A 144,179-nucleotide genomic window follows, 5' to 3' on the forward strand; every position below is an offset into this window, starting at 1 on the left:
CCTTGAGATTCAGATGTGTGTTTTACATTTCCAGCTCATTTGTTGCTAGCTTAACTAATTTATTTTTATAACTCCCTCTTTCTGACATCCTAAATGCCTCCATGTGTCTCTATATTACTTCTACCTCTGCTAACATAGTTTCTGGTATCAAAGAGGATATTGCAGCACATGCTCTGCAATTAGTTGAGGTTTTACTCTATTAATACCAGCCCCATCCTTGGCCCTTCCAGGGTTTCATGCATCGAGGAGAGAGAAATAAAGCTGCAGGGCATTTCGCAAACAGCATCTTGTAAATTCAAAGCATTAACGCCACAGCACATCTGATCTTAACAGCCCCTGCTCCTTGCCACAGGGGAATGACTTCTTTAAAGCAAGAGTCGTCCTTTCCAGGCACACAGAAGCCCAGGGGTAGGCAAGTTCGTGCCAGGTCTGGTGACTGCGGAGATTTAGTCTTTGGTTTCATGATAAACTCTGCTTCATGTTCTCAGCTGCCTTACCCTAATATCCTTTATGCCACCGCCTTGAGAAGGAGGAAGACATGAGCCGAAATGAAAACATCAAGTAGAGAAAAGACTCCACAACAGCCCTCCCAGCTGTGAGGTGGGCTGGTGATGTGTGCTGTTGACCTGCATACTTAAATCTAGTAACACAAACGGATGCCTGGAGCTTGTACCAGAGCAAAGAGGAGAAAATTACGTGAAACGCTGGACATTGGAAATGGGAGGGAGAGGATGCCGACTGAGGCCTCATCTAGGCAGGTGGTCCTTGCAATCTGTGCAAAGGGTTCTCTTTGATCATGATCTTTGGATGACCGCATTTTAGGAGCCAAGGCCACCTGTGAAGTCGCTGACAGAGAACAAATAGCTGAAGAAGCAGGAGGAAAATATGTTTCAGTGAAAGTGCACTCACATCCAGCCACCCCATCAGGCCCCACTTCCCAAGAGACACAGTTCCTGCCTGGCCACATGGCCTTCACAGAGACATGGTTTGCCACGACAAAAACATGTCACTACCGAGGACTGAGGCAACTGCCTTCCAGGGACTCTATTGAGACTCAGAACTATGCTCTCCAAAACAGAGAGACTTCTTTACAGCTTTGAGAACTCCCTTCTATTAACTCAAACTGTCGACCTCTTGATGTCCTACCTGTTTTCCCCAAACTTAATTCAGCTCCTGTGGGGTCATATAGGCTGATATATTTTTTTAAGTGGCCTTTGGATTTGTAATCCTGTCTGACTCCCTTCCTCCAACATGAACCTGAGAGATGAGGCTCTGGTCTCAAGTTCTTACTGCAAGGAAAACTCAGGAGGCCAGATAAAGCACTGCAGCTCCAGACACACCTGTCCTGGAAAGAGGTAGTGATGAATAAGATGGGACAGGTATGGCCGGGCGCGGTGGCTCACGCCTGTAATCCCAGCACTTTGGGAGGCTGAGGCGGGTGGATCAAGACCATCCTGTCCAACATAGTGAAACCCTGTCTCTACTAAAATACAAAAATTAGCTGGGCGTGGTGGTGCATGCCTGTAGTCTCGACTACTTGGGAGGTTGAGGCAGAAGAATTGCTTGAACCCGGGAGGCAGAGGTTGCAGTGAGCCAAGATCGCACCACTGCATTCCAGCCTGGGCAACACAGTGAGACTCCATCTCAAAAAAAAAAAAAAAAAGATGGGGCAGGTACATGGGTGGACCGTGATCTCCATTCCTTACCATTTTCCCAGGCTGGGAGGGAATCTGAGCCATCATGTCTGAGTCTTGTTGGTTTTTTGTTGCAGTTGTAAAGAACTGGTCACAAAAACATAATCTGCCAGCATACTTCCTTTCCTTTTCTCTTCCAGCTGAAATTCCTTTGAAATCTTGTCTGAGTTCATGAGCCTTTATTACCAAAAAGGTAGAGAAAAGCTGCTGAAACTGTGTATCACCAGGAGGCATAGTTCTAATACTGGTTCTAGGGTCCAAACAGACATGGGGAAATCTCCTGTTTTTATTTCTAGTAGTGAGAAAGTGAGTCTTCAGCAACATTCTCTTACAGTTTACGCATGTGCAGGAATAGGGAGAGACCATTACACACAGAGACCATTTGATAGAGAAACATCTATAGAGATGGAACTAGAATAGCAACAGTGGTGTTTTAAAGTGCTGATCATTGTAATGCTTTTTAATTTCTAATGTTCTTCTGTGCATTATTTTTATAGCTGCTTTAGTTTTACAGCTGCCCCTATATTGAAGAAACAAAAACAAATAAACACAAATCTATTTCCCTTAGAAATTTAATTCTAAACCTGAACAACTGACTGGAATTTTCTGCCAATCCTCTTGGAAACTGGCCAGGGGACCTCCTTCCGAGGCAAGTGTAGTCCCCCAGAATATTGGCACTCTGGAAACAGTCCACATGACTGTCAAATTAGTTCAATTTTCCCGGTAGCCATAAAGGGGATCAGTGCCCCAGTACCAGAAACAATGGTGTTCAGAGCCAAACCATTCATTTCTCTGTTTCTGCCTCCCGCACTCCCTTACTCCATCTGAGACTTTGAATTATTAAGCTTGGGCTCCATGAGTAATGAGACTCGTCAGCTATTTGCAAGAAATTTGTGTAGCCAATTCAGCCAAAATTAATGATACTAGCGCTACTACTATTACTAACATTAATTGAGCTCTTACCTTGTGCCAGGCACTATTCAAACTACTTTCATACACTAACTCATGTAATCTTCATAATGGTTTATAAAGAAGGATACATCTTTCTCCTCTTGATATCTTTGCTCTATGACTTTTCAAGTTTGGATAGAAAGAGTCCATGGCAACTAATATTGAATACTTTCTGAGAGCATAGTTCCTTACGAAACACATCATATTTGATCAGCTTTCTTTCTCTATTTTTTCATTTGGGAATTGCAGAACACCCCTATTACGTTGGTGTTGGGACTCAGAAAACAGTAACACAAAGTGAAAGCCTCAGAAGCAGCTTCAGAAGCCAGAGTTTTTCCCTGACCTTTTCCTGCTCTCCTGTCTCAGTCCAATTCTCCCCCACCCCAGGCCAGCCAGAAAAAGCAGAACCCCCAGAACCCCTTTTCCCCAAGGGATATCATAGAAAGCAGAACTCCTCTTTCCCCAATGCCAGCTATGAAACCTAAAAATATTACTCTAATCCCCCCTTCCACCTTTCTGAGTAAAAACTAGCCATAAAGAAATTATCTGCTCTACCTTGCTTGACTGTAGGTCATAAGACCCCCATTCCGGAGAGGGTTCTGCCCCATACCCAGAAGAAAGGAATGAATACTCACTCAGACCAAGAAGAATCTACACAGACAGGCCTTGCTGGGTTTCCCACTTAGTCTGTTAGCATTAGATCGGACCCTTGTTGTCCAATCATATCTCCATATGACGATTCATACTTTGTTGAGCCTAAGCTTAAAAATAGATAACCTCTCCTGTGTCTTTGGGTCTTCATTCTGAAGGCTCCCATATGCACATTAAAAATAAATTGGTATGCTTTTTCTCCTATTAATCTGCCTCTTGTCAGTGATTTTCAACAAACCTTTAGAGGGAAAGGGGAAGTTTTCCTTGGGCCCCTACGTTGGAAACTGAAGAGTCTGATACGAGTTGATCTTTTACTATATGCCAGATACAGTGATAACAACTTCCATATACAACATCTCATTGAATTCTCACAACAATTTTGCAAAACAGATATTCTTATGCTCATTTTACAGATAAAGAAACAGAGGTCCAGAATTTCAAACCTCATGATTTCCCCCCCCATGATACTATTTTTGCTTCATACTTTTGAGCAGGGTCAAATCCTGCCAGATCACTTCTCCTTTGCCCAGACCTGCTTTGGCTCTTACCTGTCCTTTTCTCCCTCTTAGTCTCCACAGCTAAAGTGATCAATAGAAATGACAGGATTAAATTCACAAAGACATGAAACCATTTCAATGCCTTTTCTCTACTTCCAGCCTTAGAGAGGTGTGATAGCCTGGTATGACAGGAGACAGCTGGTCACATGTGCACTCAATCAGGTCAATGTCACGCAATAGCAGCACACCTTGCCAGGTGGAATGACTAGTCGTTATATTACCTACTGCAGACCCGTTTGAGCCAAGTGACATAGCTTGTGAAAGGCAGTTTTCCCAACTAGAGTATGCATTGCATAATGATGGAGATACGTTCTGAGAAATGGGTTGCTATGCAATTTTGTGGTTGTGCCAACATTATAGGCTGTACTTACACAAACCTAGGTAATATAACCTAGATGGTACACACCTAGGCTATACGGTGTAGCCTATTGCTCCTAGGCTACAAGCCTGCACAGCATGTTACTGTACTGAATACCATAGGCAGTTGCAATACAGTGGTAAATGTTGGTGTATCTAAACACAGAAAAGGTACAGTAAAAATACAGTATTATAATCTTAGGCTGGGCTCAGCGGCTCACACCTGTAATCCTGGCACTTTGTGAGGCCAAGGTGGGTGGATCACTTGAGGTCAGGAGTTCGAGACCAATCTGGCCAACATGGTGAAACCCCGACTGTACTAAAAATATGAAAATTAGCTGGGCATGGTAGCAGGTGCCTGTAATCCCAGCTACCTGGGAGGCTGAGGCAGGAGAATTGCTTGAACCTGGGAGGTGGAGGTTGCAGTGAACTGAGATTGCCCCTCTCTACTCCAGCCTGAGCAACCAAGTAAGACTCCATCTCAAAAAAAAAATTACAGTATTATAACCTTATGGGACCACTCTCATATATTTGGGAAACATCATTATGTGGCATGTGACTATACATAAGAAAATCACACTGGCTTTTCATGTGATATGGCTTGTAGTATAGGATCATGTAAGCCCTCAATCTGAGCTTCCTGTGACCTGGCAGTTCCTTTCCCTGAACACGCAGAATCCACCACCTTTGATGCATCTGCTGTGAGGAACTGAAAAGACTCTAGCAGCTGTGCTCACTGATCAGACCCTGTCTGACATCATAGTATCTTCCAACCCATACTATTGGTTTAACTATAGATGCATGCTTGGTTAGCTGGAAATGGATCCTTGAAGGCCTTGACAATGAACTATAATGTTTATACGACACAGCCTATGCTTTAGTGCTTTTCTCCCCCTGCAAAACCCCAAATCTCGTTTTTGTAAGACAACTTAAGACTGTTAATCATCCAGGGCTAAAGTAATCATTATTACCACCCCCACATCTGAATGTTACCTAACAGTTTTCAGAAAAATTCCATTCACTGTGATAACTTATAATATTGTATTTGTTCAAAATTCTTTCTTTCCTCCCGCCCATGCCCTTCTCTGTGGGCTGAAGATGCTTCACTTCCCTGTTGACACTGGTCTTGGCCAAGGGACTTGCACTGACCAGTCAAATGTTAGCCTCAAGCTCAGACTTTAACAATCATATCAAGTTTCCACTTGCTGTTTTCCACTGCAGTCAAAAGCCATGAGAAGAACATGAACGAAATAGCCATTCCATTTTAAGCCTGGGTCATGGGATGAGAGACACCTAAGCAGACTTGAACCTAAGCCCAACCAAACTCAGCTGAGCCACAGCTGATCAAGAAAGCCATGAAGGAAAAATATACGTTGTTGCACATCATTAAAATTTTGAGATTGTTATGAATTATTATAGCAAAATCTGATTATAGATTTATATATGTCTGTATAATTTCTTATTTTCTCAAAATAGCTCTGCAAATGGGTAGGAAAAGAACCTTTGTTCCCATTTTACAGTGGAAGCAACTGAAGCTTAGGAAGGATTTGAGAACTATCTAACATCATGAAACTAGTAATTTGGGGAGGCTATCATCAAACCCAGATGCCCTGATGCCAAGAGTAGTGTTCTTTTCTGCTTCATATACTGCCTCAATAATGTCCCTCTCCATCAATAACCATTTTCTTTTCCAGTCTTCCAGCTAACTAAGCACATAACTAATAGCCATGCATTTATGAGGTAGGAAGATTCTCTGATATAAAAATGAAGATTCAATTTGTGTAAAATTTTATAGGAAAACATGCTGTATGAATGTTATAAATTATTGAATATTTCCCATCTCAATTGATTCTCACAGTGCACTGCATTTTTCTTCATTTTCTATTGTAGTTGTTGTTGAAAATGGAAGGATTAACTTTTCAAATGCCACCTGGGAAACTCCATGCCTGGTCCTTTTCTTAAATCGGTTCACTGGACAACTGCATCTCCCTGCTGGGTGCTGGGCAACATAACAAGGGGTTTGTGGGCTATATGAAGCTACAGTCACTCCTTAGCAAAAACCAGGCTAGTGACCAAGTGGCCTGAGTCTAGATGTCCAACTGACCATGTTAAATAGCCACCCAGGCAGGGAGCATGTAAACACAATGCCATTTCCTCAAGATATATCTTATTATTATAGTTATTGACATGTATTAAGCACTTAGAATTCCCAAATGCTGGGATTACAGGTGAGAGACACCTGCCTGGCCTGATAGTTTTGTTTGTTTGTTTGTGTTTTTGTTTCTGTTCTTTTTGAGACGGAGTCTCATCCTACTGTCCAGGCTGGAGTGCAGTGGTGGGATCTCAGCTCACTGCAAACTCTGCCTCCCGGGTTCAAGCAATTCTTGTGCCTCAGCCTCCCAAGTAGCTGGGATTATAGGCACCCACCACCACACCCAGCTAATTTTTGTATTTTTATTAGAGTTGTGGTTTTACCACGTTGGCCAGGCTGGTCTCAAACTCCTGACCTCAGGTGATCCACCTGCCTTGGCCTCCCAAAGTGTTGGGATTACAGGCATGAGCCACTGCACCCGGCTGATGAACAACAGTTCTAAATACTTCAGAGATATCAAAGAGAATGAGAACTGAGAAAAGGTATTTAGAAGGCTGAGTTGGGCAATTAGTGATTCGAGAGATGCGGCAGATGGCAAAGCAAAACAGGTTATTTTCCATCAGTTTTACTGAGTAGGGCACTGAACAACAGAGAGATACCCCCACGTAAGTCATGCAGAAATCAGATCAAAATGCTCTGTCTTTCTAAAGGTCAAAGTTATATCATCGCAAATTAGAGTCCCAGTTGCTTGCTGCAGTCTCCACCTCCAGCACTGATGCCAGCCTGTGGAAGTCCTGGGCACCACACAGGCAAAATGACTCTCTTTGTAGAGGTGGCTCCTTTCAGGTTAGGGTGGCGCTGTTTAACGCATAGGTAGGTGGCCTGGCACTCTTTGTTATGCGTCTGTAAGGTACTTTGGGGTTTAGGAAGCTGGCACACTATAAATTGTTATATCATTAATAATAAACTGTGCTCTGCAAGAAACCTGCATTGCAGACATGAGCGCTACAGTGTTAAGACAGCTCTACTATAGGGTGAATTTCACAGACGGTAGTAAAAGGGGTCAATTCACCCGGGTGGGAAGGAAGAGCTCAATATCTAACATATGTTGGGACTGATGTTTCAAAATGTATATTTTTAAAATGTGGAGGGAAAAAATCTGCCTCTAGGCTGGCTCTTCTTATTCTACTGGGCTGCTTTGTAAACCCGAGGCATAAGTCCTGAGAAAGTCTGACGCCAACAAAATGTAGACTAACTGCAGGAACAGATGCGAGGCCACAGCGGCAGATCAAAGCCAGGCTGCTGAGGGAGCCGCTCAGCCCACTGTGATGGGGCATTACCATAATGAATTTTGTGAGTAAGCAGCTCACTTTAAAATCGTTCCTTTTGATCTGTTAAGAAGGTGTTTACTGTAATCAGGAAAAGGTTTACTTGGCAGGGGAAAAGAAAGAAAGAAAGAGGAAGCAAGATAGACAGTTTTCGATCTGGTTTTAAAGAATTTTCTTTGCTGTCTCTGGTGTCTAGACCCTCTTCCTAGGTCCTTTCCTTCTCTGATTTCCTTAACCTTCTTAGAAAAGAAAACTTAATTTTAACTTAAATAGCTGAGAGTTTAATGTGTGAGGGGGAGGAGCAGGTGAGAAATGGACAAACTCAAAGGTGTCTTGTCTTAAAAAGTAAATTATGAGGCTGGGCGCAGTGCCTCACACCTGTAATCCCAGCATTTTGGGAGGCTGAGGCAGGTGGATCATGAGGTCAGGAGTTCAAGACCAGCCTGGGCAAGGTGACGAAACCCCGTCTCTACTAAAAATATGAAAAAATTAGCCAGGTGTGGAGGTGGGCACCTGTACTCCCAGCTACTTGGGAGGCTGAGGCAGAGAATTGCTTGAATCCGGGAGACAGAGGCTGCAGTGAGCTGAGATGGTGCCACTGCACTCCAGCCTGGGCGACAGAGTGAGACTCCATTTCAAAAAAAAAAAAAAAAGTGAATTATGGTTTCAAACCAAAAGAAACTACACAAGTCAGAATTGCTAAAATAAGGTAAAAGGATAGATTGTTTTAAGAAAAAGGCAAATCTCTGCTCTGTTAATATAAGGCTTCCTTCCTCTTAGGCATTTCTGGGCATTGCTAGGAATATGTCAGTGAAAGAACGGTTTTTCAGACTGCTCTCCTCCACCGTGGATTGCTCTTCCCGTATCATCTCAGAGAGAGGCAAAGTCCTCGAAAAGCTGAATGTTCCTTCTCTTGGAAAGAGAGTGCACGTTTCTCCAGTCTACTAAATCTGAACGTGTATATAATCCTTTTGTAATGTGGAGGAATGTAATTAAGACCCACTCTGTCAGACAGCTGGATAAAGTTTTTCTCTTTCCTTCCTCTTCTCTCTCTCTCTTTTTCCTCCCTCATCCCTTTTTCCTTCCCTCTCACTATCTTCAGGGACCTTAAGAGAAGTGGCTTTAGCAATAGTCAATCTGTCACCAAACTGTACATCACCCAATGTGACATTAGCCATGGTAGGGGACAGAAATTAATATCTTTTCCCCAGTCATTGCAAGATACTTTGTTGAGACCTTTATAACAAAAGATCAATGAACAGGATAAAAATGTACACACTTACTTAATATGTTTTATGTGACACGGGCGCCTTCAGAAATAAAGACCCAAAGAGACATGAAAAACTATTTTTATGATTGGGTTTGATGAAAAGTGGACAGTCATGCAGAAGTATGATTGGACAAAAGGGTGTGTGGTCTAATGGTCATAAACTGAGGGGAACCTAGCAAGGCCTGTTTGTACAGAACCTTCTGTGATGTCTCCGGCTTCATTACTTTCCTCTGCAAAGGAAGGATCCCTGTGGAATGAGGGTCCTACGACCTACGTTAGAGGAAAGTCAGAGCATTCTTTTATGGCTTGCTTCTGGAAAGAATAGCATTCCATTGGGTACTATGCTCACTACTGGGTCAAGAGATCAATTTTACCCCAAACCTTAGCATCATGCAATATATTCATGTAATAAACTTGCACATGTATGCACTGAATCTAAAATAAAAGTGAAATTATATTAAAAAAATAAAATGAAACATGGTACCAGAAAAAAAATGAGTTCTTTATATGAGAGAAAGTCAGAGAGACCTTCCTGCTTCTGCTGTTTCCTGAAATGCCAAGCTGCCATATTTGGTGGTAGCATGTCCTGAACTTCATCACCATCTATCTCCCCATGACTACTTCCATTCACATTATTACTGTGCAAAGACTAGATGGAAAGCTGGAAGGGTGGGACTTGCAGATTGCATCCATCCCATTTGCAAAAGGCTCAGGTTTGGGGTCTGGGGGCTGTGGACAGGAAAGTCACATGAGCCCAGAACCAGCTGCTAACTGTTGTCATGTCAACAGAAGTCACAATCCTTACTCTTTCCAAAAATTCTCATAGGGGAAGCCTTAAGAATGTTAAAAAGTTGCTTTGACAAGAGAAAAATCCCTTTCTGTCCTCATCAGATTTTGGTAAAGAACACAGGAGTCCGTGCAGATCCAAGAACAAAAACACATCCAAACACCCTTTGGGTGAAGAGGTTGTGGTGGTAGCAGCCACAGAGGAAATTCAAGGAAGGCAACAGCTGGGGCAACTCACGTCTCACGAAAACCCACTCCATGTGTTCTTTTATTTCAGATGAAATTCCTTAGAAAACAGATACTTTGAAGCCCCTTAAAAGTGAGTGATTTAATCCCAACGCTTTAATGGCTTTCCCAAGAAAACTTGTTCAACTCCCAATTCCCAGTGACACCCACATCGTTGAAGGTTTTCCTAAGAGGCATTCAGCAAAGTATCTGGACATAGAGGGGGGCATTCAAATATTTGTTGATGGAATGCTAATGGTAAAAAGAAATATCATTTTGGAGAATGTCTCCCTCAAAAGAACTTGAAAATCAAAAATTTAAGCATTCACAGAAAAAGTGTCTCAAATTGAGGTCAATGTCCTGATTTTAATGTCTGCCCTAATATTGGATTTTTGCTGGCTTTTAAACATTTTTAAAACAATTTTAGAAAAAAATTCAAATGCAGAAATATAAATAGAATCAAATATTGACTATCTGTATACCCATCACCCAGTGTTAACAATTTCTTAGTTCATTTTGTGTTGCTGTAACAGAATACCACAGGCTGAGAAACTTACAATGAACAGAAATTTATTTGGCTCCCAGTTCTAGAGGCTAGGAAGCCTGGGAGCATGGCACTGGCATCTAGTGAGGACTTTTGTGCATCATCCCATATCAGAAGGATGAAAGGCAAGAGATAGAGTGCGAGTAAGAGGATGCTGAACTAGAGTTTATAACAAAGTCAATCTTCGGATAGCAACATGAAACCATTCATGAGGCCAGAGCCCTGAGGACCTCTCATTAGGCCCCACCTCACAACACTCTTGCATTGGGGATTAAGATTTCAACACATAAACTTTGGAAAACACATTGAAGCCACAGCATTCCAACATTCTGCTATTCTTCAGTCTTCTGTATTTTTACCTCCTCCCCACCCCCTCACTTGGTTATTATTATTTACCATTGTAGCCAAAATTTATATATACTGAGATGGGCAAATATTAGCTGTATAATTTTAATGAATGGATAGACTCATGCAACCCTCATCCCATTATATATTTAAATATTTTCTTCTCTCAAATATTTCCCTCTCCCATTATATATTTAAATATTTTCATCTCTCAAAAGTTCCTTCATGATACTTCTAAGTCATTTTAGACAATTTTTGCCTGTTTCAAGAACATCATATACATTGACTCATAGTTATGTATTTATGTATCTTTTTTCTTCACTTTGTATAATGTCTGTGAGATTTATCCATATTTTTTCATGATAGGTAGTTTATCACTTTTTTGCTGATCAGTATTTTGTTATAATTCTTTCGTTGATGGACACTTGGGCTGTCTTCAGTTGTCAACTATTATGAAAAAAGCAGCAGTAAACACTCTTGTACAAGTATTTGGTAGACATTTGTTTTCATTTCAGTTGGATAAATAATGAGAAATGAATTGCTGAGCCAATATGTGTATAACTTTATAAGAAACACTATATATAACTTTATAAGAAACTACACATCAGTTTTCCAAAGCAGTTACAAAATTTTACATTTCCACCAGCAATGTACGAAGGCTCGGATTGCCCCACATCCTTGTCCACATTTGGTATTTGCCCATATTTTAAATTTCAACCATTGTGATTCATGTGTAGTGGTATCTTATTGTGGTTTTAATTAGCTTTTTCTCTATGATTAATGATGATGAACACTTTTTCAAGTGCTTATTGGTCATTGGAATATCTTCTTTAAAAAATTGGGTTTTTTCTTGTAAGTGAGAGCTACATATTGGGTATCCATGGACATAAACATGGCAACAATAGACTCTGGGCACTGTTGGGGTCGGGGACAAGGGTTGAAAATCTATTGGGTACTATGCTCACTACTGGGTGAAGAGATCAATTGTACCCCAAACCTCAGCATCCATGCAATATATTCATGTAACAAACTTGCACATGCACCCACTGAAAATGAAAAAATAAAATGAAACATGTTACCAGAGAAAAAAATGAGTTCTTTTTATGTTCTGTATACGAATCCTTCGTCAGAGATATGTTTTGTAAATATTTTCTCCCTAGTCTGCAGATTGTCAATTCATTATCTTAACAGTGTCTTTTCATGAGCAGAAATTTTAAATTTTGATAGTGTATAATTTTTTTTGTTTATTGCTTCCTCGTGATTTTTAAGACATATTCAGTTACCTTAGTTTATGAAGCTATTCTCCTGTTTTAATTTTCTTAAAAGCTTTTCTTCTAAAAGCTGTAATTTTAGCTTTCACGCTTAGATTTATCATCATCTAAATTTTTGTTTGTATTGTATGAGGAAGGGATTGAGATTCTTTTTTAATTTTCCTTGTAGCTATTCATTTGTCCCAGCACCTTTATTAAGAACACTTTCCTTTCCCCCACTGAATTGCCTTGACATTATTGTCAAAAATCAATTAACCACGTAAGTACGGGTCAATTTCTGGACTCTGCATTATGTTCTATTGATCTATTTGTCTATTCTTATGCCAATATCTCATTGTGTTCATTATTGTAGCTTTGTAGGAAGTCTTGAAGGCAGATAGTATATGTAAATCTATGAACTTGGTTATTTTTTTTTTAAAATTGTTTAGCTGTTCTAAGTTATTTGCATTTCCATATAAATTTTGAAGTCAGCTTTTCATTTTCTATTAAAAAGAAGCCTGGTGACATAATTTGATTGCATTGATTCTATAAATTAATTTGAAGAAAATTGGTATTTTAACAACACTGAGTCTTCCGACCTATGAATTGGTGTGTCTATTTATTTAAGTCTTCTTTAGTTTCTGTCAGTGATGTTTAGTAGTTTTCAGTACAGAGGTTTGGCTCACCTTTTGTTCCAGTTATTCCTAAGTATTTTATGTTTTCTGATGCTATATAAATAGAATTAATTTTTAAGTGTCCACCTTCTATTTGCCAGCATATAGAAATACAATTGATTTTTATCTATTAATCTTGTATCATGAAACTTGACTTATTCTTGATACTTGTAATTTGTGTTTTCTCTTTTTCCCCCTTATTTGTTTTATTATGAGATTATTGATTTTATTAATATTTTCAAATAACTTTCTTGGGATTCTATTTTTTTCTATTTTCCTCTTTTCTATTTCATTGATATCTGCTTTTTATTATTTTATTGGTACTACTTAGGATTCTTCTTACCCATCTTTTATAGCATCTTAAGATCATTGAAATCAGGTCTTCTCTTCTAACATAAGCACTCAAAATCTCACATATCACTCTAATCACTGCTTTAGTTACATCACACAACTTTTGATATGTTGTATTTTTATTATCATTTAGATAACAAATATTCATATTTTTCTTGTGATTTCTTCTTTTGTCCATTGGCATTAATATTTATTGTTTAATTTCTAAATATTATGTTTTTTCTAGATAGTTTATTATTATTGAGTTCTAATTTAAGCTCTTTGTGGTCAGAGAACATACTCCATAAAATTTCAATCTTTTGAAGTATAATGAGACCCTTTATAAGCCTAGCCTATGGTCTATTCTAGTGAATGTCCCATGTTTCCTGGAAATAAATCTTCATTCTCTCATTGTTGCAGTAGTGTTCTACAAATGTAATGAAGTCAAGATTGTTAGCTGTGGTCTAATCTTCTATATCCTTGCTAAGTTTTTTGACTGTTTGTTCTATAAATTACTGAGAAAAGAGTGTTACAAATTTCCAACTATAATTTTGTTTTTGCTTCACATTTTTTGAAATAAAATTAAGTCCATACCCATTTAAAATGGTAATTTTTACTGATGAATTAACCCTTTAATTATTGTGAAATGTTATGTTTTGTCTTTAATAATACTCCTTGTCTTCAAGTTTATTTTGTCTGATAATAAAGTAGCCACTACAGCTGTCTTATGATTGGTATTTGCATGATATAACATTTTTCATCATTTTACATTTAACTTATTTGTATTTTTGTATTAAAGTACATCTTTTGTGAGTAGTGTGGACAGCATTCAGGTAGATCTTTTTCTTTTTTTAAAATCCATTTTGTCAATCTCTGGCTTTTATTGCAGTGCTTAGTTATTCAAATTTAATGTAATTATTAGAATGGCTGGAGTTAGGTCTGCCATTTACTATTTGTTTTTTATTTATTTTTATTCCCTGTTTTGGGGTGGGATATACAGTATTTTTGTATTCTAGTTTTATTTCGTCTATTGACTTTTTAGCTATACTTCTTTGCATTTTTTTGCTGGTTGTCCTAGGGATTATAATATGCATTGTTAACTTTCATAATCTACCTAGAGTTCATAGTCTATTGCTTAATACAAAATACAGTTACCTTGAAGCAGTATAGATCTATTTATCCCTTCATTCTTCATGTTATTTTATCTGTTATGTTAACTCCATGTGTTTTATAAATCTCACATACAGTTTCATAATTTTATACATAACAAGTCATACGTTTTTTTAATTAAGGGAAATATATATAAATGTACAGTCAATTTTATTACTTCTGGTTTTCATATTTGCAAATTCACCTACTCACTACATTTTTTTTACAATCCCAAAATCAATACTAATAGCTTTCTCATGGTCATTCTCAGACAGGTGTAGAGAGACAAAAAATTCACCTGATGCATATATTCCCAGCTGAGGTCAAACCAGGAAACGCTGTGCCTTTTTTTTTATTTTTTGAGATGGAGTCTTGCTCTGTCACCCAGGCTAGAGTGCAGTGGCATGATCTCGGCTCACTGCAACCTCCGCCTCCCAGGTTCAGGTGATTCTCCTGCCTCAGCCTCCCGAGTAGCTGGGATTACAGGCACCCACCACCACGCCCAGCTAATTTTTGTATATTTAGTAGAGATGGGGTTTCACCAGTTGGCCAGGCTGGTCTTGAACTCCTGACCTCAGGTGATCCACCCACCTTGGCCTCCCGAAGTACTGGGATTACGGGCGTGTGCCACCGCGCCCAGCCATGCCTTCTTAATTCAGCTCTCCCTTATATAGACATTATAAGTAAGTGTACTTTTCACAGTCTGTTTAGTGCCACTGCATTTGTGTGCTTTTTGTTAGTGATTTTGCCATTTAAAATGTCCCCCAAGTGTGAGGTGAAGTGCTGACTAATAGTCTTTGCACAAGAAGGCTGTGAGAAAATAGACAGATAAATTTCTTTCAAGCAGGAGTTATAGTGCTGTTGGCCATAAGTTCAATATTAATGAATCAACAATATATATGAAATAACTTGTCTTCAAACAGAAGCACACAAGATTAAGTATTGATCAGTTGATGAAAATGTTATGACCAGAAGATTTCAGGAGCCTAATCCTGTATTTCCCCTAGAAGCAATAAGTCAGTGTTCACTAATTTCATGTTCACAGCTACTTTATAGAACATAATTACTGTAAATAACAAGAATTGACTATATTACATATGTGTGTGTATGTATGTATGCACAGAAGTCTTTGAGATGTATCCACATATTTTCTATTTCTAGAAATCCTTATTTTTTCATGGAGACTCAAGCATACCATTTTCTTTAGCCAAAAGAACTCTTTTCAGCATATTTTGTAGTGCAAGCCTGCTGGCAACAAATGCACTGAGTTTTTGTTCATGTTAAAATGTTTTATTTTAGCTTTCAATTTTAGCAGGTATTTTCACTGGATGAAAACTTCTGGGTTAACAGTTTTTGCCTTTCAGCACTTTAAAGATACTGTACCATTGTCTTCTACCCCCCAACTGTTTCTTTAGACAAGTCAGAAGTTATTCTTATCATTGTTCTCCTGTATGGAGTATCTCATTTTTCATTGCCTGCTTTCAAGATCGTCTCTTTATCTTTGTTTGTTTATTTTTTCAGCAGTTTAACTATGATGTATCCTTGTTTATTTATTTATTTATTTTTAATTTATCCTGTAAAGCTGTGGCTTTCTGTCACTTGAGCGTCTTGTGGAATAGGCAATACTTTCAGACTAAATACCATAAACTTGCAAATTTTATCTTTCATGGTATGTCTTTCTTCTCTTTCTTTCTTTTTCTTTCTTTCTCTTTCTCTTTTTCTTTCTTTTTCTCTTTCTTTCTTTCTTCCTTCCTTCTCTTTCTTTTCTTTTTCTTTCTTTCCCTCCCTTCCTTTCTTTCTTTCTTTCTTTCTTTCTTTCTTTCTTTCTTTCTTTCTTTCTCTTTCTTTCTTTCCTTCCTTCCTTCCTTCTTTCTCTCTTTCTTTCTTTCTTTCTTTCTTTCTTTCTTTCTTTCTTTCTCTTTCTTTCTTTCTTTCTTTCTTTCTTCTTTCTTTCTTTCTTTCTTTCTTTCTTTCTTTCTTTCTTTCTTTCTTTCTTTCTCTTTCCCCTCCCTCCCTCCCTTCCTTCCTTCCTTCCTTCTTCTCTTTCTCTCTTTCTTTCTTTTTGATAGAGTTTTGCTCTTGTCACCCAGGCTTGACTGCAATGGCACAATCTTGGCTCACTGCAACCTCTGCCTCCCAGGTTCAGGTGATTCTCCTGCCTCAGCCTCCTGAGTAGCTGGGATTACAGGCACCCACCACCACGCCCAGCTAATTTTTGTATATTTAGTAGAGATGGGGTTTCACCAGTTGGCCAGGCTGGTCTTGAACTCCTGACCTCAGGTGATCCCTGCCTCGGCCTCCCAAAGTGCTGGGATTACAGGCATGAGCCACCACACCCAGCTCATGGTTTCCCTTTCAAAGTAAACCCTCCCTGCAGTTTCTGCTTACTTTTAATCACTCTTCTGAGCCCTTAAATAGTTGTGTGTTTGCATGTGTGTATGTGTGTGTAAGAATAGTTTTCCAGATCTTACAGCTTTTGTTTTTGTAAGAGAGTTAGTTTGATTGAGCTACTCTGTTATTACTCAATTCATTTGTTTATAATTGGAAAATAAGGCATGTTCTTGAAAGTAAAGAAACAGTACCATAAATACCTTATGAATGTTTACACTGCATCCCATAGTTTTCATTTTATATCTGAGATTGACTAGCTTGAATTCTGATAGTTTGACCAATCTAAACTTAACAACAATGAAAAGAAACTTGCAGCTTATAGTAGGGTTGTTTTCAGACTCAAATAGAAATAGGACACAATAATTTGTTAAGATTAAGAGAGAAGATTAATCTCAATCTTGTTAAGAAACTTTTATATTTGTGATTTTAAAACAACTTTTCTATACATCATCACACTTTAATCAGAAAACTCGATGTTTTAGTCCTTTCATGCTGTCATAGTAAGGTGGCATAGGCAGCTTATAAACAACAAACACTTATTTCTTACAGTTCTGGAGACTGTGGAGTCCAAGATCAATGTGTTAGCGGATTTAGCATCCCATGAGGGTCCTCTTCCTATTTCATAGACAGCACCTTCTCTCTGTATCCTCACACAGTGGAAGAAGTGAGGGATCCCCCTCAGGACTCTTTTATAAGGGCACTAATGCCTTTCATGAGGACTCTGCCCTCATGACCTAATTACCTCCCATTGGCACCACTTCCTAATACCATCAACTTGGAGGCTAGAATGTCAATGTATGCATTTTGAGGGACATAAACATTCAGACCATAGCACTTGATTTGAGTCAGAGTATTAGTGTGTGACATTGCCCATAGCTTTACTTGGAAATCACTATAGTTCCTCAAGTTTCGAATACTCAAAACCCTTCTGAGGCTTCTCAGTTCTGATAATGACCTACACCACCATGCATGATTTGGACCTTGTTTTCTGTCTAAATTACATTCTGTAATTCTCTCCTTTGGCCACTCTACTCCAGCCATACTGATCTCCTGATTTTTCTTTAAAAATACCAGGTAACCAGGCAGGCTCATACCTCAGACCTTTTTTCCTTACTGTTCCCTCTGCCTAGAATTCTCTTCCCCTAGATAGTTTCATACCCAGTCTTCCTTTTTCAGGTGTTTGTTCAAAAGTTAGATTCATAAAGCAGACTTTCATTTCCACCATATGTAAAATTACAACTCCACCCCTGACAACAGAAAACTTTCTGTTTTAATTCCCTTATTACAACTCTCTCTCTAACATAGTATATGCAGTTGGCCCTTGAACAACACAAATTTGTACTGCATGGTCCATTTACACACATATTTTTTTCAATAAATCTTTCTTGCCTCACCTTCTGCCTCCTCCACCTTCTCTGCCTCTGTCACCCTGAGATAGCAAGACCAGTCCTTCCTCTTTCTTCTCCTCCACCTCAGCCTATTTAACATAACGAGGACAAGGATGAAGACCTTTATGATTATCCACTTCCACTTAATGAATAGTAAATATATTTTCTCTTCCTTATGATTTTCTTGATAACATTTTCTTTTCTCTAGCTTATTTTAAGAATACAGTATATAATACATATAACCTACAAAAGACGTGTTAATCAACTGTTTATGTTATCTGTAAGGCTTCCTGCCAACCGTAGGCTATTAGTAGTTAAGTTTTTAGGGAGTAAAAAGTTGTATATGGATTTTTGACTGCACAGGGGGTCAACACCACTACCACTCGCATTGTTCAAAGGTCAACTGTAGTTTCTTTCTTTCTTTTTTTATTTTTGGGGCAGGATTCTGCTCTGTCGCCCTGGTTGGAGTTCAGTGGTGCAATCATGGTTCACTGCAGAGTCCACCTCCCAGGCCCAAGTAATTCCTCCACTTTAGCCTCTTGAGTAGCTGGGACTATAGATGCGTGCCACCATGCCTGGCTAATGAAAAAAATTTTTTCTGTAGGCATGAGGTCTCCCTATGTTGCCCAGGCTGGTCTCAAACTCCTGAGCTCAAGTGATCCTCCTGCCTTGGCCTCCCAAAGTGCTAGGATTACAGGTGTGAACAACCACACCAAGCACGCCCAGCCTAGTTTCTTATTTATCTTATTTTCTAGATTTGTTTACCAGTGTTTTACTAGAACATAACCTCCACAAAGTTAGCATTGTTTATGTGTGTTAATCATGGTATCCCCATACCCTTTAATGTTACCACGCACACATTAGTGCTAAATAATTTGTTGAATGAATAAATAAATGAAACTCCCTTGAAAGTTTCTGGAATATTGTTAAGCAATTACCATCTAGAACTTTCTCAGTGGACTTACATGAACATAAGCAGCTTTTGCTATTACAGAAGTATGAGATTAGTATTTTCAATTCACTTTCTACATCGGGAAATGTTGCTTTTTATTTCACCATAGGGATTTCTACATTGTTATTACAAGACAAATATTATTATTATGAATATCACTGAAACCCAAAATTTAGTCTAATAAACACATATTTATGCTTTGACCAATGGTCCATGGTAATAGTACCTTGTTGGTCTTGTTATAGCAAAATTTCCTCATATATATTACATGTATGCAAGACACACACACACACACAAACACACACACAATCTCAGTACAATCAATGTTCCATTACTGGTCCTAGTGGCTTGTTATAATGAAAACATCCAACATCTGACTGTGTAACATAATGCAAACTGGAAGAGAAATATAATACAGTGGCTCTAGCTAGTGTAGTACAAATAAAGAGTAAAATATAATTGTCCTTAAAAAATTACAAAAAATTTAATTGCCTTGGTTCTCTGGGGAATAAAACCAAAAGGGAACATGTCAGAGGGCAAAGAGAACTGACTTCTGCAAGCATGAATTTCTGCCTTGGTCTGCATGTTTGGGCAGCTTTAATGAACCACATCATCTTGGAGGGACGTTGGCTCCCGCTTTGTCCTATGTCTAGTCCTTGACCCTGGGAAAGTGGCCTATAAGTACTGGCAATGAGCTTTCTAACAATGTTGATTATAGTAAATTCCAATCAAGTGAACGATCTTTTACCTTCCTTAAAGTTCTTTGTGATGGGATTTGATCCATAATATTTTTATAGATAGCCATAAATGAGCAACAAGGAGATGTGTAACTTGCACAGCAGGACCAATTTCTCTGATTATCTAATCCTTGACAATTGAAATTGCTTATATTTTCTAACATCTTAAATGCCCCCAGGCAAGCCAACCTTCCCTTGACACATCCTCCCTGTAAGGGTTCCTTGGGCCCTCTATTAGTTTTCCAGCTCCTGAAATGTGAGGACATTTTTCTAACTTACGTCTTACCCAGTTCACATATAAATATCACTCTACTTCCACATCTGGGAATAGGAGCATATTATAGCAATTATAAGAGCTACAGTGTTCTTACTTGTCTCCTTTTTCATTACAACGCACTATTTGTGTTTTATTAAAGAGTTAGCCAAACCATAAATCCTAAACTCATTAATATAAATATTGACAAATTAATGGGTTGGCCAGATAGGTTTAAGTCCAAGATCTACAAAATACTAACTTCGATTCCCACCTTGAATGCTCAACATACCAAAATTTGGTCTCTCCAAGTGAGCCTTCACTGTCACTCAAATTCTACCCCATTCCTCAAAACATTCTTTTTAATCTTTACTCCCTTCCACCTAAAGACATCAATTTCTTTCACATTATTCCTCACCCTACTTCTTTATTCAATTACTTAAATACCCTCCTCTAACTTTAAGCAAACATATTATAATCAATTTCAAATGAAAATAAATACATATTTATTGTAGGAAATGTATAAACTATGTAACAGCCAAACAAAGAAAAAAGAAAAGAACATTATTCCTATCACTCAGAGATGGCCATAGATAATGTTTTAGAGTATTTTCTATGTTTATATAAAATGTTGTAATGTACATATAATATGTTTAAATATGTCTCATATATAATGTGTGTATATATGTTTAATGTCTCTCTATCTCTGTATGTATATCTTAGTCTTCCTGAGCTTCTATAACAAAATAGCATAAACTAGGTAGGTTATAACCAACAGAAATTTATTTCTCACAGTTCTGGAGGCTGGGAAGTCCAAGATCAAGGTACCAGCAGATTTGGTGTCTGGTGAGGGCCTGCTTCCTCATAGATTCATAGATGGTGTCTTCTTACTGTGTCTTCACATGGAGGAAAAATGATGGAGTTTTTCTTGGGTCTCCTTTATAAAGGTACTAGTTGCATGAAGGCCCCACACTCATGAGCTAATTACCTCCTTAAAGCCCTACCTCCTAATACCATCGCTTTGGGGGCTATGATTTCAATATATGAATTTTTGAGGGACTCAAACATTCAGACCATATCGGTAAATATATATATATATATAAACTATATATGAAATAATAATATATGTAAGCACTGATGATTAGAAATTATGTGTGTATATCTCTCTATATATACATAATCTATACATATCACTGTATATGTTTTTAACCTACTTTCAAAATAACACCTAATACTATCTTTGCATGCAATTTAAATACGTCACCATAATTCTAATATCTTCTTAGAGAGATACTATCTGTGGTTTACAGCAGGGGTCCCCAACCCCCAGGCCATGGACTGGCACTGGTCTGTAACTTGTTAGGAACCAGGCTGCACAGAAGGAGGTGAGCGGGAGGCCAAGTGAGAGAAGCTTCATCTGTATTTACAGCCACTCCCCATCACTGGTATTACCACCTGAGCTCCACCTCCTGTCAGATCAGGAACAGCATTAAATTCTCATAGGAGCACAAACCCTATTGTGAACTGCACATGGGAGGGATCTCGGTTGTGCACTCCTTATGAGAATCTAATGCCTGAAGATCTGTCACCATCGCCCATCACCCCTAGATGGGACCATCTAGTTGCAGGAAAGCAAGCTCAGGGCTCTCACTGATTCTACATTCTGGTGAGTTGTATAATTATTTCATTATGTATTACAGTGTAATAATAATAGAAATAAAGTGCACAATAAATGTAATGCAGTTGAATCATCCCCTACCCCAGTACACGGAAGAATTGTCTCCCATGAAACCATCCCCTGGTGCCAAAAATGTTGGAGACTACTGGTTTAGAGCATGGCCTCTGGAACCAGATTGCCTAGTTCAAATCCTAGGTCCACTACTTACTAGCTGCATGATCATGGGTAAAATCACTTAACCTCTATGTAATTCAATTTCCTCATTTATAAAATGAAAATAATACAAGTATCTTCCTCATAAAATTCCTGTGTAGCCTGTGTAGATTAAATACATTTATATTTGCATGGCACTCAGAACTTTGCTTGATGCATAATCATCTCCATATATCATTATTATTATTATTGCATTTGGGGGTATATTAGTCTGCTAGGGCTGTCATAACAGAATACCTTAGGGTAAGTATTTTAAACAACATAAATTTATTGTCTCACAGTTCTGGAGACTGGAAGTTTGAGATCGAGGTGCCAGCAGGGCTTCTGGTGAGGCCTCTCTCCTTGGCTTGCAGGTGGCCACCTTCTTGCTGTGTCTTCATTTCTCTGGTGTCTCTCCGTCTTCTTATAAGGACTCCAGTTCTGTTGGATTAGGGCCTCATCCTTATGATATCATTTAACCTTAACTCCAAGTACAGTCACATTGGGGTTAGGGCATCAACATATAAATTTTTGGGGAACATAATTCAGCCCATAATAGGATATGTATGCTAATTTGATTATTATTAGACGTTTAGGTTGGTTTCTGTTCTTGCCACAAAAATATTCATGCCTCAGTGAACACTGTCCATTATTATTTCCTTAGTATAAATTCATGTAAATCAAAATATCAAGGAATATGTGGAATATTAAAGCTTTTGAGACATATTGCCAAATTGCCATCCAGGAAGGTTATACCAATTTACATGTCCGCTAGCCATATAAGACTTTTTTTTTTTTTCAATTTATTGTGAGAAATACAGGCTTTTTAGACATCACTGAAGCCTGGTTATGCCCTACCATCTCTGGACCTTGACCTACTGCCTCCCGCAATACACATACACAGTTGTCCTCTTGAAAAGCAATATACCAGAAGGCAAATCAGAAAAAAATACATGTTGGCCTACCCAACTTCAGCAAGAAGATTTATATTAATAAGCATTCCATTTACTGGTATAAAGCTTTGCAACTAAAAAGTGTAGTTACAAAAAATACCAGGATTATATCAAGTCAAAGCAGAACAGGAATTTGAGATTTAAACAGCAAAAATTAAAATAAAGTGCAAACAAATGTTACAGGCAAAAAAGTCTTAAAAGGAACATAAAATTAAGCAAATAAGATTAAAAGAGAAAGTGAAAACTGAAAGCTCAATTTTACAAAAATCAAGTTACTTTTTAATGGAAAAGTAATTTAAAACGAATGACTTTACTATGTTCAGATATACACAGAAATAGAAATAGTAGTACCATAAAAACTTTTATAAACCCACACAACATAAATTAAACAATAGTTAACATTTTGTTTGTCTACAAACTATTGTTTATAACGAGAGGTAACATATTTGCTTTATCTATGTTTAAGTAATTTTTTAATCAATAATTTGAAGGTTGACACTCCATTCACTGTCATTGCCTTTAGCGCTTATATATGTAAAATCTTTTTGCAATTAGCAGGTAATCTAAGGCATAATATTTGGAAACATGAAAGCTCAATTCCTTGTCAACTTTTTACTTAATGGGGTTAGCATGTGGTGGCGATCTTTGATTGGATTAACTTATTTCATTGTGGGGGTCAAAATGGATTTTTAAAATTTTAAAGTTCCTTCTGTATTTATTAGCTGACAATTCTGTATAAATAAGAACTTCCTTCACTAATTCATTAACGAAAATATCTGAACATAAGCTGTATTCATTTTTTATCAACAACTTTCACATTAAGAAGTTGATACAAGAGTCATCTTCATGGTGATAAATGCCATTATTTTTCCCTGTTTTTTAAGGATCATCAGAGATATACACATTTTTTAATTTCAATGTTAGTTTCTTCTTCTTTTTATTCTCAAGTTGTTTTAAATATTGTCGGCGAGAGCTCTTTCAAGCCATCTTCGTGTTCTTTTGACATAACATCATTGGGTTTTGACTGTTTCCCTGCTTTCCCACAAAACAGGCTCTAAGTTCCCCTGTTTAACATCAGTTTGGTTTCTATTAAGTATTCCTCCAACACCTTTTTACATATATACGTATATATGTATACATATATGTGTATATATGTGTCTATATATACACACACACACACACACACACACATATATATCCCAAGAAATGTGAAATAAGAAAGCAAATAGGTACATCAGTTTGAAATAGAACATCAGTTTGGTTTCTATTAAGTATTCCTCCAACACATTTTTACATATATATATACACATATGCCTCTATATATGTATATATACACATATACCTATACATATATACGTGTATATATACATATATATCTCCAAAGAAATGTCAAATAAGGAAGCAAATAAGTAATTATAATCTTTAATTTAATTTAATTTTATTTTATTTTATTCTTTTTAGAGACAGGGTCTTGCTCTGTTGCCCAGGCTAGAGTGCAGTGGTGCAATCATAGCTCACTGCAGCCTTGAACTCCTGGGCTTAACTAATCCTCCTGCCTCAACCTCCAGAGTAGCTGGGATTACATGTCACTCCTGGCAGTAATTGTAATTTGTTATTCTTAGTTGGAGTTTTCCCAGAAGCAAATTCTGAGACAGGCTGGGCGTGGTGGCTCACGCTTGTAATCCCAGCACTTTGGGAGGCCGAGGTGGGTGGATCACGAGGTCAGGAGATCGAGACCATGGTGAAACCCCATCTCTACTAAAAATACAAAAAATTAGCTGGGCGTGGTGGCGGGTGCCTGTAGTCCCAGCTACTCGGAGAGGCTGAGGCAGGATAATGGCGTGAACCTGGGAGGCAGAGCTTGCAGTGAGCCGAGATCGCGCCACTGCACTCCAGCCTGGGTGAGAGAGCGAGACTCCATCTCAAAAAAAAAAAAAAAAAAAAAAAAATTCTGAGACAATGACTTGGGTACAGGTAGGTTATTTGGGAAATGATTCCAGGAAGCCAACATGAGGGAGGAGATAGAGAAATAGAGATGGGAAAGGGAGGAAAGTCTAAAAAGTAGGTTAATGACCTCATTACCACTGTGGGCCACTGGGGCTCCACCCCCTGGGGGCCCCTGAGGATATAGGAAGCTGAGATATTTATCAACTACATTTTCTCCTTTGTTGAGAATTTCCCTGGAACACTCACTCTTCTGGATGTAGATGATCAAGCATTTGAATGCCATATCAAGCTCTTAGGCTGAGAGGCAGAACTCTGTCAGTGTGCCAGGGTCATAGATGAGACAAAGAGATAGGGTCAAGGCATCAGGAGCATCTACTATCCTGAGAAATTAAAGTTGGTGGCTCCTTGACTATAAGGTTCTGTTTCTTTTCTTTGTTTCCTACTTGGCTCTTGGTCTCTATCACTCTGAACACCAATTACGTCTGGATCCAGAAGTGTCCAAGTGGGCAGTTTCCAGAAGTGTCCAAAAGGGCAGTTTCCCCCTGCATCTTCTACTTCCTAAAGACTGTCCATGGGGTTCTATCCCATAGGAAAGGCTCTATTTCGCTTAGATTGCTTTCCATGCTCCACATTCACATTTCCAAGTATCTATTGGGCATGTGCAGTTGGATGTCTCCTAGATTCCTCAAATCCATCACGTCATCATGAGGGAAGTTATCACCTTTCCGCAGTCCTGCTTCCTTACCACTGGTAGCATGAATGGCACTGCCTTCTACCCAGCTGCCCAAGCCAGAAACCAAGCATTGCCTCGATTCTTTCCTCTTGCCAGAGCCAAGCATTTATGTTCCACATGCTTTTGAGACTCATCTACATCTCTCCATAACCACAGTCTCTACTGTGTTTCATCTTCTTTTACCTTGAATACTGTGTCAGTCTCCAAATTGATTCTCTGATGTTGCCTGCCTCTAATCCTTTCTCCATACTGCAGCAAGTTGAATTCTCTAAATGCCACAAGAGCAACTGATCCTAACACTATTTTTCTTAGACTTCTGCTTGCTTTAAGTATAAAGTTAAGTCTTTAAAGTGGCTGGCATGCCCTTCCTGATCTAGCTATTGTCTTTATCTCTCTACCTCATAATCTGTCACTACCACCCACTCCAAGTCCCCCCACCAACCCCACCCCCCACCTTTAACAACATACTCTGACTACTGGGTTTCTCTCAGGGCTGCGATGTACTTCTCTCTCATCTTCCCCATAGCACTACTGCCCTTTTAACATAGAACACTCCTCCTGCACTCCTTGACCTGTGGTGACTACTTCCACCCCATCTTAAGGTCTCAGAAAACACATCTTTGAGGCACTTGCTATAACCTCTTCTAGTAAGTACCACATACTTCTTTTAACCTCCCTCTACCCCCATTTTCTCATCTATAAATGGAATATATAATAATATTCACTTGGTATGAAAGTTGTGAGGATTACATGAATTAATGTTATAGGATCTTTGGGGTGTCACTCTTCTGGCTGGAAACCTCTGTGGCTGGTGGCACCTTTGCCCGACTTTTGCTTGGGCCACTTGGCTCATTGAGCCCATTTGGCCTGGCAGGCCGTGTTCAGCTAACACTACCGGTCTGGATCCCACGTCTGCCAAGGAAGGGTGAGCCAGGCTTGGAGTGGCAAGGGGTGTGTGATTGAGCAAGTGTGGGGTCCGGCCACTGCACACAGTCAGGCATGTCAGCGACTGCAGTGGGGCGGGCAGCTCCAGGTGCCAGCACAGGCACCAGCTCTCTGCAAGGCTGCGCCTGGACCAAGCGCACTGCAAGAAGCTTCCCCAGCTGGCACCAAGGAATGTGGTGGCACTCAGAAGCTTGAAGATGCTAGGAAGCACAGGGCCTCAAAGAGAGAGTCACAGCCCTTGCTTAGGGAGCTCCCAGGTCTGGGATCCCCGAAGGGCCGCAGCTCTTCTTTCCCTCTCTTCACTGGCAACGTGGCAAGCAAGGGGCGTGTTTCAACCCTGTTTGTGTTCCAGCTCCTCTAGCCTTGCCATTTGGGTTGCAGGTCCCGAGTTCTTGTCTTGTGACCAGGAAGAATGAGGCATGCAGACAAGTGGAGGGTGAGCAAGACAAAGAGGAGCTTTATTGAGCAGTAGAACAGCTCAGAGACCCACTGTGGGCAGCTTCTTTCTGCAGCCAGGGTGTCCTGACGAGTGTTCAGCCCTCGGCAGAGGGGAGGAGGCTCTGGGGTGGGTGGCCCCTCTCTGCTATTGCTCACCCTGACTTCTCCACAGCTTAGCAGAGAGGAGGCCCTAGAGTGGGTTGTTCCTCTCTGCAGGCAGGTCATCCCTGGAGTGGGAAGCTCTGCTCTGCTGTTGGTCATGCAGTGTTCTCCAGCTATCAGCAGAGAGGGTAGTTCCTCTCTGCAGCTGGACGTGCCGTCCTCTGCTCTGTTCTAGCTGAGTCCAGGGGCTTTTATGGTCTTCAGAGGGGGGAAGTGCATGCTGATTGGTCCATGGGCAGCCAGGGGTGGGCCCAGGAAAAAGCACCATGAGTTCTCTCTCTGGTCCACAGGACTGGCAGCCCAGTCCCCAGGCTTCAGGCCTTCCCTGGCCCAAAGGTGGGGCCTCACTGGGGTCCCACCCTCTTCTGCCCAGGAGCTTGTCTGCCTCCTGCTGCAGTCCATGGCACCCAGGCTGCTCGTGCCAAGGGGTGCCTGCAGGCCAAAGCTGAGCTGCCCTCAGCCCCCGCTTGGCTTCCCTCCCATGCTCATTGGCGCCTGAAGTCCAGAGGGGTCCGAGTTGGCAGAGGGCTGGTGTGTCAGTGCTGCCTCAAGCATTTGCCCACTAGACCGGGCTGCGACAGCACCCGAGCTTGGTCCCAATCTTGCTGCATGATCGGAGCAGGCTCCAGGAGCAGGGAGAGGCCAGGCAGCAGCAGGAGGCACTTACAAGACTGTCGGGGTAAAGGGAGCCTTCCTGGGCCCCCAAGAGCACAGAGATGCCCGGGTCTACAGCCCGGCGTGGGCAGCTCCAGTGGCACCCAGGGAGGGCAGGGCTGTCTGCTCCATGAAGCGTGAGGCCCTGGCCAAGCCTACCTGCTGCAGTTGGCATCTTGGCAGTGGCAGACCGTCTGGAGCAGCCGCTGCCATCATTAATATATGCAGAGTAAGCATTCAATAAATACTAGCTATTACTATTATTAGAATATTTATCATATCAAAGTATAACTACCTGTTTAATTGTCTGTCTCTCCATCTGGACAGAAAGTTCCATGAGGGCAGCAATCTTCCGTCTTGTTCATAGCTGGTTCTGCAGCGCTGTGTCCGTTGTCACATGGCAGGGACTCAGCCTGAAGCAAGGCAATTTCTCAGAGCTGTAAGGAGGCGGTGGAGAAATGAATGTGTGTATAAATGACTCGTGTTAGGAGAGGTGAGACATTTAGGGTGTTAAGTGTTCAGGTTTTCAGGGACAATCTGCAGCAATGACTGAAGAAGAGGAACACTAAATGATCTTACTTAACTCACAATGGTCCTGTGAAAACAATAGCTTTACTGAAGAGGCATCTGAGCAGTGGAAGGATTAAATGGCTGCTCTAGAGTCCTAAAGTAAGTGACACAGAGAAGCTGTCTGCCCAGCCCCTTCGGTCATCTCTTCCCCAACTATGTTCTGTATAACATATTAACAAGTCAGTATGGTAAGAAATGTTAGTGAAAGAACTTTTTTTTTTTTTTTTTTTTTTTTTTTGAGACGGAGTCTCGCTCTGTCGCCCAGGCTGGAGTGCAGTGGCGCAATCTCGGCTCACTGCAAGCTCCGCCTCCCGGGTTCACGCCATTCTCCTGCCTCAGCCTCTCCGAGTAGCTGGGACTACAGGCGCCCGCCACCACGCCCGGCTAATTTTTTGTATTTTTAGTAGAGACGGGGTTTCACCGTGGTCTCGATCTCCTGACCTCGTGATCCACCCGCCTCGGCCTCCCAAAGTGCTGGGATTACAAGCGTGAGCCACCGCGCCCGGCCGTGAAAGAATTTAAGGGCACAAATAAATATGGAGACCACAGGGTTAAGTAGAAGTGAATGTTGTCATTTTGTTGCAGGGCTGCTCAGAGCTTTTACTACGCTAAAGAGAATTGTGACTTTCCAAGAAGAGAAAGTATGGAGCATGCCTAGCTCACTTAAACACAGAACCCTACATTCCTGGAGGCCTCCTGGGAAACAGCGTTGGCCCTTGCTCTTAGTCCTCTACCCATGTTGCCTATCTGCCTTCTGCCATCAAGATTTGGTAGTTTCTGATCCTTGATGTTTAAGGTTTAGTAACGATTCAATTCCACAATAAAAGCATAATCTCTGGTTAATGCTCATTTGATTCAAGAATTGTGCTACCACAGTATTACTGTGGTAATACTGCATAGGTGCCTGTTTTTCTGACAATATTGCTACTGAGAGAAAAACAATATTGTTTTCTGACAATATTGCTACTGAGAGAAAAACAACAGTGATAGCACAATCTTATAGTGCTTTGGTGTTTTTTCAAAATACACTCATACCTTGAATTTCATTTGCTATTTGATGGGATACATGCATTAGACATTATTAGCCCCACAGAACAGATGAGATTATCGTCTCAAGAAGTCAGGTGACTTGCTCAGTCACCTGACTATTCATTTGGGATTTTTTTTTTTGTTTTTTTTTTTTGTCTTTTTTCTTTTTAGGTTTTCCTCAACTTAAGGGCTGTTCACCCCTACCAATACCTACGGCATGATTCTGTGCAAATCTCAAATTTCTAGCATAGTAAATTTTATTTATATATACATCTAATACAATGAGAAATACATTACAATTCTTTATAGAATGGTGAAGCTGGAATAGAACCTGGGAACTTTTTAAAAGGTAATCTCCACATTTTATGGTGGAAGAAACTGAAGTTCAGGGACGCTCAATGACATGCGTAAGATCACCCAACAAGCTTGTGGCACAGCAAGACTGAAATGTTCTGGACTATCCAAATCATCTCCTATTTTTAATTCTATCGCTGCGTTTCGAAAAGTACCTTTGTTTTATTCCTGCCTAAGTGTTGAGCTTGAAACCACTCAGCAAGTAAGTTTGTTCCTATCGCTATTATCCTGGGTGGCTTTTGTTTACCCTTCTATTGTTTGAGAAGATTTGGCCAGAAGGAAAACTGTTAAATCTTCACATTGGCAGTGATATTTAAGAGCCATAAAAGATTAATCACTGAGGGAACCCATAACTTTGCATGATCAAAGTAAAAATTCAGTTTTTATGACTGCCTATGTTTTATCCTCTATAAATTTTATAATAATGATTAGGCTAAAAGTATGGGCATAATTTAGATACATCAAAATGCCTCACACTGTCCTTATAGCCAGTTAAACACCTGCAGCAAATACAAGGAAGCATATTAGAAAGCAGAAAGCTGCCAGGCTCTCTCAGGCATTAATCAGTGGAACCTCTTTGAGGGAGAGAAGGATTGAGAGGGAGAGAGGGAGAGAGGGAGATTGAGAAAGAATTGTGATGGTGGCTTCCTGTAACCAAATTATGCATGGTGTGTTCACATAGGAACAGTACACTTTGCATTTGTCAGAAATAGACTTTGTTCAGTCTTTTCTCCCTTCCCAAAATGATCAGCCTATTTCCCAGAAATGCTTTTTCTCTTACATTGACCAAGAAGTCTTTGGAAATGTCAGCACAGGAAAGACTTTAGAAAGTGTTGCTATTTAACATGACTGGTTGCTTCCACCTGTGCCCAGAATATGTTGGTCTATTGATAGATGTGGTGCGGGTCCCTGAGTCTCTGTACCTTCCCTCTCCTCTATCCTCCCACTTAGTTCTACCTTGGATTGATTCTGCCTCCTAGCAAAGAGTTAAAGGTTATCATGCAGGGATTTCAGTCCGGGCATGCTGGCAGACATGTACCAAGGCAACAGCAGCTGCAAATAGCATGTGGTACAAGCTTTCAGGGTAAACATCAATTTCTCCAATTTGCTATAGCCTGAGAACATTATAAGCCTAGCGAATGAATTGTGAGTGTGGGTTTTGTGCTGGATGGATGGAGCAGAGGTTGTTTCCATAAAGCGCTGTTAATGTACACTGATTCCTCAGTTTAAATATCGTGAGGGGTGAAAAGCCACAGCTAGTTTCACTCACTGCGCTTCTTACATGCACCGGTTTTAGTCTTGGACAGGGGCTGCCCTGCAGTATCTCACCTGGATTCAGCTTCACACTGATGGGGAGGTCACTAGAGCTCGTCCCCAAACACCAGGCAAAGGGTCCCCTCATCTCTCTGCTTATTGAAACCCTATCTCCATCTTCAAGTCCTCTACCTAGCTTTCAGCTTAAACTATTATTGGCTACATGTTTATCTATGAGTTGTGCCCTGTATTCGGAAATATTTTCTGGTTCCATGAGATCTTTACACTCCCATGATAGGTATTGAGCTCTTTTCACTCAGTGTGCACTGTGTTAAATGCTTTATGAGGACTGTCTTATTTTATATGTATATTTCTGTGAGATTGGTACAATTATTATCAGCATTTTATCGTGAGAAAAAAATGAAACCCCTGGTGAATTAACTTGCCCCAAATCACAGAGCAACCAAGTGCTAGAGCTGAGATCCCAACTCTTAGGCAGTCTAAATCCATTTAGAACTTTCATCCACTGCACTGTGTTTCTCTTCAAAGTCTTTTGTGACTTACTAACCTTCCATGTTTATATCTGGGCTTTTACATCAGAACTCCCTGAGAACTGAATGTTATTTACATGTCTTTGTTCCCCCTTCCCCCAGTGTACCTAGGACACACAAATACTTACTAATTTCAAAGGGCCAAAGCAATCCTAGAAAAAGCCAGGACAACCACCAAAACCTACAAAACCAGAAATATGATTCTCCCCAAAGGAGACACAACTTTTTCTTCCCAATGACATGAAAAGACTGGAATATGATAATTTAGTTGAAAGACAACTTTAAATATAAGTTTCATTAATCAGAATGGGTATTCCTACAATAATGAGCCCTTAGTTGAATTTTAGAACCCTCTTTATGCTTTGTTAGTAACAAAGCTGTTATAAAAATAATTTGATAAAACAGTCCATTGCAATGGTGTAACTTAACTATGTAAAAAGTTGCCTTAGCCTGGTGTCTGAGCACACCCAACTTATGTAATGCTAACATAATGGATTATGCATATTGTATCAGGTTAAAAATGAAACCCAGTGAAGTATTACAGCAATTTAAAAAATATATATCAGGGCTTGTTCAGCACAGATAGTTAAAATTTAAACCCGTTAAATATTCAACTGAGACTCAAATAAAATTCTGAGAAACGGAATTCAATAGAAAGGCTCCATTAAGAGTAAAAATGCTTCTCCAAATCCATTTGGTTCTAATAGAAACCCATTGAGTGAGGTTTTCATTGTCATAGCACCAGCCAAGGGAAAAATTATACATATCTTCGGGTAGGAGAAAATCAGCTGGACTTCTTGTGGTTCGAGCTTCCCTTAAAAAAGGAGAAGAAAAGGGAAGCTTTGGACCAACACTCAGATTGGGCCACAGTTTGTTTAAAATGGTCTGGAGCTTTTTCTTAAAGATTATCTTCCCCATTTGTTCTCTTGCTTCAGTGAAACCTTATTTCACTTTCCACATCAAATGTGATTCTAAAAAGAAAAAAAAATTGGCACCTTTTGCTGCAATATCAGGATACTGACCAATCTGCCTTGTGAGAGCCAAGCTTTCTTTCCCTGATAAACATCCTGCAGGATGTTTTTATTCAATCAATTGGAATGATTGCTTGCACAGAAATGTACCACTTTATCAAGGTCTGCTTGAATATCAGGCTTGGGCCCAGCCCCAGCGTTTTCGTTACTCAGTTCTCCAGACAGCAAATGCACGACGATTCTGAAACATAATTAAAACAATCAGTGAGAATTAGCCGGCTCAGTTACTGCACTCAAACAGCAAACCCAGAGAAGCAAATAGGGAGATGTATGGGTAAGTGAACAGGAGCCTTCCAGAGATGAGGGAGGGCCGGTAAGAGACATAAAATGGAGGGTATTAAGAGAAGAAATATAGGATAATATAAACAGAGTCTCTAATCCTGAGGACTGTAAATCCCCTTTCCTTAATTGGTTTAGAAACTGGGGTCTGTAATGTGAGACGGAGGGCTCTGGCTGCCTTTCTTCTTGGCTGCCCGGAATCACATTAAGTGGGAAACAATAGCAGGGCCGACAGCTCCCTTTCTGTGGGGGCACTTAGAGCTGATCTGCCATTGAGACTAATACAATTACACGGGATTAGAGCACTGCTGAGGATACCTAGATTGGGAAATTCTCAGTGGAAGTGGAGCTGGCTCTTTCAAAACAGGATTGGGGCTGAAGAGAGACAGCAGACCAAGACCACAGTGCTCCTATTTTACAATGAAAGGAAATAACCAGAATTTTGTCATTAACTCAGGATCTTGACGATACATCCTAATCTAAACAGAATTCAAATTTGAGATTTCTTCTTTGGCGCTTCACACTGTTTTGCTTACTTTTAATGATTTTTGTCGAGTTTAGATATTTCCCTGCAAGTGTACACCTTTCTACTTGTTCTCATGGTGTGAGCTTCACTTCAGTTTCTCAAGACAAAGAGAGAACCTATATTTAGGATTTTAGGAGTCATGACTGGCCAGAGGGTCATTCCTGGTCTCCACTTGTATTCCCTTTGCAAACTTGAACTGACAGATACTGGATTTTTTTTTTTTTTTTGGTTTGTTTTTAATTTCTAACAAAATGATTGTGGAAATCTATCAGTGCTGGTGACACGACCACAACTGACAAGTGAATTCAGGGTTTTCATGAGAATCCCTGGGAACCTGACATTAGTCTCATGCTTATTACACCAGGGAGAGGTGTGATATTTATCAAGGGAATACATGAGAAGGGTACAGTGCTTTGAAAAAAATATCAATTTTTTCAAAAAGCACTGCAAATTTCCTCTTTATCGACCTCAGAAATATTTCCAACAAAAGTACTACATAATATCAAGTACTGTTTCTCAATCGACTGGAAATATTTCCAACTAACTCTTATTTCTTATTTTTAAATATAAATAGCAAATATGGCATGCTTGTCCCATCCTTAGACTAGTAGAACAATACTTTTCTAATTTAATTCCAAACCTATGGTCCTAAATAAGTGCCTTTAGAGAATGCTATAGTGATTTTGCCTTCTATATGTTCTATTGAAATGATCACTGAATTCTGAACATTTTATTAATATATAATGATGAACACACACACATATATCAACATAAATCAATTCTGATACTAGAAAATCCTTCTGATGGCCCAGCAATGGCAAACAACCTCTGGCCGAAACGTTCATCTACTCGTTGGGTTATGGTATTTTCTGCAAAAGGTCCACATTTTAACGCAAATGTGACAACTTGGGATGCTAACTAAATATGACAATTTGTTTTTGAACGTGAAACCCAAAGGGAATGAGATGCTAGTAATTCTGATCTGTATATGGGAAGTAGGGAAGGAAAGGACAAAAGTGGAGAATATTAGATGAAGACAGACGTTAAGGATTTCACATAGTGATTAATAGGAAGTTTACCCAGTTCTGAGCAAAGCAGCTAAAGACCCTTTTTGGCTTGCTTTCTGTTCAGTGCTGTCACTTGTTCTTAGCTTGTACTTATTCATAGGAGCTGGAATGACCTCTTCGGCCCTGGGAATGAGAATGAGTTGTCCTCCAGTTCTGCAAGGAGAGGAGCTTTCCATACCTTTCCTCCAGAGGCCTCTGCTGGTTAACAGAGGGCAGCAAATGCTGATACCAGGCTCTCTGTACCCACGCCCACTATCCACAGGGCAACCCTAGGTGATGGGTAAGAGTGAAATCCTCATTTTATGGTGGAGGCAGCTGAGGCTCAGAAAGATGAAGTACCTTGGCCCAAGACTGTGACTTAATTCATGTGGTTCTGTCTTACTCCATTCTACACACTGTTCTGTGTGGTTTCCCAACATTATCATTACCATCTTTATCATCACTGCCACCATGACCGCTGCTTGCGGGGGCCCTACTCTCTGGCGGGCAGCGGGCTAAGCACTTAAATGCTTTGTTTCACGTCATCATCACAACCCTGCAACGCGGGTAGGTGTTTTTATTCCCACTGTACATGAGAGAAAACTTAGTTTCAGTGAGGTTAAGTAACTCACCTAAAGCCACAACTCCAGAACTGTTAAACTCAGGATTTCAACCCAAGACTTTGTGAAGCTGGAGCTTTTTTTTTTTTTCCATTACCCTATGGTACCTTTTCAGATAGTATGTGACTACAGTGAATGCGTGATGCCACATCAATGGTTTTGCCATACTCAGCATCAATTCCTCCAACTTCTCGCTGGGAAATGCTAATCTCAACTTTAGGAATGGGCACATAGCCAAGTATTATGAGGCAGAGCATATCATCCCCCAATCACAGTGAATGGCAGAGCCAGGGCCAGGGGTCAGTGACCAGTGTATTGGATTGGACCCCACACTCACAAGGGTCCCATGTTTGACTTAATGCTCAGCTGTCACCATGTTGAAATTCTTAATAATTTTTGAAAAAAGATGCCTTGCATTTTCATTTTGGACTGGGCTCTACAAATTTTCTGGTTCTGGTGATTGGTTTAGGGCTGGACAAATGAAACAACAATCTACATCAATGACACTCAATTCCAGGACTTTTCTGGACTTTTTGAGAAAGTGGAGTTCTTTCTATTGGAGTGGTAAGCCTGGAGGTTCTGGGGGCCACCGTGTGCTGAATCTGCCTGAGAATGAAACCCGAGAAAAGCAGAGCTGAGAGAATAAAAAAAAGATAGTGCCTTGGTTAAACCATCTGAGTCCTTGGGCGGAATACAGTTTTTATTATTTTATTTTTTGCCTAAGTCAATTTGGGCTGAGTGTTTGTGCAATTCAAGAAGCTTGAATGAATACAGTGGCAAGCTGGGTTCTCCAGAGCAGACAGAGCCAGGGTTTAGGGTGCTGGATGTTTATGAAGGACCCACATCCGTGGAGGGAAGGGGGAGGTAGCATGACTGCACAGCAGAGGGCAAACTTCTTCCTCTTGCTGATCTGGCAAAGCCTCAGCCAACCTGGTAGGTGCTCTGGCCTGATTTAGCTGACTGAAGTATCCTGTGTTAGGCCAGAGTGGCCCTGCTTTTATAGCCTGACTTGCTCAGTCTCCAGATGGGGCTGCCCCAGGAAGGGTATGTCCTTGAGTGAGGTAGCTCCCTGAAGGAGCTGACAGCTGGAGGCTGTCTGCTGACCTTGCTCCCTGCAGCTGGGCAGCAACTCCTTCTTTGAAACAGTCACTATGCAGCCCATCTTAACTTGAGCTCTTTAGAAAGCAGAAATCAAGACAAAATCTTATATTTACTCTTTTATTAGGGTGTAGGGAGGCAGAAAACCATGGGTGGTGAGACAGAAAGCAAGGATAACCAATAAAAAGATGTATTATAGAGTTGGCCTCTACTTGATGCCAAGCATAACTGATGCTCCATCTCAGATCCTGTCCGCGGACAGTCCGTCCTGAGAGAAGAAGGAAGAAGAGCATCTGCAGATGGCCTTCTCCTTTGGATAGGAGATAACAGGAGATAACGGGCACTTAGGCATGCATAAAAGCGGCCAATTCTGAATGCAAGGAATACCAAAATGTATAATTTAAAATCTCCTATCCTCACATTCACCATTTAGTTGGGAAGAGGGAACATGTACCAAAAATTATGACAATAGAGATTGAGTAGGCAATTTGTGCCAAAATAATGGTGTAGATAATACATACTCATGGTACTGCTGAGAAGCAACAGGTGATGGAAATGGGTAGTCAGGAAGGTGTTTGCCTAGACATGAGACTGGAGCTACATCTTAAGGTTAGGACTTCTGTAATTGGAGAGAAAAGAAGCAGAGTAGGGGAAGTAATGCAAATGCACATCTTAGAGCAGCAAATGCATGAAGAGGCAAGTTTTACTATAGAGTCAGAAAATAATGGAAGCATGGAAAAAAAGAGAATGGAGAAAAGGAGAAGAAAGGGCGGGGAGCTGGTGGGGACTGCTACTATTATATGTACAGAGCTAATATCATTTGAGGACTGTAAGGTTAAATTCATTTCAAAAAAGTGTCGTCTTACCCATCCTCAAGACCAGTGGTGTTGAATTGCCAAGTGCAGGTTCTATGTCTACACATTGTTTATGAAACTTTTTCAGTGTAGATTTTGGAAGTGATTAAATTCAGTGAAGTTAGCAATGACTACATATCTCTTTTCCTGGAAACATAAAACCCCTCTTTAAACAATTAAAACTCTATAATTTGCTGAGAATCTCTTATTTGGCATGTCAAGGTTTAAGGAAAGGAAGCAAGTACAATTAGACCCATACATTACTTGCCAACTGCTAGACAACACTGAAGAGATATTTCAATCTCCTCTTAATTTGTTTCTCCATGTGTGTTCATATTTCATGAGTGTTCAAATGCAGTAACTGTACTGAATAAAGCATAAAAATAGGATCCTTAAAAATGTCATTTATTCAGGAAATGGGGAGTTATAGATTCCAGGTCTGGCCTTCTAGTCTCTGCCAGAAACTGTACACCTGTGGAGTAGAAAATCCCATTTTTTTCTAGAAGTTGAAGTGCATGGAAAAGTTTTAGGAGGAAAGAAACATCATTTTAAAAATGATTTCCACTCCTTTGAAGTACCCACTTTGGATGCTCACATAACTCTATGACGATCTTGCTAGTTTGGCTAGTTCATACAGAAACCTTGGTGTATTGACAGTTTCAGGAAACTATGAATATATGGGTGATTTAAGGATTTCTCAAATAGACATAGTGGTTCGGTGAGCATTAGGCTAAATTTAGGGATCTTAAAGCCAACTTCTTAAAAATATTCAGAAGAAGACTTGTTTTCTTTACTGCAGAGGAAACAGATCATTAGGGCATCACTGCTCTGTAATATTCACAGCTGTAGAGGATGAAGCCCTGCATTCTTCATGTTGTCACTCTATTCACTGATATAACCAGCACCTGGTTATAATTTGTTTATTATTTGTTTAAGTGAACAAAAAAATAGCCTCATTCCTCCCAGGTGGTAGGGAAAGGCACTCCCTTCCTATTTTCATAAAGCCCCAAAAGCCTTCTCCCTATATGAAGCTACCCAGTCCCAAGTTTGAAGAGCACCCCCCCACCCCACCCCAGTACGTCATGAGAGGCTGTGTCCTTGTTTTGTAAGTCACCTTCCTGATGCAAGGTCAATATTCTTATTCCCATTTTGCACATTTTGCACAGTAGATAAAGTTTCAATTCCCGACAACTGAACTTCCCAAATTTTTATATGATGGAACGAACTTCAATCATATGGGCATAAGAATATGCATGCCCACCAGGGCATTGTTAGATTTCAGAAAGAAATTTTATTCACATTAAAATATGGTCTATAGCAGCCCAATTGTAAAAAAAAAAATAAAAACACATTGTGTGTGGGCCTCTTTTGCATATTTAGATATGGAAGAATGTGAGCAGTCATAATATAATTTTCATCCACCCAAATATCGAGCACAATTCAATGAAGAAAATGCAACTTTTGCCATGAGATTTATACATGCTTATATATCCTTCATTTAGAGTCTGTATGAAATGCAGACATTTATGGTTCTATAACCAGAAGAATAAAATTTGAATGTGTAGTAAGACGAGAAATGTATTTTAAATGGGCTTTAGAAACAGAACTGAGGAAGTCATCAGAAAGCCACAGTCACTAATGTAATTGGTTATTTTGCTAGATGGGCACTCAGATGGAGGCCCGGCAGGCACAGGATTGAATTCAGGCTGATGGGCATGGGAGATGAAGTGACGACTTCCTGGAAAAGATTGAGATACAGCAACACAGTAATCCAGACTGGCCATAAAGCATGCCATAAAGCCACTGTGAGAAATTCCTTCTGCCCATATGATGCGTCCTTATTTTTTTTTACTTTAAAAGAAGACTGATTTTATGATTTGGCATAGATCATTGATCACAGTTTTTTTCTATTGCAAATATCTCCCAGCTGTGTTCTGTGTTAAATTTACAAAAGATATAACCATTATTTCCACAAAATATTGGAAGATTGAGTGGCCATTTGCCCATCGGCACCCATCACTTCCAATATAACTCCTCCGGGCAGGCACTATAAAAACCACTTACCAGCCCCAAGTGATGCATGGTCAAGGGGATGCCTTAGAGTGATCCTGCTGCGATGGGCAGCTGGTGTTGTTGACTGGCCTGCAGCTCTTCCCCCTTGTCCTGAAAGAACTCGGCATTCCAGTGGAAAACCTGCATCATGTCAGTAGAGTGGAGATGAAGCTAGGCTCTCTCCAATCCCTACTACAAGATGTCATGTGACACAAGCTGAGCCAATCAGAGAATCCCATCCTGGTGAAAGTCATTGGTAGAAAGATACACTTGTGACCCAAGTTGGACCAATCAGTGTCCTCCCCCAGAATTCTCCATGAGCACTTGAAGGGAAGACTGGCTCATTCCAACAGTGTTACTAAGCAGGGGATATGGGCTGAGGGCTGTTAGCAGCCATTTTTACTAACCACATAGGGAGAAACATTCCAAAGACTGAAGCCAAGCCAAGGCAAGATAAGCTCAGAAATGGAAATAAACCAAACGTATTACCCAATTTGAGTTTCTGCATCCAGTCATACCTGCTTCCAGTAATAGACCCCCTTCTTGGTTTTGTGAACTAATAAACTTCCTTCTTTGCTTAATGTAGTTTGATTTGGGTTTCTTCTATCACTGGTCATCAAAAAACATCCTAAAACACTCGAAGTTCATGTAGAAGCAAACTATGTTCTCCCATATTTACCAGGCTTCCTTGTAGCCTAGGTGGGGGCCATGTGACTAGTTCTTGCCAATAGACTATAAGTAGAAGTAATCAAAAACTGAGGCATTTAAGAGATGGTGCACCTCCTTCAGCCCTTTCTTTCTCTTTTGCCGACATTGAGAGTTCATGTTTACCAGATAGTATGGCTAGATGATGGCAGAGCTGGCATCAGCCTGGGCTACTCAAACGGCGTAGAACAGAGCTCTCTGTTAACCTTTGCGCTTTTAAACTGTGAAGATTTCAGGACTAGTCTGTTACACAGGCATATCGGGGCTTGTGATAGAAATGAAGCTCAGCTATGGAAAAATTAAGATCTATCTCTATCTCTATCATCAGTTTGCTCTCCTGAGTTTGTGGCCTCAAAGGAAACCAACATTCAGAGTCCAACTGTGAGTCAAATACTTCACCTACATTATTTCATTCCATCCTCACCTACAGACAATTAGACGACATTGTCAATGAAACTAAATTCCAAAGAGATTAAGGCAAGTCACAGATTCCTGACTAGAAAGGGCCAGCTTTGAACCATATCTTTTCAGCTGCACAATCTAGCCCAAATTGGTTCCATTATTACTATTAATAGTAGTATAAATATTACTTAGAGATAATACTTTCCAGATGCATTCAAAATGCCAGTCTCCGCCACCTGCTCTCAATGATAGAGAGAGAGATAGAGAAAGCAAGATCCAGCCAGGTCTGGTCTGAGTTCTTTTTTTTTTTTTTATTTTTGAGACGGAGTCGCACTCTGTCACCCAGGCTGGAGTGCAGTGGTGTGATCTTGGCTCACTGCAACCTCCGCCTCCTGGGTTCAAGTGATTCTCCTGCCTCAGCCTCCTGAGTAGCTGGGATTACAGGTGCACACCACCATGCCTGGCTAATTTTTGTATTTCTAGTAGAGACGGGGTTTCACTATGTTGGTCAGGCTGGTCTCGAACTCCTGACCTTGTGATCTGCCCGCCTCAGCCTCCCAAAGTGCTGGGATTACAGGTGTGAGCCACCGTGCCTGGCCTGGTCTGAGTTCTTGAGTTCAATTACACACTAGGGCTTTAGGAGTGAAGTACATGCTGCCCAGTCTGCTGACACCACTATTCCCTTGTCCTTGGATTCTTACATGCCTTGCCTGGTCACTGTTGCAATGTACCAGTCTCTCTTCAACACCTAGTCTGGGAAATTTTCCTTCCTATCTTGATCAGTTTTACTGTTGGGCACACAGCCAATTCAGATCCCATCATCCCTTTCTCCCTGTTTCTCATATTATCTAGGCTATTTCTCCTTGCCTTGACAAATGTCTTGAACTGTTGTTGGTCCCCACTTCTAACTAATTTGTCAGCCAGTGTGCTCCCTGCAGACTAACATACAAATTCTCCAATCTGGACCCAATAATTTTTTTTTTTTTTTTTCTGTATTTTTTTTTTTTATTATACTTTAGGGTTTTAGGGTACATGTGCACAATGTGCAGGTTTGTTACATATGTATCCATGTGCCATGTTGATTTCCTGCACCCATTAACTCGTCATTTAGCATTAGGTGTATCTCCTAATGCTGTCCCTCCCCCCTCCCCCCACCCCACAACAGTCCCCGGAGCGTGATGTTCCCCTTCCTGTGTCCATGAGTTCTCATTGTTCAATTCCCACCTATGAGTGAGAACATGCGGTGTTTGGTTTTTTGTCCTTGCGATAGTTTACTGAGAATGATGTTTTCCAGTTTCATCCATGTCCCTACAAAGGACACGAACTCATCATTTTTTATGGCTGCATAGTATTCCATGGTGTATATGTGCCACATTTTCTTAATCCAGTCTATCGTTGTTGGACATGTGGGTTGGTTCCAACTCTTTGCTATTGTGAATAGTGCCGCAATAAACATACGTGTGCATGTGTCTTTATAGCAGCATGATTTATAGTCCTTTGGGTATATACCCAGTAATGGGATGGCTGGGTCAAATGGTATTTCTAGTTCTAGATCCCTGAGGAATCGCCACACTGACTTCCACAATGGTTGAACTAGTTTACAGTCCCACCAACAGTGTAAAAGTGTTCCTATTTCTCCACATCCTCTCCAGCACCTGTTGTTTCCTGATTTTTTAATGATGGCCATTCTAACTGGTGTGAGATGGTATCTCACTGTGGTTTTGATTTGCATTTCTCTGATGGCCAGTGATGAGGAGCATTTCTTCATGTGTTTTTTGGCTGCATAAATGTCTTCTTTTGAGAAGTGTCTGTTCATGTCCTCTGCCCACTTTTTGATGGGGTTGTTTGTTTTTTTCTTGTAAATTTGTTTGAGTTCATTGTAGATTCTGGATATTAGCCCTTTGTCAGATGAGTAAGTTGCAAAAATTTTCTCCCATTGTGTAGGTTGCCTGTTCACTCTGATGATAGTTTCTTTTGCTGTGCAGAAGCTCTTTAGTTTAATGAGATCCCATTTGTCGATTTTGGCTTTTGTTGCCATTGCTTTTGGTGTTTTAGACATGAAGTCCTTGCCCACGCCTATGTCCTGAATGGTATTGCCTAGGTTTTCTTGTAGGATTTTAATGGTTTTAGGTCTAACATATAAGTCTTTAATCCATCTTGAATTAATTTTTGTATAAGGTGTAAGGAAGGGATCCAGTTGCAGCTTTCTACATATGGCTAGCCAGTTTTCCCAGCACCATTTATTAAATAGGGAATCCTTTCCCCATTTCTTGTTTTTGTCAGGTTTGTCAAAGATCAGATAGTTGTAGCTATGCGGCATCATTTCTGAGGGCTCTGTTCTGTTCCATTGATCTATGTCTCTGTTGTGGTACCAGTACCATGCTGTTTTGGTTACTGTAGCCTTGTAGTATAGTTTAAAGTCAGGTAGCGTGATGCCTCCAGCTTTGTTCTTTTGGCTTAGGATTGACTTGGCGATGCGGGCTCTTTTTTGGTTCCATATGAACTTTAAAGTAGTTTTTTCCAATTCTGTGAAGAAAGTCATTGGTAGCTTGATGGGGATGGCATTGAATCTATAAATTACCTTGGGCAGTATGGCCATTTTCACGATATTGATTCTTCCAACCCATGAGCATGGAATGTTCTTCCATTTGTTTGTATCCTCTTTTATTTCATTGAGCAGTGGTTTGTAGTTCTCCTTGAAGAGGTCCTTCACATCCCTTGTAAGTTGGATTCCTAGGTATTTTATTCTCTTTGAAGCAATTGTGAATGGGAGTTCACTCATGATTTGGCTCTCTATTTGTCTGTTATTGGTGTACAAGAATGCTTGTGATTTTTGTACATTAATTTTGTATCCTGAGACTTTGCTGAAGTTGCTAATCAGCTTAAGGAGATTTTGGGCTGAGACAATGGGGTTTTCTAGATATACAATCACGTCATCTGCAAACAGGGACAATTTGACTTCCTCTTTTCCTAATTGAATACCCTTTATTTCCTTCTCCTGCCTGATTGCTCTGGCCAGAACTTCCAGCACTATGTTGAATAGGAGCGGTGAGAGAGGGCATCCCTGTCTTGTGCCAGTTTTCAGAGGGAATGCTTCCAGTTTTTGCCCATTCAGTATGATATTGGCTGTGGGTTTGTCATAGATAGCTCTTATTATTTTGAGATACATCCCATCAATACCTAATTTATTGAGAGTTTTTAGCATGAAGGGTTGTTGAATTTTGTCAAAGGCCTTTTCTGCATCTATTGAGATAATCATGTGGTTTTTGTCTTTGGTTCTGTTTATATGCTGGATTACATTTATTGATTTGCGTATGTTGAACCAGCCTTGCATCCCAGGGATGAAGCCCACTTGATCATGGTGGATAAGCTTTTTGATGTGCTGCTGGATTCGGTTTGCCAGTATTTTATTGAGGATTTTTGCATCAATGTTCATCAAGGATATTGGTCTGAAATTCTCTTTTTTGGTTATGTCTCTGCCAGGTTTTGGTATCAGGACGATGCTGGCTTCGTAAAATGTGTTAGGGAGGATTCCCTCTTTTTCTATCGATTGGAATAGTTTCAGAAGGAATGGTACCAGTTCCTCCTTGTACCTCTGGTAGAATTCGGCTGTGAATCCATCAGGTCCTGGACTCTTTTTGGTTGGTAAGCAATTGATTATTGCCACAATTTCAGAACCTGTTATTGGTCTAGTCAGAGATTCAACTTCTTCCTTGTTTAGTCTTGGGAGGGTGTATTTGTCAAGGAATTTATCCGTTTCTTCTAGATTTTCTAGTTTATTTGCATAGAGGTGTTTGTAGTATTCTCTGATGGTAGATTGTATTTCTGTGGGATCAGTGGTGATAGCCCCTTTATCATTTTTTATTGCATCTATTTGATTCTTCTCTCTTTTCTTCTTTATTAGTCTTGCTAGCGGTCTATCAATTTTGTTGATCTTTTCAGAAAACCAGCTCCTGGATTCATTAATTTTTTGAAGGGTTTTTTGTGTCTCCATTTCCTTCAGTTCTGCTCTGATTTTAGTTATTTCTAGCCTTCTGCTAGCTTTTGAATGTGTTTGCTCTTGCTTTTCTAGTTCTTTTAATTGTGATGTTAGGGTGTCAATTTTGGATCTTTCCTGCTTTCTCTTGTGGGCATTTAGTGCTATAAATTTCCCTCTACACACTGCTTTGAATGTGTCCCAGAGATTCTGGTATGTTGTGTCTTTGTTCTCGTTGGTTTCAAAGAACATCTTTATTTCTGCCTTCATTTCATTATGTACCCAATAGTCATTCAGGAGCAGGTTGTTCAGTTTCCATGTAGTTGAGCGGTTTTGACTGAGTTTCTTAATCCTGAGTTCTAGTTTGATTGCACTGTGGTCTGAGAGACAGTTTGTTATAATCTCTGTTCTTTTACATTTGCTGAGAAGAGCTTTACTTCCAACTATGTGGTCAATTTTGGAATAGGTGTGGTGTGGTGCTGAAAAAAATGTATATTCTGTTGATTTGGGGTGGAGAGTTCTGTAGATGTCTATTAGGTCCACTTTATGTAGAGCTGAGTTCAATTCCTGGATATCCTTGTTAACTTTCTGTCTCGTTGATCTGTCTAATGCTGACAGTGGGGTGTTAAAATCTCCCATTATTATTGTGTGGGAGTTTAAGTCCCTTTGTAGGTCACTGAGGACTTGCTTTATGAATCTGGGTGCTCCTGTGTTGGGTGCATATATATTTAGGATAGTTAGCTCTTCTTGTTGAATTGATCCCTTTACCATTATGTAATGGCCTTCTTTGTCTCTTTTGATCTTTGTTGGTTTAAAGTCTATTTTATCAGAGACTAGGATTGCAACCCCTGCCTTTTTTTGTTTTCCAGTTGCTTGATAGATCTTCCTCCATCCCTTTATTTTGAGTCTATGTGTGTCTCTGCACGTGAGATGGGTTTCCTGAATACAGCACACTGATGGGTCCTGACTCCTTATCCAGTTTGCCAGTCTGTGTCTTTTGATTGGAGCATTTAGCCCATTTACATTTAACGTGAATATTGTTATGTGTGAATCTGATCCTGTCATTATGATGTTAGTTGGTTATTTTGCTCGTTAGTTGCTATAGTTTCTTCCTAGACTCGATGGTCTTTACAATTTGGCATGTTTTTGCAGGGGCTGGTACCGGTTGTTGCTTTCCATGTTTAGTGCTTCCTTCAGGAGCTCTTTTAGGGCAGGCCTGGTGGTGACAAAATCACTCAGCGTTTGCTTGTCTGTAAAGTATTTTATTTCTCCTTCACTTATGAAGCTTAGTTTGGCGGGATAGGAAATTCTGGGTTGAAAATTCTTTTCTTTAAGAATGTTGAATATCGGCCCCCACTCTCTTCTGGCTTGTAGAGTTTCTGCTGAGAGATCAGCTGTTAGTCTGATGGGCTTCCCTTTGTGGGTAACCCGTCCTTTCTCTCTGGCTGCCCTTAACATTTTTTCCTTCATTTCAACTTTGGTGAATCTGACAATTATGTGTCTTGGAGTTGCCCTTCTCGAGGAGTATCTTTGTGGCATTCTCTGTATTTCCTGAATCTGAATGCTGGCCTGCCTTGCTAGATTGGGGAAGTTCTCCTGGATAATATCTTGCAGAGTGTTTTCCAACTTGGTTCCATTCTCCCCATCATTTTCAGGTACACCAATCAGACGTAGGTTTGGTCTTTTCACATAGTCCCAAATTTCTTGGAGGCTTTGTTCATTTCTTTTTATTCTTTTTTCTCTAAACTTCCCTTCTCTCTTCATTTCATTCATTTCATCTTCTATCAGCGATACCCTTTCTTCCAGTTGATCGCATCTGCTACTGAGGCTTCTGCATTCTTCGCGTAGTTCTCGAAACTTGGCTTTCAGCTCCATCATCTCCTTTAAGCCCTTCTCTCCATTGGTTATTCTAGTTATCCATTCTTCTAATTTTTTTTCAAAGTTTTTAACTTCTTTGCTATTGTTTTGAATTTCCTCTCGTAGCTCAGAGTAGTTTGATCGTCTGAAGCCTTCTTCTCTCAACTCATCAAAGTCATCCTCCATCCAGCTTTGTTCCGTTGCTGGTGAGGAACTGCGTTCCTTTGGAGGAGGAGAGGTGCTCTGTTTTTTAGAGTTTCCAGTTTTTTTGGTCTGTTTTTTCCCCATCTTTGTGGTTTTGTCTACTTTTTGTCTTCGATGATGGTGATGTACAGATGGGTTTTTGGTGTGGATGTCCTTTCTGTTTGTTAATTTTCCTTCTACCAGACAAGACCCTCAGCTGCAGGTCTGTTGGAGTTTACTAGAGGTCCACTCCAGACCCTGTTTGGCTGGGTGTCAGCACCGGTGGCTGCAGAACGGCGGATTTTCGTGAGACCACAAATTCAGCTGTCTGATAGTTCCTCTGAAAGTTTTGTCTCAGAGGAGTACCCGGTTGAATGAGGTGTCAGTCTGTCCCTACTGGGGGGTGCCTCCCAGTTAGGCTGCTCAGGGGTGAGGGACCCACTTTAGGAGGCAGTCTGTCCGTTCTCAGATCTCCAGCTGCGTGCTGGGAGAACCACTACTCTCTTCAAAGCTGTCAGTCAGACAGGGACATTTAACGCTGTGGAGGTTCTGGCTGAGTTTTTGTTTGTCTGTGCCCTGCCCCCAGAGGTGGAGCCTACAGAGGCAGGCAGGCCTCCTTGAGCTGTGGTGGGCTCCACCCAGTTCGAGCTTCCTGGCTGCTTTGTTTACCTAAGCAAGCCTGGGCAATGGCGGGCGCCCCTCCCCCAGCCTTGTTGCCGCCTTGCAGCGTGATCTCAGACTGCTGTGCTAGCAATCAGCAAGACTCTGTGGGCATAGGACCCTCCGAGCCAGATGTGGGACACAATCTCCTAGTGTGCCGTTTTCCAGGCCCGTTGGAAAAGCGCAGTATTAGGACGGGACTGACCCGATATTCCAGGTGCCGTCTGTTTCCCCTTTCTTTGACTAGGAAAGGGAACTCCCTGACCCCTTGCGCTTCCCGAGTGAGGCAATGCCTCGCCCTGCTTCGGCTCGCGCACAGTGCGCTTCACTGACTGTCCTGAACCCACTGTTAGGCACTCCCTAGTGAGATGAAAGCGGTACCTCAAGCAGAAATGCAGAAATCACCCGTCTTCTGTGTCGCTGGGGCTGGGAGCTGGAGACCGGAGCTGTTCCTATTCGGCCATCTTGGCTCCACCTTCCCCAATCACCCTGGACCCAATAATTTTTTTGGATTTGTGAAAGACTGCCCATCATTCTTATCTCTTTGCAACATTAGCATTCTCAACAAATACTTCCAAGTGATCACCTTCTGAGTTTCTAGTAAAACTAGATAGGATTAAATTTCAATCTAAAAATAGGATTGAAATTTCAAATGTACAGTCATTTGGTGAAGGACATTATTTCTCCTTAAGACTTCTAACTTATCTTTAAGTTAGTAAGAGTTTCTCGCTCCAAATCCCCATGCAATTTATACCAAATATAATGTGCATTGCTATCCAAAATGCCAAGTATGAAATTAAAGAGAAGCTGGTCATTGCAGAATCCCCTAAACTAGACACCAAACGTGAGAGTATGCCTGATTGTTTGAAGGGGAGTCTGGGGGCTTGCAATAATATGGAACCAGGCAAAACTATCCACTGCTTCATTGCCATAGTTAAAACCAAAACAAAGCCCTGTAGATAAAAATGTAACTTCCCCAAATGGAAATGTGGGGAAGAGACTGGGATTAAGTCTCTGAATTGCCATGAAAGTATTTGCAAGCAGTCAGGGCATTCATGCAGTCACATCACACTTGAGTAATGTCATTGTACTGTGGCACAATTAGGACTCTTTATGGGCTATCACTTAAATCAGTATTTATAAAGTGCTCAGGCTACAGATCAGGAGCCAAATCTGGCCTTTTCCCCACTAGTGACTAAAATAATGAATAAAAAGCTCATTTACTACATCTCTGAGAACATCACATTGTCATGAACTCCTCCCCGAGACAGTGAATTCTATAAGCATTAATGGGTTTTATTCAACAAATATCCATTTCGTACTCAGACAACTTCTGCCGCTGACACCTGCCAATTCATATTTTAAGAAGAAATCACTGAGCTTATAGAGTTGTCATTTTAAAAATGAATGTGGCTCATTATCTTTATTTATACCCTTCTTACTGCTCCCAACTATCAACCCAGAAGGCCTCTGAAATTTTTTATTTTAGAAAAAATTCTATGTTTCTTATTTAAAATCAAACACTGTACTTTGTCAGTTAACAATGGGTTGATTTCTGCATTAGGTTCTCATTAATTTTACTGCAATTGGAATGTGGGCAGAGGCCCCAGCCATCTGGACCTAAGCAGATATGTTAGCACTGGAAGGTTTCTCCAGGGCTTGAATGGGGGAAGGAGACCTAGTCTTCAGGAGCCTAGTGCCTGGTGGCCTGCCGCTCTAGCCATCGTCTTTTGGGCAAGTCATGGCCCCTCTTTGAGCTTCCTGTTACCTCAGTTGTCAAACACTGCGTCAGCAAAAGAGTTTCCATAAGGTCTGTTCGTATCCTGAGATTTTGTAACTTCTGGTCCTCTAGAATGATTCTCTTTCTTCTAGCTGATAGAATGTCATTGTGCCCACTTTCTGCAAAGCTTTTTCTGATGTCTCTGTCAGGCAAAGTTCTATTCAGCCTTCAAATCCCAGCTCAATGGTGCCTCTTTGATTCTCATTAGATTTAGGATGCCTTCTTCTAAGCTTACATCTTTCTCTGTGCAGAGGTTATTCTTTACGTTATAATGAATACTGTGGTAGACAAAATAATGACTCTCCAAAGATTTCAATGTTTGAATCCCCAGAACCTGTGAATATGGTACCTTACAGGGCAAACGGGACACTGTAGATGTGATTCAGTTAAGGAGTTGGAGATGGGAAGATTATCTTGGATTATTCGGGTGGGCCCAATGCAGTGACAAAGGTTTTTGTAAGAGAGAGGAAAGAGGGTCAAAGTCTGAAAGAGAAGATGTGATGATGGAACCAAAGTGATGTGGTTTGAAGATGGAGGAGGGGGCCAGGAATCAAGGAATGTAGGCAACCTCTAGAAGCTGGGAAAGACAAGGAAACAAATTCTCCCCTGAAGCCTCCAGAAGGAACCCAGCTCTGTCAACACCCTAATTTTAGACTTCTGACTTCTAGGAATGTAGAAGAGTAAACTTGTGTTGATTAAAGCCACTCAATTTGCAGTAATTTGTTACAGTAGCAATTGAAAACCAATAGAGACTATGATATTTAATACTACCATATTAGCACTCTTTGTATGACTGCCCCCTTGCTAGCCAATGAACTTTTTGAGTGCAAAGAGCACATTTAAAATATTCTCAGTTATTGGAGTGTCCTTGGCATATTGCAGATACTCAAAAGATATTTGTTGAATGAATGAATAAATAAATACAACTTGTTTTACAGAGATAATGTAAAAATGTAGGGAATAAATGACTTGCCCAAGGCTTCACAATAATGGGAATGTTGCCCAAATGCTGTACTTTCTCTGGGATGTAGTATTTATTTTGACTAATTTTTTCACAGATACTGCAATACCAACAATAGTTTAAATACTGTTTAAGTACCTTTGTCCCCTTTGCTTCATATGAAACCACGCTACCTAAATCTAGACCCTTGGGTAGAGACTGGTTTTTATTTATTTATTTTAAGCATAACTTTTGTGATTTTATAAGAAAAAACCATTTAAACATTGGCAGAGTGCATTACATTATACAGTTTTACTTGGAGCTTTTTCAGTGATTCAATGTTAATGCTAAGTAGTCCAGATTTTGAGTAACAAAAATATTATGTGCACTTCATCTGTTTGTTTAAAATGGGCTCTCTAAACAAAACCAAACCTATACTTTGCTCAAAGTTACCCGTGCTAGTGGGTGTGAATGTGTGACTTTACACATGGCAGAATGGAAAGAGGATTGTGGAGGTGGGGGTGGGGTGGGGCGGCGGGGGGTGGGGGAAGCTGAAAAGACCAATCCCTACCCCTTCCCCTCCCAGATCCCTTCCAGAGTGAAGGTACAGCTGAAATCCCACTGACTCCTCATTAGAGTGTTGCATGCGGGCCAGGACAGGAAGAAGAGCACATTTTTGAGCACTGGTCCTTGGAGGGACATGCAAATGTGACTGCCATTTAAACTGCAGATGGTCACGGTTGTCTCAATCTGTGTGTGGACAGCTGCTTGCTGTCCTCCCAGTCTTCTAGGAGAGCTTGTTCTATTGTCTGGCAAGTCCCTTCATCCAAAAGGAGTACCTATTTGAAAAGGAGAGGAGTTGGCTTGATGTCGCTTTTGTAAGAAGAGTTTGAGTATTTTAAAGCAAGTTTCACATAAAGAGAAAAGTCTACACATGTCCTTTACAGGGATACATTTGGATTCAAATGGTTAGATCCTGCTATAATTGTTGAAATAACTTACTACTTTAGAGCTTCAAATTCTGATTTTCATTAGAAAAACCATATTTAAAACTCCGTTTGCATTTGAAGATAGAAAATCTTTAGGAAGCATCTATCCACAAGTATTTTTTTAATGCTAGTAATCAATGGTGAAACAAAAGAAGAATAAAATGCAGTGTTTTTCCACAATTGAGCTTTCTCTTTTTTTCGAGATGGAGTCTTGCCCTGTCACCCAGGCTGGAGTGCAGTGGCATGATCTTGGCCCACTGCAACCTCCACTTCCCGGGTTCAAGCAATTCTCATGCCTCAGTCTCCCAAGTAGCTGGGATTACAGGAACACACCACTATGCCCGCTTAATTTTTGTTATTTTTAGTAGAGACGGGGTTTCACCATGTTGGCCAGACTGGTCTCGAACTCCTGACCTCGTGATCTGCCCATCTTGGCCTCCCTAAGTGCTGGGATTACAGGCATGAGCCACCATGCCCAGCCCACAGTTGAACTTCCAGTCTCACTGAGGAGATAGGGTGTCACCCCTACCAGTGCAAAACAAAAAACTAGCATACAAGGTACACATATCCTATACTTTTATTGAAAAGCCATAATGAATATTAAAAGATTGGGGGAACACAAAAACACTTATTCTCCTACTACCCTAGCACAACCATGTTCATTTGCATAGTTCTGTCTAGCCATATGTGGCCATGAGCAAGAAAGCAGTATATGCAAAAATAGTATGTTTTGATTCCACCATTATGACCCCACAGTTTGTTCTTTGTTTCCCACATGGTGTGGGAAAGGGAGACACAGTATATTTGGAATTATTTGAACACATTTTTATAATTTTAGCCATATAACTGGTAAGAAACTTACTCCATGCTTGTCACTTTGTCATTCAGGTCTCAGCTCAAATATTACCTCTTCAGGGAGAACTTTCTTGACAACCTGATCTAATGTAGCTTTCTAAATTGTCATGGTCACATTATGTTGTCTAATTTTCTTCACAGTCCTTATTTCAATACGAAGTTCTTCTGCCCCTTTATTTGTTTGCCTGTCTCTTCCTTTCTAGCCAACAATTAGAAAGGAAACTACATAAGAGCAGAAACATTATCTTCTTTCACAGATATATCCTAAGTGCCTTAATTAGCACCCAGTGTGTAGTAGGACCTCCCTTGATACTTGTGATTGAATTGATGAAATACAAATTATCACTTTTTGGTCTAATTCATAACAAACCTTACTCACAGTGACAAACAAAATAAAATTGACTGGCTAAAACTTGCAAGCAGTAAAAACTATTATAAATTAAAAATTGGCAAAAGAATCAAGCTCACTGGTAATATTGGAATTTAAAAATGGATCTGAGGCCAGGTGTCGTGGCTGATGCCTGTGATCTCAGCACCTTGGGAGGCTGAGATGGGAGGATTGCTTGGGCCCAGGCAAGTTTGAGACCAGCTTGGGCAACAAAGTGGGACTCCATCTCTACATAAAACAATAAAAATATTGGCACAAAAAATGTGCCAAGCATGGTGCACATGCCTGTAGTTCCAGCTACTTGGAGACCTGAGGTGGGAGGATCGCTTGAGCCCAAGAGGTAGAGGCTGCTGTAAGCCACGTTTGTACCACTGCACTCCAGCCTGGGTGACAGAGGGAGGACCTGTCTCAAAAACAAAAGCAAAAATGGATCTGAGAAAAAATAGAGTTGGTTGAAATAATCAACACAAGACAGACAATGGCTAAAATTGCAGATGGCACAATTTGTCCTTGGCTAAAAAATAATGGGAGAACTAAATCTTCTAAACAAAACTATATCGTAAATTTTGACCCTGGACAATTATACTTGGTGGTCATAAAAGAAAACTCATAACAGAAAAAGATATAATAGGTAACATTTGATATGTTTGGGGAAAAAGTGATGGGTAAATCAAATATTCATACAACTCATAAGAATTGATTTTGAGTAAAATAATTTTGGTTACATGTAAATGAATAAAAAGGAAATTGTTTAAATGGTTTATACAGAAAATTCGATCAAATAATGGAATTGGTTTAATGTATTTTGATTTCAAAATGCTTTCTTGGCAATGGTAATAAAATTATAATTTAAATGATTGTGCTTTCAAATATGGAATCCACATATTCTTATGGGAAAAATGGTGGGATAGCAACTTCCTATAATCTAGCTGAATATACAGCTATAGAGCAAAATAAATAATAAAGCACTAATTCGAGAAGCATAAACAACCATAAAATAGACAAATGTACACTGTGCTAAGGATAAAAATGTATCATTCAGGAATTATCAGGGGAGGCTCCCCGGAAAGCAGGGTAGCGCTATCCAGATGGCCGGCCTTGGGCAGGTCACTCAGTGTCTCTGGGTTTTGGACATGTTCAATAAGAGTCCGAGCTACAATTTAGACTAAAGTCAACCCAGAGAGCTGACCAAAGAGAAAGTACATATTACTGAGGATGGGAACAGAAACAGTGAGTAAGAGGACATCCTGGGCTAACCTTTAGGAGCTGCCAACATTTAGGGGTTATGAAGATGACAAACCCCCGGAAAAAGGAGCAAAGAATGAGCAAAGAAATAAGATAATAAGATAGTGCAACGTGAGAGGGCCCTGAGACCTGAGCATATGTGAAAGCAGACAGTCAAATACTATTGGAAAATATTGTCAACAACAAAAATAAGTCTCCTGAATTTGACTAGAAGTCTAATTTTGATATGGAGGCAATTGTCTTGGGAAACCATAGGAGGAGGTGGTCATTAAGGACAAGAGAATAGCAGGAAATTGAAGGAGAGGGCTCTTGATCAGAGATATTTTGTTTCCTGCTGACAATAACGGAACTTGAGCAAGCATAGGCAATAGGGTAAACTTATTGGCTCGCCTGTTCAAACCAGGTAAGCCATGGGTTTGAGAACTTTAAGGATGATCATCACCAGGGAATGAATAACTTCCAGGACTCTATTTTCTTCTCTTATCTCTGCTTCTCTCTCAGTACTGGCTTCATTTCCTCCTACTGTAGACTAGCTTCTTTCACTTGGGAGAGGAAATTGTGGCTGGTAGATCTTTCATGTCAGCTTTGTCACCAAAGGATTCTTTTTTTTTTTTTTTTTTGAGACGCAGTCTCGCTGTCGCCCAGGCTGGAGTGCAGTGGCACAATCTTGGCTCACTGCAAGCTCCACCTCCAGGGTTCATGCCATTCTCTGCCTCAGCCTCCTGAGTAGTGCCTGCCACCACGCCCGGCTATTTTTTTGTATTTTTAGTAGAGACAGGGTTTCACCGTATTAGCCAGGATGGTCTCGATCTCCTGACCTCGTGATCCACCCACCTTGGCCTCCAAAAGTGCTGGGATTACAGGCATGAGCCACCGCGCCTGGCCAAGGATTCTTAGTTTCAATGTTAAAATCCCAAGGCAGGACTGACTGGCCAATAGCTATTACCAACAACACAGGGCCATGGAAGAAGGCACAAGTGAACAAGACATTCTCCAAAAGAAAAGAGATGACTAATTTCCAGAAACCAAAAATAAGGAGACATGGGACAGACAAAATGATGTGTTCACTGTAAGCAGCTAGGAAATGGAAATGCTTTTTAAGACAAGAGAAAATAACATGTTTAAAGGCAGAAAGGAGAAGATGAAATTGTGGAGAATAAATAAAAAGGAAGAAAAGACATATGGAGGAATTCCCACTTAGTGTGAAATTAGCCAGAATGGGGCCTTACCCTCACAAGTAACTTGGAGTATTATTTTTCTACTTAGTTTGAGTTCTTTCCTGATTTCTGTGCTCTTCCACTCTTCCGGTTTGGTCATCTCCTTGACTAACTCTCCTGCTTCACTCCTAGTCCTAGTCCAGAGTGTATCTTCTTCCCTTTTGACTGGTCCTTCACTCAGAAATATCTTTTTATAATGGCTCCCCGTGGCTTTGCATTTCTGGGAAATGCCTAGAGCCTTGGACTCTTTCTCCACCCCAGTTTAGGAGTAAGAAGGCTGGGCAGGAACAGCCGGGCCTTTACAGACCCAAGAAGGGATGGGATCAGTGGCACAGATGAAGAATTCAGCTATGGCAAAGAAGGGAGGGTGGGCATGTTTCTCTTAGATAAACCAGAAGGAAGAAACAAAAGGATAAATTTCTGCAAAAAGACAGATTTGAGGATTGAAGGAGATCAGTTAAAGTTAAGGTTAAAGGAAAGATGAATGAGGGATTTTGGGGAGGATGGCTTCAATCTTTCAGAATAGTCTAAGTCAAGGCCATCTACTGCTAGAAAGGATGGCAAGTGTAGGAGCTTAAGGAGTTTGTCAGTTTCCTAGGCGGCCACAACAAATTACTACAAACTGGGTGGCTTAAAACAACATAAATGTAGTTTCTCACAGTTCTAGATCCCAGAAGTCTGAAGTCAAAATATTGTCAGGGCCTCATTACCTCTGAAGGCCCTAGGGGAGAATCCTTGCCTCTTCCAGCTTCTACTGGCTGTTGGCATTTCTTGCTTGAGGCCACATTATTCCAATTTCAATGTTTTCACATGGCCTTCTCCTCTGTATGAGTGTCAAAATGTCCTCTGTCTTACATGTCATTGGATTTAGGGTCCACCTGGATAATACAGGATGATCTAATCTCAACTCAATTTAATTATACCTTTTCTCTAAATTAGGTAATGTTCACTGACTCCCTGGATTAGAGCATGTACATTTCTTTTTGGGGACCACCCCAAAGTCCATTCAACCCATTGCAAGGGGAAAAAAAGGTGGATGAACAGATACAGAAAGGTAGCCTTGGAGCATGGCATAGAAAATAAATAAATATGATTGCTGAAAAGAGGCAAAGGCCAAGTCGGAGTTGGACACATGACTTTTTCTTAGGCCAAGACTGCATGATTCCCCAGTGGCTTTTGGCAGCCTGGAAGCAGGAGCAGACAGTGGGGTAACCCAGAACAGGGTGTTTATAGGTGGGCTTAACAGAGGGTTAGGGAGATGAAAGATTTGCCCTTTCCTACTTCCAGCTGCAGAATATAAGATGTCTGTTTATTGGAGTGAAACAATACATGTTAAATCACCTTGTAAACTATAAAGCATTTAATGGAATAAAGAGGTATAATTTTTACTTGTATCCGTCACTCCTCTCTGTACCTTATTCTTTTTTTTTTGGAGGCAAACTTTTGCTCTTGTCACCCAGGCTGGAGTGCAATGGCACGATCTCAGCTCACTGGAACTTCCGAGTCCCAGGTTCAAGCAATTCTCCTGTCTCAGCCTCCCGAGTAGCTGAGATTACAGGCACCCACCACCATACCCAGCTAATTTTTGTATTTTTTTAGTAGAGACGGGGTTTCACCTGTTGGCCAGGCTGGTCCTGAACTCCTGACCTTAGGTAATCCACCTGCGTTGGCCTCCCAAAGTGCTGGGATTACAGGCATGAGCCCTCACGCCTGGCCACCTTATTCTTATATCCCAGAGATATTCTTACTATCCAACTCGACACTCCTTCCTATCCTCTCCTAAATCCCCAATGAATAAAACTTTAAACAAAATCTCTATTCCAGTAAACCCAAACTTTTTTTTTCCATGATGATGCCTGCAGTGACCATAGGACACAAGTAAAAGAGTCATTGATAAATACTCTGAAAAAAAATACCGGCTTTCCAGTACCGTGATGGCAGAGAGTATATGTCTGTATCACAAGTTTCTAAAAAATGTGTTAGAGAATTTTCATCTATTGGTAGGACCAGGGAGAGCTCACAAAGCAAGCCTCCAGGTCACATTTCCAGGGCAACACTCAGTAGTCCCATGTCATCGGAGAAGGCTTGCTGCCAAAGTGAAAAAGCACGGGTTACTTCACAAGCCACTAGATCTGGGATTTTTAAAGTTCATTTCCCCCTTTATCTTTTTCTATCTTTTCATTTTTCTTACAAAGCAGCAGAGCTCTCTCCTCCAACAAAAATTTATGTCAAAACAGATCAAAGTGGAGCTGCCATAGTTGTTGGGGGAAGGGAAGCAAGGATGGCCCCCACAGCCCGCCTCCTCAGCTCCTGGTGTCTTTTCTGACAGGCCCTCGGAGAGCAGCCCCTGGACGCTTCTAGAAATGATTTTGAAGCTGTTGGAGTAGGCTTCAAGGACAGGAGCAGCTCTTCTGGTCCCAGAAAGTCCAGCATCTCGTCTGTGAGGAGCCTGACTCGGACTGAGCCTTCATCAATTAACTTTACTACTAAATAGCAGAATCACCAAAGATTTACATGGTGAGAGACTTTAGATAACATCTACTCCGACTCTCTCCTTTTTGGCCAATTCTGAGAATGTTCAGCAATAGCTAACTCGAGTTCAGTTGCTCCTTCCAACAAGAACTTGGAACTTCTTTATTTGTTCTCTCTGTGATCCTTGGCATGAACAACATTAAAAATATCTGATATAAAAGTTTCCAGAACAAATGTTTCTATTTCATTCGTGTTGACATCTTACCATTTTTTGAGAATGCTCATAGTCTCAATTAAGGCCTCTGAAGAAAGGATGTCAGTCCAGGCACCCAGTTATACTAATAGCCCCATTTCAATCAAGCTACTTTCTGGAGAACATCCTTGTGTTCTACCCCCATCCCACCCCTTCAGGAAATATATGTATATATTTTTTAAATTACCAAACATATTTTCTCTAATCTGAGGGTATGTGTTTTCCTTAAGGTCTATTTATTTCTTGGCCATTTGACATGCCCAAGATAGCACAACTTTCACGGGGCCTGTTTTTACTTCACTACAATTGGCGATTTTCCCTGCTTGAATAAACTTGCACACATTAAAAGTTTTAATAGAGGATTGAGGACTGCAAGTAAGTGTTAATAGGGCAGACCTCCAAAATGAGCCAGATACAAAGGTATTTGGCAGAGGAAAAATAATTCACTAACTTGAAATAGCAGATAAGCAGCCAATGGAGTTAGAATCAAATGCTATTATTTGAGAAAGGCGTTCAGTAAAATTCCTTCATACAAATTAACAAATATTTATGCAGAACCTCCTATGGGAAAAACATTGTGCCAGGCTCAGTTATGGGAGTGGGGTGGAGAGGAGAACATGAAGATAAATAAGACAATTTCTTTTCTCAAGGAAATGACCACATAATTGGAGATATTGGCCAATAAACTATAATGCAACACAAGTTAGTTAAGATAGATTAAGAAGAGGGAGAAACATCATCTGCATGAAAAGTAGCGTGGCTATTAGTGAGAATGGAGAGAGCAGATACTCAGATATTCAAGATATTCAAATATATGAGGCAAAATACATTTTTATCTTAAACTGGCTAGAGAAGGTGATAAGGAGAGAGAAATCAAAGATAATATCATGTTTAAAGCCTGTGTTAGTTTATGATGATGTCATTAGCAGAAAGGTGAGGCAAGAGTGGCAATGAAATGATAAAGTTTTGCTTTGAATGGGAAAAGTTTAAGGTGGTATATCAATGTAGGTGCAGATACTGATAATCAAGAAATTACAGCAAGTGTGATAGCTTACACCTATAATCCCAACCCTTTGGGAGGCCATGGTGGGAGCCTTGGATTCTGAGACTAGCCTAGGCAACATAGCAAGACTCTGCCTCTTCTGTCTCTTTAAAAAAAACAAAAACAAAAACAAAAAACTGGCTGTGGTGGTGGGTGCCTGTAGTCCCAGCTACTTGGGAGGCTGAGGTGGGAGGATCACTTGAGCCTGAGAGGTCAAGGCTGCAGTGAGCTATGACTGCACCATTGCACTCCAGCCTGCACTACAGAGCAAGAAGAAGAAATTCAAAGAAAAAAGAAAAAAAAAATCAAAGAAAAAAAGGAAAAAGGAAAAAGAAATTAGAAGAATAGGGTCTTAAGTTGACCTTAAGAGAGAATGTAGCTTGAATCATCTCCATCCAGTGACTCATAAGAAAGTGGACAAGATTTTCAAAGAAATAAGGATAAAGATAGAAAGGGGGAAGAGACAAAGGCACTGTGGAGAAGAGAGTTTCACAAAGAAAACACAAAAGCATCCACACTTTCAAAGAGGATGAAGAGGAGGACCCGGACCTTGTTGAAGCTGGCAATTAGCAAGCAGGCCACTGGAAACTTTTATGAGTGCTGTTTGAAGACGATAGTAAGTTTTCCTTACTTCATTGATCTGTTTACTCCAAACTTCTGCTACCTCATAATTTGAGTTTGCAGTGGTCCTGACTTGACCTCACAACATCTCTCATGCAACTTTTCAACTCTCTCTGCTAGCTGCTTTCTTATTTCCTCAGAATTTTTTGAATTCAAATTCCCAATTGAAAAAATTCAGTAGTACTGGAAGTTCATCTTTGTTGTGTGCAGGCATCACAAGTTGCTGGCCAACCTACAGATTGGTGCCTTTGGGTCGGGTGCCTGTTGGGAGCCAATGGTCTATAACCAGGGAATGGCACCCCTCACCAGCATAGGACTGTCCCTTCAGCACAAGCTGGGGTGAGGTCAGTACCAAAACAAACAAACAAACGAACAAAACACTGCACTATGTCCCCAGTACAACCCTCTGTGTCAAAATGTAAGGATCCAAACTCTAAATGGTTCCAGGAATCTTACATAGTATCTACCAGGGAAGAAAAGTTCTCTTTTCTCCAGCATCTAATCACTTGACAGGTCAATATTAATAACATCTTGTATTTGCATAGCACTTTAAACTTTTCAAAGTGCTTTTGCAAAATGTTATTCTAAAGGACTTTCAGAGACAGAAGGATATGTATAAACATACTCTACAAGTGCAAATAATTTATAAGCCTTACTTTATGCAAATGAATTAATAAAAAAGTATATGATGACTATGTTTAAACAATGCTCCATAATAAATTGCTAGTTTTAGGTGCTTAACAAAACAATAAAATCTATCAATTTCTCTAGTTCTGTACCTTTGATGATTCTCTCAGCACTTCTGCAGCTGAGCGGCAGCTACTGTTAGTTTTCAGGCCAAAGAATTTACCTCTCCAAGTGCCAATGTTACTACAGAAATACTACATACTACTCTTTATTAAGCCACAGGGATCAATGTCTCTTCCTCTGGATTTGGTGCCCTGGAGGTGGTGTTGAAAGTGGAGAGAAATCCTAGACCGATAGATAACAAGCCAATCTAGTCCGAGTATGGTTGGCCTTCGCAAGGCCACAGCTGCAGTGAGACAAGTGAGGTATCGTGTATTAGTTGAGGACATACCAGTAGCTGGAGAAAAATACATGATCTCCTAACTCTCCATCCAGTACCCTTCCCCAGACCTCATCATTGAATAAATAATGTGACTTTAGAAGATGGAGCAAGCAAAGTGGAAAGAAATATTTTAACTTCTCATCTGCCCCAGTCTTCATTGTATTAAATGGTATCACTCTACACCCAGTTATGTAAGCCAGAAACATATCCCTTTTTCTCCTCCCACACCCCACCCACAACATCCCATAAACCACCTAGGTCAGTCAAGTTACTTCCAAAATATGTCTTGAATCCCTTCTCTCTTTCCTGACTTCACCATCACCATCTCAGTCAACCACTAGCTATGGCTTTGATGACAGCCAAAGCTTTTCGGTTGGTTTCCCTGCTTCGGCCCACCTATAGTGCATTCCTAACAGACTGGCCAGGGTAATCTTTCTACACAAAAATCCTGTCTTGTCTTTCTTTGGTGTCCAATTCTTCGCTGGCTTCTGACTTTATTTAGGATAAAAACTAAACATCGTACTCAGGCTCTGCATGATCTTGGCAACTCCACTAAGATCACTTCCTCTGCCCATCATTGACAGCCCCAGGCACGCCAGCCTCCTGGTGGTTCCTAAGATGTGCCCAGCTTGTCCTGCCTCCAGCCAGCATGGAAACTCTTCCATCTGCCTGGCTGTGCTTCCCCAGCTTCTTATCTATGTGGCTCCTTCTCAACCTTCAAATCTCATCCTCATGGGAAGCTGTCTCTGACCACTCAACTTAAATAGCCACCCACTTCCCCCCAGTTATTCTCTACTGCACCACTCTTTTTGTTCTTTCCCGGAGATTATTAAAATCTATATATTTTAATGTGTGCAGATATTTGTTGTCTTTCTTCCTCACCGCAATATAACCACTGTCAAAGAAGAATTCTCATTTTCATGATTTACTGCTGTAGCCTCAGGGCCAAGCCCTGTGCCTGGCATACAGCTCATCTTGTCAATTCCACCTCCAAGATACATCTTAAAAGCATGCTCTCTTCCTTGTCTCCACTATCACCATCCTAACCTAAGCCACCATTCTCTCTCCCTTGGACTGATGCAATAGCCCCCGATTGGTCCTTCTGCTTCAACTCTAGTCCAGAGCTCAGTAAATACTTGTTGATAGAACAAATAAGCCTATCATGTTGGGAATAATAATACCTAAAAGAGATGGGAATCCATATCCTGTAGGAACATCACTTAGCTTTTCCAAAGTACTGAAAGAACATCAAATGCTCACCAGCTTTTACACTCAAGTGATAAAATAGGAGGCATTTTATCCAGCTCAGGCACAGCACAGTTGAAATGCCACATGGAGAACAGAGAGCACTCAATTTTCTATGAGGTACTATTCCAGTGGTATCCACAGAGCTGCTGGGCTCTAAAGGAGGAGGTGTAGGAAAAAAAAAATGCCTACGATCTTAACCACAAACACCCACAGAAATAGTAACAACTTTCAAAGACCTCAACAACCCATTTCTGGCCACATCAGAGAAGACTCATCTGAAGACCTTTCTCTAATATCTGTATCTGCCATGAGGTTAGGGATGCTGTAAAAATAGATCGAAAATAGGGGCACTGTTAATTAAGGAGACAGCTCAAAAGCTTTCTAATACTCATCACACCTTTGAACCAGTAATAAGATGATTGTAGCTTTTAATACCATTTCCCCATCATCAGACCCAGCAACAGCCTTTGGCTGAGAGGTGAGAGAGTGGAACAAGGGCCTGTGTAATCCCACGTGCCAGGATGCCATTTTATAAAATAATGCCAAGCCTATTGTGCAGTCTTCACATGATTCCCTCTGATTTCAAGACACCCAGGGCAGTATCCGTAACATACTCTCACATAGAAAGTGAAAACGCATGTACATGTGGGCTGTGGCAGCTGGTTGGGTTGGAGGCTGTGGGTGCTTGAAATTGGTGCAACTGGGGCGAGAAACACCTGCTTCTTGCCTCATTTGAAGTGACTTGGAGGGAAAAATTGTCTCGAAGTGACAGAAATAATTATGTAAGTTTGTCTGGAACTGACAAAAAAGCATTTGACTGTCACAAAGCAAATGAAGCTGTCCTCCAAGTTGGCACCCAGCAATTGCCCCGGGTAAAAGATGCCACAGATGGGAAAATGAGTGCCAGCATCATCTGGGCAGCACAGTGGCTTCTCAGCTCCTCCCCACTCCCAGGCTCATTCAACACAGTTGCGGGAGGCCACTCCTGTGTCCCAAGGTAATATTCCAGAAATCACCACTTCCTTTCATTTAGGGTCTCTCCCCATCCCCCGTGCAGATTTGCAGGCTGGTGTTGACCTGAAATCCAGCCCAGGAATGAAACCTCAGAGCTTAATCCACTAAGTCGGCCTGGCTTTGAGCCCCAGAGAAAATGGGATTTCTATAAAATGTTCACTTTAAAGAGAGATTTGCTCCCTTCACAGCTCCTTTTCTGTGTCACACTCCATTAACTCACAAAACCCTGGCCATTGCCGAGGCAGGGACTCGAGCTGGCTATGCAGAAAGGGGCACACGCCCGCATTTGCTGTGTCTCTGAATGAGGCACCATTTGATTCGCATGAGCTGCGGTTCTCTGCCTCAGTATCTACACTGCAAAATCCTACTGGTTCACTCACTTCCTTGCCTCCGCTGAATATCATATTTTGACACAGTGACAAAAACACGAAGACTCCATTGTGACTTTGACTCCCCCTGCCACTTCTCCTTGTGATAGAAGCTTCAGGAAAGCTCGGCTCACAACCCAGCACAAGTGCACAGTGAACTAGGAGCCAACACATTCCTCACTGGGAGTCTATACCATGCATGCAAATCTCCACGTGTTTCAAAAGCATCACTGGTTTGCTATTGCTGGACTACTCACCACTTGGGGAGTGCGGTGGTTATTTTTCTTTCTTTCTTCAATCCCCTGCCCCCCGCCCCTCATTCCTTCTCCACTGTTCTCTGTCCTATTTGGTGTCTGGTAGACTGACCTCCTTGCAGGTTGCATCACCCGGGCTTGCTTGCCAGGGTGCTAAGGGAAGCCCCTGCAGCAGGTCAGAGTTGGCGCAGACAGGTCAGGTAGTTCTCCCCTCGCTCCCTGTCAGCTTGCCAGCCGGTCTCTTGGAGAAGCTGTGTCCCTCTAAGACTAAAAATACACACCAGGAAATTCCTCCTCCTAGGCTCCAGCTCTTAGTTCCTGTGCCACCATTTCCTCCCCTTGCCACGTTAGTCCTAAGTGTGCCTCACTTCCAGTCTCTGGGGGCGCCATCCTCCACTGAATGTCTTTTAATTCTGCATACATCTAAACAAAAAGTCCCTGCATTAAGGGCGGTTCATCTGAACCAGGTGAATTCTGTTTCTTGCTGATGCAGGTAGGACCACTTGGTGCTGTCAGAAGTCCCCATCCCTGCTTCAGGGATTCTGGTTTTAATACTCAAAGAACTCTGCATCCAGTCACTCTTGCTACCGGTGTGGTCTCTTCTTGTGCCTTACTCCTAATACATGGTTTCTGCATCCTTCTGAGATCATGTTGTGGCTCCATTCTGCTAATTAGGTGTGTGTCTTGTGAACTTAGGCCTGGTTCCCGGCCTGGGCAACCTGTCTAACATCCCAGACATTCTAGAGATTGAAGGCCACTTCCTCTTGATAACTCCCCCTGCCCCAGACCCTGGCACCTGAATTCCAGCCAAGGCTCAGCTCCTTGATTCTCAGTATGTGCATCTAGTTAGATATCTAGATAGTACCTCCCTCTTGTTTCTGCTTTGATATTACTATGGATTGTTTGTCCACAGAAATACTGGCTTGCTAGGTCAACTGGAATAACCACCTTTTGTATTTGTTGTATTCTCCAGAGAACATGTTCTATCTGTTTCACTGGACTTCCACCTTCAAATCCACTTCCTAGGACCAGGAATCTCCCCACGTATGCCATCTTGTTAACATTTATTTGTACATCTCTAAAGACAACTGCTTGCCAGGATGACCTCTTGGTTTTAATATTTTTCATATTTTCAAGATGCCATGTCCTACCTGCTGCTTGATCAATGACAACTTATACACACTAATTGATTGATGACCACTTATTTCACCTACATCTGAGTGCCAGCTCAGTGATTCAGTGACAGTCCCATACTTTTGAGAGTCAACCAATTAGTGGTGGAGTCACACCAACGACAGTTCTGAGACCTCACCAATCAATAAGTCTTGCCTCCTGACCCCCGCCCCCGAAAACACGTTTTTATGTTTGATGTCAACCAACTACTGCTTCTGTAACCAACATAATCTCAAAGCAACCCCTCACCCCAAATCCTATCTAGCATGAGAAGGCTGCTTTGCTTAGAGAGATTATGGCTAGCGGGTATTCTCTTTCTTACTTGAGTAATGAATTCAGCTTTTTCTTTCAGTTATTGAGTGCTGATAGCTTCCCTTTACAATACAAAATAAAACCTTTTGCAAGGTAAGAATAGAAGGAATCGTCTTTAGCTTGATAAAATAAATTGACTAGATCTGTAACAAGTATCACACTTAATAGTGAAACAGTAGAAGCATCTCTATTAAAGGCAGAAACAAGGTCACTGTCACTGCTGTTTCACAGTGTGAAAGGTAACACTGGGGCAAAACAAGAAGACAAAGAAATAAGGACTAAATATAGAAATTGTCATGATTTTCCAGGAAATTAATGTTTACTAAGAAAGTCCAGAATCAATTTGCACACTCTTAGAACCAAAAAGAAAGGTCAGTAGGGTGGTTGGATATAAGCTCAACAAAATACTAACAGTATTGGTAGTAATCACCAAACTGTATTGAGTGCTTATGATGTGCAGGTGCTATTCCACATGCTGCACAGGTTTTAAGTAATTTAAAACTCACAATAACCCTTTGAAGTAAGTACTGTTATCCTTACTGCTTAAGAGGTGAGTGTACAGAGATACAGCGAGATTAAGTTGCCAGAATTACCCAGCTTGTATGATGTTGCTGAGGTTTGAACACAAGCAAAGCAGTAACAGAAATCATGCTGTTAACCACTGTTACACTGATCTCTATGCTTTTTACTCATGGAGCCCAAGAGCAAAAAAAAAAATTGAGCGAGCACCCCCATGTATATATATGTTTATTTTGTAAATTATATGCACATTATAGAACAAATAAAAAAATATTTAAAGGACAGGACAGAGATGAACCAAACAATTTTTTCAATACATTCTCAATGAATTAATAATTGAATTAATTTATCTTTATTTTATGACGCTGTCCTGGACATGGGAAGGTTAAGAAAACCTTCCTAACTTAGCTTGCCTCCCATGATACGTAAGGCAGCATTTGTAGACCCTCCTATGATCCTGGATGTTGGCAGGCTTCTGTGTCACCTCCAATGCTGGCTTCTTCCTAGTCCCCATGATGTGGATTGGGGTGGCTAGATAAGAAGTTTTGCCGTGGGTCTTCAGTTTGAGCAAGGAATCATTGGTGAAGGCTTCAGTCACCTGTATGGGTGCCCTTTTGCTTGTTCAACAGTGGCTGTCTGAGGTTGTTTTCCCCTGAAAATGAAGCCCAAAACATGGACTTGGGTGGGGCTAGTTTATTTGGGAGATGATCACAAAAGCAGGAGCAAGGAGTTGGGGACTGTGAGACGGGAAAGGAAAAGCCAACAGGAATGCACATTATCAAGGTTGCTGCTGTAGGCAATGGGAGCTCCATTCGCTGGGACTTCTGGGGAGTATAAGGAACTCTTCCCAGAAATATCTTTCAAAAGGCAGAGGCTGGAGCATGTGTCACAAGCTCCCATCCCCCACTGGTAAAGAGCTACCCCTGGGTCATTATCCAGACTGCTCAACTTCTCAGACATTAACCTGAGTGCCACCCACAGACACTCAGCGAGATGGTAATAGGAGTCACAGCGAACAAGTGGCTCTGATTTGTAATTGTAACCCAGCTACCAGGAAGAAAATGTCTAGGGCAGCATATTTCACACAATAATCAGAAATTTGGAATAGGAAATGCAGACATTAAAGGAAGGCACTCTTGGTGATGATGATCATGGCTTTGCTCAAATTGAGAATTTAAGTTTGCGATCCTGATAACTAGGGAGTAGGCCACAAGCCCCTGACTTCTCTTTCCTCCTGTATCACAAGAGTGACAAGTCACAAGTGCCCCAGTGAATAAGGTCAAGAGGAACAAAGAGAGGCTATTTCCTGCCCAAACTTCATATACTTCATGGGTGATTGCATACTCTTGGATGACAGCTACTGCCAAAATGACTGCAAGGCCAGAGCTGAGCTTCAAGAATTACACAACTTATAATGTAGTTAAACACCCTATAGCTCACATCTGGAGCTCTTTTCTTCCCTGACCCTCTTAATCTCCCCACAGCTCACTGCCCACTTCTCTGGCTGATTGCAAAGGCAGCAGAACTATCAAACTCTCAGATTTAAAGATCTCCTGATGACACTTCCAAGGTCTTTCCTTTTCAATCTATGGCTGGCCACCACCAGACAGGCCACCCCCACTCTCACTCCCTGCCTCACACCCCCTCCTGCCCAGAAAACCTCTTTAGCCCCCATAGGATGATGAAGCCTTCAGAAAGCAGGTTTGGAACCTCTCTGTGTTTGCAAACACTTCCTGAGATCTCTCTCTGTCACACACAGGCTCTTGCACTACTCGTTTGACAAGTATTAAAAAAATCACAAACCCATCCACCCCCTGCGGGTAATTAATGTACTTTGGTCTTTCTGCAAGCACAAAGTACTCTTCCTTCAGGCCACAACATTTGATAAAGAAATGAATCTTTGAGATTATTAATTCCCTGGGCTGAGATTTTGTTTAATAACTGTTCTGTCAGTGATAGATCTGAAGAGGTAGGGCATGTGTGCTGTGTGTATGTGTGTGTGTGTGTGTGTGTGTGTGTGTTTGTGAAAGAGAGAGAGAGAGATGGAGGGAAGGAGGTAGGAGGGACTGAAACAGAGACAGAGATAGAGACAGGGATAGTAGGAGGGTAGTGGAGTGGTGAGGGGAGGGTACTGTGATTGTGGCCTAGAGATCTGGCAGGCTAGCATTACAAAGCACCTCCTTACCCAGAGCTGGAGCACCAGTGTGACAAATCGCTGCTTCCCTCCATTCTCACCTCCCCATCTCCCTACCTCACTGTCTGTACTAGCTGATTAGGTCCAAATCAGCCAATTACAGAACATGATTTGGGAAATATTTCCTCCTTGACATTCTGGAGAACAATCCCTTGCTAAGGAAAAAAATACATTATAAAATAAATGGAAAAGCATCAACCAGCTGGGAAAATGTATTCTACTTGTTGGAGGCAAGTGATGTTTTTCTTTAAATGGGACTGAAGGCAGAGAGGTTTGATTTTTTACTAAGACACCAAAACAGCAGGGAAGTTATCTGCATATAAGCTGTTACCTTTTCCCCCTATAAAGCAAGATACCCTAGTAGATCATTATCAGAGAAGCAGGCATCACATGATGGTAAGTAAATTACTTGTCCAATTTTGGTGTGATTTGGGTAAAAGTACAAAAGTAATTTCATTGCCAGCAGATAGCCTCTGCCCACCCCCACACCACTACTTCCTTTTTCCTCTCTTTCTCTCTCTCTCTCTCTCTCTCACATACACACACATCTTCCCCAAATGGAAGAAAGGTCAAATTGCTGAAGAGGAAGTTGTTTTCGCTTCTGGTATGTACCTCACCCCTGCCAGCCTCATCCACAGTTTTTGGCAATTGGCAGGTTTTTATACCAGACAAAGCAGGCCTGGCTTCTTAACCCTCGTGTGGGGATAAGACTCCCTGGAGGAAGAGAAGTCCCTCCTGTGAAGCAGACCTGTGCAATGAGGCCTGGAAACATCGGACAGCCTGTCCCCACCCTTCCCCTCTCTCTCTTCATGTGGCACAACTTTCTACCCTCCTCCTGTCCTCAAAGATCAAGAAACATATGTTTGTGTGACTCATAGGTCCATGAACTCAATCCAGAGGGTAACTCACTGAATGAATGAGATGTGTCATTCCCAGGCTATAATCATAATTCAAGGCCTTACCTTTTCCTAATGAGCCTCATGGCCTGGTATATTCATGCCTGCCTCTCTGCAGGTGCAGCCCCCCGCCTCTACAAAGTCCCACAGAGCCCTGGGCCTGGTGGGAATGTCCACTCCCCTCCTGCATTTAGGCTGGAATAAAGGGCTTGAGCTCCTCTGAATGGCATTTGCCTTCTACTGACTTTGAAAAATACATGTATTTCTTCCCATTTGTGCTACCCCGACCTACCTACATGGCACTTTTTTCTCACAAAGTAATCACAAAATTCAAACATGCTACAAATTTGTTTTTCTTTCTCAGTTAAGGGACAGGATGTCCATGACAGAATATGTGTAGTACATATTAGCGTGAATGGATTCTCAGCAAAGTGGCAAAGAAAGCTTCATTGACTCTCAGCTGCTTTTCCCCTCTGTGTTTGTCACCTTCCATTCTTACCCCAGTCCCATGCTCCTCACTGCATGCATGCACACACATTTCCCTTTTGAAAACACCCAATTCTCCCCCAATCCAAATCATTGACTGCCATTTTCATAAAACGGTCCCTTTTTAATTGCCTCACTGAGGTCTGTTTGCCTTCCTAGGACAACACCCATAACCAGATCTTACTTGATTCCCTGCATCTATCAAAAGTGAACTCGATCATCTCTTTGGTTACAGTTGCTTTCCAACCTTCAGCCCAGAATAGATTCTATCTTCAACCATCTGAAATTCATCCAGATTCTATGTCCAATGTTCTAGTTTTGGAAAGTTTCCTCCTCAGCACCTACCCTCAATATTCTTTACTCTTCAACTTTTCAGACAAAAAAAGTTTTACTATTTTTGCATCATCAGGATCTCAGTCCCACTAACAGTACGACGTGTCTGCAATTATATTGAGTGTGCATATACACCTATACACATTTCATCCAAAAACAGTTCATTGCACGGGGGTGGTGTCAGTTGGTAAATGCTTGCTACTAAATCCCAGAAATTTCAAGTCCTATGAAAGCTCCTGGAAGAAGATAATTGGAGGTAGACAAGAGTTTGAGATCAGACCAAAATAATAATGATAGTAATAATAATAATCAATACATTAGCATTTGGCAAGGCCCTTCACTATTCTGAAGCTCAGCTTTGGTATTCTTGCATGTTAAGTGTTAACAATAAGGCCTCATGTTGGGTAGGGTGAGAGTGGGGATGAATGAGATGAAGTGCATAAGAAGCTGGCACACGGTCATTCCTTAATAAAATATGATTAATACAAGTCACATCGTGTTAGTTTCTCTGTCCTCGTGGGACAGCCTTGCTCTCAACTCAAGGCTTGGTTCAATGACCAGCAGGGTGTGTTGTCTCTGAGCTCACATTATTGTCCACGCCGCCCCGACACCACCCATTTTCAACATGCCTATCTGATCATGTTCTCCCGTATCCCCACTTTTTCTTTTCTTCTTCCCTAATTTTGCCTTTGAAAAGCAGTCACACCAGCACAATCCCCTCGTGCCAAGACACACAGGAAAACTTAAATATTTGAAAACCTTTCATTCATGACATCAGTCCAAAGGTCATCAAACAAGCTGTCAGGGGACTATGCCTCCAGTTAAATGCAGCAGCCATAAAAGCACCTATGCCTGGGAACCATCTCCCTAGCAACAGAGTTCCTGATGGCCAATGGACACTCCTTTTGAAGCACTAACAGGGTTTTTGTTTCCAAAGCATGTCTACTTCTTCTACTTTGATTAATCAACATCATCTCTTTTGGTGTGTGTTTAAGTGAAACAATAGATTACTGCTCAGCTACAGTTGAATGACAAAGGGTTTTCACGAATCTCCAGAAGACAAAGCAAAAAAGCAAAAATCTACAATGGATTTTGTCCAAAGGGAAAACTTAAAAACCTCTCTTTCCCTTGCTGCCTAAGTTCTTGTAAGCAATTATGTTTAGAATAATCTTTTGAAGCCCCTCTATATCACCAAAAATGTGGAGTAGTCCACATTTTTCAGCTTTCTTTTTGGCTTAGGATACTTGAAACCTTACAGATAATTCATGCTTGGTTTACAAGAGTAACATTTAGCGTAGTGCCCCAAATCATCTCCCAGCGATTCTTAGAACTCTGTTTTTTCAGCCTCTGGACTCTGACAACTATTTTGGACTTGCCTTTTGTTTCTGGCAGGGAGGGTTAACATGTTTTTAGGAAGATATATTTCTCAGGGAATTTTTTTTTACTCTTCGTTGGAATCCTTTTCTCAGCTTTAGACAGTTTAATGATTCTATGACATTAGGAATATGTCTGTGATGACTTTGCTTCACCTTCTTATGTTGAGACCAGCGTTCTTGAATCATTCTAATACCCCTTGAGGTCTTCAGCCACACTTGGTTAAGATATTTAAAACAAACAGAGGCATGCCATTAAAATGTATCATCCATTGATTTCTGGCTGAATTTCTCCTCTAAATCCCTAAACACATGTGAAAAGGTAAAATAAGAAAGTAGAATTCTGTCTTGAATTCAGTTCTAAATACTTAGATGATAATTCTTGACTTTTAAGTCAAAATGCTTGTTCATTGCCTGGCAAGGAAGAATACAAAAGCCATGTGCTTGATTTTGTATGTAATTAACATGTGCTGAAATGCATTTGCTTTTGTCTTGCACATGCTCATTTTAAAGATGATTCACACGATGGTTTGAGACTGAATTTTCTTCCAGGCTTAAGGAAGGGCACTAAATGGGGTGGGGGAGCTATGTTAACAAGCGGGTCTTTCATGGAGTCCTAAAAGTCACCACAAGGTGGCAGACGAGCACAATATGAAGAAGGAATTACATCCCAGGGGGCCAACTCCTGGGCTCTGCTAATGGCTTGATTTTCCATTTACAAGCAAGAAAATGCCATGGAAACTTTTGTTTCCTCTTTGAGTGAACGAGGAGGGAAAGGGATGGGGGAGACACAAAGTCCCCTTCCACTGTGTATTGTCTGCTGCCCCATAGCCACATCTGGACATTATAAATCATGCATTGTTGGAGTTGAGCATTTTCTGATCTTAGCAACAGCCCCATTCTAAGCAAAAGGGAACCAGTATGTTTGGTTTAGCTTAAAAACAACTAAAATCACAAGTTAATAGGAGGAAAGAAAATAACTGTACCAGAGGAAAAAGCAACAGTGGAGCTTTTCTCTACATCCAGTACTGGGTGAGTAACTTTAGAACGTAACAGGTTGCTGGTCCCAGCTGCCAATTAGTTCTTACCCTGTAACTTGTTCCTGCTCCCACCACAGGGACACGAAACTGCATCTGAGTCTTACTATAAAATTCCCTCTCTATTCATAGCTCCTCCCACTGCCCCCTGTCCACCAACTAATTATTTATTATTATTACTTTTTAATCTCGACAATTGCTTGATATTCCACAGAACCTGCTTAGAAAAGGTGTGACATTGCTGCCTTTCAGAAGAAAATCACTCTGGGTGTTGCAGCTGCTGTGTTCTAGCTCAGCTGAGTCTGATGCCTCCATCTGCCCGCCTCCTGCATTCCCCAGCTCATGGATCTCCATGCAAAGTACCTTTAGACCATTTGCACTAGGATCTGTCTAATCTCATTAGATTTCTCATTTTCAGCATAATACTGTCATGGTGCTGTGCACCAGTGCCCCAGATTAGTGGCTTGTCAGAATGGTGCCCCACTAATGAGCTAATCCAAATAATGCTCAAATCCCAAATCAGATTTAAGACGATCCAGTCTGGGTAGAATTAGGGAGCAAGAAATCCTGGCCCAAAGAACAAGCTTTCATTTTCTTTGTTTCGCCTTAAAACAAAATAGGGGGAGTGCTGTCAAACTCTAGATTTTTTTTTTCCCTTTGTATGACATTAACCTCCATTACACAATTGGGAATAATAAACAGAAAAGAGTACATCTGTATGGATTGGTATAAATTTACCTTAGAGGATTAGAAAACACAGACACACACACACATATGTGAGCTTAATATATTCAGCAGATCTATGTCCTTCACAGCTTCTAGTTTTCCTGACTTTCCTGTGAGCTTGACCTTAAGACCTTGCAGATTTTGAATCTGATGTATTTCAGTGGTGACCTTAGGATGTAGGGTTAGGGCAAAAAAATTTTTTTAAAGCTTATTTGTTTTCTTATTTTCCCTCAGGGTAAACCTGGGCTCCAGAAATTCCAAACTGTATAATAGCAAAGTTAAGGTCAGGACCCTGACAAAGGAGCTAAGGAGACAGAATGCAAGCAGAATCATTTGGGTTTCAGGTGTTCTTGAAAATGAAGCTTTGGCTTAAAAATGGAAGCTTAGAAGGGTTTCTTGTTTCTGTGCCCTTCTAGTTTTGGGAAGAGTGAAAGACATGATTGCTGCTGGCACAAAGGTCATTTTTATGAAGGCCAACTAGCGGGCCCACAGAGAGCAATAGGAGAATCAGCTGCCTCCCAGTCTCCTCCACAGGGCATCGACCCAGGCACCGTCATCACGGCTTCACGGCCTTTCACACTGCTGCTGTATGAAGCCGAAAGAACATGGCTTGGCTTTTTAAGAGTCAATTCAGCAAAGCAAGGCAGTTTGCCATGTGTTTTGACACACAAACGGAGCCAATTTGTTATTTGAATGGTAGCTCAGAATACAAAAATGGACCATTCTGTCCTTTAACTTCTATAGGCTTTTTTTTGGAAAGCATCTCATTGCTTTCCTGTCAGTGTCTAGTAGTCCATTCCCCAAGGTCTTCAGAAATGTTTTTTTAATGAAGCTCCAATGCGTGCCTCAGCTTTATTTCTTCTCACTTTTTTTTTTTTTTTTTTTTTGAGACAGAATCTCACTTTGTCATCCAGGCTGGAGTGCAGTGGTATGATCTTGGCTCACTGCAACCTCCACCACCTGGGTTCAAGTGATTCTCCTACTTTAGCCTCCTGAGTAGCTGGGAATACAGGCACCCACCACCACGCCCAACTAATTTTTTGTATTTTTAGTAGAGACAGGGTTTCACCATGTTGGCACGGCTGGTCTCGAACTCCTGACCTCAGGTGATCCGCCCGCTTCTGCCTCACAAAGTGCTGGGATTACAGGCGTGAGCCACCGCGCCCGGCCGTCTTTTCACTTTTTGTACTTCCATTTGATATGTGTGTAGCTTTGTAATCACTAGACTTTTTAGATTATAAGCTATTCAAAGAAAGTTTTGAGTTTTGTGCTTAATGGAGTTCTATTGTTTTGGAAATTACACAAGCTTTACACACTGATTTCAAATTTGACCACATCATACACAGTCACGAACACAGGAAGACTATCTGGAACTCCAGGGTCTCTGTTGAATGCCTCCTTGAGAGATGGCAGCTGCAACTCTCATTCCTTCACCACTTTTCTTTCCCTGTTGCCACGTTTGGAAACATAGAATTATACTGGTTCCCATAACTCAGCTAGGTCAACAGACACTCTGTCACCAGTGGGATGATCAGTCAAGGAGACTGATGTTGTTTTCCTATTTGATAACAGAAGGGAAGATTGACAAGGGAAATAAAAACATGTCCCTATAAAGACTTGTACCTAAATGTTCATACCAGCTTTATTCGCGATAACCTCAAAATGGAAGCAGCCCAAATGCCCTCAGCTAGCAAGCAGGTAAACAATCTGTGATACATTCATACAAGGGAACACAATGCAGCAGGCAATAGGAACTGATCACTGAAAATGCAACACAGAAGAATCTTGAAAGCACAAGCTGAAAGGGGCCAGACCCAAAAGGCTGTATCCTGTGTGATTCCACTTGTATAAAATTCTAGAGAAGGCAAAATCATAATGACTAAAATCAAATCAGTGGTTGTCTGGGGCTGGGACTTAGGGTTGGGAAAGAGAATTGGCTGCAAAGGGCAGGAGAAAACTCTTTTGGGGTAGGTGGAAATGTTCTGAACATGGCTGTGGTGATAATTACACAAAGGCACATTTGAGTTTGTCAAAACTCATGAAATTGCACACTTCGAACAGATGGATTTTTTTTTTTTTTTTGTAGACACGTGGCCTTACTATGTTGCCCAGGCTAGACTTGAACTCCTGGGCTCAAGCAATCCCCCTACCTCATCCTCCTGTGTAGCTGGGATTACAGGCACCCACCACCATAGATGAATTTTATTGCACCTAGATTATGCCTTAGTTACAAAAAAAATTTTAAAATCCTTTTTGGGTGGATGAGTTTTTATATTTTATGAAACTGTCATCAAATGAAAACACAAGAGCCAGAGTGAACCATTTTGTATCTGTTTCAGCTATATCACCTATTAGCTTTGCTGCTGCAGTTGAATTTGAAGAAAATCATACCGTAATGCCAAAGAAAGTTGGTATAGGTAATACTGCTGCCATATTTTGTCACGCCTCCACAGCCTTCACAAGTTTTATTACCTAACGCATGAGGAACGTGAACCTGTGATATTAATTAATTAGATGTCAGCTAATCAACTAAGTTTCTTTGGTTAACCACACCCAAGGCAGCTGCCTCATGCCACCCTCCACTCCTTGCCCTAACCGGATACTAATAACAATAGTTACCACGTCCGCCTCCTCGCATTAACCCAGGAACAGGGCACAAATTGACGATCATTTTTCTTTGTGAATTATGACACATCGCCTCACCCCTGGAAGAAAGCAGCCCCTGCCAATCATTTAAAACAGCCAGGAGAGAAATGAAAGGCCTGCTCTCGCCTATCTGCTCCCCTGCTGACTCTAATTACCCAGTCGGGAATTTTACAATCCCTCCTTCCCGCCTGCCCCCCAATTCTAACAACTGCTCCGCAGTCTGCAGACTTTGGCTGGTTCTTTCTTTTGTGTGCCCACCGCTGTCGAGTGGATTGGGCTCCTAATGAGTTCTGACACTAATGGAACTGTGAGGCAGTGTGATTCCCCCCATACAGCCCAGACCTCACAGGAAATGACCCGAGACTCCGCACCCTTCCACCCGCCAAAGAATTCTGCTGAAACCATCTTCAGCGGCGGGCTGCGGCTCTGCTCCCGCCCCTTCCTCAGTTCGGTTTCCTCTTCCCTCCATCATCCTGCAGGTGGCTGAAAATATTTTATGGCCTGGTGCATGGTGGGTTGGCTGACAACGCTGGAGACCTTCTTTAATTCAGGGGGGCTGTGGAGCATGGAGGTGAGATTGGAAATGGGAACTGGGGCCCATAAAAACAAAGACTTTCCCAACTTGCTCTTAAAAAGCAATCCAAAGAGGAAAAGAACTAGGGAAGGGACGGTTGTTTTCTGTTAGATGCTTAACAATGTGTGTAAGTGGAGGTGATTTAAGAAAAAAAACAACATGTGCTTCTGTAATTTCCATGTTGCGTGTGGTACAGGTGTAAGAGACTGGAGCTAACTATTGAACTGTGAGCTAATTATAGTGAGAAACAGCTGTTGTCCTCTAATGAGGAGTCAGCAGCCACAAGATGCTGCTCTGTGAGGAAGCCCGGGGAAGCCTGTTGCAGGCCTTATTTCAGATTGCTTACCCGTTACAAAATATTCCCTGCCACACACGGTCACGGGCCCGTTCTCACATCCACTCTAGCAGGTGATAAGTAATTTTCACCTCACTGTGTCTAGAGAGAGGAGTATGTCCCCATTTTATTAACCTCTATGTTCCTTTTATTTTTATTCAGGAAGTGTACAGTTCCTGACCCCCACCCCAGCTGTGGGTTACCAGGAGGGGTGCCCCCTTTCTGTCTCCCTCTGATTTCTTTCAGCCCATTCCCATTTTTCTAGGTTTCCAGAACAATCAGATATTCCCAAAGCTGTCGACTATTTATCATGTGACACAGATGCTTACCAAACCACATTTGCTGTTTCTTGGTGCTACAGTTTTCTCCCTGAAGTCCGTTAAATGGAAACAAACATCTCTTCAATGTCAAGGAATGTATAGCTTAGAGGGTCTGTGGAGGAGAAAGAAATACGACTTCCCATCTAGACCTCAGTCCAAACAAACTAGGAAGCGTTTCTGTAAAACTTGATTTTTAACAATGTTAATAAAATCCCATTTCACATGGATGCAAGTGTTTAGGACACATTATGCCTCAATACCTTGCAAGGTGGGAAAAAGTTGAAATCCAAATGTGTTGAAGAAGCAGGTGCTCTGCTCCGTTACTCAAAGCATAAATGCCCCTTTTTGACCACATGAAGAGTAGGCAATTTAAAGTGACCATTTGTTTCCCACCATGTATAAAGTATTATTTACTGTGCAATTGAATTAAAAACAAGGGCTTGCTATAGCAACTGCCCTAACAAGAGGCACTATTCACTGGCTGCCTTGGAAGCCCAGGGTCCAGGAGCCCATTAAGCACCTTTTTGAAAGTACTTGTCGGCAAACCGGTGGCATATGTGTCTTTTATGGTGTGTACAAGGCGGGGCTTGTACAATGAAAAGTTTCTCTGCAGACTATATTGCTTTCAGAAGGGAAAGAGGAATGCCAGCAGCTATGTTTTTCTGTAGTTTGGGATTAGTAGAAATTTAATTGAAAATAAAACACAGAGCAACTGTAGTGGCAACTGAGAGGAAGAACAAAGGGTTTCTTCATGAGCCCAGCCCACCACATGGCAGCCGAGGGAGGCTGCCGCTGGCCTCATCTGCTCACTCCCATGCGACATCCAGGGCCTGGGAATAAGCCACTTTGTCATTACCCATCCTGTAGCACTGTTCGCAACCCAGGCATCCTTGAAAGAACCAGGGAGATTTCTGCAACACAGAGAAGGATGTGTTTAATTTATAGTTTGGTGCATGTGTCCACTTAAGGTCAATGTCTTGTTTCTTCTTACCCAGTAACCTTTTCTTGTCCCCCCACCCCACCGCCCCCATACATTCTAGTGCCCTTTTTGCCCCACATAATATCTCTGAAATCTTTATTTCATTCCTTGATTTTTTTTAAACCTCAGAGAAGTAATTTTTCCTTCTCTCTCTCTCAGTGAAATTTGAAGAAGTCATGGATATTAATTACAACATACTGTAGGCAAAGATTAGGTAAGAACGGGGGACTGTGAGGATTTTGTCCTCCTGAAAATAGTAACCCAAGGTCCCTGACTAATCTGATGGTCCCTCTTAAAGCTTCCCAGGTATTAGAGATTAGCAATATTGTCTGCTTTGTTTTATCCCTTTCTATCCCCAAATAACAGCTTCTGGAGTGTTCTGGCATGACCTCCTTCAGCTCTGAGCCTCCGCGTGAAGGTGACATCTGTCTAAGTGTCTCTTTCTTTCCTGCTTGCTTCTTTAGAATGGCAAAGGTTACCCCTCAGTAATATCACTGCCTCCTGACTGTGGCTGGGAGTAAAAGCATCTTCCATCGTGTGATGTCTGGGGAAACTCAAGAGGCCAGGTCTCATGTTTCAATAATATTGGCTGCCTTGATTCAAAGTGGCTGTCTCCTAAGTTTGATTTTTTCATGAATGTTACGCTCAGTGGCTTAAATTCCTGCATTCTGGTGTTTTTACTCACTACTACTTCCACACCATTTATGGATTATGTCAGAACCTAGCACGATTTCTTGCACATATCAAGTGTTAAATAAATGTTTCATATGAATGAATGAATGAATGAACGAATGAATTGAAAGAACGTTCTACATTGGAAAATAGCAGTTTGGTTTAACCTATCTGCAGATGAAAGAAAGAAGCTTAGAATGTAACTTCCTAAGGTGCCTACTAACTCCTTAGAGGAACTTATTATATAGGAGACTTTGATTCAAGTTGTACTTTAAGATATATCAATAGAGAGAAATTAGCAAAAATGGCACAGTAAATCATTCCTAATTTCGACAATCCTGTGGGGGACAGATTCCACACAGAATATGGGCCCACAATTCCTTCTTCATAATTCCAGAATCCAAAAACCTCTGATAAACAAAAGTTTTTCTTAACTCCTTTGGCAGGAAATGTGACTGGAACTGGCACAAGACTATTTAGAGCCTTTGTTTATATTTATATCTATTTGTCACCTTCACATGGAGGCTCAGCTTCACTAAGGGCAGCTGTTCATATGCACCTCTGCAAATGTATGAATGTTTGATTATAAAGAGCTCCAGATATCCTTTGGTGTGTTATGTAATAAATGACATATTTGGCAGAATCATTCCTTTTTCCAAAAATCTAAAAAATCCTGAATTTCAACCCACATGGCCTCAAGGGGTTCAGAAAAGAGGTCAGAGATCTATATTAACAAAATGCTGTTTTAGTATGTTCATGTTTATTCAGTAAGTTGAACAGATTATCAACAAGACAAGACATCCAGAGGTCCTAAATATTGTAATTAGGATTTCAAAGTATTATATTTTTAAAGCATGAATTCCTCATATAGCCAACATGTCATAAACACAGAAGAGGCAGCTGGCATTATCATGCCATCAAGACCAGAGAGAATGGTGCTGTCACTCTTATTCTCAAGGAACTCACAATCTCCTGAATAATTTTATAAGAAGCAGCACAAAAATTACTTACTGGGGGCTTTAAAACATACTTCAGTTTTAGATGCATTTGAAGCTTCCTTTGATTCTTTTAATTTTTCTCCATTAAGACTGACAAAAATCGCAAAATCACAAAGCGATTTCTTAATTGCAACCACATTAACTGATACAAACTCGTAGAGCATGGGGCATTTTTTTTTTTTATTGCAATGGGAACCCATCTAGTGCCTTTTCAATTACTCAGTGTCTTCAGTGGACGAGCAGTGCCACTGATCACTCAGCACTCCAATCGGGGATGGCAGGTACTGGTGAGGGCTTGGATCAAAGAAACTTTGAAGTTACAGCTCAAGTCCAAATGCCAGCTCTGGCAGGATGCATTTCTGCCTCTAAAAAGCCACAGTTACTCCTGAATGTTAAATGAGTTTGAAAAATTCAACCACCAGCACCAAATCCCAAGTCCCTCTTTCCAAGTGGGTGAGAAAACAAATGGGAGACAGCCTGCCAGGTGGGAGCGTCAGAAGCCCAGCTCACTCAGCATGTCTTGGACAGAAGCCTCGGCTTCATTTGCTCAGACCTTCAGAGCCCAACTTACTAATGGTTCTGCTAACGCAAAGGCTATAGATTTCACCATGTCAATAAAAACTGATGTTAAACAAATTATATCTCTGGCAGGCGAGTACCAAAAACCACAGCCTGGGTCACGTCCACTAGGAAGCAGTGTGGCGCCATGGTGCTTAAAGTTGCAAAGCTTTTGGACAAAGGTGACTTCTGTGCTTGTGATAAGTCTAAACTTTGGAAGAATTTTGCCACATATTTAGATATTTTGTAGAAGTGGTTCTGCTAGTGTGTTTTCTATGTATTTTCCTCACAGCAGTAAAAGGCCCATAGAACTTGCTAAGCAAAAGAACCAATGACTCATCTACACCTTGGCTTAGACGACACATTTAGGTCTCCCCATCATGTCCCACAGAGTCTTTGTTAATAGGAATTTTGTTCCAGTCATCAGCCCCTCCCAGGCTGCTGGCACTCATATCTCCAGGGGGACAAATTTTGTTTCAAGAAAAATAGGACCTCTTCTCTTGCAACAGATCTGTCACCCCTGGAGTTTGGAAGGTGCTGCTCACAACCCTGGGAGGAGACAGTGGCAGCTCTCTGAGTCAGCCCTCCAGAGTGCGCATCATGAGGGTAATGACTTCCATGGGAAATGACCTGAAGAATTTCACTAATGAAATTCCATGCAGGAGACTCAAAAGGCCTGTGAGTACCAACCCATTCTAGAGCCTGGCTCAGAGCAAGCCCCATCAAGCATGAAGTCAAGCACTTTCAAAGCATGCTCTGACATAGCTTTAAACAAAGAAGAGCAAGCTTCTGCCCCTGACTTTTATTCATTCAACACCAGATCTCAAAAACCAGTACAGACTAATCTCCTTTGTTGATGCTGTCACAGTATTGGATTTCTGACCAGCCAGAGGTCACTCTGGGGACTTGCAGGTGGTGGTTGGTGAAGATTCTTAATTTTATGAAGTTTTGGAGGGGAAAAGGGGTGACAATTCACATTGAGGTCATTTGTGTTTTTGTTTTGTTTCCCAGGAAGGTGGCAACCCAGAATTCTGTTAGAAAACAAACTTTGTGACTGAAACCAACCACAATAGAATAACCATCCCTCCCTCTGGTCTTCTACATCCCATTTTCTTAATTGGGTGGGCGGGAGAGCAAATTTCCACATGGAGCAAGTAGGTGGGCACAGGCTGTATAAATCCCATACTCGCAATCCTTGGCAGAGATACGCACTGCCATTATGCCTTCTAAATGTCAGCTGAGGTGGAAACCGGCTCCAGATCCGAGAGGTGCCAGACACCTGCTCCCTGGGCTCTGAGATGTGCTTCTGCTGGTTGGTAGCCCATACACAGCCCTTTCTCGATACACATTGATCCTCCAAACCCAGGAGCAGTTTCGAGCCCTGCATGTGTTCTGATTCCCCTTCGCTCTCAACGCCCATATTCCGTATGTTCTTCCGATAGGAGGTTTAATTGGGCAAGTCTGTCTGTGCTTTTGTTTGGTACCTAAGTTTTCAAAATCCCTGAGAGTCTGACTGTGCTGCCCAATCCCTTCTGCCAAAGGCTGTGACCTTTTAAAAATCCAAGTGCTTCAATTACGGGCAGCAACTTTGAGGACCACCTTCCTTACAAGAGGTGGTTTTTAACTAAGAAGATAAGCTAAGCTGGTTGAGCTGCCTGGTGAAGGAGAAGCAATAGGAGTGACTTCACCGACAGTGGTCAGATTCTGGGTTATTTTCATTCGCAAGTAATTTTGTAAGTAGTTTTGTTTACCTTTTCTAAAATTGAGTTTGTGTGCACCTATCTCAAAACTCTGATGAACCCAGCAACTTAAATATAGTTAACAGTGGTCTGGTGTTCAGAGTTTTACTTGTGGAGCATGGATTCTTTGTGACTGCTTAAGTTCCCAAATATATCAACTTAGGACCTAAGGCAGTAATTGTTACCTGAGTCCATGTGAAGAGACCACCAAACAGGCCTTGTGTGAGCAATAAAGCTTTTTAATCACCTGGGTGCAGTTGGGCTGAGTCTGAAAAATGAGTCAGCAAAGGAAGACAGGGGTGGGGCAGTTTTATAGGATTTGGGTAGGTAGTAGAAAATTACAGTTAAAGGGGGTTGTTCTCTTGCGGTCAGGGGCAGGGGTCACAAGGTGCTTGGTGGGGAGCTTCTGAGATTCATCGTCCAGGAGAAGGAATGTCACAAGGTCAACTGATCAGTTAGGGTGGGGCAGGAACAAATCACAATGGTGGAATGTCATCAGTTAAGGCAGGAACTGACTATTTTCACTGCTTTTGTAGTTCTTCAGTTGCTTCAGGCCATCTGGATGTATACATGCAGGTCACAGGGGATATGATGGCTTAGCTTGGGCTCAGAGGCCTGACAGTAATAGCTAACATTAATTGAACCTTTACAATGTGCCAGACAGTAGTAGTTTAGAATTATCTCCCTCAAACTCATAACTGCCCTATTAGACAGGCAATGTTATTATCTCTATTTTGCAAATGAAAGAAAACTGAGACAGGAAGGTACAGAGAGATTAGCCAACTTGCTAAGTGTTACACAGCTGTGCAAAAACCACAGCAACATTCATGTACCATTTTCTTTGGACCAGCCACTGTTCTAAGTGCTTTAAAGTATAATACTTAATGTGTGTAAACATGTTAACCCATTCATTCTCAAAATAACCCTCAAGGTAAGTACCGTTATTATCCCACTTTAACATGAGAAAACTGCAGCACAGCAAGTTAGTAAATGAGGGGGCAGGGATTGAACCTAGCCAGTCTAGTTCCAAATTCCAAGTTTTTAATCAGATGTGAAATTGCCTCTCATACATTCTTTAATAATGTCATTTTAGTCTTTATTTTCCTTAATAAATGCTTCAAAAGATTGTTGTGAGGATTGTATGATATAATCTATGTGAGAAAGTTAGCACAGTGCCTGGCATGCAGGAAAATACCACAATAAATATGAGTGACAATTATTATTAATTGTAAAAATACTCAGACTGTACAACTATTTTCCCAGTGGGAAACAGAATGAGAAGAACACATTGTTATTTTCCTTAAAGCAGTTATACAAGAGTACCCAGCTACAGATAGTTAATAAAACCTTTTTTGTTGTTTTGATGGTGGGAAATATTGATAAACTATCTCTATTATCTGTGACTCTTCTTAGGATTATGAAGCCTCACAACCATTTCTTTCCTTTGGAGTGTTTGTTCATGGTAAGCCTCAGAGTCAAAAAGTCAAGTGAAAACGAATAAGGAAGTCCTATTAGATTTTAAGCAGAAAAAAATGTAATAGCCTCTTCATCTCTAAAATAGGGACTGTAATTCCACCTTCTCCAGTTCTCAGAGAGGGTGTGAAGCTCAGTTGAGATAGCAAATATAAAGACCCTTTGACAAATATATACCCTTATGACAACAGTATTGTTCACATGAGACGATGGTCCAGAGAAATACCAGGTTTATACAACCTATACTCTCTGCAGGGTTTGGACACAAAATGAGAGGATGCTGAGAAAAAAGGAACTAGTTTGGGGGAGGAAAGATGAGAAGTCATGTGTTTTGGAGACCCAGAGGGAAAATCCATGGAGTAACAATAGCAGGAAGACAGGCTACAGGTACTAAGAGCATCTCGTGGGTTCATGTCATGCACTTCCTTCTGCACAGCTGCAAATGGTCCTGCCCTTAGATGACCCTGTAGGGCATGTCAGTCTTCCCCCTTGGAGAGGGAGCAAAATATCACAGTAGTAGTTGCTATAGCAAACAGGTGACAAATCTCTAGGGGGGAGTCTGAGGGGCCAGCAGGCAGCACATTCCAACCAACATTATCCTGCCATTGGAACCACCTCTAAGCAAGCTGTGGAATGTGTGACTTCAAGGAAAGGATTAATGTGTTTAAAGGCCCAGTCAAGCCCACTGCCAAAAGATCTGTGAAAGAGCCTAGAAAACTCAGAGGAATAACTCAAGGAGGATCCACTATGGGTGGCCTTGGCAATGTGCTATTTTCTTTCTGCTTTTCACTAGGTGTCTCAACAATTATAGACAAGGGGACACTGATATTTGATGCTTAACAGAGTTGTAAACAAAGTGAGAGATATAAATACCTATGTGACTATTGCTGGCTAGTCAATTAAGAGGGAAGAAGGATTTGCAAAATGGGGTAATTTAAAATCTTTTCAATAGCATTGCCAACCAAAATATCATCCCAGGGCACACTCCCTCTAGCCTGTACTTGAAGCCAAGTCTGGTAGATGCATTTGATCAGCCAAACCTATGGGTGTTAGAAGAATTGCAAATAGGCTTATTTGTTAAAATGGAAAATTGTGATTTAGTATCCCTGGACCTTGCCAGATTAGCAAATGAGAATGCTTTCTAATGATAAATTATGCTAATTTGGGTTTTGTTGATCAAGTGAGATGTTACTCTGTATTTTACAACCAAGTCTGACAACAAGAGTTACTGAAGAAGTTCAAATCATATTTTTGGGGAGAATTTCTGCCAGGACTCCAAACAATTCAGCAATAACAGTTGCCTCAAATTTCCTTTTAATAAACAAAGTTATTTTGGCATGTTACGCTGTGTTCCTTGGGGATTTTTGGAAATCACTCCTAGTTTATTCAGAAAAACTGCTTTGTAAGAGCTCGTGAATATCAGCACATGGATGATACACAAAATATAATAGAACACACTGTTTATCACCTGCAATTTCCAAAGGTTTTTTTTCTACTTTTAGGAGAAATAAATGAACATTATAGAAGATACAGAAATTTAAAAAATAGCAAAATTAGTATTCACTTGGTAGTTATAAAAACCCAACTCAAATCAGCTTAATTGGCTCACAGAATGAAGAAAGTCCAACTGGAATGGATTGACTTCAGGCATAGCTGGTTCCAGGAATTCAAGTAACGCTCCTGAGTCATACACTGTGGGAGGGGCGACAAAAAATGTCTACACCTCACTACAAATAGCCAGAAACAAAATGATGGCCAATACTCCTATTACTCAAAACAATCAGACTTGATATTTTGGTATATTTTCTCTCAGTCTCTTTCTCATGAACTTTTTTTACCTTGTTCAAATGTAAATTTTAAATCAAGGCAGGTATTGCACCCTAAAAGGGCCAGTGAAGACATGAATACATTTTCATCGGCTTCATCACAATAAGCAACCACTGTATTGACATGTCACTCACTGTCCTTGCAGGAAGGCGTCCAGGAGGGCATCTTTGCAATGCCTGCTTAGGCTCTCCACAGCTGCCATTCTACAGTGACAGTACCATCCAAGATAACTTTCTGCGATGATGGAAATGTTTGATGTTTTTGCTTCCACTACGATAGCCACAAGCCACATGTGGCTATTAAGCACTTAAAATATGGCTAGCACCACTGAAGAAATGAATTTTTAATTTTATTTAAGTTAATTTTAACTTAAGTAGACACATGTGGCGAATGGCTCTCATATTGTACCATGCAGGATCTACACAACAAATTACATGAGTAGAAATCACAGCTAAAAGATGAATACACATCAACCATCCCCTTCCAGGAATAAGAGAAGCATTATGGGAGGATTAGATCAAACAAGTCCAGTTAAAAGACACTTTAATAAGCTTTAGCTTCCTTAGGTAAGGAATAAAACAGGAAATAACTTGCAAATCAAGATAGTGCTTAAAAGCCTGCTGATTTTTCTAAGAATTCTGCCCTGTATCGGAGACAGGCAAGCACTTATGACTGGCATGAGGTACACAGGGAGACAAATACTTTGGCCTGCACCTTCTTACCTTCCTTAAGCAAAGCCCTTTATTCTGGTGCAGGCCAAAGTATTTGTCTCCCTGTGTACCTCATGCCAGTCATAAGTGCTTGCCTCTCTCCGATACAGGGCAGAATTCTTAGAAAAATCAGCAGGCTTTTAAGCACTATCTTGATTTGCAAGTTATTTCCTGTTTTATTCCCTACCTGAGGAAGGTAAGAAGGAGCCTGTCTGGATCATAGACTATGTCTATGAATTCCCACAGCTGAAAAAAAATAGCTAATAACAGTAAGTTGTGATCTTAGGATTTTCGCTGAAACAGAAATGTGTAAGTGTAATGTCCATGACTCTGCTTTCTTCCACAATTTCTTTTCTGTTAGTAAAGGTTTCTGGTCTTTTGGCAATGAAAATACAGACTCTATTACTGTCACTGTGATATTTATTTCATCAGTGTCAGGGTTGTAAATACCCTAAGTGATGCAGCAGAAGACCTTAGCTTTCAAGGACTGTCGAACACAAGACTTCAACAGTAACTATATGATCCAGTATGTTAATCTCAGAGATGCCATAGCAAAGCCACTTCAAGAAGATCCATGATAATGTGAAATCTGTTATGTGCCTTCTGTTCTAGATTTCAGGCTATTAAAAGACAAGGATCCATCTGTTCACTGCAGAAGATGGTACTCTGGTCAGTAGGTCCAGCAGGAGCCTGAAGGCAAGGCTGTCTGGCTCTGAAGACAGCCTGCTTCCTGCCTGTCATGTCTTCTCCTGCATGACTTTGTACTGCCAGCATTGGGAGGAGCAAAAAATCAATAGAATTTCCTCTAAAGAATGCAACATAGAGGATTTAACAGACTTCATTCCTTTTTTTTTTTTCTAGCATCCTCAGCCCCAGCATGCTCCTAAAAGCCAGCACTCATAAGGTCTGTTTAATGACAGTTTTGATGTTTTTGCTTTGAGGATCTTTTCAGCCATAATGTGAGGGATATCTGAAGGGTTCCAGGTACATGTTGGTTACTTGTACACAATGTTACATTGCCCAGTTTGCTGGGCAAGTCTCTTCTGGGTGCAGCTCATGCTTGCCTTTTATTGGTGTTCCTGCCAAGAGAAAACCAAATCACCCCCTCTCCACACACTAAGCCTCATTCTTCGTGTCTACAATGGGGATAATCATACCACCCATCTCTTAGAGCAGAGAGGTTGGCAAACTACGGCCCTTGGGCCAAATCTTGTCCACCATGGGCCAAATCCAGCCATGCCAGCTCATTTGCATATCGTCTATGGCTGCTTTGTGCTACAGAGTCAGAGCCAAGTAGCTGTGCTAGAGACCATGTGGTCTGCAAGACTGTCTGACCCTTTACAGGAAAACTTTGCTGCCCCTTGTTGTGAGGACTGAACAGAGATGGCACATGGTAAATGCTCAATATTAACTGCTAATACTACTATTATCAGCCTCCTCTTGCATCCTGAGTCTTTGTCCTTTCTTCTCTGTTTCCCTAATTTCATCCTTTTGAAATAGAAGAAATCAAAGTGTTTTTCCTACCCTGATCCTCAATACACTCAATACAATACTGAATATTTCACCTCTGGTCACCAAATCGTGTGTGTGTGAATTCTTTCACACACACCAAGCAATTCCGCAGCAAACACCGACTGGTGTCCTATAGTTTAATTCATTTCAGGTACTACCTACTTGGTGATAGTGTCAGATCCCACAGGTTAAGAGCTCAGTTCCTCAAGACTACTTACCCCCATCTCAGAAGCTGACCACAATACAAAAAGACATACATAAGAGAGTTCATGAGTTTTAGGAGCTGTGTGCCAGGGCCCAGAGACAGTTACCAAATATACATTTATTGTATCACAATATCACACATCCCTTGTCCCAAATTTAACTTTTTCTTTTATCTGTCCTTCCCCATTGTTGAACCTTCTTCTTGTTGTAGGTTTCAGTTCTACCCTTTCTCTTCAGATCAAAACTACTCTGTCAATCTGGATTCTCTGACTCCAATGGAGGGTGCTTACCTTTATCAAACAGGCTTTGGGGTTCCCTCACTTCTGCTGAAGCCATGTCCCTATCCAGCCACCTACTGCTTTGGCTTAAGTTTCTTTCTTTTTTTTTTTTTTTTTTCCACTGGCCAGTGCTACACATGTGCAATTTATATTTCTTTTTTTTTTATTATTATACTTTAGGTTTTAGGGTACATGTGCACAATGTGCAGGTTTGTTACATATGTATCCATGTGCCATGTTGGTTTGGCTTAAGTTTCTTGGGGATGTGAGCAGGGCTAATTGCTATGTATGGTTATGTAGGTTGGACATGGCTCAGCCATGCTCAGTTGCTCTGCAGAGCACATGGATACCAGCCTCAGGCTCCCTGATTGCTCCTACTTTGGTTTCTGCCTAACTTCCTGTCTGTTCTCTTACTTGGAAAGCAAAGTTTTATGGCCTCTGTTGACCTTGTTCCTCAACTATGAGCAGATACCATGTTTTCTTTCAAAAGACCTGCTTTACCCTTCCAAGCTGAGAGCCTTCTTAGAAGAAAGCATGCCCAGCCTAAATCTTACCTAAGTCAACTTATGTCATCGGGGTAAAAACTCTGCCAGGGGAGGAGGGAAAGGTAGTTGAGACCTTTTATTTGTTTCTCAAGAGCCCCTTTCTCCAGGACACTGGCCCGGAGAGGATTGTTGTGTTTCAGCTATGTTCTTGTTGAAACATAGAGTGTCCCTCTATCTAGAATGCAAAGAGGAGAATTGTGAGAGAGGTAATCGGTTGACAAGAGCATTCTCAGGATCTCACTGATATAATCCTACACGTGGAATTATCTATGGTATATACCTGTGTATTTTTGTATTTCATAATCCCAAACCATTTCTGGAACATGCCTCAGTTTAACAGGCAAAGGGACATATTAACTCTAATCTACATATTGTCTATTTCACCCCCATGGGTCAGAATACAGTTTACATTTTTTTTCCACCTGTGTTTGGGCACAATAAAGATTTTGGATAGTGATGTGTCTCCGTGATAAAACTAAAGATGATCTTACTGTTCCTAGTCACACAAGGCAGGGTTTTTGACAAGTCAACTCTTGAACTTACGATAAAGATGTTATTTTGCAGCAGTTTTTTCCAACTGGCATGGGCACTGGGAGCTGTGGGTGGAGAACTGGTGAAGAATCACCTGGGGAAGCTTTTGTAAACTCTCCATGGCACTCAAAGATTTCAATACACCTCAGTTCCCATATACCCCTTATGTGGAAAACCCTTTATAGATGAATGAAATACCAAGGAGTAAGTCTGTGGAAAGCTAAGGTTTGCTTGGGCAGCTCTGGGTTACCAGAGGGTGTTTTAATATCCAATCAGTCACTTTGTTTGCTCAAGAGACCCTATCCCCAGTACAAAGATGACAAAGAGAGACTAAAGAGCTCACAGCCATCTTCCAAGCCCATTTTGCCTTTGTTAAGGCACTTTCAAAACAACAACAAAAATCTTCACATTATAAAATGCAATTGGATTCAATTGTATTAAAATTTGTTGAGTTCCAACTCAAACTGTCCTAGGCCCAATTAGACATTCAGAGAAAGTAAGACATGACTCAGCCCTCAAGGGTTCTGCAAGTGAATTGAAAGCTATTCCCAGTGGGAGATTTTCCTTCCTCTTCTAAAAGCCATATGTTGAATTGTGGAGAATATTTTTTGAAGATTCTAACACAGTATATATTAAAGATAGTTTGCTTATGAAAAGCACACAAATTGGCAGTCTATGAATTTTCTCTAAAAGGACTTTCTTCTTTTAAGAAACTCTGAAACCTGACCCCATACAATAGGAAGTCTGACATAACCAATCATTAGTCCTGGATAATCTGAATCCAATTTTGGTCTATCCAAGTTGCAGCCAAAGCTTCCATCCTCTTAAATTCTTGAATAAGACAACTCTAGAAGTTTAATAAAGAAATAAAAATTGGTCTCAGTCCCCACAAAGCCTATAGTGATTTCTGCATGTATTAGTCTCTTTTCACATTGCTGATAAAGATATACCTGAGAGTGGGCAATTTATGAAGAAAACGAAGTTTAATGGACTCACAGTCCCAAGTGACTGGGGAGGCCTCACAATCATGGCAGAAGGCAAAAGGCACGTCTTACATGGCGGCGGGCAAGAGAGAATGAGAGCCAAGCAATAGGGGAAACCCCTTATAAAACCATCAGATCTCGAGAGACTTATTCACTACCATGAGAACAGTATAGGGGAATCTGCACCCATGATTTAATTCTCTCCCACTGGGTCTCTCCCAAAACATATGGGAATTATTAGAGCTACAATTCAAGATGAGATTGGGATGGGGACACAGCCAAACTATATCACTACATATTGAATGTATATGCTTTTTCTCCAATTAGATTGCAGGTCTTTGAAAAGGAGAATTACATCTTTGTATTCCTTTGTTTGCTCCCATCTTCCTAAACACTCCCAAACTCTTAGCATATATTTCTCAGTAATAATAAGATGCATGAGTATTTAATATTTGCTAGGCACTGTGCTGAGTGGTTTACATGCATTACTGCTTTTATTCCTTCCAATCACCTTTGAAGATATGGAAACTGAGGCTTAGAAAGGTTAAATAAGTTGCACCAAAGCACAAAGCTAAGAAGTGGCAGATGGAGGTTTTGAACCTAGGAAGTCAGAGCCCAGAGCCCAGAGCCCAGCACCCACATGTTGAAACACCATGCTGCACACTCTCCTTTGCTGCTCTCTCAACTAAGCTAGTCAAATGCCACAAATGTATGATGCTTGTGTCTGAACACTTCTCCCCAGGAATATTTGAGAGACATCAGCAATGAGCTTCTATGATATTATAATTAACATCTGCAGCCTCTCTGTGCAACCCACTAAATGTCTGCCTAAATCAGCTCCACATGTTTTATTGGGAAAAGGCTCTAGAGTGTTTTTATGAGATTTACTTTTGTCCTTCCCAATTCAAGAAGGCAAATCACTCACAAGCTTCCTTTCATAGATAAATAAAGGGCATAGGAAAAAGAGTAGGTCACCAAAGTTTGGGAAGGAAGTCAATGGGAAACCAAGGTTTGGCTCCTCGGCTCTTGGGTTCTCAGCAGTCTCTTAATTCAGGCTTCCCCTCCACCCTCACAAAAGACCTCCAGGCATGTAATGGTGAAAACATAGGTGTATGAGACCCTCCCTAAAGAAGCAAGATAAAGCCATGAGAAAAAACATAAGAAGAAAAAGCTATGTTGAAGAAATTACAAGTCACTCACTAGTATATCAGTAAAAATGTTTTAATGCATTTATCTATGTATAGCAATTATGTTTACTATTCTTGGGATGCTGATTCCATGATCGCTCCTTGTGTTAATTTAGTTTCTAATAGATAATTCATAATGAGTTGTGGAGCTGGGCACAGTGGTGTGTGCCTATAATCCCAGCCATTAATCGTTGGGAGGCTGAGGCAAGAGGATTGCCTGAGTCCAGGAGTTTGAGGCTGGCAACATAGGGAGACCCTGTCTCTTAATAAATAAATAAAGTTATAAAAAGCCCCCTTTTTTTTCTTTCAAAGAGACATGTCGTAAATCTGTTTTCTAGTGATTTCTTGCATATATTGGGAGATTTTTGAAATATATTGTCCATTACACCAAGTTAGACACTGTTGCTTATACCACATTCTTTGCAACATATTCTTTTGCATCTCATTTAGACTTATTACTCTTACAACCCGACTATCGTCTGATTTAGAAGGCCTGTGTTGAAATGTAGAATATGGAAATCCTAGAAGAGGAATGATATATTTAGGGTACTTTAAACAGTGTTAGGTATATTTAGTATATCCACTTAATGCTGTTTTGGATGATTTATAGTCTGGGCTATGCTATGTTTCTCAGAAATTATTCCAGTTATATTTCAAAGTTTAATTTGAAAAATATTTTAAGAAGTACAAAACAAACAGAGGCGGGTCCAACTTTTCTTAGATTGCTGGAGCAGTAATAACAAGGACACTGGTACAAATTCTAGGCACAAAATGGGCTCTATCACTGTCTCCATCACTTTGTAATTTTTTACTATCTCTGGTGGTAAGAGTAAGAAGACAAGTTGCTGAATTTAAATGTCCTTCAGTAACTGGAACATTGCATTCTAATGCATTTTGATGAGTCAGATTAGTTATTTGTCACATATGTGGGTAATGCAAGGAAATGTATTCAGTCCAGAAAATTAATCCAGGCAGCCGGCTATGAGCAAATGAATGAAAGTGACCAAATGCAGGTCAGGACAGAAAACTGAGAGCAACGTACTCTTAAGGCTATTCAGTCACCAAATCCTTTTAATATTGAGTAATAGGTTTAACAGGTTGAAATCTCTACTGTTTTGTGAAGATGGCAGAAATCCTTCCTTCTCTGGGAAGAAATTTAAAAGCAAAGATGCTGGAGTGAGAAGACTTTATATATTTTAATCCTTCCTTGGGTGTATACGTCTCACCTCTAGGACACGTGGATTCCACTTATCTGTGGAGAGAAGGGGTTAGGGAGGCTTCATTGCCAGCAAGCTGTTTATTAGAGATTGGGACGGTGTTTGAATTCCCCGATTCAGCTGGCTGGGGACCCCTTACCTTGGAGATAGACAGGAAAGTGAAAAGTCTGGGCTAAATTTTGCTCTGTCACTGGTCAAATTTCTCCCAGAGTTGAAAATGGCATTGCTCTTCCCAGGCTGTTGAAATGAGATAATGTCACATCCTGAATGAGATCACTAGGTCATAATCTCCTCCTCATTGTGATTTTCTTGGCATGTGTGAGAATTACTGGGTGAAGGGGGAAAGGATGAGCATGGATTGAACAAAACCATTCCTTTAATTAAGCTCACAGCCTTGTCACCTTCTGCTCTGATCTCATGAGATCTGAGCAACTAAGCAGGGTCAGGCTGTGGGTGTCAGTGAATGACTGTATCAGTGGCATGTACCATTCAGTTGAAGCCTTACACCTTCCAGGCAGGTGGGTGCTGCTCTGTGGGCTTTGCAGTAAGGCACATTAATAAGGCGACAATCCTAATGTGCTTTGGGCTCTCGGAAAGGTTGGCATGACATAAATGAAGGTGTTTCAGTTTCTCTTACCCCAATTAAGAGATCCCTGGAGACAAAGCTTCTTTCACAAAGTCAGACACAACCTGTAGTCAACTGAGAGAAATTCCAGCCTTCTCAGATGTTGGGAGGGTGGAAATGATCATCAAGATTCAGTATTTAGGATATCGCCTTTAGCAAACAAATCCCCACTCCTGGCCAAAGAAATGGATGAAGACAGGAGGGTTTAGGGCTCTATGGTAGGTTTTGATCACTTGGATGGTGACAGAAACATGCTGAGACTGACTGTGGCAATTGCAGATCTCATTAACTGGTTATGCTATTATGATGATATTATTACTGCCATGTCCACCTACCAGAGCTACCTTCTCTTCAGACAAAGAATCCTCTACCACAGCCAGCTGTGGCTTTGGCCCTAACCTCAGCAGGGAACCCAAGTGACTGTTAGTCACCTTCTGCTTTGCTAGAGGCAGATCTAGCAGCAAATGATGCCTATGTCTTAGCCTCCATGTCCAAACACTGGGATGTCGGTGCAAAGGTAATCTGGGGGAAAACAAGACCATTACTGAGAAGAAAGAGCAAGAGTTAGCATCTGCCCCAGCCCTGGGAAGCACTGGCCAGTTTCTCCAGAACTTACCTTCTCATGGTAAGTTCACTGCACCTCCATGTCCTGAGACCTTCTACATGGCTGGCTTCATCATCTCATTTCATCTGTTACCTCTGCAGATTTCTGGAAATAAATTCCAAAGTAAGGGTCTATCCTTTCTGGACTGACTTTCAATCCCTTTTGTTCCTGTTGGGGAAAATGGCATGCATTGGCATTTCGGTTAGTAAATAGCCTTACCCTTGATGCCCATGCCTTCCTGGAGAGGAATGAGGAAAAAGAAGCCAGGTGGAAGGGAAAAAATGGTGGACTGTGATTCCAAGACACTGTGTCCTAAATTTATCTCAGAATGTTCCACCAAGGTACCATGTTTAGACCAACTATAAAGCAGGTGAAGACACCTGTCATTTTATTATTTCACTTAATTGCTCCTGGTTCATTTCTGTGCTGCCTTAATTTCACCACAGGCTTCTCTCATGATTTACATTTGGCCCTTTGGCTGCAGTTGCCAGAACCTGGAGAGAGTAGCTTTAGAGAGAGGGCTGTCTACCAGGAGCCAGGCCTTCAATCTAGGAATACAGCATCTCCAAACTGTTACTCTGGATCGGCAGGATGAACTTTTATTCTGGAATTTATTTCCAGAAATCTGGAGAGGTAAAGGGTGAAAAGAGATGATAATGATGAAACTGGTCATGACATAGAGAATAAATAACTATTCTCCATCTCTTCTTACCCTGTCATCTCCTGACAGTGACCTCCACTGGCCAAACCCAACCAAACACCCAGCGGGAAAGGGAGCCCACTATCCAGCCTCCACGGGTCAGCCTCATGGGGCCTGGAGCAGGTGGGGAAATAGGTCTAGGTGCAGATGGAGAATATCAGGAGAGTCTCCACTCTGTTGACTGTTTTGTTAGTTTGTTTGATGTTTGGATCTGCTCAGAGATCCAAAGGGTTATGTTGAAAGTAAACATGACCCAGGACAGGAGGACAATTTTTGCTCCTCCAAATAAGTATATAGGTTTAGCATACGCTCTATCAAAAGCCCCCTAGAACTGAGTCAGGGAGAGAGAGGTGCACTCTATAAAGTTAGCCTTTGGTCTTCAGAAGTATTTCATTCTAACATAAGTTTGCCTACAAAGCTACTTTTACATTTTAAAAAGTCCCTAATGTATGGCCACTAGCTCCAGATGCGTTAATAGAGCCAAAGCAGCTCACAACAGGCTCCTTGAGTTATTGAATAACAGAACTCAACAGGCAGCTAAGCCTTCCGACCACACACTTTCACCTTTACATGCTCTGAGTCAGCTTTCAATAGGCATTAAATTCTCCCTTTGTTTTCATTCCTTGCTGCCATAGCTCTAGCAGGGACCTGTGAATAGCCGGGCTACGCTACGTACCCTTAAATATAGGTCTTTGAGAAATCTCTGTGTATATGTGAGTTCCACACATAAGTAATGTCCAAGGAGGAGGTCGAAACACTGAAATATTGAAATAAAAGGCAGGAGGCTTTAGTCCTACTCCTGGTCTATAATTCTTGACTAGCCCTGCAGGGTAACCTTGGACAGGCATCTTTACCTTCCTAAGACTCATGTTCTGCTGCTCTAAAATAGAAAACAGAGTCCTGTTATCACAGAAGAGATGGGGGCTGGAAGAGACCCATCTCCCTAACCTGGGCTTTGCTGAAAGCCAGCAGTCCTTTGAGGCCGAGGAAAGGTGAGTTTTATTGTAGTGTTTGCTCCCAGGCAACTGCTTCCAGAGGATTCACGGGTTCACAATTTAAGAGACAACCAAGCATGAGGATAAAACTTCCATTAAATGGCGCCCATGTTTCTGGTACCAGGACAACCCACTAAACCATCCTCTCTGGCTAGGTTTATTAATGTCCACAGCTAAAATTTTGTACATTGCTCCATATCCTACTGCATTTTAGAGTCATCTCCTGAGTATTCCAAGGTGAGTTATTTACTTAGTGTGACAGGAAAGGGATTAAAAATGCTCCATGTTACAAAAATCGTATCCTTGCCTTCTGCACGTCCACACCACACACGAGAAGGAGGAAGAGCGTGAGCTCTGGGACAGTATCCAAAAACAAGTTAAATTGAACTCTCCTTTGCTCTTCTTCAAAGCTTCAGGCTGCCGAAACCTATTTTCTATCCTTCTCAATATTTGTCCTGCTGATGCGTTGATAGAAGTTTGTTTTTCACAATATGTTTGTACCACCAAAAGCATTCAGGGAATTCCTAGATCACTTTAAATTTTTCCTAATTCAACATCTTCTGGAAGGAAAACACGAAAGCACCCAGATGCCTTTGCTTTAGATCAATTCCTGTGACTTATTTCGCATGGATAAATTTTATTTTAACTGGGATTAAGGATTCTAAGGAGGCCGGGCGCAGTGGCTCACGCCTGTAATCCCAGCACTTTGGGAGGCCGAGGCGGGCGGATTATGAGGTCAGGAGATCGAGACCATCCTGGCTAACACGGTGAAACCCCGTCTCTACTAAAAATACAAAAAATTAGCCGGGCGTGGTGGCAGGCGCCTGTAATCCCATCTACTCGGGAGGCTGAGGCAGGAGAATGGCGTGAACCCAGAGGGCGGAGCTTGCAGTGAGCTGAGATCGCGCCACTGCACTCCAGTGTGGGTGACAGAGAGAGACTCCGTCTAAAAAAAAAAAAAAAAAAAAAAAAAGGATTCTAAGGGCAGATCTGAGAAGCTACTTCACTAACTGTGAAAGGAAAGAGAATGAGGAAAGTGGATTTATCCATGCTGAATGAATACCGACTTACCTGCCCCAAACAGAGAGACAACTAACTAAACAGCTATTCAGTAAGCCTGCTACAACTACCTCAGCCCCACCCTAGGCAAACAGGGACTTCAGAACACTTATCTCCTGAAGGAAGCTCTTGCAATTCAGATCATAGGCTTTATTTTTTAGTTTACCCATGATTGCTTCAAAAGAGCTCCTCTGCTGATTATGGGAGAACAAAACGAAAAAGCCAAAGAGAGAAACACTTAAGGATTTGAGGTCGGGGAAATGTTAGAAGGTGTGAACTCGGGCAGTAAAAGGAAAAGAAATATCCACTCACTAAATCTAGGACAGCCTTGTACAGAAATCTGCCCTAAACTCATGTTTCTCCACCTCAGGAGCGAGAGGAGCTCCCTTGTTTGTAGTTAGAATTTTAAGGACTAGTGTCTTTGAGCCAGGTAAACAGTGAATCTGATTCTCAACAATTATGAAAGGGCCAGGTTTTGTTTGTTTGTGTTTGTTTTTGTTTTTTTGAGACTGAGTCTTGCTCTGTCGCCCAGGCTGGAGTGCAATGGCGCCATCTCAGCTCACTATAACCTCCATCTCCTGGGTTCAAACGATTCTCCTGCTTCAGCCTCCCAAATAGCTGGGATTACAGTTGTGTGCCACCACGCCCAGATAATTTTTGTATTTTTAGTAGAGACGAGGTTTTACCATGTTGGCCAGGCTGCTCTTGAACTGCCTACTTCATGTGATCCACTCGCCTCGGCCTCCCAAAGTGCTGGGATTAAAGGAGTGAGCCACTGCACCTGGCCATGGGCCAGGTTTTTAAAACTGCAGTCACATGTTTATCTAATCTTCATAATTTCTATTATATGTGTGCAGTGGTGGCCTTGAGAATGTGCCTGTCAGACCTCTGATTTCAGGGAGTTTACTGAGGCAGGGGTCCAGCTCTGCCTAGGGAAATCCATAGTCCCATTTGCAATGAGCCCTGCTTCCCCCCAGCTGCTCCCAGCCAATGGCTGCATGCAGTAGGGACACTGTAGGGGGACCCGTCCCCAGGCGCTGTCCCTCCAATGGGCACCAATACCAGTGTTATGGGAGTTGATTTCGGGCACTGTGCTGAATATGTTCAGTCTTGCTACTTGTGCATTTTTTAATATGTGCGATTTCAAAGATGATGTTGTTTAGGAAGAGGCTAAATATGGGTTTCTCAGAAAGCTCAGGCAAAGGCTTTGGCAGGAAGTTCACTTGGAAAGGTGTTGCAGGAAGCAGAAGTGGGGGCCTGGGAATGTGAAACAGGAAGGGAGGGAAACTGATAGGTGGATGCATGATTGAGTTGACAACTGCTGCAATTGGGCTTGAGGGCTCTCAAAGACAGCCTTGCCAGACTCTCCCTAGTCCTGCGCTAGACTCTGAGACTTGGGCATGCGGAATAATCTTCCTTCCTTCCCTCTCTCCTTCACTCAGGGTCAGACCTGCTGCATAGCCTGACGGCTCTCTCAGTCTGTCCTGGCTCCCTCCCTATTATCTCTCATAGCAAGCTTGTCCAACCCATGGCCCAACACAAATTTATAAACTTTCCTAAAACATGAAGTTTTTTTTTGTTGTTTGTTTGTTTGTTTTCTTATCAGCTATCATCAGTGTCAGTGTATTTTATATATGGCCCAAGACAATTCTTCTTCCAATGTGGCCCAGGAAAGCCAAAAGATTCGACACCCCTGTCTTACAGACATGACTCCTAACACATTTCTTGTACATTTAATCCCATCTTTTCCTCTGCTACTTGGACAACCCAGATTAACATATGTAGTAATATCATCTGCATTATGTATATAATTATACAAGATTATGTATTTATATGTAATTATATACGATTATGTATTTATATGTAATTATATACAATTATGTATATAACACATACACTTAAAGTAAACTTACAGTGGCATATTGGACACCTCCAGTTCATCATTTAGCTAATCTAGGGCCCACCTCTTACTTCAGCTACTGCTGCAGTAGCCAGTTGCATGTAGGTCTCAGCCAGCCAGCTTTGCACAGTTCCTTGTTTAGCACCTCAGACCACTTGCCAGGACTGCTGGCCACTCATACTCATGCAACCCAGAAGAGTGGGGCCATCTTTGACTAGCGGAGGCTGGGAGTTGCCGGGTAAATCCTTTCCCCTTCCATCCCCTGAGACAGCCCTGAGACTCATGTCATAAGATGCCTCAGAAGATCCTGTGGATCAAACGCTGCTTGACTGTAGCAATGGTCAACTCAATCATGCATCCATGTATTTCTTTCCCTTGATCCCCGCTTTAATCTCCCAGACCCTCACTTCTGCTTCCTGGGATACCTTTCCAAGTGAACTCTCTTTGCTGTGACTTTCGGGGAAACCCATACTCAGCATCTCCTTAAACGACATCATTTGTAAAGTCATATTTAAAAATAAATACACCCGCATTAAAACAAAAAATAGTGGCAGGGTGCAGTGGCTCACTCCTGTAATCCCAGCACTTTGGGAGGCTGAGGTGGGTGGATCAAGACCATCCAGCCAACATGGTGAAAACCTGTCTCTACTAAAAATACAAAAATTAGGTGGACATGGTGGCGTGCACCTGTAGTCCCAGCTACTCAGGACGCTGAGGCAGGAGAATCGCTTGAACCCAGGAGGCGGTGGCAGTGAGCCAAGATCGCGCCACTGCATTCCAGCCTGGTGACAGAGTGAGATGCCATCTCAAAAAAAAGAAAAGTTATCATAAGACCTAAAATCAACTTACATATCATCTGGCGTTTATACCTCATTTTAGGCAATACTATAACAAAAGCTGTTGAAGTAATTTTGTTCTGACACTACTGTCTTTTTCAGTAGCCATATTTAAAATAAAATCAGTTATACCATTGAGTTAAAGTGTCCAGTGAGACCAAGAATAACTAATGGAACCCAGGGCTTCTAGATTTATTTTGCTTTGGTGTGTCTTGTACACGTGCAGTGACAAGGGGCTTCTCTGAAAACATTTTGTTCTGTTTGGCTTTGTATAAGCTGGGCACATTGTGGCTTAGCCTTTTACAATAATTTGGTTACAGCTTTTTGTTTTTGGAAGGATTTTCTCAGGTAGCTGAAACTGTGACCCATGACCTCAGTGTGGTAGATGAAAATCTAAAGATGTCCCCCAAGTTTCCCATGAATGGGTTACATAATCAAACATTAATTTAGGAACTGTGAGGGGACTTTGCAGATGGAAGTAGGTTACTAATCAGCTGACCTCAAGATAGGGCAATTGTCCTGGAGCTACCAGGATGGGCCTGGTGTAATCATGCTCACCCTTAAGCAGAAGAAGAAGGCTGAGGGAAGCAGTCCTATTTTAATGTCCAAGACAATCACTTCTGCTTCCTGGGATACCTTTCCAAGTGAACTCCCTTAGCTGTGACTTTCAGGGAAATCCATCCTTAGCATATTCTTAAACAATACCATTTGTAATGTCACACATAAAAATAAAGACATAAGCATTACAACAAAAAATAGTTATCATAAGACCAAAGAAGAAGACTGAGGGAAGTGGCAGAAAGGGACATAAGAGAAATTCCAAGAGTAAAGACTCAACTCCATTGCTGCCTTTGGGGATGAAGAAAGGGGCCATGAGACAGGGAATGCAGGCAGCTTCTACAACAACCTCCTGGCCAACAGCCAGCAAGGACAGAGGGACCAAAGTCCTACAGTTGTATGTATCCTAATTCTGCCAACAACTTGAATGGACTTGGAAGTGAATTTTCCCTCAAAGCCTCCAGATAAGAGCCCAGGTTAACCAAGACATTGATTTTGGTCCCGTGAGACCAAGGGCAGAGAAACCAGAGAAGCTGTCCTGTGGAAACGATGAGATCATATATTGGTGTTTTTTAAGTGACCAAATTTGTGATATTTGTTATGAGAATCATGAAAAACAAACACACTCAGTATGGGATTTCAAAGCATAGCAGCAGATTGGTGAAATAAGCATCCCTCCTAGAGGACTCAGGTCTGTGTATGATATAGAGATTTCACACCTGACAGAGAACCCATAAAAGAGCTTTGCACACCTAACTGAGATGAATTTGCTACAAGAAATTATCCATCTTTGCAAAAGAATTCTTCCAATTCCTCTTGTGAAACATAGCAGACAAACAAAAATAAAACCACTGGCTTTCACTTTTGATAATGCACTTTTCAAATATTTACAGAATGCTCTTTAGTTTCAGATAAATGTTGCGTCATGTCTGAGTTGCTGACAACTCTTGCTCTGTCCACTGTCCCAGATATTACCTTCCTCAAAGTGTGGTGACTTGAGGGCATAAAAGGAAGTATTTCAGATTCAAAGTTAAATGAACCCTGTGATCCAGGGACATTGTCAGAAAGTTCCATTCTCAATGAGAAAAACCCTTAAGAATGCACACCACTGCAGATAGCTGCCTACAAGAAAACTGCCCAGAAGCAACTTTTCCTACCATGAGGTTCAAGCCTAACTTGTTTATGAGAACACAGCTTCTCCACACATGTCATCGGGAAGCTGCCCACTTAACATAAAACCATTGTAATCTAAAAATTGAAATAATACTGATGAAAGTCAGGGGGAAGACGGAGTTCATGAGGAGTTGACATGGAGCAAAGACAGCACATCCTTGTTTCAATTGGCAGGAGAAGGACTTTGCTCTCAGGTCAGTGTCTGGTGAGACACAATTGATAGAAATACGTTATTTTAATTCATATTCATGGGCTTATATATCTGTCTCCCCAACCAAAATACAAAGCCCTCAAGGGCAGGGACATTATCTCATTTATCTTTCTATTTTCATTGCTGAGACATAGACCTTATATATAATAGGTGCTTAAAAAATGCTTACTTAAGGAATGAATCGGCAAGTGGAAACTCTCCCAAACAAGAATGTTTTGTCCAGCTACTGCTCCTCCTCATTTTATCACTTATTTCAAGAGCATTTTAGGTGTTGTCTAATAAGTGCCAGACTCTTTGTTAAGCATCCAGGAGACACTGGAAGAAGAGCATATTCCCTGCACTCATGAGACTCACAATCTACTAATGAAGATAACCAAATAATCACAAAAATAAACTTAAGGTGACAATTTGGGCATACCCTGTAAAGGGAAGGTGGCATGAGATGGTATAATAGCTGTGTCTGGTGTAGTCTTGGTGGGGTCTGGGAAGTCATGCCTGAAGCAGTCATGTTTGAGCTGAGAGTTGAAGGATGGGAAAGAATTAGCGAGGCACAAGAGAATAATCACAGTCCAGAAAGAAAGAACTGCATGTGTGGTATCCTGTGGCTGAAAGAAGCAGGGAAAGAACAAGGTGTGGAAAGCAGGCCTGTGTGGCTGGAGTTTAGAGAGGGAAGGAAATGGTGATGCAAGAAGTGCCCGGAGAAGAGGCTGTGGCCAGACCACATGGGGTCTTCTAAGCCAGTGTAAGGATTAGGGTCTTATGTTTTCCAACCTGAAAAATTGTGACTGGGGAGAATGAGAGACGTGATTAGTTTTGGGCTCATCTAGTAAATAGGTAGAGAATGTATTGCTGGGAACCAGAGTGGGTGTGGGGAGGTTACAGTGTTATTCTGAGCCAGTAGCTTAGACCAGAGAGTAGCTGTGAAGATGGAGAAAAGTAAATGTCTGTGTATAGGAGGTAATATATTGGATATTGGGGAAATAGGATTAAGACTTAACTGGATGTATGATGGCCTTATGCTACCTAAACAGTCAACTTTGAAAGAGGACAAGGTGGCTGGGCACAGTGGCTCATGCCTGTAATCCCAGCACTTTGGAAGGCTGAGGCTGGCAGATCACCTGAGGTCAGGAGTTGGAGACCAGCCTGGCCAACTTGATGAAACCCCGTCTCTACTAAAAATACAAAAATTAGCCAGGCATGGTGGTGGGTGCCTGTAATCCCAGCTACACAGGAGATTGAGGCAGGAGAATCGCTTGCATCCAGGAGGCAGAGGTTGCAGTGAGCCAAGATTGTGCCACTGCATTCCATCCTGGGCAACGGAGCAAGACTCCATCTCAAAAAACAAACAAACGAACAAACAAACAAAAAACAAGGTTTGAGGGATGTGAGAAGCGAACATCATGAGTTCATTTATAAAGCTGTTAGATTTGAGTTGCCTCTGAAACATCCTAGTGATAAACATCAGCAGCTTGTTTCCTAAGTCTGAAGCCCAAAGATAGGATATAGCCTGGAAATGTATATTTGTAAATTATCTGCTAAAAGCTGGTAATTGAAGGCTTGTGTCTGAATAGGGTAATCTAGGAAGACAATATGGAGTGAGAAGAGAATTTAGGAACTAGCCTCTAAACCCAGCTCTTACTGGCCAGGTAGAGCATGATGAACATCCAAAAGAAATGGAGTGAAGCAATCAGACATTTAAAAAGAAAATATGCAGTGATCAGAAGCTATTTATGACTGATACAAATGGTGAGTGCAGAAATATTGGTTGAATGAATGCATGAAGAAATCTCTAAACTTTTTTTTTTAGCCTCCTTAGGTAAGATGCCTGTTAGCTAGTTAACTAACCTCAAATCCATTCTCAACCTCCTCCCTTGGCTGCCTCTACTACAGTGGAAAGTATAGAGGAGAAAACAAAATTTCTTTCCTTTTCCTTTTTAGGTTCTTAATTGATACACTTTCCTGAAAACAAGTTAGACTAACAAAAGAAAAACAAGTGGAAGTTTGTGTTTGTGTGAGTTTGTTTGTTTGTTTTTGAAAGAGTCTCACTCCGTCATCTAGGCTGGAGTGCAGTGGTGTGATCATGGCTCATTGTGGTCTTGACGTCCTGGGCTCAAGAGAACCTCCCACCTCAGCCTCCCAAGCAGCTGGGACCACAGGCATGTGCCACCATACCTGGCTAATTTTTAAATTTTTTGTAGAGCCAGCCTCTCCCTATGTTGCCTGGGCTAGTCTTGAACTCCTGGGGTTAAACAATCCTTCCTTCTTGGCCTCCCAAAGTGCTGGGATTACAGGTGTGAGCCACCGAACCCTGCCCAAGCAGAAATTTATTGACGCATGGTGTACCTATTGCAAGGGAGAGGCCTCAGTTCAAAAGTATTTCTCAAGGTAGTGGCTTAGAGGTCTTGCTTGTATTTTAATAGAGAACCATAAATCTTACATAGGGACAAGACAAATGGGACAGCTTCCAGTCTTTTAAAAGGCAAGAAAATGGGAAAGATGGTAAGATCTGTTCCCAGATTACTCTGGTGCTGGCTGGTGCCTTCTCTGGGCTGATAAGCAAATGCTGTCTCTAGTAAAGAAGGATTTATATCCCGCCATTAGGCAAATACAGCCTGAGGCAGAGTGCTCACTGGAGTTTTCAGTGTCTTTAATTTAACAATCCTCAACGTTTTGGGGAGAAATATTTTGGTTTCTGTCAATAGTAAAATCAGTCCCACTTGCTTGTAGTGGCCCACATGCTCCAGTAGGTTCAGTGAGAGGTAAGCACAAGTCTGCTGGGAGACTTTGAGACTTTGAAGGCATTTGCTTCTGGGTAAAGGGGGTGTGGCAGGTGCTCCCTCTGCCCATCTTCCTTCCTTTACGTGTAGACATGTTGGTTAAAGGCACAGCAGCCATCTTGTGATTATCAAGCACTAAACATGAGGACAAAATGGCCGTTTGCTGAAGATGAACAGAGTCTGTTTAGATGATGTTGGGGAGTAATTGCCTCGGTCATCTACCACCACCAGACTTGTGCTTACGTGAGAAAAACAGACCCTTATTTGGTTAAGCCACTCTTCATTAGGTTTTCTGTTACTTGTACCAAACATATTTCTAACTAATTCAGACCCCTTTCAAAAAAAGGTTAACTGATACCCAACAAGAATCTTTGATACTCTTGTTAGTAAAGTTTAACATTTGCTTTAGCATTTGTTTTATTGTAGAAATAAATGTCATGGGCATTTGAGCTAGATGGGCCAGTTTCCCCCTTGGTCTGATTACCAAGGAAATGAATGATCGGCTGAGCATGTCTTGCTATGGGACTCCAGTGCCTGGATCCCTCCCACCAAGATGTCACACCATGTGATGATGCGTGGGCCTCTACCCACCCACATTACTATTTTCTTCTCACAGACACCCCTACTTACAAATATACTGAGTTTATTTACAAAGGAGGAAAATGGCTGCTTCAAAACAGAGCAATGAATTACCTGTCACATCCCTGAGATCTTTTGCTTACCCATATTGAGATTACTTGATTTATCTTCTCAGCCCAACGTTTTGAATTCGTGACGATGTTTTTACTTCTTGCTCCTGTGATATGACACATTTAGGATTCTGCCCATGTGCTAGCTACCTCGTGGTATACACAGTGGGCATGGAGTGTTACAACAGTGCTTCCTTGCTATCATCAATGGAACAAAAGTGCTTCCCGTTGGTGGTAGAAATCACCCCATGTTGTCATTTGTCAGCTAGTTGCAAAGGAGCTAAAAAATTCTGAAATCCTGTTGTAAAAGACAATCCTCTCCAGACTTGTCCAGCACTTCCACTTTGCAGCCAAACTGCAAATGCCATCCCAAAGGTATTAGGTGGCTCTTTTTCTATGTTCATGACAAGAAACAAGAAAATGATAAGTTGCACGAAGCTGGGAAAATTGCAGAAACCTGGCAGGGGATGACTTTCACCTGAGCAATTTGTCAGTTCCAAAGGGACATGTAAAGCAAGTTTTAAGAATAAGAGGCATCCGGTTCTTATTCTGACTAGTTTGCCTGGCCATAATTATTGCAATGTGGGCTAACATCCCCAGCCCTGCAATGCACCTGTGTAGGCTCAATAAATACAACTGACCTGCAGTATTAGTTAACGTTGATGACAAAACTCAGAAAGGTCTTTATTTATTACAGTATATTCTCTTTTTAACTGTGAACATATTGTATTTTCCCCACTCCAGCCTGTCAACATATACTCGCATATTTTTTCCTCTCACCTCAGGGGAAGGAGCTCAGTGCCCTCTGACTCCATTACTAGGCTTCCTTCCCCAGGACCACGAGGGAACTAGCCCAGCAATGGTGCAAAGTGGTGCAACCACGCTGACATATGAATCTCCTGGGAGTCAAGTCTCTTGGTAAATATACGCCTTAGACTTGAGAAGTCTAATTTTAATTCTCTCCTGCCCAGTCCCCTGGTCCTGCTGCATCTGTAAGGACCTAATAGTCCAAGATAATACCCAAAGTGAAAGGTCAACTTTTTTTTTTTTAAGTAGTAGATTTGTAAAGAATTCAGGGTCAAGAACTGTAGATACTAATCCTTATTCAATCACTAGTTTTCAGGCCTCTTCAAGCCTCTTAATTGTTGTGCCTTTGTGTGTGGAAGCGCTGGGACTGCCCTACCTTACACTAATGCTGTGAGGATTATTAAGTGTCGGAAAATTCCTCTGCAAATATGAAATGCTATGTAAATAATAACAAGCTACTCGAGCAGATATTATTGAAGAGCTCTTGAACCAGCTGCCCCTACACATACACATACACACAGTCAGACACACATGCACACACACACACACACACAAACACTGTGGATGCTAAAGGATTTATTGATGATGATTCTCATGTGGATAAATGGCTTGAATGCAGGCTTACCTGATGGTTGCAGCAAACACTGGTTGACCTCCTGAGGTCCTTTCTTGACCTATTAACCTGTCGTTTCATGTTGATGATGCTAAACCTAATGAATATAGAGTGGGGGCCATTTCTAAATGTACCCTCAGCAGTAAAGACAATATTTATCAGTATTACTGGGCTTTAGGCTTCATTTATAAAGTGTATTAGCATCAATCATTTTACAAGTATGTATTTCCCAGAACGGCTGCACTTTGCAAAACAAACAAAAGAACTCTGGAAGCATCAGTGGATATTATAATATATGGCACAGTGCTGAGGTAACAAAACAGTTGTATAATTATTCCCAGCATGACATGTTGATGCACAAAAACTTTGGTTTCCTTTAAACAGTGTCTGTCAATTTCCCCACATCAGTGCAGGAATCACTGACATGCACAATTTTCCCCATCAGTATGATGCCCAATTACTTGAAAAGGGTGAAAACTTTATGCCACTTTCCAGCATGATGGACATAACCTTTAAATATTGGCAATTGCTGAGATGTTTCATGTTGTAAATTTTCTGAACATAATTGTGAGTTTTCTCTTGCCATCAGCTTTACTTTCTATTCAAATTAGGAAGTATTAACAAAGTTTTGCTTGTCTCTCTTAAGATTCAAATTTATAGCCACAAAGTATGCTTAACTCTACTAGAATGGTTAAATGAATGCTAAGGGAGATTGTGGAGTCAGCTTTGGGGATATTTTAAAACAAGAGTTTTCCTTCCTGAGCATTTTATGTGTAGAATAGCCTGAACACAGAGTAGAGTTTTCATAAACTCTTATGGTCCAATCTGGATATATTATCCAACATATAATTCCCATTTAAAACTCAGACCTAGTCACACATAAAATCATTAGATACTTTTGGCTTCATGTTGACCTGAAAGAGTGAATAGTCTTCCTCAAACGGAACATCAATTTTTCAAAATGTGAATTTGTATAGCAAATAATTACAGCTGCACATTATGTATTTCAATAAATGTGTATTACGTTTTGAGTATTTATGTAAATGAAATTTAGAAACATTCCAGGGCATGGATGACCTCCTAACTGCAATGCCCAATGACCTTTTTTATTTCTCTTCTTTGGTATTTTCCCATTTCCTTTATATCAAATAAACATTTGACACTCTTCTCTTGGGAATTCTTTTTGTTTTTTTGAGACAGAGTCTCGCTCTGTCACCAGGCTGGAGTGCAATGGCATGATCTTGGCTCACTGCAACCTCCACTTCCTGGGTTCGAGTGATTCTCCTGCCTCAGCCTCCCTGAGTAGCTGGGACTACAGGCACATACCACCACGCCCGCCCAGCTAATTTTTTTTTGTGTGTGTGTGTATTTTTAGTAGAGACGGGGTTTCACTGTGTTGGCCAGGATGGTCTCAATCTCTTGACCTCACGATCTCTCTGCCTCAGCCTCCCAAAGTGCTGGGATTACAGGCGTGAGCTACTGTGCCCAGTTGGAAATTCTATGTACTCTTAGTGGCCCTGCACAAACATGGCTTCCTCTATGACTCTATGACAGGCATTTGTTGGATTTTTTTGACCAACTAATATCTAAATTCCCTTTCTAATTGGGGGGCACCCACTGCAGGAGTAGAGAAGGCCAGATAATTGTTCTCCAAGAGCCCTGGCAGCCAGGTGAGGGCTCATGACCTAAGCTTAGCAGATCAGATGATCCATCTAGAACTCTGTTCCTGGAGCACGGAAAGCAAGAAACCGTTTAACATCCACTGTAGTCGGGGAAGTGGGTCTATAACCAGTGTCAGGAACAGCGGCGGCCATGGAGTCAGGAAACCAGCAGTGCCCACTGGGGAGGTCGTCTTAGGGGTTTCTGATCAGACAATTCCTGCAGCACAATCAGCTGTGTTCTCAACATCTTTGCTCACTGCCCAAGGCTGTTTCTCAGTCTTCTTGTGGATTATCTGAGTGACCAAGTCAACATCCAATAAGGGCCTTTACAACTTAAGTGAATCAAACAAACAAATAAAAAAATCCAAACTCACCTGCACAAAATCACACCCCACCTCATGTACCAAAAGAAATACCTCCTTATCAGAGCAATTTGGGCGTCTTGAAAGTCTTTCTCAATTGTCTTCCATCTACATTTTCTACTCTCCAGCCAGATTGACCTAGTCAACATTCTCTGATCACACTTTTTCCCAATCAGGTGCCTCAATTTGAATCAATTTTCTTGTTTATAAGAAGTCCACCAATCATTCAGATCTAAATTATCTGGCTGGGAGTGGAGCCATATTTAATATCTGCTGTAGCGACAGGTACCAGAGGTTTCAAATTCCTCCAGATGCCAGCTCCACTCCCCCCAACCAGACTTTCCTGTTTTCCTGATTGCCCCAAACCCCAGAAAACAGATGTGACCTTGATCTTCTTTGACCTCTCATAACATTTTGCATCTTTCTTATGTCAAATACCACATTCCACGTTGGAAAAAAATGGTCATTTGTTTTTGTATTCAATCTATTCTAGATTGTGAGTTCTTAGTAATATAGTAAAGGTTGTAACTTGTTTTATATCTATACATTTTCTAACAGTAATCTTGCATGTTGGTTGAGAAACAAAATGGATATGCATAGCTCTTTCTTGCTGAAATTAAGATTATTATAATGCTTCTAATATACAACTTCCTATGTCTCTAAAATTCTACCTACCCACCGCTTAACTTAAAAAAACATAAAATATTATGCAATCACAAATTATGTTCTATGATCTCTACTTTAAAAAGAAAATAATATATTACACAGTCAAAAATTTAATAATTAGGTTTTTTAGGAAGTGAATAAGTTAACTACTTTATTGTGGCATATTTAACTGGATATTTGAGATACTTAGCAAACAATTAATGTATCTGGATATGGTTTTGGGTGCAGACAGTCTATGTAAATAGAAAAGCATTGTTTTCGTGGCAAACGTTCCTCATTATAAATTTGTTCTAGACAGAAAGTGTAATACATTCTTTGATGTACACAGAGTTTCAGAGAAAGGAATAAAGGAATTTAGATAAAACTTAGGGGGAAAAGTCAGTTATTTGTACTTCTGTGTTTTATTTCTCAAGGAAATAGACTTGAAGAAAGCATAGTTTTATACCATTAACAGCTGATATGGATAAGATAGAGTCGCTTGATAGCAAAGAACAGATAGGAAAAGAATCCATCTGTCTAGAAAGATCTTCATGGAAATGGATAAGTAGTGCCTATTCGGGAAAAAATTACTACACATATGATGTATTTCTGGAAGGTTTTGTGCAAAATATATTTCTTGTCAGTTTCTTGTTTTCTTTTTAAAAAAGAAGCTTCTTTTTGGCCAGGCGTGGTGGCTCACGCCTGTAATCCCAGCACTTTGGGAGGCCTAGGTGGGTGGATCACCTGAGGTTGGGAGTTGGAGACCAAACTGACCAACATGGAGAAACACCATCTCTACTAAAAATACAAAATAAGCCGGGCGTGGTGGAGCATGCCTGTAATCCCAGCTACTCGGGAGGCTGAGGCAGGAGAATCACTTGAACCTGGGAGGCAGAGGTTGCGGTGAGCCAAGATTGTGTCATTGCACTCCAGCCTGGGCAACAAGAGCGAAACTCCGTCTCAAAAAAAAAAAAAAGCTTCTTTCTTCAGTTTTTTTTTCCTCCATGACTGCATTTAGAAAACAGTGACAGGGTAAGTGCATTTGGGCTCTTTAGATAGAATCAATTCTGGATTTCTTATATTACTTTTTCACAGTGCTTCGATGATGGTTGTAGATTAGATAAATTGATCACATTTGAGGAGGGTTTCCTACAATTCACATATGAACATACACACACACACACACATGCTCACACATACACATAGTCACACGTACATGCTCTCACACACTCCAAACATTCTAACCCAAAGCTGTCTTTGCTCTTTGCTTTCAGCATGGCTTCCATCCAGAGCCAATTACAGAAAACAACAGCTCCCCAGCACTATTGCTGACAGTAATCTCAAGGAAAGAATTGCACCTACTCAAGCCTGAGAACATATTCAAGAAGTTAATTATTTTCCTAGTGTGGTCCTTGGAGCAGCCTTTTTTTTTTTTACCTTTTTTCCTATAAAGTGCCATGGGGTATTATTCCTGTGGAACATATGGGGTACTATATAAAACCACGTTGTTGCTGATTTTACTTGAAATCAGTTTTTATTTCCTGTTTTATGTCTACTTGTTTACAGCACCTTGAAACATCTTCTGTGTGTTTGCCCCGTGCTGAGGCCTTCACAGTCAGAGCTGCGTCTCCCTGGTTCCTGGATAGCTCACTTTGGAGTGCTGCGTGTTCCTGCATGTCGAGGGAAGGAAAGAGGTAATGCCAGAAACTAATTTTCAAATAAAATGGCAACATGATTGAAATGTATTCCTCCAAATTCAGTATCAATTAAGTTTAATGGTCACAAGTCTTTCATCGATTTATAGAGCTGTGTATATCATGATTTTTAGAGAGAACATTACTCCCTAGACAGCTCTCTAATTGAGAAAAGGATTCTATAGCACAGAGACCTTCAATTAATGTTCTATAGAGATAATTTGTAGCTTTTTGTTCTGCTGGTCACTGCGCCAGTCATACACGGACTTCACTTCGCAGGTTTGGGAAATTTAGTTGCAGCCACAGCAAACAAAGCCCGATAACTGTGTTCTCCATGACAACAGAAATCTAAAGAAATAGTTAGTAACTGATGGGGCTTTTGTTCTTGTCTCATTTCCCATTATGGCAGATCCTCAAGGTAGTATGGACATAGCAAATTTCTAGTTGCTATTTACACAGATAACTGCCCCCAAAAGACCAAGTAGAAAAAGTAGCCAATGGATTGTGCCATTGGCTTTATTCAGGAGCATGTTTCTAGAAAGAAACAGGTTTAGGACTTACATAGGCCTGGGTTCCATTGCTGGCTCAGTGATACACTCGATGTGGACAACGTGACATAATATTGATTATTCATTATTGGCGTTGGAAGTCATGGTGAGTAACTTACATACAGCTGCACAAATCAGTGTCCTTACGTGGTAAGCACTTATCAAAGGAGACTTCCCGCTCTACTTCCTAACACTTGAGGGTCAACGTTTACTACACTTATGGGATGCAGTGACTTCCATGTGAAGGGTAACCAGTTAAAAATCTCAAGAAATGGGTGAGAGTGGCATGGGAGTGTCCCTACACCCCCCGCAGATGATTATATTCTAGTTGCCTTCTGGCTTTTCTGTTTTTTATTGATTGTTGGCAGCATAGTATTGCTGGACTTAGTGATTGCTTACAAACTCAGCTTCCCCTAAGAACTAACAAGCTAATTTGAGCTTCCCAAGAACGCAGGGTGGTGATTAAAATGCCAAAGGCATGAGCCAGTTAAGCTCTAAAGAAGTCCAAAGACAGAAAGCAAAAAAAAAAAACAAAAAACAAAAAAACTGAGAAAGATGGAAAATCTAGTGACACCTCAGGACTTCACGTACTTCTTTGGGCAAGTCAGTGTCCCAAAATTCATACTGGCTCTGATGGAGGAGGTAGGGGAGAGCTGGGACAGTGGCCACCACATGGCACCCTTGGAGTTCCATGCTGAGAAAGGCTATTTGATGCATCACACAGAACTGGATTTGGACCTCATCTCTGCCACTGGCTAGGTGTGTGAGCTTGAGGAAGTTATTTAACCTCTCTGGGACTTGGTTTCTATCTCTAAAAGGAGTACTTTCTTCATAGAATTGTTTTGGGGATTAGGTAAGAAAATGCATTGGAAACAAAAGGCCTAATGATGTGAAAAGTATTACAATTAAGACTACTGGCTTAGAGAGCTTCGGAAAATCTCTCCAAGGTTCTATCTCCTCTCTAAAATGATTATGATAATGGTTCCCACTTTTTAAGGCTGTTGGGAGGATTATGAGCTAGCTCATGACTAGCATTTACAAATATTCCCTGGCTTATATTAGGTTCTGCATAAGTATTAGAAATTTATATCCCCTCTATTATCCCATTCCCAGGACCATTTGCTTTTTTCTCTACATACCCACCCCCTAGCACCATGGTTGAACTCCTGTATATATCTCTCCTCTTACGTCCAGCTAAGATTCCACAAAGAGCCTTAGAAACCAAACTTCAAATGGACACTATGGCTTCCTAGTGGGGTAATTCTCCTATCTCTGCCCTGATGGTCATGATCAGCGATTTTTAGGCTAACTTCAGCTTTTCCTAGGAGCAATAGCCATTAGCCAAGTAAATGTGACATCTCAATCTCTTTTATAAAAGTGAGAAGACTGCTAAAAATATTGCTGGTTATTTCACAGTTAGTCGGCTTCCCTTGAAGAGGTGGTATGCCTCTGTCCTTGTGGGGAGTCTCATGTCCACTTCTGGTCACCTTGTTTCAAGAGAAGTGGGAGTGAGATTGAAAAGTGTTGGAGAAGGGTATGATCTTGCTCAGAGGTGGAGGACGATTTATGTACTATGAGAAGCAACAAAAAAGAGGATTAGCAGAAGCTTAGGATGAATTTGATAGCAGGGCTTAATATTACAAGGGTTTAATAAAAACCTATCAGTCCGCCTTTGTCAACATAACAGCAAAATATGAGTGCAAGTGAATGCTCAACAATATCAAAAGGCAGCACATAAGAATCCATACTGGAAAACAGTTATTCACACAAAATGTTTACTTGTGCAAATCTCCGATGTCAAAGACATTTCTATAACCAGGATTCTGTCCCTACATTTTAAAAGACTGAACAATTTTGTGCAATAAAAATATGTGATTATGCAAGTATGTCCAATATGGGTAATTAAATTTCATGCTTCAGGAGACAAATTAGTTGTTGAGGGATATCTGGAAGACAATTCTTCTGCATGTATGTCATTTCACAGCTAGCCAGCCTTCCCAATGGGGCTTTGCTGTCCTGCTAGGAAAAGAATAGGGGCACTGTCTAGAGAAACATTTAATAAAGCAAATTCCTTTTCGTTTACTCTCAACATTTTTTACCCTCAATTTGAGTGTTGATTAGCCCTTGGAGTTTGAGCTTATGCTAGGCAGATCCCAAACTAAAGGACCTTGAAGAGACCAGGTTTGTTGGTGTGTGTAGTTTCCCAGAGTGGCCTGGAAAATCTATTTGCAGGTTCTTAACCAAATTCTTACGATGACCCCAGGCAAACTCCATCTTCCATTAAAGTTCTTTAGGCCTAAATGAATTAGGTAGAAACCACCACTGTGGAGCTTTAGTTTGCAAGAATGGAGGCCCAGGAAAAGAGTTGATGATTCCTGGGTTGTGGGCTTTCCAGAGTCCTAGTTAACTGCATCAGTGAAGAATGCACATTTGTATTTAGTTACCCATTCCTGGAAAAATATAATTCTTCATTAAAAGTGGAAAGTGGATTGGGAGGAATTGGCAATAAGATTTTATCTCTCATGAAAGAAAACTGTATCTTCTGAGAAAAAATGATTTCTTTGTAGAAGATTTTCTCAAAAATGATTTGAGAAGTGTCAAAAGAAAGGCTCCTTGTCAGAGAGATGTAGCACAGCCCCCAAACAGATGATGTGTGGTCCAATAGACAGCATTTTTATACTAACTTACACATATCAAACAGAAAGATTAAAAAGTAAGAAAACTTTTTAGATCATGACACTATTTGGATAAATTGCTTCTTTCTTACTTCTATGTTTTCACATTATTTTACACATTATTTTGGGAAGGATAGAACCATTGTCAATTTTAAGCTAACTTTTGTATGAAAGTTAGTACTAACCTAAACTTAGTTCCCAGCATTTCACGTGTCCCTGCACTTATTAATTAGGTGACAATCTACTGACTTCAGTTAAAAGTTCAATAGATCTAAAGGGCACTGGGTCCTGTCTGCTAATGGTCAGATTCCAGTTCTGGACTCACTCATAGCAGGGGTTACACTCTGTGCCCTAATGTTCAGGGAGAAATTGTGGCCATAACTCCAACCACCATAAACAACTCAAGAACACCCTCGAAGGCATATGGGGGAGGATAGCAAAGATTACTACACTCTGTTGGGTTAGGATATTTATCAAAATCATCTCTTTTAATTTTCGCAACTGTGAAAAATACACACCAAAATGTGTATTTGCATTCCCATTTCGTGGATAAAGAAACTAAGGCTCAGAAAGTTTGAAAAAATTAGCTGAATTTATCATTCTATTACTAAATATGTTAATACTAGAACAATCATTTTAACTCTCACCTGAATGGCTTCAAATCCCATGTTCTATTCATACTCAGATCAGAGCAGGAAGGAGAAAGCGAATATGGCAGATTGTATTTTCTAAAAATGGCCACAGCAATATTTCCAATCCTGCATACTCTTGCAATTTTGTCTCTTCCCTTGAACATATGAGGCCTTTGTGACCATCTTGATGAATAGACTGCAACAGAGGTGACGTTACAAAGTTTTCAGGGCTGGGTCATAAAAGGCAGTCTGCTTTCTGCCTCCTTCCTCCGAGTAAGCCTTCAGATGCCTTTGAGCTGACACTTCTTGGAACAGAGATGAACTATAACTACCAGGCCCAAATTGCAGATAAAAACAAAAAAACAAAACAAAACAAAACAAAAAACGTTGCCATTGTTTTAGGCCACCACATTTTGGGATAATTTGTTATGTACCCATAGTAATAGTGACAATCACAGAAAATATTAACTCCATACTTAGAATTATGATTTTAGCATAATAGGTTGGATCATGCTAATATACATGTATGCATGTATATGCTTGTGTGCATGTATATGCTTGTATGCATAAATGTGAATACATACATGTGGACACCCTGAACATGGCACTAAGTAGAGCTCATGACAAGGAATCATAAGCATATACCTCGCCTGCCTGCTCTATTCCCTCCCTACCTCCCCGCATTTCAGAGACATTTCCAGAAGAGTCAAGGAGTAAAGACCCATTTACACGTGATTATTCAGACAGTTTTTCTTATAGTGAACAGTGGCAGCTATGGCTTCTATCCACTAAGTCTGCTTTTTCATGTCCCTTTTTCTTGTTCCTCTGGAGAGCTCTTCCTGCACTCCATGTTGTCCTCAGGAGCTATCAGTTCTAATGCCCTGTTGCCCATCATTAATGGCACTTCCATAGAATGCACTGGATCACTCAGGTGGGCAACTCAGTTCCCCACTTGCATCCTAGAGATTGGTTCAAGGATGGGCATGTTACTCAACCAAGGCCCATTTGCATGTAAGCTGAGATTGATAGCTGGACTCTGGAAAAGAGATGTCTTCTGTGGCTGCCTGATTAGTCCCAACTCTTTACTCTTCCTTCTGTCCACACCCTTTGCCCTGTAACTTTGCAGTTCTTCCAATTAAAATGTAAGGCATATCTCCTTGCCCTTTGACTTTGGACTGGGCTACATGGCTTATTTTGGTCAATGGGATATTAGTAAACACAATGTGAGCAAGGACTTTAAATTTGCTTGTGCTTTGGGATTTGTACCTCTGCTTTTGACTTGAGAAAAGCTTCCTCAGGGGAGCTTTATTCCTTCATCGTTGGCCCAAGAATGAACACAAATGGAAGAAAGCTACTCTGGCTGCCTTAGAATGAAGCAAAGCCTCCCTATCGTCAACCTTCGAATTGATGAAATAAATTCTTCCTATACTATTGAGATTTTGTGGTTGTTACCTAGCATTTTTGAAGAACAATGAGTAACATACACTTTCTTTCCGTGCAGCTGCTAAGCCAGAGAAAACGTAAATTCAAGTTACTAGTGTCTGTCTTGTGGAGACAGCTCAGCTGACAATAAGGCTAGGTAGGGGTTAGCAGAGTCAAGAGATGGAGAGAAAAACAAATCCATTTGAGCCCATGGACCCAGCTGCCTAAAGCGTTTGAATCTTCCTTTGTAGTTTTCCAGTTACAAGGGTAACAAATTCCTTTTAAAATTACTTATTTATTTATTTACTTATTTATTTAACTTCCTTAAGATCAGTTTGAATACAGCTTCTGTCACTTGACATAATAGCCTAGACTAATAATGTGTCATGTAAACCATCTCTGATGCCTTCCCTGCCTCTAGATTGCACTCTTCGCTGCTACCCACAGAGCCATTTCTGGCACCTGAATAACTGGCTTTCAGCCAGATACTCTGTTGGAGGGTATAAAAGATTTTCCACTTGAAGTTTATGAATTGTCCCATCTGCCCACCCTTCCTCCTGTACAGGATGCAACAGACCGGGGCCTACAGAGGACATGGCTTGGTTTCTATCAGCTGTGGCAGGATTTCGCTGTCGTTTGAGAAGACTAACTAGATTTTGACTCTCTTGGGGGTCTTGGAAGGACAGGAAGCTGTGGCTGAATGCAGGAGACTTCAGCTTTCTCTTTCTTCCTAGGGGCAGGCAGTATCTAGCCAAATTTGGTGCATGGGGTTAGTAGCTTCATGCTTGAGTTATAGGTTCTAACCCTAGAAGGGTTGATTTATGTCCCAATGATACAAGATTTATGCCAGAAATAGAGAGCGCCCCACCGCCGTATGTATACATGTGTATTTTTCTGCTGTTTCCCAGCTCTTGGGGTATTTCAGAAATGTAAGCCGTAAGATACTGTGAATATGTCCTACTCTGTGTGAATAGCATGGGAATGCCTGAAGGGCTCCATTTTTCTTGCCAGTGTGTGAGATTCTAGTTTTGTGTCTTTCTCAGGTTATTCTCTTCCTGCAAGTCTCTTCCCCCTCCCCGCTCTTCCGTCACAGGGCTTCTATCCTACAACTCGCCAGCAAGAGCAAAAAAACGGCACCTCACGCACACACATTTGCTTGATAAGAAATTGGAGGGGTTGAATCGCCATGGTGAACAAAGGCCCCGGGCCCCTGCCAGCATGTGGGGCCAGGCCTAGAAATCAAACGTGACGTCCCTTCCGTGGCAGCCACCCCACATGCTAACGACAGGTCCAGTGGGCTTGTGTTCTTTCAATTTTAATTATGAAGCAGAAGTGTAACAAGACCATGTGGCAGGGAACGCTGCGGAGCTTGACAAGGTATTTTATCAACATATTATTATATTCAGAATTAGGCGAGCCCAGAGGATGGTGCAGGGCTCTGAAAGCAGCCGAGGTCTTGGCAGACCCACTGTTTCCTCACCCGTGGGAGTGGCCTCAGGGAGAGAGGCTTAACCACCCTGAACATGAGTCTCCTCGGGCCTGGGAATACAGGTCAAGAGTGTTGACAGAAGGTGTCATAGTCCCCTGTGGAATCCTTCAGTGTGGATTTGGTTTTCTTCCTGAACATCCACACTCACGGCCACGGAGGGATGTGGTCCCATCAAAGTCGTGTTGTGAAGCGACCTGTTAACAAGCTCCTTGGATGCATTAGGCATTCTCCATAAATGTCTCATGTAATGCTCACAACGATGCTGTGAAGTAGACCAATGTAAACACTGCCATGGCCTCCAGGATCCGTTTTCCTGTTTATCCCCCCAAACGCACATCAGCCTGCTTTTGTTCAGATGGACAATATCCCAACTAAAGAAACTTGATTTCTTGGGCTTCCTCAGAGCTACAGGAGACCCTGTGCTTCAACTCAGGCCAATGAGTAGTAAGTGTGAATTCCCTAGGGAAGGCTCTCTGGAAAGCTATTGCTTTCAGACAAGAAATGACAGATTCAGTTGGCTTGTGCCCTTTGCCTGCTACGTACCCTCTTCCTTTTTGCCTGTGTGAAAGATCAAGATGCCTGGAAGGACAGCAGTCACCTCCCAGTCATGCATGACAGGACAGAAGAGGGAGGAAGAGAGAAAGAATCCAGAATCCTGACCAGTACATTCGTATCATCATCTCCATTTTACAGATAGGGACACTGAGGCTTAGAAAGGTGAAGCCGTTTGTATAAAGTCACAAATTCAAACCTCCATATCTCTAAATCCAAATTCCATGCTCTTTCCATAAGTTCTAATTAGAGTATAGTCTTAAGATCAGAGATGTTAAAGAATATATGTGTGCATTTATTTTATTTTATTTTATTTTTAAAACGGAGTCTTGCTCTGTTGCCCAGGCTGGAGTGCAGTGGCATGATTTTGGCTCACCGCAGCCTCCTTCTCCCAGGTTCAAGCAATTCTCCTGCCTCAGCCTCCCCAGTATCTGGGGTTAGAGGCACCTGCCACTATGCTCGGCTAATTTTCTCATTTTTAATAGAGATGGGGTTTCACTGTGTTGGCTAGGCTGGTCTCAAACTCCTGACATCAGGTGATCCACCCGCCCCGGCCTCCCAAACTGCTGGGATTACAGGTGTGAGCCACTGCACCTGGCTGCATTTATTCTTAACTCTAAAACATACTGCTGGTTTTAGGTGGGTCTAAATTCCTGGGATAGGGAAGCTACTTAACAGGCAGGCATGGATGAGAGGTCAGTGACCATGGAGGGCTCAGAAAATTCTTTCGCGGTAAGATTTGGTCCACAGCCCCGGGGAGGATGCTCAGTGCCCACTGGCTCTCTCGTCCTGCAACCCTGAGACTACTGCAGAGAAGATGGCCTCAGGAGTGCAAGTTAGTGATGATGTTGCATTTTTTATGACATGAAAGTTTGGAAATACTCCACACCAGAAGAAATCAAGAAAAGGAAGAAGGCTGTCATTTTTATTTATTTATTTATTTTTGTTTCAGTGCAGGCAAAAAGTGCTTCATGGTAGAAGAAGTCACAGAGATCTTGGTGGAGATATTGGCGTAACCACAACTAGTCCTTTCAAACATTTTGTGGGAATGCTTCCTGAAAACGATTGCCACTATGCTTTGTATGATGCATGCTCTGAAACTAAGGAATCCAGAAAATAAGAGTTGATGGGTTTTTGTGGGTTTAAAAAAATTTTTTTGTGTTTGTGGGCACCCAACTAGAACCTATGAAAAGTAAACTGAGCTACGCAAGCTCCAAAGATGCAATCTAAAAGGAATTTTAAGGCATAAACATGAATGTGCCGGAAGATCTCAATCGGGCTTGTATTGCTGAAAAGCTAGGTGGGTCCTTAATTGCAGCCTTTGAAGGATGCTCTGTGTAGACCATCATTCAGTGCCACAGGTTGAAAGCTTCCATGTTTAATGTTATTCTTTCACTATATAAATAAAGCATATATATTTAGGCCAGGGTCTCACTGAGGGGGAGCTGTCTTGTCATTTTTTAGAGTAAATATTCTAGAAACACGTGCAAACAGTCCTAAATAAATCTAAAGTCTAAAGCTAAAAAAAAAAAAGATTGGGAATTTCTGGGTATAGCCTTGTATATACTAACAGCAAGGCGATAGAATTAAATAAAAGCTACCATGAAGAAAGAAAGAGGGGATATCACTAAGTGGAAGTTGTATGTAAATTTGAAGGAAGCAAATGAACTCCTATGGTGTTCTAGTGATAACAAACAGGATTTTTATTGTCTTCTCTACCCTTTTCTTCATGCCAGTAGATTTCAGAAGCACTGTTACACCAGAAAGGAAATGAAAGAGATTGCATTTGTGTTTAAGACACTGGATTTTAAAATTTTTGCTATTCAAAAGGTTCTGTGCCCTTTACACCCAAGTAGGGGTGAAATTACACTGAAAAATCACTTTTTTATTATCTTTAAAATGGGGTTTTTACAAAACGGTGGTAGGAGGGAATCTTGTCACGAACTTGTTTTTCTTTAATGAGCTCTGGTTTCTTAATGTATCATGGATCTGCTTTAAAAGCCTCTTTATTCACATGTAGTTTAACTTAGGGAGAGTTAAGCAGGTCAAACCCAAACATGTTTTTCACTTGTACCAAGAATAAATGATTTTCCCCTGGAAATGCCTGAAGAAAAAATTAGAAAGAGAGATTTGATTCTAAAGTCCAGAACCCTTGAGCCCTGAACTTCAGGGATATTGTTCTTGCTTTGATCACAGATACTGAAAAGAAGAAACAAAACCCTGTATGTTCTTATCTGTTTCTTGCCTTTAGATGGGAAAGACCACATTGGGTTTCTCCCAAGAAGTGAGAAAAGCATGCATAATTTAAAGGTAATTTCTGGAGGGATGTATGGTTTAGGACCAACTTTCTCCCAATCAGCTGACTTAGGACTTCATTGTCCCCAATCAGATGGCTTAGTAACATCCCTTCTAAATCATCAAAACTGCCCAAGGCAGTCTGGGAGTATCCAGCAGATATTTATCTAATTACTACAGTGTAGTGGGAATAAACTCCATGCTACAGGAATGGAGAGATAATGGAAGATGTGGCATCATATGTCAGGACTTCTAAGCCAATCTGACAGCCATGGTTATGCCAAGGGCATGTGCAGTCCAGAGCAGGCCACTCCATGCACTCCCTTCTCCATGTTGCAGGATTTTTATTCAGGTGAATCCAGATAAAAAATGAATACACCCTTAAATGGTGAAATCGTAAGCAATGGCTGTAAGCAGAATTGGTTCAGGGCCAAAGAAGCTGTTTGAGGTAAAGGCACCTCTCAAAGACAAGGGACAGGAACAGGAAGGCAATTGATGCTCAGAAGATAATGCCATTTCCATTCATACTGGCTGGGAAAGCTGGTTGAGGTGTGCAAAGGAAAGAAGGCATGGCTAAGGCTGACACATGGTCATTTGTACAGATATTTTAATAATAATAGCAAACACTTAGTGAGCCTTTACTTGTGCTGGGCAGTGTGCTAAGAACCTTTACGTGGAGTGCCTTATTTTATTTTCACAAACAAACTCTATGGAATTCTTTCTAGATCATTTAATAGAGAGGAAGATGAGGCTTAGAAAAGTTAAATAACTTGGGCATTACATTGGCTTCACTATGGTAGTTAGGGTAGTTAAACCACGATTCAAATATGAGCGGCCAGATCCTCGGCTTGACCTCTTAACCCTCACTAAGGTCTTGATTTCTACTCTGTGCTAGTCAATACCTTGAGCCCTGGGAATATCAACGTGATTGAGACATTTCCCTGTGTCTTGGAGCTGATTATATTTTAACTTACAGATTTGTAATATTAAATATTTTTGCCATGATAATTATCTTTCTTCTGAGGACTACACGTATAATCTACCTGATACATTTGGATTCTTTCTAGTCACTTTTCACTAATTACCAGATTTATTCCCTGCCTGACTTAGTGTCTTGTCCCAAATCAGATAGGGAGGAGAGGGGAAGAAATGGAGGTTAGAAGCCTCAATTCACCTCACCACATGGACATGTACAGAGAATCAGAAGCGAACATAACTTCTAGAATAAAAGCAAAGCCCATGTGTTATAGATAGGAGGCTGGAGGAAAGGGAGATTAATTCTAACTGGGGGAGCTGGAGAAAGCATCCTAGGAACAATGACATTGGGCTGGGTATTGAAGCCTGATACTGTCACCTGAGCACCTGTTTATCCAGCCACCTAGACCCTGAAGCAGATTAATTCAAACTTTGTGGCCTGGAGATGGTACTGCTTGCCACATAGACTTACCCCACCAAAAACTGCCCAAACTTCCTTCATGTCCTGGGGGGAAAGGAAGAAAAAGAGGAAGGAAGGAAGGAAGGAAGTTAGGAGGGAAGGAAGGAAGGAAGGAAGTTAGGAGGGAAGGAAGGAAGGAAGTTAGGAGGGAAGGAAGGAAAGAAGGAAGGAAGAAGAGGGGGAAAGGAGAGAGGAAGAGAGGGCAAAAGGATGGAGGGAGGGAGATGGCATATAATGAGAAGAACAAAGGACAAGTAGGGAAAGAGCCTAGTTATTTCTTGAGATCTCTCAGTACTTAAGGCCTCTCTCTGCCTCCAAATCCTAAATTTTGAAGCCACCTTAAAGAATCCCCTTGACACTGATTGTCCCATTAGTCAAGTCTCAACCTTGGCTTCAAGGAAATCTTGATCATTTTCAGGGGACACTGTCCAGGCATGCATTATTTTTGTAAATTCCCAGGTGATCTAAAGTACAGCCAACACCAAAGACCTTTGCAATGGACCACACAGGGCAGACAATCTCCTCTTGTGATTGTACTTCTGCAACTCTGGCAGGCTTTTGGCCTCACTTGGATGCTGTGTGGCAGGTGAGCCTTGTCCATGTTCAGATCATCCTCAATGCTGAGTTGGAAACTGCCTTGCTCTCTGTTAAGTACCAGGGCCCTGTAGCCATATAAAAGGGTTGAAGTCTGGAAGAATTCATGAGGCTCAGTTCTCACAGTCTGGTTCCCCATAGTCTTAGGCAGGAGCAGGGAACAAAATTTCAAGTTAGCAATTTCAATAGCAACCTCAGGGTTTTACTTCTTATTGAACTCCCCTGGAAAGCACCAAAGAACCAGTAGAAAAGGGATGACAGTGTTTGAAGAGGGTCATTTTGTCCTAATGAAGAAGATAAACAAAGTGGGTAGTTGTTTCTTGCTTAGAGAAAGGTCACTGGGGTGACCTTGTGAACAGGTCTTGTGAATTGATATTTTTAAAACCTCCATCTTATCTTCCTTATCAATCACTTTTCACAATAAACAATACAATTTTATGTAGCACATGTTATTTCCTCTTTTCAAATGGCTCTCAGTAACCCTACTTGGCTAAACAAATAAAGAAAAAGTCTTTGGGAGGGCATGTTGATGTAAATTACCACCAACTAATGAGGCCAGCTGGGATCATTCTGACCAGGAAACTTTAGACCTTCTACAGTGCATTTAATTTTCTTCAATCCTCCACCAAACACTGTGCCAATGGTCTTCAGGCTTTAGCTTATTGACTAAAGTTGTCATAAAGGTGCCAACTTGAGCCCTATCATGGTTGTTATGTGGCTGTTGACAGTCACTGAATTAAAGATCCCTAGACCTGCTGCTCACCCAGCCAACACTAGATGTGTAACAGATGCCCAGCATGCTTAGGAGCTACCTTGAATGGATTCATTTCTATCACCACATCCACCGTGTGACACTGACCTTGTTCAAGGAACACCTGTAGCTATTTCTCAAGGCATTCAGCAAGAACATGAAATGGTCTCAAGTTCAAAGGTATCCCGTAGTTTTTGTTCTTTTATTTAAAGCTTCTTGATGTCTTAGTCCTATTCACTGTGTGATTTTTTATAATAATTACATACTAAGTCAATGGCCAAATATGAAATGCAGGAGAAAAATCATGGAGCTATATAAAGCCCGTGCCTTAGTGGACTCATTTTGTATTATAGTAAAGATGTCAGAAACATGGGAAATGTTAACTTACTAATGGTGTTCTGGAATCTTCCAACCCAAAAAATTCTCCAGCGAGTCATTTTCAAAGAGCTCTTGAAATAGTTTTAGAGACTTTTGCAGTCTAAAGAAGTGGGTACACTGGATAGAAATAAAGATATTCGAGAAGGCTTTTGCCAAATACCCTGTTGTTATTCAGGAGGCATTTTGGCATTTAATTTACTAATTAATTACCCATCCAATTCCTTCAGAATGTCAGATTTCTGAGTGCCAGTGCGAGGACATCATCAGCACTCGGAGGGGGAGTGAGTGCTGGCCTAATGAGGTTTGGTGCTTTCCTCCCTTTTCCAGAATCCCCCACCCCAAGAGCAAAGGCCCTCTTCTCCCCAGCCCAATATCTCAACAGAAACTTTGAGTTATGTGGGAGAAGGCAGAGAGACAATTAAAGGCCTGGAACATGAGACCTATGAGAAATAGTGAAAGGAGTGGGGATTACTGAACCTGTGGAAGAGAAGGCGGAGGAATGACTTAACAATATTTCCCTACTCTTTGAAAAGCTCTCACGTCGAGGAACGCAGCCAGCTGTTCAGCATCTCCGCGAAGACCAACCGGGAAGAAGCCGGTTCAAGCTGCAGCATTAGGGATTTAGAACACAAGAAAGAATTTCCTGGCTTTGAGAAATGTTAAACATCAGGAAAAGTTACCCATAGGGGTTGAAGAATCTCCTTCTCTTGGGGTATTTAAAAATAGATGTTCTTAGCTGTCTCGAATGATTTAAAGGTCCTACATAACACTTGGGGGAGGGGGTGGAGGAGATACAACCAGATAATCTCATTCTGAGTATCTTTTGGTTTTAAGAACTAAGAAGGTATTTTCAAAAAAAAAATTCAAGACACTTAAATTAGACTTACATTCTCCTTTGACTCTCCTTTGTCAATTTAATATAACTGTATGAAGAAGCATTAAAAAAGGAGGAAACACCAGGATTTAAGGCAAAACAAATCTCATTTATGGTTCCATCTTTTTAAGCTATTTGTTCTTGAGAAGATAAAGACCTCAACCTCAGTTTCCTCACCCATAAATTGGAGCCCAAACTACCTGTATTACTGACCTCAGTTACTATGAATATCAAAGAAAACATGAAAATACTTTTAACAGTGCAAACAATTATATAAGTGCAAAACATCATTATGGGGAGGTATTTTTTTTACATAAATCCCTCAATATTTCTCTGTTTATTTCATTTCTGTAGGAGCTAAGAGTCAGGCCTGACAAAGTACAGCCACACTCTCCATATCTCTAACACACTGTCAAGAAGGAAGCGGAGAGGATTTTACTTTGAAATCTGGCCTTGGAATATTTCCTGATCGTCTGACAAACCCAAGGACTTCCAACTAGAATTTCAAACTTGGGCACACATCAGAGCTCCCAATCGAGCATTTGGCGCAGCGGGATCCAGGTGAACAAGCTATGATCCTGTTCCAACCCTTCTCAGATAATTTTCGTAAGAAAAGGAGTTGGAGGGGATTCACATGGCTTAAAAAAGCAGTCAGGGAAAGTTGCAAAGGGACCCTGACACAAGTTCTGAGCAATGAGTCCTTACAACGTGCTGTAGGAAACTCAGCCTCCTCCTCTCTCTTCTTGCAAGGTCTCTTTAATTTGGTGAGTGTCTGTTTGGAAAAGTGTTGATTAAGAAACCACATCACTACTCCAGAGCCAGTTCCCAAGGGGCCTGGGTTTCACACAGAGGGGAAGCCATTGTCCTGCCACTGTGTGTGTTCCTGCCACCCTCCAAGTTTCCCTGTCATTTTATTTTTTCAAAACTGCCTCCCACAGTGAGACAACTTCCTGGAGTCCTGGAGTTGGCCATTTCCAAGGTATTGGTGTTGTTTTACTAGAGAAACTGCATTGGGATTCTACTCCAGAAAAAATCCAGTTGTGGCTCTAGTCAGGCTTTCCCTCTTGCTAATGTAAAAGTGGATTTATCTCAAAAATACTAGGCAAAGAAAAGAAGGAGAAAAGAATTTCTCGATGAAAGGAGTGAGTGAATAGCTAGAGAATCGAGATGGGAATTACCATGAAAGCTTCAAGCTCAGGGAAAGCCTGCTCCCAAAAAGGCAGAGGAAAGAATAACAGGGCGGCCTTTATTCTGCAGTGATCTCTACATAAACCTCTGGAGTTCAACACACCAGCAATCCCGGCAGCAAAAGCAGTCCAAGAGAGGCAGAGGATCCCCAAATTCACCCAACGCAGTTGGAACCTGCGTTTGCAGCGAACAATCAAATCTCAAAAGGGAATACCACTGAGCATTTTCATTTCTATTCCCAGAATAGTTCAACTTTTTCTAGGGCCTGACTCTTGAAGGCATACATACATATCTATATCTATATCTATATCTATATCTATATCTATATCTATATCTATATCTATCTATCTATCTATCTATCTATCTATCTATCTATCTATCTATCTAACCTTTTTTCTCTTCCTGCTGGTCCCCTGGAAATTTCGCAGGTGAGAGAAGGAAAACAAGAGTGATAACAAATGCTGCTTCGGGGGGGAAGTCACATTCCAGGTGAATTCCTGTTGCTTATTTCATTCCCATTTTGTCCTCTTTCCTAAGAGGAGAGGAGTGTTTTTAGGGAACGTTTTTTAGCCCACTCTACCTGCTATGGGGTATTTCTTGCCATAGTGAAGCTCACAGCACATCAAATGTGCAGGGGGCCACTGAACCATGATTTCTTGAGTCATGCAGTTTTAGCCTTCAAACAAATACCTGTAGGGAAAAATGGGAGGGTCCCCCCAATATAGTTACCTACCATAGCAGGTTGGTGGAAGGAAGTTGCATTGATGAAACAATTAGTGATTAATATGCACCATAACTCATGGTGATATTCCTGTTTCAGCATTCGCCCCTTCACAGAATGATGTCCAATTACTCACTATTGATCAGCAATTGCATTGCACAGAATAGAATGGCAGTATCAATCCATTTCGTCCTATTGAGTTTCAGCCAATAACAATTGATATTTGGCACATGTTTCCCAGAGACATTTGTCTGCCATCAGGGAGCTGATTAACAGGTTGGCAGTTTGTATGTTTGTGAAAAAGGGAGGAAAAGTGTAAATCCTGCTTATGAATTTGTTCTCATACCTGATGTGGAGAATAAGGCAGTTGTTACAATCAGCTGTTTGCCCTGCCAACCTGTTCACATTCAACACTGTTCGGCCTTTATTTTTTATTGATAATCATGTGAATAATTAAAGTCCAACTACATGAAACCCACATAAATCATCTTCAGTAGGCACGTAATGGGCCTGGGCTCAGCCATTGCTCACAGCATAAATTAAGGCCAAAATATTCACAATGTAAACTAGGCATGTTATTGCCTCCCGCAGAATTCACAGTAACCTGCTTGTCACTCAAAACCTGTCACCTTCAAGGGAGTCAGTATGCAAAGGACTTTTCTCTTTCTAACTATCACAGGGACCACTGGCTACCTTTTGCCTTTCATTTGCCTCAACCATCGATGTTACATAAACAGATGACATGCTATTTGTTTTGAAAATCCCACTTTCTTCATTTGGCCATTCCTGCTGCAACCCTCGCATTTGTTCTGTGCTTACTTTCAAAACGTCCTAGCCGCACCATCCAGAGCTATTAACCTCTCTCAAGAATGTCATCAATCATGCTTGGCACATGGGCTTTGCTAGACAAATCTAACAACATCTGCCATGCATTCTGCAACTTCCTTTTGATTCCTCATGCTTTATTTTCACTTTCATCTCTGTGTGCTGGTGAGATTTATGTCTGATCCCTTTCAGATGCCAAGGAGTTGGTAACGTGCCATTCCTCCAAAGGGCAGTGTGCCGTGCGAGAAACTGGGGCGACTGCTAGTTCAGGGCTGGCAGGCATGCCAGTTGCCAACATCCAATGGCCACTGAAACGTTTTGCCAGGAAACCTCCTGGATTCAGTGGCCACTGCACCTGAGAAACCACTCATACGCGTACACATGAACAGCTGGCACATTAAAGGCATGTCTGGAAAAAAATCATTTTATTTAGAAAACAGGCTATACACGTCTTCTGCCTAGACCTAGGAATCATCCAAGAGCACAATGTTAGCCCAAACCCTGCTCTTTGTTCATCTGAACCTCCCCTTCTCCTCTCCCAATGGGAAACCCCACTTTTTTGTGTGTATGTGTGTTCTCACAACACTCTCAAGACCAGCAGTTTGTCTGGCATCACAGGATCACACCTGCTGCCTTGATGGTGGCGTTCAAACATCTCAGATGACACCAAGTCATTTACTCTGACTGACATGTTCAGAAGCTCAAAGACCAATAGCTGTGGCTCCTCCTGGGGTTAGTAATGATTCCCCATCTATTTCCTTACAGGCAGACATTTCCTCTGGCCAATGTTCTTAGGACTTTTGGATTGACGATCTTAAGAGAAAAATCTAAGGTCCTGGAATATTCATCAGGCCTATTATTCTATTAGTCACCTTGTGAAAACTTAAACTTGTCCGCAGCCTTTTGGCTGCGGAAGGTAAAGAGTATGCAGGAGAGATAGATGGACTGTTAAATAAGAAATATCTGCTTTCATGAAAATGTCATTAGTAATGAAGAATGCATTTAGGGTTCTCTACAAGGCATCCAGAGCTATTTAAATGATCAAGGAAAATGAGCACTCATACCTCAAAGGGTTTTTTTTTTTTTTTTAAATATACTCTGTAACTTCACTCTTGGCTTACCAAGTCTAGTATTTATCTTTTTCAATGAGCATCATAAATTGTGAATCTGTATAAAAGAAAAAAATACATGTTTATACAGTTTACAAGCCTACGCATCTTCACTGAATAAAAGTTACTTTTTAAGATAAGCCTGTAAAGTAAGGAATAATATTTTAAGGTCCTCTTCATCTCAAAGAATTCTTGAATTGCTGGTGTCTGGGTGAAAAGAAAAACGAGAGCACTGTTTCAGGCAACACTGATGCAAGTGTATCCTAATTCTAAAGAGCTCTCAAATATTTAATAATCAAAAAAAGTTCCATAATAGGCTTAAGTGAAGTAGGTACTGAGACACACATCATATGATGCCTATGATAAAGAGACCCGTAACTAAGGTGGTGAGAAAGAACAGCCGCTGCCCTTAAATACATTGATATTACATTTTTCCACTTGGATGCCCTCCCCACACACACTAATCCATGGATCTGAGGGGGAGTAATCCACTGACATCCAATTTCCTGGGAGAATTTTTTTTCCCCTTCCTGAATGAGGCAATTTGTTCGTGAAGTAGTGTAAGTATTAACTCTTTCTCAGCTAAGTGATCCTCACAAAAGAAAGATTAATTCTGGCATTGGAGATTAAGGTCACTAATTCATAAACCTAGTCAGATGCCCTCAATTTCTAGCCACATCCCCTATTGTCTAGAAAAATAATAAGAGAAGCTGTGATTTCCCAGTAAAGCAGAAATAACAAGAAAAGTTCAATACTGAACACGCAAAACTCTTACAAATAAAATGGAACAGCAGTTCAAGCAGACTCTGGATCCAAATATTTTCTCACTCAAAGACATGCTTAGAAAATAGCTTTAAAAAAATCTAGTTAGTAGTTCTACAAACATTTATTGAGCACATACTGTGTGCCAGTTGTGCTTGGTTTAGGAAAAATAAAATAGCACAAGTTGTTCAGAGTGTAGGGGAAGAGACGTGTGTAAGCAAATTATAGAAAGCCTGAAAAGTATTAAGAAGGCATGTATAAAGGATGCTATGGGAACACAGAGGAGGGTGTATTGGGCTCTGCCTAGCAGACATCAGAGGAGACTTTTTTTCCCAGGAGGGTAGGGATTTAGAAGGAGAACATGTCTGGGGACACAAGCCAGGAGAGAAACAAGCACGGTGCCACCAGCAGCCTAGCAGAGCAGAGTCACCAGGGCAGGGAGTTTAACCTGTCATTAGGCGTCATTTATGACAGTAACTTACTTTTCAAGATCTTTTTCCCATATTGCAGAAATGATACAGAACCCAACACAGAAGTGGAGCTCTCTGCAAATTCACTTCTCTCACCCCTCATCATCCAGTTTCTCTGAGTCTCCAGGAGGTGTCTCCTATGTGCCCAGGTCCAGTGAGTAATCATATGGCTTCCACTGCTTCTTCCTCTTCTCCACTCCTGCTTTCCCTCTGCCAGCAGGCCGTGGGTCTGGCGGGCCCTGCGCCGGCTCCACTGCCGGTGGTGTTGAGTGCTGCTGCGCCAGCCAGGCCCCACTTGTCAATTCAGCTTCCGAACTCCTGACAGATAGTGTCTCCCCACAAGATCCTGCCTCCACTGCTGCTATTTCTCCTTTGTCCTTCACCTGCTCTAGTGTTCTCAAACCTTGGAGATGTTGGGACCTGCTCTAGTGTTCTCAAACCTTGGAGATGTCAGAACTGGTCTCTATAACTGTGTTGTAGGCTACAGAAAGTACCAAAACATACTGTCGGCTCTTAGAAAATTTGCAGTGAAGAATTCTTTACATGTTCACAAATGGTCCTCACGCTCTGAAGACTTCAACTCAGGGAACTAGGGACAACCCTGTGCAATTCCCAGAATCACCCCACCCCCAACCAGGCCAAGCACATAAACCTGGCTTTCTTCCTCAAGGGGCTGGGCATTTCTTCCAGACACAACTCAGCCCCTGTGTGAACACACACATGGCAGGCCTACTACACCAGTTCACAAGGTGACTGGACATATCTCAGTCCCTGTGATGGCTGTGGTTTATGTTCAAGCTGAGATACCTGCCCCATGCATGATAATTGGGGAAATTATACAGCAAATTCCTTCAGAAGCCTCATTAAGTCACTATAGCTGAGAAGAAAAGTCTTATATAGATTAAGATATTTAGTTGCAAGAGGTGAGAAAACTGATCTCAAATAACAAGGAAAATTGGCTGGTTCATAATTGAACAGTGGAAGATTCTACTTGAGACACAGCTTGATGCAGCATTCATACAAGGGATCAGGACCCAATTTGTCATCTCTCATTTCTTGACTCTACTTCGTTGGCTCTGTTATTAGGCTGGGTGATACCAGGGTATCTGCCAGCATATCCCACTACTGTATTCGAATCTGTTTGTAACCAGTAGGAAAGAGAGAAGGTAAATTAACTTCCTTTTCTCAGAAGTCCTGGCAAAATATCTTCTTGTGTCTCCTTGGCTCTGACTGGTGAACTTCCCGAGCCATCATAATGGCTGGAATAAGGCAATGTGCTGAATGGATTAGGAATGTGATCACTGCTCCACCCCTGCATCTGGGGATGGAGAAACTCTACCTAGAAGCACATGACTGAGAGTAGATAAAGGAGCTATTTCCCAAAGGAAAATCAGAATACTGTTTTGTAAAAAGAGAGGAGGAATAGAAGTTAAGAGGCCAAAGTTCAAAATATAAATATTACACTACAATTTATGTTTCTAAAATATTGCCGTTATGTTGGCCCAAAGGTGATTTAACAACCTCAAGTAGAGTTATTTGCACTGTGGAGAGTTTGATGGATATTGAGACTCAATGAAAGGTGTGTGGGTATGGGTAAGAAGAGGGAGATGGCTTAGGCAGACTCACCTGGGTCTCTGGATACCTGGAAGAACATCCAGCAATGACCCATCATTCAGTTAATATGGGAGGTCCAACACTACTTGAATCAATGAGATCAGAGACCAGAAAAGAATCAGCTGGAAACCACTCAAATTACACAAGATAAAAATTGTGTACCCAAATGAAAAAGTAAAACAAAAAATAATTCACAAAAACACAGAACTACAGATATAATCTATGAGTTAAGAAGAACTTCCTAAGACTAGAAATTCAAAGGCTAGATAAAAAAGGATAGACATATTTGAATATGTAAATATTAAAAGCATTCCTATGGCAAAAGATCCAATAAATAAAATCACAGTCAAATATCAGAGCTAGAGAAAAAGGTTTATACCAGATTTAAAACAACTGGCACCCGTAACATACAAAAAAGCTTTTAAAATTGTCAAGAGTAAGTCAATCCAGTAGAAAAGCAGGTAAAAGATACAAATAGACAAATCACTGAAGAGTAAATCTAAATGGCCAAGCACATTCTTTTAAATGCTCAAATTCATTTGTAGTCAGGGAAATGCAAATTAAAGTAACAATGAGATGTCATTTTATAGCCATCAGACAAATTAGTAAGAATTATCACACCCAGTGATGGTGAGCTGGTGGGGATGTGATAGAAAGGGTACTCATACATAAAATGGCAGAAATATGTTGTCTTACAGCTGTTTAGAAAAGCAATTTAGCAATAATTATAAAAATTGAAACAACATTTACTATTCAATTCAGCAATTCCACTCTTGAAAATTTAGCTCATAGAAATGAAAGAACCAACACATGAAGCTATTTAAGTATGCGTGTGTGTGTGTGTGTGTGTGTGTCATCATTGTTCAATGAGGCAAAAAAAACTGGAAACAAAATAAATATTCATTAATAAGTGAACAGCCAAAATATTATGGAATATTTACACCACGGAGAATTATGCAACCAAGAAAAAGAATGAAGTAGTTATGCCAGTTAACCTGGAGGGATGGTCACAAGGTTTTGTTAGTGAACAAGTCAGGTTGTGGAAAAGTGTATGTAATGTCATGTAATGATGTAATGTAATGTAATATAATTGATTACTTTTATAAAACAACACTGGTAATTACAAATCTGTATTATATTAATACAGAGAATGATATGGAAGATCATACAGTAGATTTTTAAAAATTGATTACTTGAAAAAGAAACATAGAGGTGTGGAGGGGTGGGTGACCAACTATCCTGGTTTGCCTGGAACTGAAAGGTTTTCTAGGATGTAGGGGTTTTATGGCTAAAATTGAGACAGTCTCAAGTAAACAGTGATTGTTGGTCACCCTATGGGTGCGGGTGAATAGGATGGATGGGGAAGGGAAAGGCAAGCCAAAAAAAGGGGAAAAGATACGACTAAAAGTCATGTAATCATATATGCACTCATGTAAAATTATTTATCTTGGCTGATGTTGGTAAAAATAAGTTTTAAACATGTTTATTTTAAACATATTTATTTAAATTTAGTTTATTTAAAACTAAATAAGTTTTAAACATGTTTAGTTTCTATAATAATTGAGGAAAGACTTAAATCTCACTCACAGACTCCTGTGGCTTTGAAGAAGCTACTCTAGAAATACAAGGGCTAATGGCATCTTCGATGAGCAAGGAAATATCATTTATTTGTTTAGTCAAAAACATGTTCATTAAACATTTATTCCATGTATTAATTTACCTATTAGTAACACAACACATAGAAGGCAGTCAATAAATGTGTTGAATAAGTAAGCAAATGCATGACCATAATTATAATGCATATAATTAATATAATAACCACAATATATTGTAACATATATACAGCATGAGAACATATTACAATAACAATGCTTTAACAGAGGCAACAACAGAAGCGCAAGAGAACACTGAAAAGGTGCCTGACTTTGCCTAGTGAGATCTTGGAAACACAGCAGAAGAGAAATATGGAGAGTTTGAAAAAATGAGAGTTTATGGCTAGGAAAAAGGAAAGAGGAAAATCCAGAAAGCAAGAACACCCCATACAAAGCCAAGAGTCACAGAAAAGCAAGTGTATCTGGGAAAGAGTGTGACGTTCCCGAAGGCATGCATGGGGAAAAAGTGAAAGTTGGGAAAGAAGATGTGCGAAGATGAGGCCGCACAGGAAGGAGAGGTGAGATGCCTTAATTCCTAGGCACCTGCCAAGCAGATGGCACTCGTTTTGAAGGCACTAGGAAGACAGGAAGTCTCACATCAGAGAAAAGCCACAATTGGATTTCGTTTTTAGGAAGATAACACGAGCACCAAGATGGCAAATTGACTTTATGTCAAATGCCATTTCCAATTGATCAGTCATGAGAGCTGAAGGACAATGTTAAGAAAGACTGGGTGGTCACCTATGTCTGGGCTTAGTAGTTAAAGTACCGCGACCGATTAGCAATGTCTACTATGGATAAGGGAGAAGGGGAATGGTGACAAGGTTGCTATGTGTTTTCCAAGACCACACCTACTACCAGCAGTGTGGAGGAGGGCCCACGTGGAAGAGATCATTGTCAGGGAGAGCGGGTGATCTACTAATCCATACAAGAGGTGATGGACATCTGGAAAGGTACAGTGGAGGAACCAGACTCACAAGAGATTTCAGAGGCGCAATCAGGAGGATCTGCTGAATGAATTTAGTCATGGATGAGATCCAGGCACTAAGGGCATCTCTGGCAAGCAAGCAAATTTCAGATGAGGATCACTTTATGGTATTGGAACCAAACCCACTTGGCCCCATATACACCTCAGAGAAGATAAGATGACTCGGCAGTTCTGGGAACTGCCAGGGCACATTCAACAATTCCTGCCACCAAATCACTTTCTGATGGCTGTGGCCTGAGCTGCTTAGCCCAGCAGTTCTTGTGATTTATTCTCCAGAGCAGCACCCGGAAGTTGAAAAGTCCTCCTAGAGCCAAAAACAGGAAGCATCCCCCACTCACCTGGCCCAGGGTCCAGGAAGGAATATGTGTGCTCTGACACACCCATGGTGTAAGTTCCCATTATGTCAGCAGTGTTTACCATCTCCAGGCACTTCCTATGACATAGGAGCACCGCTAAATCTCTTCACCAGCAGAGGAAATGACTAACTCTAGGAAGTCATCCTTTCTCCCTCTACCCCCCCAACCAAAAATGGAGAGGCTGTTGGACTTTCACTAAAAATATCAACACCATCTAAAAATAAGGTTCATCAACTCTGCCCTTGCCCCAGAATTCCTGACCCGAGCTCCTCTGACATCACCACTGGCCCCTGTCAACAGAGCTCCTCAGAGCCACCTCCTAGCTGTCCTCTTAGCTTAAAGTTCATTTTGAAATCAATCCCCACCAGCCTTCCCACCAATGAGATCATGAATAATAGCTGGCCACGACTATATCAAACGAGTGTTTTCCCAGGGGATGGAAGGTCTTCCAAAACTCTTCCACAAGCACACGCACCCATGTGGGTTTATTTCCTGTCTGGTTGGCTTCCTCCGGGCTCATTATGGTTTCAGTGTCATTTTCCAGAACAGGAAAGAGAGTGCAGGAGTGTGGCCTTTAGCAGTCTCGGGTGGACATGCAGCGGCTGACCTGTAGGAGAGTCTAAATGAAGCCATTTGTTAGGAAGCCATTGACAAGCACTTGGGGTATTCAGTAGTGGCACTGTTCCTACTGCTGGTTCCTGGGGCACTCAGCCTGCTGCAGAGCTTTCTATTCTGTCCTGAGCTAAGAGACCCCAGCTGAAAATTGGCATTTGCTTTGGCAGTGGTGGTCTTGGTTGGGCTCAACTGATCCAGAGGAGAGTTGGAAAGAAATACCTAATCTTTAGTCCAAAGAAGGATAGGAGAAATAAGACATAATTCTAGATTCAGTTGTGGTTTTTTTTTTTTTTTTTTTTTTTTGAGTCCCCAGGCTGGAGTGCAGTGGCGCAGTCTCAGCTCACTGCAAGCTCCACCTTCTGGGTTCACACCATTCTCCTGCCTCAGCCTCCCAAATAGCTGGGACTACAGGTGCCCGCCACCTCACCTGGCTGATTTTTCTTTTTTGTATTTTTTAGTAGAGACGGGTTTTCACCGTGTTAGCCAGGATGGTCTTGATCTCCTGACCTCATGATCCGCCTGCCTCAGCCTCCCAAAGTGCTGGGATTATAGGCGTGAGCCACCGCGCCCAGCTAGACTCAGCTCTTAACTCCTCTATTGCTGGAGGTTTCTCTAATGACTGAACTGACTTATTAGTTTTTGCTACCCAAACAAGGAGGCAAGAAAGTCAAATAGAAACCCTTCCTCCGAGAGGAAGTAGCATAGCATAGTGGATAAAGGCTTTGAAGTTAGTCTCTGGGGTTAAATTCTGTTCTTGTTACGTACAGCTGTGTGATATTGAGCACATTACTTAGGCTCTGTAAGACTCACGTTTGTTTCTCAGACGTAGACTGGGATTTGTTATGAGGATCAATTAAATAAGAAATGAACAGTTTATTCACAGTCAGTGCTCCATAGAGGTACCTACCTGTTTTCTTTATTGAGTGTCTTGCCTTGTGCTCGGTGTTCTTCTAGTGCTGAAGATTCTACAGAAAACAGGACAGACAAGCCCCAACCCAAAGTTAGGACACAGAGGGAGCCATTCGTGGATGCTGAGTGGCTGGTTGGTGAAAATGGCATGTAAGCTCAGGAAATGAATTGAAAAGAGGACTGGGTGGGGCAAGACAGTCTTTCATTGTTAGTCCTCACTCCAACATCCAAAGAGCTCTGGAGGAAGGAGAAGGAAGCTGACATACAGAAACATCCAGGATGTGTGCACATGTGAGGCCACTCTGGTGGGATGGTTTCTTCTCAGAGCTCCCCATCAGCTTGAGCACGATATCAGGAGGAGCCTGAGGGAAGGGTTCAAGGATGGGGGGACACACAGTGGTCACTGAAAGTCTAGCCCCCCAGCAACTTTGTAGGCAAGGGGACTCCAGCTATCTCCAAGGCACACCAAAAGCAGAGGAGGCTAGGCCATTGTGTCTCCAAGGTGACCATGAGGAGGGAATTAAGAATATCAGGAGGCAGCTTAGGAGACCAGAAGGTAGGTACAGAATGATGATAGTGACAGAGTTTATGAAGAAAGAAATACATTGTAAGTTTGTGGGTTCAAATGGAGCGATTGAACTGAATCCATTAGTAACTTTGGAGGCCTTACTTAATCAGAAGTTAGTTTGATTCTTCCGTGTGCCTCAAGCAGCATGGTGGGCAAAACTTTTTTGCTCTAAGGGTCTTCATAGTCCTTCTCTCTCCTCCACTCTGGAGCCAAGATAAGGATCACATGCTGTGATGTATTGTAGTACCTTCTCTCTCTCTCTCTCTCTCACACACACACCCATTCTTAAACTCTTTTTTCCTCCAAATTAAATGTTTTCTTGGTCATTTGTATGACAACATTGCAGCTTGTATATCGTTGAATGTTTATTTCTCATTTTGAGCAGCCACGATATGTTCAATTTGAAGTTGTACCTAGGGAAGCCCTGGCAGAAGACACAGGAGACATACGGAATGAAGCAGGATTTAAGACAGGCGACAACAATGGGTTGGGGGTTGGTTTGCAAGATACTACTCTCTTACTCAGTTGGTATGGCTCCAAAAGGCCTGGAAAGATGCCAGGAATGAGCAAAGACCCACCAAAATAAAACAAACAAACAACAAAACCCTACCATAAACAACGAGAAAACAAAAAAGAAAGAAAAAGAAAAACACTCCATCAGGTTGTATGAGGTTGTAACGGAGTTCTGTCTATGAGATGCTTTTGGGGTGATCAGGGTACACTGGCTGCTCTTGTCTTCCACCCCAAGGCAAGTCAGCACCCTCTAGAGCCAAGGAAAACTCATCGGAAGCTGAGGGGGACAGCAGGGAGACAAGAGTGGGTGACTACCATATTACGTAGAGTGTCAGCTCCATAAAAACAAGGATGTCCTTTCTTGTTCAGTGAAAAATACAAGTGCTGGGGACATAGTAGCCTCTCAATAATTATCTGTTGAATGAATTTCATCATAATGTTGCTAACATTACCCTGCCATTCCTTCAATACCTTAAGTTGTGGATCTACTGTATGGGATAGCAATGTGTCATTTTTTTCTGTCAACAAACACAGGGATTCGTTTCAAATGTAGGTTATCATTCTAGACTCTCACTGTGTTAATGCCTTTTCCTAACATTTGAGGGAAACAAATCCAGGTCACATATATCATATTCTGTTTCACAAATTCTAGTAAGGCTCAACAGTAGTGCATGTTATTATTACTTAACTTTAGAGTGGACCAATAGTATTTACAAGGCGGTATAGGGTGTTACAGTCAAGATTTCAGCCCTTTTCCTTGAAGCCAATTACACCCCAAGAGATTTTTTTGTTTTGGAGGGTCATGACAGAGGATATCCCCTAGGGGGCAGTGTGTGCATATGTTTCAGCCACTCAAGGAGCGCATTTCATGGCCGCCGAGCTAATTGCAAAGGCTACAGGGAGATCCGGGAGTCTAAGACATGAATGCACTGTATGAAGTTGTCCTTTAGGCAGAGCAGAGTGGAGGCGACCTGAAAGAATTGCTCAATAGAGAAAAACCTAGTGACACACAGAAAATTGGGGGATGGTAACTTTCAAGGCTCCAGCTGCCTAAATGCTTAAGGTTCAACACAGGAATCATTTGACACGCTCCTTAACATTTGCTAAGGGGTTTTTAATATTTTTATTTATTACACTTTATATTTCATGTTTCTGACATCCATGCAGAATTGTGTTTCATTTTCTTGTCTATTCTAGGTGGCAGTTCAAATTCAATTAAAGTTAACCAGTTTTAATTGAGTAATAATAGTTGATACTGTATTATTGAGTGCTTATAATGTTCTGAGTGTTTTACTTACACATTACTTTAGTTAACGTTTCCACATCACCATGAGGTGAGGACTGTTAATATTCTCACTTTACAGATGGGAAAACTGTGGCATAGAGAGTTTACACAACTCGCCCGAGCTTAATAGTCTGAGTCCAGGACACATTCTCTTAAATGTTTTACTATGTCATCTCCCAAAGAAGTGCCTCTCTTTTAAATTTAATTTAATTTTACTTTTGAGAAAGGTCTTGCTGTTTCACTCAGGCTGGAGTGAAGTGGTGCAATCTTGGCCCACTGCAGCCTGGACCTTCTGGGCTCAAGTGATTCTCCCACCTCAGCTTCGCAAGTATTAATAGCTGGGACTACAGGCATGTACCACCATGCCCGGCAAATTTGTTGTGGGGACGGGGTCTTACTATGTTGCCCAGGCTGGCCTTGAACTCCTGGTCTCAAGCAATCCTCCCAACTCAGCCTCCCAAAGCGCTGGGATAATAGGCCTGAGCCACGGTGCCCAGTTCCTCTCTAACTTTAATGAGTTCACATATCACTTTGAGACCTTGTTAAAATGCAGATTCTGATTCAGTAGATCTGGGTGGCGCCTGAGAGACTGCATTTCTAACAAGCTGCAGGTGATGCCAATGCAGTTGGTCCGTGGACCACATTTTGAGTAGCAAGAACCTAAAAAGGAGTGTGTACTGAGGGTAGAGGGATGTGAAGATATAAAGATGTGCATGGTGTAGTCCCTCCAGTCAAGCAGATTATACCTAATAGAGAAGGTTAGGGCAACTACACAAGTGGTGGATATTATGAAAGAAAGTGTTTGTCCAGGGCCACAGAGGCACAGAGCAACTCAATAGGTACTAATTGAGGGACTTCCTTCTAGGATAGGACAATGCACTTTGGGAAGGACAAGCAGGATGAATGAGGTACAGTTCCTGCCTGTGAGTCATTTGCAAGCTGGTGGGGCAAAGTCAACGGACACACAAATAACCCTAGTACGGGCGTAGGTTTTACAAAAGAGGCTGTCCAGGATGATTCAGAGAACAGGAAGAAGGGACAAAATGAGGAAGGTGAGCATTTCTTTTTATTTCTTTTTTTTTTTTGAGATGGAGTCTTGCTCTGTCGCCCAGGCTGGAGTTCAGTGGCGCCATCTCGGCTTGCTGCAAGCTCTGTCTCCCAGGTTCATGCCATTCTCCTGCCTCAGCCTCCTGAGTAACTGGGACTACAGGTGCCCACCACCACACCCGGCTAATTTTTTTGTATTTTTAGTAGAGATGGGGTTTCACTGTGTTAGTCAGGTTGGTCTCAATCTCCTGACCTCATGATCCTCCCGCCTCAGCCTCCCAAAGTGTTGGGATTACAGGCATGAGCCACTGTGCCTGGTCAAGCATTTCAATTGTGACTGGAATTAGAAAGCTCAAGGAACAGAGCTCTCAGCTGGCTGCAGACCTGGAGAAAGGCCTCATGAAAGAGAAGGGATTTGAGATAAACCAAGAAAGACAGATGGGGTTTTGACAGTGCATAAGGAAGGATATTTCAGGCAGGAAAAACCAGTTTAATCCAAAGTTCTGGAATACAGCAGTACAAAGCAAATTTGGGGCTAAGGGCATAGTCTTATTTTCCTATCTAGACACTGTAAGGAAGTTGTGCTGAAAACCATGCTTTAGAGCAATGATTCGCAATCCATATTGAAAAAAATCACTTAAGGAGTGAAAAAAGATTTCGATGCTGGGGCCTCATCCCCAGAAATTCTGATTTCATGAATCTGAGTCAGAGGTGAGAATCCATATGTTTTTAAATCTCCTCATTTTTATTTAGATAATACGTATGTGCAGCCAGATTTGAGAACCATTACTCTAAGCAATGATTCTCAAATCGTGCTGCCTGGGTCAGCAGCCTCAGCATCACCTGGGAACTTCGGGAAATGCAAATTCTCAGGTCGCACTCTGGACCTACCTAATCGGAAACTCTGGGGGCGGGGCCAAGAAGCTCTGTTTTAACAAACCCTCCAGCGATTCTAATGCAAGTTCAAGTTTGAGAACCAATGTTCTAGAGCCTTGCTCCTCCAAGTATAGGCCACTGGAAGCTTACTACACGCATGGAATCCCAGGCCGCCCCTCAGGACTGTTGAATCAGAACTGCAGTTCAACAAGATCCCCAGGTGATGGGTGTGTACATTAAAGTTTGGGAAGCCTGCTGATTTTCAGGGTGAGAAGTCTAAACTTTTTAAAGATAACAATGGGAAGCAGCTGAAGGTTATAAAGTTGTGGTATAACTGATGAGCGCCCCAGGAAGAACCAGTGGCTAACTGAATGTACGATGGATTGAATAAAACAGATCCTGCACAATACACCTTAATGGATCCTGCACGATGATCCGAGAAAGAAGTCCCAGAGAAAATCCCCTTGCCGCTTACACTTCCAGGACCTTCTTCTCCTGTTCTTTCCTTCTTCTAGGCTCCAGGAGAGAACAGTGCACTGGGGCCTCTTGCCTCGCTGCTTGGAGCTCCTTTGATGGTGGAATCTTGCCAGCCATTGATCCAACAGTGGGAGTTATCGCGGCAGTGCAACTACAGTCAGGCCTCAGCTCCAGCTTGTATAATATTTCTGATAATAAGAGAGCCTAAATGAAGCATCCTTTAAAAGGCCTTCACTGTTAATTTGGCACAGGGAAAAAAGCCAGCACATTATACTATGTTTTCCAGTCATTCTGCCTGTGCTATATGGACTCTTTGAATAGATGTCCATAATGAGATTACTGAAAATGGAATTCATTACCTGACTTCGGATTTATTGCTTTTTAACTAGAAATACAAGGCTACACACACTCTGCTCCCAGCGTTGGTTGTGTGACTGCCCCCCTTCTCCATTCCAGAATGGGTACGGGAAACCAGGGTGAAGAAAATGCCCAGGAAGCCTGGGGGTCGTGGACAGTAAGAATGGAGCAAACAATGTGCTTCATTAGGACGGGTGCATCGGAACCCCGGGCCTCTGCTGCTAAGTTCTGCTTCCACAGTCTCACCATGGGGATCACAAGCCAGTCACCTCCTCACTAGCATAATTGGAAAGACTCTAAGGGGCCCCGAAGTGCTGAAGTGCTGTAAATTAGCAGCGTTCAATTCTGATGAACATTAAAGGGAGTGTGCAGTTAATTCCTCCACACATGCTGATCGCAAAGTCTTCCCACTGGGGGCTTTTGGCTTGGAGCGTTACGGGGCCATTTATTCTGCATGGCTTCTCCACCAGGGCAAGGACCTCAAGGTGAGTTAATAGGCTTGGCTTCTCAGCACTTTATTTTAATCTGTATTTACCATCATCATATATATTTTAACAAACCTCTGGTGCATGGCATGCCATTGAGCACTGCACAAACTAGATAAGAGAGACGGGGCCCTGGTTTCACTGGCAGAGGGCGGCAACTACATTCAGGGGGGTAATTGAGAAATCCTGCCTTGTATGCTAGTTGGTGGTGCTGCCTGGTCGCCACTGCCTCTACTGTCTGCCACATGTCTTCCTAGACCTTTGCTTCTTTATGCTGGGGCCACCTCCACTGGACTGGCAGGAGGAAAGTGAGGTCATGTCTGTAATATCACCTCTCACTGCCTCGGTTACCATTGCCCATTCTATTTTCTCTGTCCTCTCATTCTTTCTTTGTCAAACTCTCTGTCCCTGGCATGCAATGTAAAAATATTGCTGACAGTGGCTTTCCATGAGATAATAATCTTAAATAGATGATACATGGATAATAGGATAGAGTAAAACAGGATGGGCAAATTGATAATTGCAGATTAGAAGGAAATACAATCAGCAAACAAAACAAAAGCCGAACTTAGGGAGTAATAAGCATGATGTGTTAGAATTGTTAAGAGTGAGATATTTTCATATACAAGTCTTTATCCCTGAGGTAAAACCAAAGCAGCCTCTTTACATGTTGCGGAAGTGTGTCTGAAATGGCACATTCTATTTGTTTGTTTACGCATTTCACATTTTAAAAGCAAAAGGAACTATCATTACAGATATTTTTCTTCATTGCTATAGGAACTAACAGGGAGCAAAATGTTATCATGGGTTATAATATTGCCCTGGACAATTGCAGGACAAGCCACTAGCCCGAATTCTTGTTGTTATTTTAATTTGTATGTAAACCTTGTCAGATGTCTTAGACATATCTTCAAAAATGCAAACTAATAGCCATCATCATCTGATGTTCCTGAGACAAATGTGACAATGACAATGTGTTGTTAAAGGCCACACTTGCACTATCAAAATAATGAGACTGTGGCCCAAGCTGCCTGATAATTTCAGCTATTTTTTAGTCAATATGGGTCATCACTTGGGTAATACTACAGACAGACCTGATATCAGCTATTTATATAGCTAGAGAAAGTCACATTTTCCCCTTTTTGATGAGTGCAAAGGGGTACAACTTTCTTTGTGTTCCATGACCTTCCAATCTTACACAGATTATTCCTCTAACACCAGCCTTCAAGAATTATTGAAGTGCTGGGAACTAGCCCATGGTACATTTGCCCTGGCTTGCAGGCAAAGATTTAGCATCAGGTAAATCTTTTTGAATATACTGAATGCCCATGAATATGAATTCTTTGGATGCCCAGGGAGCGTATGTAAGGATATGGCATTTCTTCTATTAGGTTGGTGCAAAAGTAATTGCGTTTTTTTGTGGTTACTTTTTAGAAGAGCCGTCCTGTCTTCTTCCTCCTCTTAAGCTTGAGGTTCCTTGGAGATCGGATGGATACGCTTATTAGAGTCCCTAGTGAATTTTCATTACTGTCCTGCTGGAGCCTTAAAATATAGGACAATGAGTTCCCCACTGGCTATTGCCTGGGCCAGGAGCCTCTAGAATTATCAATATGATGTTTCCAAATGACACCTTTATTTTGTGGAATTTTTGAACAGAGGACCTAAAATTGCTGATTTTTGTTGTTTGTTGGTGTGGTTGTTCCTTCTTTGTAGCATATCACAGAACAGAACTAAGACTCTTATCTGAAATAATTATTAATATGGTCACGCATTGCTGAACAACAGGAATGCATTCTGAGAAATGCATTATTAGGTGATTTCATTGTTCTTCGAACATCATAGAGTGTACTTACCCAAATGTAGATGGTGTAGACTATCACACACCTAAGCAATATGTATAGCCTCAACTTACACAGCATATTATTTTACTGAATACTGTAGGCAGTTGTAACTCATGGTAAGTATTTGTGTATCTAAACATAGAAAAGTACAGTAAAAATGTGGATTGTAATCTTATGGGACCAACATCCTGTATGCGATCCATCATTGACTGAAATGTCATTATGCAGTACATGACTGTATTAAGTATTCATTGTTGAAATATGCTTAAATTGCAGAAACCGGCTAAAAGTTTCAGGGGAAAAGGCTGAAAAAATTTAACAAATTCCTTAAGGAGAAAATATCTTGTACACTAACATATCTGAAAAGTTTATGGTAACATGACCAGGTGCAGTGGCTCACACCTATAATCCCAGCACTTTAGGGGGCTGAGGCAGGCGGATCACGAGGTCAAGAGATCGAGACCATCCTGGCCAACATGGTGAAACCCTGTCTCTACTAAAAATACAAAAATTAGCTGGGCGTGGTGGCATGTGCCTTTAGTCCTAGCCACTCAGGAGGCTGAGGCAGGAGAATCGCTTGAACCCGGGAGGCGGAGGTTGCAGTGAGCAGAGATGGCACCACTGCACTCCAGCCTGACAACAGAGCGAGACTCCGTCTCAAAACAACAACAACAACAACAACAACAAAGTTTATGGAAACACAAACACACTTTTGCCATTTGACTATAGTTGCTAAAATGTTCACTTCTTTTTTATTACGTAAGTAATGAGTCCTTTGTCACTCTAAAAACATCAAACTCATATAAACATATAAAGCAAAATTTGAAAATTGTCCTTCATTCCCTTGCACTTTCTCTACCTCCATCCTTTCTAAACTTTCACAGCCATCCCAGGAAGTTACATGCTTCCTTCCAGTTTTTATCCTATGCTTTTATAATATTCATGTACATATGTACATATCTTTATTTATTTATTTTTTTTTTAGGATTTGTACTTTCTTTTTTTTTTTTTTAATTATACTTTAGGTTTTAGGGTACATGTGCACAATGTGCAGGTTTGTTACATATGTATCCATGTGCCATGTTGATTTCCTGCACCCATTAACTCGTCATTTAGCATTAGGTGTATCTCCTAATGCTGTCCCTCCCCCCTCCCCCCACCCCACAACAGTCCCCGGAGTGTGATGTTTCCCTTCCTGTGTCCATGAGTTCTCATTGTTCAATTCCCACCTATGAGTGAGAACATGCGGTGTTTGGTTTTTTGTCCTTGCAATAGTTTATTGAGAATGATGTTTTCCAGTTTCATCCATGTCCCTACAAAGGACATGAACTCATCATTTTTTATGGCTGCATAGTGCCACATTTTCTTAATCCAGTTTATCGTTGTTGGACATTTGGGTTGGTTCCAAGTCTTTGCTATTGTGAATAGTACCGCAATAAACATACGTGTGCATGTGTCTTTATAGCAGCATGATTTATAGTCCTTTGGGTATATACCCAGTAATGGGATGGCTGGGTCAAATGGTATTTCTAGTTCTAGATCCCTGAGGAATCGCCACACTGACTTCCACAATGGTTGAACTAGTTTACAGTCCCACCAACAGTGTAAAAGTGTTCCTATTTCTCCACATCCTCTCCAGCATCTGTTGTTTCCTGATTTTTTAATGATGGCCATTCTAACTGGTGTGAGATGGTATCTCACTGTGGTTTTGATTTGCATTTCTCTGACGGCCAGTGATGATGAGCATTTCTTCATGTGTTTTTTTGGCTGCATAAATGTCTTCGTTTGAGAAGTGTCTGTTCATGTCCTTCGGCCACTTTTTGATGGGGTTGTTTGTTTTTTTCTTGTAAATTTGTTTGAGTTCATTGTAGATTCTGGATATTAGCCCTTTGTCAGATAAGTAGGTTGCAAAAATTTTCTCCCATTCTGTAGGTTGGCTGTTCACTCTGATGGTAGTTTCTTTTGCTGTGCGGAAGCTCTTTAGTTTAATTAGATCCCATTTGTCAATTTTGGCTTTTGTTGCCATTGCTTTTGGTGTTTTAGACATGAAGTCCTTGCCCACGCCTATGTCCTGAATGGTATTGCCTAGGTTTTCTTGTAGGATTTTAATGGTTTTAGGAGGTCTAACATACATATCTTTTAAAAATGTAAATGGGATCATATCATGCATATTGTTCTGCAACTCACTTTGACCACTAAATATGACCTGAAGGTTTTTTCCCTGTCAGTAGATACAGCACTCTCCCATTCTCTTTCACAGATGCCCAATGTTCCATATTAAGGATGAATCATAGTTTATTTGCATATTCTTCTGTTGACTATTAGTATGATTTTTTACATTTTTCCTGTTTTACACAGAAATAGGAAAATGTCAGAACATTCTGGAGTCCATGTGCAAGCACGTCTTTAGGATGCATTTCTTTTTTTTCTTTTTTTGAGACAGAGTCTTGCTCTATCGCCCAGGCTGGAGTGCAGTGGCGCGATCTCGGCTCAGTGCAACTTCCACCTTCTGAGTTCAAGCAACTCTCCTGCCTCAGCCTCCCTAGTAGTTGGGACTACCGATGTGTGCCACCATGCCCGGCTAAATTTTGTATTTTTAGTGCAGGCGAGGTTGGGATGTTGGGATGGCTGGTCTCCAACTCCTGAGCTCAGGTGATCCGACTGTCTTGGCCTCCCAAAGTGCTGCGATTACAGGTGTGAGCCACCGCATCCAGCCTTAGCATGCATTTCTAATATAGAATTCCTTTCACAATTTTAGTAACTACAGCCACTCCTCTTCCAAAAGGGCTACCCAGTGATATTACAGTGATATTGCTGTATTGCCAGTGGTTTTGCAGTTTCATAGTCAGGGCATCCTTTCAAATATGTTCTCCTAGAGATAGTAGGCTCAGTACTTTGGAATCAAACAACCCTGAGTTTATATCCCGGGCAGTTCAAACGCTTAGCTCTCTGGTCAAGTTACTGAACCTCACTCAGCTTCCATTTCCTGCCCATAAAATGAGGATAATATTACAGATTCTTGGGAGTTGTTGGGAGGATAAATACGATAACACCTAAAAAGCACTTGGCACATAGTAGGTGCCCAATAAGCCATAGTCATTAATGAATCCAGACATGACTTGAATTCCACAACTTGAGAGAAGGAATACAGTAACCAGCAGTTTGCAGAAAGAGATTTCCTGAGAAGAAAAATATTCAGATGA

The 144,179-nt window shown here is 41.3% G+C and overlaps 1 pseudogene; it reads left to right on the forward strand.

Moving 5' to 3' along the window:
• Positions 1 to 116,808: 116,808 nt before the first annotated feature.
• Positions 116,809 to 117,332, forward strand: LOC129487238 (destrin-like; annotated as a pseudogene).
• The last annotated feature ends 26,847 nt before the right edge of the window (positions 117,333 to 144,179 follow it).

This window comes from Symphalangus syndactylus, chromosome 8, assembly GCF_028878055.3.
Source record: "Symphalangus syndactylus isolate Jambi chromosome 8, NHGRI_mSymSyn1-v2.1_pri, whole genome shotgun sequence".
NCBI lineage: Eukaryota > Metazoa > Chordata > Mammalia > Primates > Hylobatidae > Symphalangus > Symphalangus syndactylus.